Raw genomic sequence first — 144,179 nt, forward strand, 5'->3', positions numbered from 1 at the left:
AGGAGGGAGGGGCAGACACGCCTGAATAGGGAATGTCTTGCTCCCACACAATGACATGCTTAACCCCCTGAACTGAGTCTGAAACCAGGGCAGAAAGAAAGGACCTCTGTGCCCTTTAAAAACACTTCTTTGAAGCCATTCTCGCTTCAAGGGCACAACTGGGTTTAAGTACTTGACCTCTGGCCTTACCACTTCTGGACCTGTGTTTGCTCTGCCAGGAAGAAGGACTGCGGTGCTGCTACAAAGACTGCTACTCTGCTGAACTGCTGCTTTGGAAGAACTGCTTTTCAGCTGTGCTGATTGCCTGCTGCCCTCTCTGTCTCCCTGGACCTACACTGCTTGAGCCTAAAGTGACTCCAAGGGTTTGTCTGCTTGCCTTCTGTTCTGAAGTCTCAGGGACATCAAAGACTTCCAGCAACTTTACATCAGCACCTGGGCTCTTGCCACCGTTGACTCCTCCCTTCCAAGTGGCGCCAATCCAGTCCTGGGCCCTTGAAAGTGGGTTTCCTTGTGCTAAACCAGCAGAATCCACACATCACCATTGTTGTGCAGGTTGGAAATGATGCATCTCCCTTTGATGCTTCGCTGTGGCCACTGCTCAAAAGCTCAAAGACATCGCATTGCCGTCTACACGGGCTGGTGACGATGCATTGCCTTCATTGCAAAGGGGTGACTGCGCATCTTGAGGACATTGCATCAATGGCTAAGCAGTTCAACAATGACTAAGAGATTAGTGAACTTACACATTTTAAGCTAATGCCTTGACAGAGGACATAGCCTCCTTAACCATGCTGTATACATCAGATACAATTTTGTATGGTCTTGGTACTTTAACAGTCACTATTAAGTATTTTTCTGTGTCTTGATATAGAAAAATACAATCACTATGTTATAGTAGAATATCTTGTTCAGTGTTGGTTAGAAGATGGCATGCGCTGGGCGAATAACATGCGCTGATGTTAATTACGCTCACTTTATGAAGGTCCAAATTTGTACCATGTCTCCCAAATTATATGTACTATATGAACTCTCTGAAGTTCATTTACCTTTGTCTAAATGACTTCAAAAAGGAAATTATATGATTATTGACTGAATGTTTTCAATAATACTGTCCAAAACTATGAATTAATAGAAGCTACATGAACTATCTATGGGATAATAATTGCTGTAATTTCCGAGAACAAAGGTATAAGTTACTGCCTCTCTAATATCTTCCTTTCATCTGCATGATACTGATGCCACAATAGGTGTAAGGGTTTTTATTTTCCTTTTTCTTCTAAACTTCCCCTTCCTTACATATCTTTAGCATCTAGCCTATAGATATTCATATGTTTTGCTTGAATCACCAACGTAAACACCTAGTTGCATGCCAGTACCAAAGATCACCTAAACTAACCTAACTAATCAAGCAGCATTTGGATAGTTGTTGATGTACCATCACTTCTCGAGCTGAATCACATATTCTTCTCAAGCCTAATCACATATTCTGACTTTGTGTGATTATATATAAACGCCTTAATCTTGGGAATGGTGAATTAATAAACCCGGACACTTGCATGCAGCCTTAAATTACAAGAAACGATGTCCTATTTCAGCAAGTCACTGTGTCTTTTTTAATTTTTCACTACACACATGGTGATGGACACACTTGCTTATTGATAAACCACAATTACTCACCACAACCTATGATACTTGTTTCCTTGCAGCCTTGAGAAAGAACCAGGCTGTTGAGCCACATAAGGCCAAAACTCATGTCGGCTGCTGATGAACGTGGATTTCAAAATAGCACGTATTATCTGGAATAACCTACACTGGAAAACATGGAAATTTTCACTTCAAATCAAATTAAAATTTAAAAGAACCACTCTATGATTCTGTATCAGTTTATTTACGGGTGGATCTACTTAATATTTTTCTGCAAACCTACTATCATACCTTTTGTGATTTTGTTGAATCTCCCAACTACACCATTTCTTTGGGTATGATGTGGGGTGGTGAACTTGTATCTCACACTACATTCTTCTCACATAGACTTCGAAAAGGTGGAAATGAAATCTGTGCTCGTATCTGAACTAATATCCTTAGGTAACCCAACCCTGGTGAAGATTCCAAGGAGGGCTCTAGCCACTGCTGGGCCAGTGACTATCCTAAGGGGGAATGACCTCAGGATACTGAGTGGCATGGTCCACCTCCACTAGGATGAACCTGTCCCCTGAAGCTGTGAAAAGGTCTAGGTGTCCAACAATGTCTACCACCACCCTCTCAAAGTATGTCTCCACCACCGATAGTGATATAAGGGGAGCCTTTGGTTTACCTCCTGCCTTGCCACTGGTTTGTCAGGTCACATACGAGTGACACTACTCCTTGTCCTGCTTAGATATCTGGGGCCAGAAGAAGTGGTTTATCAGCCTTTCCTAGGACTTGACCTGTCCCAAGTTCCCAGCCAAGGAGAAATCTTTGTCCAAGTTAAGGCAGAACTCCATGTACTATTGAGGGACCACCCCTAAGTCATTGCCCAGCAAGCACTCTACTGGGATAGCAAGGGACACAACTACCTTCTTTGAGCCAGTAATCCCTTCCTATTCAAAGTCAATCACAGCCATATGGTAGTAATTTGCTGCTCTACAATCTTGTGCGCCTCTTCAGATAGGATCTGGTTTAAGAAAACCCTGTTACCCATTACTATGGCTATAATGGCATCTGTATCCCTCAGAACCTTCACCTCCACCCTGCTGATTTTTGGCCACTGCCTATACTTTTCCATGCTAGAATGCCAGCAGGCAGAAGGTTCAGTGTTCTCCATTCTTCACCCCCAGAGACATTAAGATGGCCTCTGTGTACCCTTTGGAATAGCTAGGGTCAACTTCCCAACCAATCCCCACACTCGCCAGCCCTTTGAACTGGTCCCCGGTGGGTGCCTTTTTGGTACACATTGCATGCTCTCTTTTGTGCCCTGGCTGATTACCGTCAAAGCACAACCCTGTCTTTAAGTAGTCAAATGTCTTTCCCTGATAGCCCTTCCCCTGTGAATGGGATGTGTCTAGGGACTCCCCCCCACCTTCCACGGACCATTTTGGGGGCTCTTTGGGTGACCTTTCTTTTTATACTTTCCTCCTTCTCTCCCCGGACAGGGAGCCTGACCACTTTTCTTCTGGTCTCCACCCAGGATCCTTTTTAAGGGCCCTGGTTCTCACCCACTCTTCAGCTATCCTGCCGAGTTCCCTGAGGCTAAGTAGCTTAGAGTCCACAAGATGCTGCTGCAGCATCGATGAATGACAATGTGTTAAAATATGTTCCTTAAACAACAGATTTTAGAGCCATTCAAATGTATCCACCTTGTTGCTTTTAATCCACCAATCTACTGCCTTAACTGAGGTGTCAATGATGTCTACCCATGTTTGTGTGCAACATTTCTGAAGGGATCTAAGTTCCAGCCTATACTCTTCAGGAGTTAGTCCAAAAAGCTCAACATGGGCTAGCTTCATGTGGGTGTAGGATTCAGCTACCTTCTCCTCTTGTGTGAGTAGCCTACCTCTACCAACCTAAGGTGCTACCTCCCACAGACGTGTTCCGCAGTGTTGCGTCTCCATCTTCCTCATCATGAGAGCTCATATGAGGCCAGACACTTGTCATCTCATCCCCTGGAACATAATAGATACACCCCTTTGGGCATCCTTACACCAGGGGCACCTCCGTCAGCACTGTAAGATCTGCTGCTACCTTTTTCTCTGGGATCCAAGCCCAGCCTGGCCCTCTCAACAGGCTGTGATTATTCTCCAACTCCTCTTCATCCCTACTGCACTAATTCCTTCCTCAGGCATGGAGATACGCTATGAGCTCCCTCCCAGGCTCTCATGGCCTTAATGAAAGCAGATGTCTTAACTTTAGCATCTATGATGAATGGATATCAGCCTGGAGAGGGAGATCTGATATGTGCTCTGTGAGTATGGCCTGGGGGAAAACTGGAAAGGTTTTCAATTAGAGGACCCAAGTATGTAGAGTTGTCCCCATTGCCTAGCATGAGGCTAGTGTCGAACCACCAGTGGGCAAATTGCAAAGGGCTATTCGGGTCCTCTGATAGTCTTCAAGGAGTATATAGGCGCAGAGGAGGAGTTGGAATTGTGAGTTTTTATTTGTGTTGTATATAGTGATATTAGGAGTCACTTATAGTCATGATGGTGAACTGTAAATGCATGTTTCCATTTACGTTAGAGACCAAGCTGTTTGAGCCCAAAGTGGCATGCTGCTTAGAGAGGTGGGTATGCATCCTTAAACTGTATCTAAAATGCCAATAAAAATGTGTTACTGTTCCTTACTTGTGCAAAAATACCAGGAATTTGACTGGTACAGGTACCAGAAAGATGTATGTTGGGGTACCAACTCAAAAGCAGAAAGGTGAGCTGCAGACAAGAACGTGGGCTGAAGGTAGAGTGTTTGTTTTGAGAATATTGCCATTACAAATAAATGCACTTTTTGATTACATCACTGAGTTAAGTGAAATGACCAGTTTTTCCCGGAAAGTAGTACCTAAACACTCAAAATAATGTGTTACACTGACATGCTAGTCAAAGTATTGAGACGCCTTTGATTATGCTGCAGTTTTTTATTTTAGAGTTTAAATTGTTGGAACAAGTTATTTGTATCAGAGAATTTGTTCATTAACATGATTCTGTTCGGATACTGGATGTCTTTTACGGCCAGTTGCAGCATGAGCAGCTAGGGTCAAACACCAGGCCAGTCTGGCAGTGTTGCTGATAGGTGATTCCATTGAGACAGTGCCAGAAGGCGTTATTGTTTCCAGCAACTGGGTAAAGACCGCTGGCTTTTCCTGCACAGAATCCACTTCCGCCAGAGCTTCCGCCAGAGCTTCCGCCTCCACTGCTGCCACCACCAGATGGAGCTGCTGTGGCAGGAGCTGCTGTGACTGGGACGACAGGAACAGCAGGAGCTGTGCAGCCTGCAAATCAGAGGAAAACGTTGGTTCTCACATAGTTACATTACTTCTTCAGTGTGACTATCCGAGACTAAGACTAGAGTAAATTAATTCTTTAAAGATGACATCTTTCTTAATGTGATCACAAGTTACAGATCTCCAACCAGCAATCGAACATGTGCAAGAAAGGAGTATTTGGGCAGCTATTCGGAACACCTTTGAAATTCAGTGTATGTACCATTGGCAAAGTGTCTGTTTTGATGGGCTAACGCATGCCCCACATTGACTCTCATCTTGGCTAATCGCTTTAAACCCTCTGACCAGCTGCATCACTTAACGAAGAGTATTATGAGTAGAAGGGGACTCTTGAACCAATAAACTTGAACATGCAGCAGAAACTGGAGAGACATATGCTTGCAGCATGTTCTCTTAAATTATGTGTTTTCTACCAAATGTGTGGATTTGTTCATAGATTGTATACAGGGTCTGGTCATACATGGGTGGTCATTCTGACCTCGGCGGTAAAAGGCGCCTACCGCCGGTCAGAAATCCTCCATAATCCCGCCGCGGTCGCGGAAACCCGCCACGGTCATTCTGACCCGCAGAAGGCAAACCTCCGAAAATCCGACCGCCACAACAGACCGCCAGACCAGCGGTCGGCGGAAAGGTGGAGGTGACCAAACCTCCACCGCCACGCCAACAGAAATACGCCCATCCCATTACGACCCACGAATCCACGCGGCGGTCATTCAAACGCGGTATTCCATTGGCGGGACACACCGGCGCGGTCAGAATACCCACCAACGAACAAAACTCACCCACATTGGACGATTTGAATCCCACACACCTGATACACATACACACACCACTCCCACACACACAATACAATATAAAACACCCACCCACATCACCCACAAACCCCTACGCTTACAAAATCGTAAAGAAGGCAAGAGCGAGACACCAGCATCCAAAACATAACAGCCACAGCCACTCAACACCATCACCCACACACTATCCACACACAAAACAACACACACCACCACACTCAACTCACTTAAATACACATACTCCACCCCACACATCATACACACCACCCCATGGCACCCCAAAGACAACCCCGCTTCACAGACGAAGAACTCAGGGTTATGGTGGAGGAAATCGTTCGTGTAGAGCCCCAGCTGTTCGGCACACAGGTCCAATACACCAGCATTGCCCGGAGGACGGAGCTATGGCAGAGGATTGTCGACAGGGTGAACGCAGTGGGACAGCACCCCAGAAATCGGGAAGACATCAGGAAGCGATGGAACGACCTACGGGGGAAGGTGCGTTCCATGGTATCCAGGCACAACATCGCCGTGCAGAAGACTGGCGGAGGACCCCCACCTCAACCCCCACAATTCACATCATGGGAGGAGGAAGTCTTGAACATCCTGCATCCTGACGGCCTCGCAGGAGTCGGCGGAGGAATGGATACTGGTAAGTTGAAGCTTCAATACTGCTTCCCCCCCACCTGCATGCCAAATCAGACCCCAACCCTCACCCCCATCCTCGAACCCCACCCTCACCCCCACCCCCATCCTCACCCCCACCCTCACCCCCACCACCATCCTCACCCCCACCCTCACCCCCACCACCATCCTCACCCCCACCACCATCCTCACCCCCACCCCCAGCACACCTATTCCCTGCCAATGTCTCACCATCACAACCCACACATCCCAAAACCTAGGCCTGCATGCGTCCACTAAGCATGGACACCCATCACCAAAGCATGCCCAATGCATATACACATCCCCCCCACAAGCCACCCTCACCAAAGCCCCCACACACGAATGCCAGCACTTGGGGACACGGGAACCCACAGATACACCCATATGCCACACATTGAAACTATAACCATACCTCTATACCCCTGCAGGACCCGACCGTCAACACACCGCGGCGGAGGGGCCAGAATTATCCACACCCCCCACCCAAGAGGCCGTCAGCGATGACAGCAGCTCTGTCGATCTGGACACCGATGACCAGCCCGGACCATCGGGGACCTCTGGACAGTCGGTTCCCCTCACACAGGCACAGGCCACTATAGACCCTAACCCCTCTGGGAACACCAGCACAGCTCCCACCCAGCGGGCCCATGCCTCTGTCTCCAGGGCGCGTCAATCTGCGGTGTGTCTACCACTACAGGGCACCCAGGATAACCCACCACCCCAACAACAACAGGGACCTGGGGGCAGTGGTAGTGGGCACACCGGCCAGGGGGCAGAGGCCCAGGGAAACAGGGCAACTCGGCGGGCAGCTGTGCGACAGGGGGGGGAGGAGAGGCCCAGGGAACCCACTCTCCACGAGGTCCTCACCACCATCATGGGAGCATACAACCGCTCCCAGGAGACGATGGCGACGGTACTGGCCCGGTTCCAGGAGATCCAGGTGCTGCAGGAGGAACACTATCGGGGGTACAGGGAGGACATCCGAGCCATCAACACCACCCTGGTTACCATGGTAGGGCTGCTGCAGGACCTCGTAAACAGCAGGGCGGACACTGAACAACACCCAAGGGCCCCTGCCACTAGCCGGGACCAAGAACAGCCATCCACCTCCGCCGGCGCTAGTGGACAGGAGGCCCCCGCACAGCAGCAGCCCACCAGACCCCCACCTCCTGCAGGAGAAGAACCACCCCGCAAGAGGGCCCTGAGATCTCGCAAGACAGAGTAGGATGTCAAGACCCCCGCCAGCAATGGATACCACCTGATGTCATCCCACTGTCCCACATTGTCACCCTGTCCATCCTCGAACTGCCCATGCTCCATCTCTCCACAGGCCTCTGGACAATGCACCTGTGTGACTGTTACTCTGGACTCTGCCATGGACATTCCTTCACCATAGCCCCCACCCACTTGAAACCACCCATCCCATTTTGAGCACTTCAATAAACACCTATTTTGCACCAAAATATCAGGAGTCTGGCTGTGATTTCAATAGATTGTAATTGACATGACAGTGCAAATATGTCCTTGTACATGGTGAAGTCAACAAACAGCTGCCACAAAGCTGTAGTCCATGGGGAAACGAAGCACAGGACTCGTAGTGGGGACCCCAGATCTGAAATAGGGAGGGAAAAGCCAAAACTCAGTCATCATACACTGGGGCAAATAGACAGGCAGCAGAGATGCTGCAGAGTAGTTAACTTTTACTAAATTATGTTTGAATTGTTACCTGTGTCCTATTGGAAGTACTGTGCAATGATTCTGTCCCTGTTGTCTGTTTCAGCCCCGTCGTCTTCCTCCTCGTCACTCTCCTCAGGTTCCACCGCTGCCACAACACCACCGTCTCGACCATCCTCCTGCAGGAAAGGCACCTGGCGGCGCAAAGCCAGGTTGTGAAGCATGCAGCAGGCCACGATGATGTGACACACCTTCTTAGGTGAGTACATTAGGGATCCACCGGTCATATGCAGGCAGCGAAACCTGGCCTTTAGGAGGCCAAAGGTGCGTTCGATCACCCTCCTAGTACGCCCATGGGCCTCATTGTACCGTTCCTCTGCCCTGGTCCGGGGATTCCTTACTGGGGTCAGTAGCCACGACAGGTTGGGGTACCCAGAGTCCCCCACTAGCCATACACGGTGTCTCTGTAGCTGTTCCATCACGTAAGGGATGCTGCTATTCCTGAGGATGTAGGCGTCATGCACTGACCCTGGGAATTTGGCATTTACATGCGAGATGTACTGGTCAGCCAAACACACCACCTGGATGTTCATTGAATGGTAACTTTTTCTGTTCCTGTACACCTGCTCCCTGTCTCTTGGGGGAACCAAAGCCATATGGGTCCCATCAATGGCACCAATTACGTTGGGAATATGTCCAAGGGCGTAGAAATCACCCTTCACTGTAGCCAGTTCGCCCACCTCAGGGAAAATGATGTAGTTCCTCACGGATTTCATCAGGGCAGACAACACTCTGGATAACACCTTTGAAAACATGGGCTGAGACATCCCAGAAGCAATTCCCACGGTTGTCTGAAATGACCCACTTGCCAAGAAATGGAGTACTGACATGACCTGCACCAGAGGGGGAATCCCTGTGGGTTGGCGGATGGGGGACATCAGGTCGGGCTCCAGCCGGGCACACAGTTCATGGATAGTGGCACGGTTAAGACGGTAGGTCAGGATAATGTGGCGTTCTTCCATTGTCGACAGGTCCACCAGCGGTCGGTACACGGGAGGATTCATCCGTCTCCTCGCCCAACCCAGCGGACGGTGCCTAGGAAGGACAACATGGAGCACACAGTCAGGCAACCCACAGGTACGTACTCACAGCTAGCACAGTATACGATTCTCTATGCAGTGAATGGCGTGTATGAGTGGCTATGCAAGGCCTAGGCCTGTGTGACGCAGTTGAAATTGAGCCATGTGGGCCCTGGAAATGGCGGCTGCCTGACCTGTGAAGTGTGACAATGGGATGTGAGGTCAATGCGCTGGCGTGGCACACCGCGGCGGGCGGCGGGCCAAGACCGCGGCGCGAAGCCGCATTGGTTAACATTGAAGCCTATGGGTTTCAGGAGCCAATGGCGAAGGGCGCCGGCGGTGGCGGGACGCACCGCCGCGTTACGCACCGCCGCGGACGTGACTGCCATTTTCTATCTACTTATCCACTTGCGACTTGAACTTTCACAGGAGAGGACCTATACTGCAAGTGTTGCTGTGACCTCGGTGTGGAAGGGACAATGGCTGCTGCGACTGGGGAAAGGGCCCCTGCCTTCACTGGAGAGGAGTTGGAGAAACTTGTGGATGGGGTCCTCCCCCAGTATGCGCTACTCTACGGTCCTCCAGACCAACAAGTGAGTTTAATTCTATCTGGATTTGGGGCCACTGGCTGGCTTGGGGGCCTGGCGGGGATGGGGGGCATGTTGGGGCTGGCGGGGGGCCTGGCGGGGGGCCTGGCGGGGATGGGGGGCATGTTGGGGCTGGCGGGGGGCCTGGCGGGGGGCCTGGCAGGGATGGGGGGCATGTTGGGCATGGCGGGGGGCATGGCGGGGGGCCTGGCGGGGATGGGGGGCATGTTGGGGCTGGCGGGGGGCCTGGCGGGGGGCCTGGCAGGGATGGGGGGCATGTTGGGCATGGCGGGGGGCATGGCGGGGGGCCTGGCGGGGATGGGGTGCATGTTGGGGCTGGCGGGGGGCCTGGCGGGGATGGGGTGCATGTTGGGCATGGCGGGGGGCCTGGCGGGGGGCCTGGCGGGGATGGGGTGCATGTTGGGGCTGGCGGGGGGCCTGGCGGGGATGGGGGGCATGTTGGGCATGGCGGGGGGCCTGGCGGGGGGCCTGGCGGGGATGGGGTGCATGTTGGGGCTGGCGGGGGGCCTGGCGGGGATGGGGTGCATGTTGGGCATGGCGGGGGGCCTGGCGGGGGGCCTGGCGGGGATGGGGGGCATGTTGGGCATGGCGGGGGGCCTGGCGGGGGGCCTGGCGGGGATGGGGTGCATGTTGGGGCTGGCGGGGGGCCTGGCGGGGATGGGGTGCATGTTGGGCATGGCGGGGGGCCTGGCGGGGATGGGGGGCATGGCGGGGGGCATGGCGGGGGGCCTGGCGGGGATGGGGTGCATGTTGGGGCTGGCGGGGGGCCTGGCGGGGATGGGGTGCATGTTGGGCATGGCGGGGGGCCTGGCGGGGGGCCTGGCGGGGATGGGGGGCATGTTGGGCATGGCGGGGGGCCTGGCGGGGGGCCTGGCGGGGATGGGGTGCATGTTGGGGCTGGCGGGGGGCCTGGCGGGGATGGGGTGCATGTTGGGCATGGCGGGGGGCCTGGCAGGGGGCCTGGCGGGGATGGGGGGCATGTTGGGCATGGCGGGGGGCCTGGCGGGGGGCCTGGCGGGGATGGGGTGCATGTTGGGGCTGGCGGGGGGCCTGGCGGGGATGGGGTGCATGTTGGGCATGGCGGGGGGCCTGGCGGGGGGCCTGGCGGGGATGGGGGGCATGTTGGGCATGGCGGGGGGCCTGGCGGGGGGCCTGGCGGGGATGGGGTGCATGTTGGGCATGGCGGGGGGCCTGGCGGGGGGCCTGGCGGGGATGGGGGGCATGTTGGGCATGGCGGGGGGCCTGGCGGGGATGGGGGGCGTTGGGCCACTGGAAAGGAAAATGCTGAGTAACTTGAACGTGGTATTTCTCCCTCCCTGTACGTGTCACATAGGTCCGCGCCCATGAGAAGATCGGGATTTGGCGTGCCATCGCCAAGGAAGTCCGGGGCCTGGGGGTCCACCATCGACGGGGCACCCACTGCCGCAAGAGGTGGGAGGACATCCGCCGCGGGACCAAGAAGACCGCCGAGTCTCTGCTGGGGATGGCCTCCCAACGTAGGCGGGGTGCCTGCCGTCAACTGAGCCCCCTGATGTTCCGGATCCTGGCGGTGGCCTACCCTGATTTGGATGGGCGCGTGAGGGCAGCACAGCAGACACAAGGGGGTGAGTACAAGCATCATCTACTCTGTTGTCGTGCAGTGGAGGTGTCTGGGTGGGGGAGGAGGGCTGGGGGTCCCCCTAGGCCAGGGCGATATCTGTAGGCTGGGCACCCCCGTAAGCCCCTGTGTCCCCAGCCACCACCCTCAGTAGTGTGTCAGTACAGCCATCCCTGGGCCGTGTCATCCATGGGTGCAGTTGACAACTCTAGGCGTGTAGGGCATGTTCCACGGAATGCGTAGCGGACCCCAAGTGCGCAACTTAGTGCAGGGGGCATCTGTGTCTGTCATGTCCGCTAACTGTACCGGAGATCCATGTACTCAATATCCCTTTATTTCTCTCTCCCCCCCCCCCTTTTTGTTTGTCTTTCTGTGCTTGTGTGCATCAGCATCATCAGGCGGAGGAGAAGTGGCATCGGGGCAGGAGGGAGCTGCATCTCACATGGCCCAGGAGGGCCATGCCACAGAGTCAGACTGGACCAGTGAGACGGAGGGCGAGGGGAGCTCCACGACGGGGACGACTGGAGCCTGCAGCGACACGGACACGTCCTCGGAAGGGGGCTCCCTTGCGGGGGTGGCACCATCCGTGCCCCCCGCCATTACAGGTACAGCCGCCACCCAGCGCACCATCTCCGCCCTCCCAGCAGCCCCTCCGCGTTCGCCCCGTGCCCGCTCTGCCAGGAAGCCGGGCATCTCCTTCGCCCCAGGCACCTCAGGCCCTGCCCCTGTTACCCCCGCTGCCCTCAGTGAGGAGGTCATTGACCTCCTCCGAACGCTCATTGTTGGGCAGACTACCCTTTTGAATGCCATCCAGGGGGTGGAGAGGGAGGTTCATCGCAGCAATGCGTACCTGGAGGGCATTCATTCGGGTCAGGCTGCCCATCAGCGATCGTTCCAGGCTCTGGCCTCAGCACTGACGGCAGCCATTGTCCCTGTCTCCTGCCTGCCTCTACTAACTCCCTCCTCCCAGTCTCCTGTTCCTCAGCCTGTCCCACCCACACCATCAGACCAGCCTGCACACACCTCAACACCCAAGAGAAGCTCATCCAAACATAAGCACCACAGATCACCCAGACATTCACACACGCAACATTCCGATGCAGACATGCCAACAGTCACTACCACCTCTGTGACCCCCACCTCCTCGTCTCCCTCCTCCCTCCCTGTGACGTCTACACTCACACCTCCATTCACCTCACCATCAGCCAGTGTTTCCATCACCAGCACACACTCCACTCCAGTCCGCACACGTGCAGTCACCATCCCCACTGCCATTTACACGTCCCCTGTGTCCTCTCCCACTGTGTCTGTCACCCCCTCTTCCACACCACACAAACGCAGCCACCCACCCACCCAACAGCCATCCACCTCACGACAGCCTATCCCTCCTGCACCTGCACCCAAAGACAGCAAACGTGACTCACCTACAACCACATCCTCTCCCTCCACTCCCATTCCCACTGTACCTACCACTCTCCATTGTCCCAAGAAGCTCTTCCTCGCCACTACTAACTTCTTTCCTGACCCTGAGCCCCCCCCTCCTTCTCGTCGGGGTAAGAAGAGCACCTCAGCCACCACCAGCCCTGCAGCCCCCTTGACAAGGGTGCAGGGGTATTGGAGCCCGCCAGCCCGCATGTCTGGATCTTCGCCCAGCAGCAAGGGGACAGCCAGCCCACCCCCTGGGAAGAGGAGCAGAAGGCGGAAGGGGCGCCGCAGGAGCCCGCCTTCTACATCCCCCCCGGACACCACCCAGAGACAGTCACCAGCCACAGCTCCAAAGGGAGGCAAGGGCCACAGGCCGACGACTAAGGAGGGCAAGGGCAGCAAGTTGGAGAGGTCAGGCAGCAGGCCTGCTGCCCAGGAGGAGCCCACAACCCCCATAGCCGCTGCCCCGGGAGGAACCGGCACAGCTGCCCCGGGAGAGCCCACCACCCCCATAGCCGCTGCCCAGGGAGGACCCAGCCCAGCTGGCCAGGAGGGCCCCACCACCCACAGCCCAGGTGGGCAGTGAAGGAGCACCATCCCCGCTGCCCAGGAGGGCACCACCAGGCAATTAGCAGTTGGCCATAGACCGTCCGCCGTCTCAAGAACCGCTGAACTGGGCCCCGCCGTCTCCAGAACCGCTGAACTGGGCCCCGCCGTCTCAAGAACCGCTGAACTGGGCCCCGCCGTCTCAAGAACCGCTGAACTGGGCCCTTCAAGGCAAGAACCGCTGAACTGGGCCCCGCCGTCTCAAGAACCGCTGAACTGGGCCCTTCAAGGCAAGAACCGCTGAACTGGGCCCTTCAAGGCAAGAACCGCTGAACTGGGCCCCGCCGTCTCCAGAACCGCTGAACTGGGCCCCGCCGTCTCCAGAACCGCTGAACTGGGCCCCGCCGTCTCAAGAACCGCTGAACTGGGCCCCGCCGTCTCAAGAACCGCTGAACTGGGCCCCGCCGTCTCAAGAACCGCTGAACTGGGCCCCGCCGTCTCAAGAACCGCTGAACTGGGCCCTTCAAGGCAAGAACCGCTGAACTATGCCCTTCAAGGCAAGAACCGCTGAACTGGGCCCCGCCGTCTCAAGAACCGCTGAACTGGGCCCCGCCGTCTCCAGAACCGCTGAACTGGGCCCTTCAAGGCAAGAACCGCTGAACTGGGCCCTTCAAGGCAAGAACCGCTGAACTGGGCCCCGCCGTCTCCAGAACCGCTGAACTGGGCCCTTCAAGGCAAGAACCGCTGAACTGGGCCCCGCCGTCTCAAGAACCGCTGAACTGGGCCCTTCAAGGCAAGAACCGCTGAACTGGGCCCTTCAAGGCAAGAACCGCTGAACTGGGCCCCGCCGTCTCCAGAACCGCAGAACTGGGCCCTTCAAGGCAAGAACCGCTGAACTGGGCCCCGCCGTCTCAAGAACCGCTGAACTGGGCCCTTCAAGGCAAGAACCGCTGAACTGGGCCCTTCAAGGCAAGAACCGCTGAACTGGGCCCCGCCGTCTCCAGAACCGCTGAACTGGGCCCTTCAAGGCAAGAACCGCTGAACTGGGCCCCGCCGTCTCCAGAACCGCTGAACTGGGCCCCGCCGTCTCAAGAACCGCTGAACTGGGCCCTTCAAGGCAAGAACCGCTGAACTGGGCCCCGCCGTCTCCAGAACCGCTGAACTGGGCCCTTCAAGGCAAGAACCGCTGAACTGGGCCCCGCCGTCTCCAGAACCGCTGAACTGGGCCCCGCCGTCTCCAGAACCGCTGAACTGGGCCCTTCAAGGCAAGAACCGCTGGCCCTTTGGCAGACGTGGCAGGGCAGGATCTATCTCGGGCAGGGCTGCAGGATGTCCTCTGGCCAACTTGCCTCCTCCAGTGGCAGTGGGGTCTGTTATGGACTGTATGGACTGTGGCTTTGCTCTCCCCAGGATGGCCCAGTGGGCAGGCCACCCACTGTATGGACTGTATGGACTGTGGCTTTGCTCTCCCCAGGATGGCCCAGTGGGCAGGCCACCCACTGTATGGACTGTATGGACTGTGGCTTTGCTCTCCCCAGGATGGCCCAGTGGGCAGGCCACCCACTGTATGGACTGTATGGACTGTGGCTTTGCTCTCCCCAGGATGGCCCAGTGGGCAGGCCACCCACTGTATGGACTGTATGGACTGTGGCTTTGCTCTCCCCAGGATGGCCCAGTGGGCAGGCCACCCACTGTATGGACTGTATGGACTGTGGCTTTGCTCTCCCCAGGATGGCCCAGTGGGCAGGCCACCCACTGTATGGACTGTATGGACTGTGGCTTTGCACTCCCCAGGATGGCCCAGTGGGCAGGCCACCCACTGTATGGACTGTATGGACTGTGGCTTTGCTCTCCCCAGGATGGCCCAGTGGGCAGGCCACCCACTGTATGGACTGTATGGACTGTGGCTTTGCTCTCCCCAGGATGGCCCAGTGGGCAGGCCACCCACTGTATGGACTGTATGGACTGTGGCTTTGCTCTCCCCAGGATGGCCCAGTGGGCAGGCCACCCACTGTATGGACTGTATGGACTGTGGCTTTGCACTCCCCAGGATGGCCCAGTGGTCATGGAGTCCCCTCGTGGATCTGGCGTCGTGTACTCAAGTGGCTGAGGTGCCCCCCCTTCCCTTCCCCCTGAGGTGCCTGTCCTATTTTCTTTCTGATGCCCCTGCAGTGTTCTCTCCGTGGAGTTCTTGTCGTGGGACTGGGCCTTGCCCCTTTGCACAGGACCCCTGTGATCCACGGACAGTGGTTGGACTACATTTAGTAGCTGTATATATTTTGTACATAGTTTATTTATTTATTTGGATTACTGGTGTCCATATTTCAATATATCTGGCCGTTTATGATCTCTTCTTTTGGTCTTTGCATTATTTCGGAGGGGGGTGGTTTGTGGGTTGTGACAGTGATCTGTGGGAATGCATTGATGTGTGTGTTGTAGTGGGTGTGGGTGGGTGGGTGTGTGCCGGTAATCTTTTCCCTCCCCTGTGTCGTAGGTGCAGTACTCACCGATGTCTTCCGCGCTGCCGGGCGTGCTCCTGGTATATGAGGAGGAATAGGAGTGCGGGGATGACCTGTAACTCTGGCTCCATACTGCCGGAATCTCGCGTGGAGTGCGTAGAGGTGAGCGTTTTCCCGTTCGTAGTCTGTTTCCGCCGTGTTCTTATCGGCGGTGCTCCCGCCCCGGAAAAGGTGGCAGATTGGTGGGTCGTAATAGGGTGGGCGGTACTTTGTCTGCCGCCGGGCTGTTGGCGGGAACCGCCGCGCTGTTTGTTTGTACCGCTGTGGCGGTCGGAGTGTTAAGTTGGCGGGCTGTGTTGGCGGTTCCCGCCAGGGTCAGAATGCCATTTTTAATACCGCCGGTCTGTTCGCGGTCCGACCGCCGCCTCTCCGCCGACCGCCAAGGTCAGAATGAGGGCCATGGTGTGTTGTATATCAAAATTGATTAAGGTTTAAGGCTTGGCCATTTCAGGCATTCAGAAATGGTTGACTGTCAGAAGTATCTGTGGGCACATGTGAGCAGTGTGCTTATTAGTTTACATCTAAGATAGAGGTAACAAAGATACCAGAACTAGCCACTGATGTCATATTAAAACAATTCTGTATTCATGTCTCTCACCTGAAGCTTGCACTCCGAGAGTAGTCTTCAGCGCAGTGATCAAGGGGAACTTGCCCTGGTTACAGAATGTGCCTGTGAAGTCATCCAGGTCAATGGCCCACACCATGGCACCGGCCAGGTTGTTCATCAGCCACTGAGCCTATGAATAGTAAATGGAATATAAAAAGAAAAAAGGGAGCACACTGCCTCACACTCAAGCAAAAGGTTAGCCCCAATGCATCATGGTAAATGCAGTCACTTCGTTTTGTGCTGAAAAAGTAATCAAAAGTCTTTCACCTAAGTAGGTGCAGCAAGTGCTGTGTATCTCTGGACACGTGTTTCTAGGTTTAGCCCGTCATCAGCAGAGAGCAGCCAAGTCTGTGGGGTTGCTTGAAATGCCGCCAAAAGTCTTCTCGGGTTTATGTACCACTCACTGGCGCACAGGTGCCTCTCCAGAGCTCGTCAGCTCGTTAGCTCAAGGGAGCAGTCATTGGACAAAAAGAAAAAAGGGAGCACACTGCCTCACACTCAAGCAAAAGGTTAGCCCCAATGCATCATGGTAAATGCAGTCACTTCGTTTTGTGCTGAAAAAGTAATCAAAAGTCTTTCACCTAAGTAGGTGCAGCAAGTGCTGTGTATCTCTGGACACGTGTTTCTAGGTTTAGCCCGTCATCAGCAGAGAGCAGCCAAGTCTGTGGGGTTGCTTGAAATGCCGCCAAAAGTCTTCTCGGGTTTATGTACCACTCACTGGCGCACAGGTGCCTCTCCAGAGCTCGTCAGCTCGTTAGCTCAAGGGAGCAGACATTGGACAAAAAGAAAAAAGGGAGCACACTGCCTCACACTCAAGCAAAAGGTTAGCCCCAATGCATCATGGTAAATGCAGTCACTTCGTTTTGTGCTGAAAAAGTAATCAAAAGTCTTTCACCTAAGTAGGTGCAGCAAGTGCTGTGTATCTCTGGACACGTGTTTCTAGGTTTAGCCCGTCATCAGCAGAGAGCAGCCAAGTCTGTGGGGTTGCTTGAAATGCCGCCAAAAGTCTTCTCGGGTTTATGTACCACTCACTGGCGCACAGGTCCTCTCCAGAGCTCGTCAGCTCGTTAGCTCAAGGGAGCAGTCATTGGACAAAAAGAAAAAAGGGAGCACACTGCCTCACACTCAAGCAAAAGGTTAGCCCCAATGCATCATGGTAAATGCAGTCACTTCGTTTTGTGCTGAAAAAGTAATCAAAAGTCTTTCACCTAAGTAGGTGCAGCAAGTGCTGTGTATCTCTGGACACGTGTTTCTAGGTTTAGCCCGTCATCAGCAGAGAGCAGCCAAGTCTGTGGGGTTGCTTGAAATGCCGCCAAAAGTCTTCTCGGGTGAAGCACCTGTGCGCCTTCTTGAGTGGTACCTAAACCTGTGAATACTTTCAAGGCGGCATTTCAAGCAACCCCGCCAGCTACATGTTGCTCTTCGCTGATGACGGCCAAATAGCCAGAAACACGTGTCCGAAGATACGGCACTCGCCACACCAACGTATGGTGAAAAACTTTCAAAACTGTATTCAAATTCGTGCTAATGACTGCATTTACCATGATGCCTTGGGGTCACAAATGCTGGAATGGAAGACAGGGTGCTCCCCATTTTGACTGTTGTAATTAAGGCTCCCGTGAGCCTCTGAGCTGACGAGCTCGGGTGAAGCACCTGTGCGCCTTCTTGAGTTTTACCTAAACCTGTGAATACTTTCAAGGCGGCATTTCAAGCAACCCCGCCAGCTACATGTTGCTCTTCGCTGATGACGGCCAAATAGCCAGAAACACGTGTCCGAAGATACGGCACTCGCCACACCAACGTATGGTGAAAAACTTTCAAAACTGTATTCAAATTCGTGCTAATGACTGCATTTACCATGATGCCTTGGGGTCACAAATGCTGGAATGGAAGACAGGGTGCTCCCCATTTTGACTGTTGTAATTAAGGCTCCCGTGAGCCTCTGAGCTGACGAGCTCGGGTGAAGCACCTGTGCGCCTTCTTGAGTGGTACCTAAACCTGTGAATACTTTCAAGGCGGCATTTCAAGCAACCCCGCCAGCTACATGTTGCTCTTCGCTGATGACGGCCAAATAGCCAGAAACACGTGTCCGAAGATACGGCACTCGCCACACCAACGTATGGTGAAAAACTTTCAAAACTGTATTCAAATTCGTGCTAATGACTGCATTTACCATGATGCCTTGGGGTCACAAATGCTGGAATGGAAGACAGGGTGCTCCCCATTTTGACTGTTGTAATTAAGGCTCCCGTGAGCCTCTGAGCTGACGAGCTCGGGTGAAGCACCTGTGCGCCTTCTTGAGTGGTACCTAAACCTGTGAATACTTTCAAGGCGGCATTTCAAGCAACCCCGCCAGCTACATGTTGCTCTTCGCTGATGACGGCCAAATAGCCAGAAACACGTGTCCGAAGATACGGCACTCGCCACACCAACGTATGGTGAAAAACTTTCAAAACTGTATTCAAATTCGTGCTAATGACTGCATTTACCATGATGCCTTGGGGTCACAAATGCTGGAATGGAAGACAGGGTGCTCCCCATTTTGACTGTTGTAATTAAGGCTCCCGTGAGCCTCTGAGCTGACGAGCTCGGGTGAAGCACCTGTGCGCCTTCTTGAGTGGTACCTAAACCTGTGAATACTTTCAAGGCGGCATTTCAAGCAACCCCGCCAGCTACATGTTGCTCTTCGCTGATGACGGCCAAATAGCCAGAAACACGTGTCCGAAGATACGGCACTCGCCACACCAACGTATGGTGAAAAACTTTCAAAACTGTATTCAAATTCGTGCTAATGACTGCATTTACCATGATGCCTTGGGGTCACAAATGCTGGAATGGAAGACAGGGTGCTCCCCATTTTGACTGTAGTAAATGGAATATACTCTTATCCTATTACTGCCATAGAGTTGTGGAAACCTACAATGTTATTGGTTTTATCAATGGATAGGGTCAATCTTCTTACAGTACCTTGAGAATAACACTTTTCACATTGTCGTATCCAAACCACTCGTTACCCTGGTATGCGTAGGGAACCTCTTCAGCAGATGACCAGTTCTCAGTAGCGCCATTCTTCAGGAAGGTGCAGATCTGTAGTGATTTAAGATTGCATAACATTTGTTTAAAAGTAAATATCACTAATATGTGAGGAAATGCTGCTCAATGTGAAACACAAGTGCATTTTAATGGAACACAGCATTCTGCAACCGCATCTTTCTCTACCACAATAACCTTACAGCAATGTGTGTCCACACTCTAAAATGACAGTGTCAAGTCTCATAAGCCAAATCCCAGGCAGTGGACAGATGGAAAGGTACACTTTGTAACATCACCGTACCCCTGTCCTCCATATTATGTCAGTGTCCAGACAAAGTTATCTTTTATTTGTATTGGGGTGTATTTATATATGACATACCTAAACCTGGTGGGTAGTGCTATTTTATAGATCAGCTCAATTAAGTGCCACCATAAGCAGTTTACAGAAACAAGAGCCAACATTTACATAAGGATTTGATGATGTTACAGAGAAGTTTAGAATCGCAATAAGTAAAGTGAAGTTTGACTGTTGACATACAACTATGATATAGAGTAAAGCAAGCTGGACTACGCTGCACTGTTTTTATTTTAGAATTAATTACTAGAACAAGTCATATGAACCAGAGTGAATTTGTGAATTAACATGTTTCTGTCAACCTGTTGATTTATGTTGGTAAGATGATGAACTAATTACTTATTTTTTTAAATAGTAATGTTATATATTTGAATTGTCACAGGAGTGTTCTGTGTAAATCTGTCTGTTTGCATCTTATTGCATAATGCTCAAAACTATATTTGTACATCCCGATGGTGTAGGTGCTCAGCATATCACAGCCCACTAAAAAAATCTGTCAATGCTGGGGATTGTTTATTAGTGTCCTTTGACTCACATACCTCATATTAGGCCAAGAAACCAGCTTGTCTGGTGTAAGGCCCTGCAGGTCCATTTCCAGAGGTTGGGGCTCCAATTCCATTGTTGGACGGGTTGCTCAGAATGAAGGTGTGTCCATAGGTTGGGACTCCAACAATAAGTTTTGAAGCTGGGGCACCATTGCTCAACCAGTAGTTCATGACGTAATCCTACAAAGAGAATGCTTGTGTTCATGTCAGAGACTCTTATGTGACATTTCAGTGAGTTCATACCTTCTCTGTGGTTAGCTGTCATTGGACATTCAACTGAAAACAAAGACAAATTGAACATGAGCTGGGCTGGGGCTTCCCAAGCACATCATGTGGTCTGTAGCTATACTTACAACATTCAAGAAGGCGTTTGCTCCAGTGGCCGCAGGGTTGGTGAACAGGGGGCTGTTTTCTCCAGTGTATCCCTCCCCGGATCCATGCAAATCATATGTCATCACATGGATATAGTCAAGAACCCTGCCAGAAAATACGCATTAACATTTTAAGCAATTGACATTTTTTAAATTATTAAAAGAACTGTGTTTGCGGACAAAGTGTTTTAATTCTTGATACTTTGCTCAGACAAACTATTTTTCTTTGTTTATTCTGTGAGCATTTGAGCAAATATGCTTTAAATAAAATACCCATTTGAACCAATGACACATAAAGAGGTTCAAATATGGCCTATCTTTGTCTTTAGATTGTCATTAGAGGAAATAAACTTGACATCAGGAGGAAAGAAGTGAAATGCATTTGCCCGGGAAACTACCCACATGCTACAAATTTGCTATTAAAAAAAAATAATGAATCCCTTTTTACATTTAACTTTTTAATCTATATGTTTCTCTACAACTAAGCTTAGCACAGGATGACAACATTGTCAATACACACATTTTGTAGAACTTTAGCATTTTTGTATATAACTTTGCCAATGATGTCATTGGTGATGTTAAGCTCAATCTATAAGTGGAGATGGAAATTTATGCCTTACTAGTCAAGTATCTGGATGTTTATAGCCTGTCATTGTAAAGTTGCTACCACTGTAAATGTGTTTCTATTGAATGTCTTTGTTATAGAGTCCGTTACAACTTGTCTATTTGTTTTGTCATAGTTTCCTGGTTTGGTTTGTTGGGGACTTCATTCAAATCTCCACAAAGTTTGTATAGTGAGTACAACATAGTTCATGTCTCATTCATGAAGCTATACAAGTGAATGATGAGGTAGCTAAAGGCAGCATTTTGGACTGCACCCATTGTTTCTTCAGATATTACATGTAGTTTCCTTATGGAGTCGTATTATACACTTATAGCTCATGGCCAATGGATATACTGGAAGTTAAGGGTCCTGAACATGAGTTGTAAGCCTGAGCCACAGGTGAGGGCCGTTTATGAGAGAGATGGCCTTTAACAAACAATATAGCAGAGGCAGAAGGGCTATAAGGTCACTATGAGTAGCATGTTCTAAATTAAAAAGGGATAACCATGAAAACAAACATTGGAATGTTGTTGCTTCAGGCTTATGCCAGCCATTATAAGCCTTCAGCTGCTACATTGCTTTCAGTGGAGCTCTCAACATTCAAATGTTTTAATTTGCTATAGAAGCTATAGCTAAATACCTTACTTATATATGCCAGTAGTTTTCTCTGGCAAATCACTTCCATAGGCGAGTGCCTGCAGCAGTCTTTCAATCAAGGCTTTATCAGATGATGTTGTACTTACGCTGAGAGCTGAGGGATCTGGTAACCAGCCTGGATATTGGAGATCCCTCCAGCCACTGCAGCAGTCACCATGAGATGGGGCCTGTTGGTCTGAGTGGCTTCCTGCTGGAAGGCTGCAAGCATTTCCTGTAAAGTAACAGAAGAAACCCTATTTTAACAAGTAAAGCAAGGCCAAATCGAAAAAGGGTGTTCTATAGTGATACTTTATTAACTTGAAATGTCTGTCGTATCCAGTTCTATTATTGTAGTCCTTACACTAATCCATCCTTTAAACCCATTGTGCTTCATCGAAAAAAATAAATTGTCTTCAAGGAGGGAGAAACCAACATTAGTTACGTGTAGACTCTGGAAACCCAAGTTCTAGTTCCAATTTACCCTCTTTAATGGATTATTTAATGCTGGCTATATCACTTTACGTTCAGTCTCTCACTTAATCTCATCTACAGAAATTAAGACCACTAGCCAGCATTATTAGGCTCTGTATGAATCAAACACAGGACATTTAACTGCAATGTCTTACTGCACATTAAAGCCTCCCCTTTCTAGTTTGAACACTTGCATTTTTTTAAGGCTGGAAACTGAGTTGACTCTAGTGATATTGCTCTTGAGTTATTAATATTTGTATAGCATATTTATGTCATGGGCATGATGATCATGGTTCTCTGGGGTTCATACAGATTGAGGATTAGTTTGCTGATGTTTGTGTCAGGTTACCTGTGACCATTTTATTTGTATCTGGTGCTTTGTGTAGTGTATCTTATAAGTGTTAAGGTAAAGCAAAATTTGGTACATTCAAACAGTTGTAGCAGGCTGCTGCAAATCAGCTGCATATTCTTTTATAATCTTAGGCTCCCATTCAGAACTTTGTAGTGATGTCTGAAGAGTTATTGTAGGAAATCTAGTAGGATAAATGGACATTGGACAGCTTCTTGTCGAACTTGGCTCTTCGTTCCCAGCCCCAGCAGAGGTCTGCTTTGCCACAGATCCACTGCCACACCTGCCTGTTCCAACACTATCTACTGTAAAAGTACATAATATTGTCTAATGAGAGGATCTCAGTGGCTAAACTGTAGAATTTTATTAGGTGTGCATCAGTGAATTCTCTCTTGACAAAGTCTTTTGAAATATTATCTAATCTTATACTTCTAGATCGTTAGACTAAATCTCCTCGAATTCTATTCCTTTAATTCCTTTTTTTTAAAATCAGTTTTGTGCATATACTACCAACAGTATTTTTTTGATTATTAGTCTTCTGATTGTGATGTCCTTTGACTTCCAAGTTAAAAGTGTTAGATTTGTGCGTGTTATAGCTACAATTAAAAAATGTCTTCCTATGTATTTAATGGCAATAACTTGCTTGTTTGACCAAGCATTACCATTTAATTTATTTGTTTATTTGTTTATTTTTTACTTTTGGCACCCAGATGCCCAGCATTTTATGTACTGGTGTCTAAAGTGTTTCACAGGAAGCCCACTACTTTATTGCCATGCAATAATAATTTATCCAGATTGCCAAAATGCTATGGTGTTTGTCCTGTAGTTTGTTATCAAGTCTTACTCAGTTCATCGTTCAGGGCCTCATTATGAGTTTGGAGGGCAGCAGAGACTGCCCGCCAAACTCTTTGGGCTGAAAGACCGCCCCTCCGGTTTTCCACCGCTGGCTCTATTGTCAGTTTCCTGCTGGGTCAGCAGGCCTAAACAGCATTTCCACCCGCTCTCCCAGCCGGAAACTCTCCATAACATTGATGCTGACTTGTAATCGAGTTGGCGGCAATGTTGGCGTGTGTCGGGGGTGACAGCACCCATCGCGCTTTTCACTGCCAATATTTCAGGCAGTGAAAAGCACAACAGGGCTGCCCAAGGGGGCCCCTGCACTGCCCATGCCAAGTGCATGTAGCACACCATGTCCGCCAGCCTTTGCATGGCAGTGGAACCACAATGCAAAAGCTGGCGATCATGGGGGTTGTAATCCCCAGAGCAGTGCTGCTAGCAGTGCTGCCCTGGTGGATTAAGACCGCCTGCACTGCCAGGCCATCGGCCGGCCTAAAAGTGGAGGTGCCGGCGGTCCGATTATGGTCTTAAGACCACCACAGTCGTAATGAGAGCCTCAGTGTGTACAACTGCCTGATATGCTAGCCAGTAGGAATCACCATTGCAGTAAGCAGTTACTTTTTGTTAGACTGTAACTGCAAGAGTAAATGGGTGCTAAGGTTTTGAATTTCCTAGAATATAACCTGGGCTCTGTACCTTTTATGTAGATAATATCTGCTCCCCTTGTCGCATAGTACATCCCCTCCACCATTTACACTCCATGTTACCTGGACCAGTGTGGTAAAGAGTTGTTTGTCTTGAGGGGGACTTCCTCTTGACCCTGGGTACTCCCAGTCAAAGTCCAGCCCATCAAACTCATACTGTCGTAGAAATTTGATGACAGAGGTAATGAAAGTCTGACGGTTCTGTGGGGTGGAGACCATGGCAGTGAATCTGAAGAGGAAACAGGCAATAGGTATAGAAGTGTCAACACCTGAAGGATGGTTTTCCACAAAGTCTTAGAATTCAACTCCATTTAAAATACTCACGGGGCTGTGCCAAAGTTCCAGCCACCGATTGCCAGCAGAGTTTTCAGATTGCTGTTCCTAGAAAAGAGAGCAGCCAATCAAGACTTTATGGTTCCTACGAAAGTGTGAATTTCATTCAGCATGTGCTGTTGGTGTACATTATTAAATGCATTTCTTCCTATATTTCGTAAACATTTGTCATCCGGCAATAAAATGTCAGCTCAGATCCCCCCCCCCCACTTCAATAACTGTTATATAATGGCTTGTTTATTTGGATATCAGTGCTCACCCTTTAATCATACATCCAGTTTTTTTTATTACACTTTGCACATGTTTTAAAATATGTGTATGTGTGCCACTGATTGTCAGTGTTCAATGTTTTTTTAATCACTAGAACCTTTCCAAGACTGTGCAGGACTTTTCAGATACTTTAATATTACAACTTATGTTTTTTTGTGAACTGCCACACACAGTTATTATATACAGAGCTAATGCCACGTTAGAGCTTGCACTGAAAATTGAGAACGAAAGACAGTGTTTTCGGCAAGAGGGTGGTATGACATTAGAAGATGTTTACCACACTTAAAACAATACACCTAAAATAATAGGATTTATTTATGTTAAACTATGTGTAATAAATATCAACAGTGGTTCATTTTGGAGTCAACAGAGGGCTCCTCAGGACAAAGAAAGGCAGTGTTTATATGTTATCAAGGTGCTTGTGCTTGCTAGGCATTTATACTATGCTCCAGGCTATCTGCTAGCTTTAGTCGAAGTGTGTTAGCTCCTGTTAGGTAAATAGGGCATGGCTTAGAAGGTCAGAAGAAGTTTTCTTAGTAGTCCAGTAGTATGGGAGGTTGAATGGGGATATTGCAGTAGTTCAGCTTGCAGAAGACTGTTAATTATATAAGTAGCTCGGTATAGTTTAAGCTGCGTTAGTGAGGGCATTGTGGATATTGCAGTGGTAGTTGCTGGAAGAGGTGACAATTGGTATAGGGGTAATCAGTTTGTATTTTATTGAACCCCGTACTTCTAGACTGACTGGAGTGGACCATAGAATGGTTATGGGGTGTGTTGAACATATGCAGGGTTAGCATGAAAAGTAGAAAAGGGTCTCTAACAGTGGACTTTGGCTCTGGACAGTGGGGAGCAATTCTCATGCTTGAGAAAGTAAATTCTCAACTTTGTTAAGAAAGGGCTCTGCAAAGAATGCATTAACTTAGTAGCATCTGATAGGTGTTGGGAGGCATGTCATTATCAAGCCAGAGAATAAAATTGATTGCATTATTCTGCTGTTGTCATTTGAATTTGGCTGAGCTTGTTTGATTTGGTGTGATGCATGCCGCGTGTGCTGCATAGTATTCACAGAAAGGTAATTCTATGTACTAAACAAAAGAGGACTCACTGGTTCTTGAGGTTCTGGAAGGAGTTGTAGAGAGTCACATCATTCCACTCAATGGTTGTGATCTGGTTGTTGGACATTCCAGCGAAGGCATAGATCAGGTGAGTACACAGGCATGGATCGATGTTGTCGGGCATAAACTTCCCCAGGCCAGGCCTGTACTGGGCCCAATTGGTGAAGTAGCATGTCAGCTCGTAGGCAGAGCCTGCAGCAGGAATAAAATGTAACTTTCAAACCATGATTTATGAAGGCATACATTTAAAGCGCATTCATTTTTATAAATTTGCTTCATGGAGTTGTAGTTGTGAAAATGTCACCATTTATTTTCTGATGAGTTACGTAGTTTATGGCTTTTCCCTAAAATACAGAACCAACCACAACATTTAGCACTATGAAATAAGTCTTGCTATTCGATGCTCTATCAAGATAAATCCCATCACCAGAGTGGTTTCTAATGAGGAACAAAACAGCCTCATTGAGCCAGGTTTATGAACTTTGCACTCGCTGTCAGTGTCTTCATATGGCCATGGTAACATTCATATAACAATCTGTGATCTTTTCAGAGCAGTGTTAATTTTTATATGCATGTGCTACTACATAGCAAGAACCAGTCTGCAAAGCAATTGAAAACTGCATAGGAAAAGGGCTCTAGGCACTTCCAAAGTGAGTAGAAATTCAGACCTAAACTGATGTCAGTTTTCATTAGAGGGCCTGTCTATTTGGAATAGTCCTGACATCACTGAAGGGAGAGTAAGGCCACTGAAATCTCCTTTAATAGCAAAAGCAACAACTCAAATTTTATTTGGCTCAACGATGGATCTGTCGTTCAGACAATCAGTCATTTTACCAACACTCCACCGCCCTCCTAAACTGAATTAAGTACGTCCATTGCTAAATTTGTTCACTCAACATGTGGAAAGTACTTCTATTGGAACTTTTAAAAAATGAAGATACAGTAAAGTTTAAATAATCGTTTCAATAACCATGTGGCAACAGTTCATACCAGTTATTGGTTTGGGTAATAAATTGATCCTAGTGTATTTTTTAAGTAAAATGCCCAACATGTGCTCCAGTTTTAGTTTCTGAAAACCAATCCTTTAGACATAGGGAGCCATTGCTCTGTTGGCCCCCAAGTATATTTCTGACCTAACCTTTGATTTATGAGAGATATATTTTAGCGCTCCATAACCTTTCTATATTGAGATTTGATTCTCATGATGAAGGATGTACTGCTTGCATGGACTGCATTAGGCAAGCTAGACTGACCAGTCTAGCTATGTTTTTTCCCTTAATCCAAATAAAAGATGATAGAGAAATTATATGAATTCTACTCACAGATTGCAGTGGAACTTTTTACAAAAGTATCTGACATGCCAGGGTAGTCTCATCTGAAAGCTGTAGCAGTTTATACAGCTTATACGTTTTGATTTATTTTGGGTGAATATATTCTACTGTAATCTTATTGTAGGTCAGTCTCTCCGAAGAGAAATGGGCACCATTTTGAAATAAAACTTACCGAGCTGAGCATTAAGCAGGAGTGCAAGACCTTAAAAGAAAGAACACAAATTTTAAAGTGAATACATTTGAACAAAATGACTTTTCAAGAAAGGTGTAGTTTTAGATTTTCCTTGGTGTCAAGATTTTTTCAGATAATATGATGCCAAAAGATGCTGTACGCTGTTTTACAGCAGTGTTAGGCTGGTTTTTAAATTTTTAAAATTCTGGCTGGGGACTGAATTGCCTTAGAGGTGAGACTATGTAATGAAACAAGACAAAGCAGTGCGATTAGAGATGCCATCACAAATGCCATTACATTTCTTCTGTCTTGATTTTGCTTGTTTTTGGAAATCATATCACACTGACCAATGATGGCTACACATGAGAAAATACCTTGATTTTCGTATCTTTAGCAATTGCATATCAGTGAGTTAGTGTGGACAATATAAGTAATTAACAAAGTGTTGTTGAGCAGAAAATGTTGTTTAGTCCATTGCAACGTTTTCTGACAAGCCTTGCTCTTTTGAACAGTGAAAAGTAACTCTACAGTTTTGTTAGCAGGTGCTAATGGACTAAATAGCTGATCTTGTGTTTTTTACCCATTGCCTTTTAAGACATAATCAAATGTATTTGTTTTGGGGAGGCCAAAAGGTATTGCGAACAAGTCAACAGTTGGTCTCTACCAAACCTCAGGAAGAGCTGGGGACTGTCAAGGTACCCATATTCCAATGATTAAAGTATTAGATCATATGTGAGCTCTGTTTTACACATAACAGTTGGGTGTTCACCCAAATCCAAGAAAAGCTAGAGAGCACTAAGTGGGAAAACAATTACAGACCACATTGCCACCATAAAAGATACTGTTTTCGGCACACACATGTCCCATTTTGAGATCTGACACCCTTACAAATAAAAAAGACAGACTGCTCAACCACAAACACACAGTCATGAGATCAGCTGTAAACTTAAGTGGTGTTCCATTCTACCCACCTATCCACAAGGCATGCAGGAGGACATTAAATCTCCATTCCAAACCAATGAGCAGCAAACTGGAAACCATGGTCTAGTGTTTTAGAAATGATATTAAATTCTGAGAATGAGTCTGAGGAAAGCTGGACTTACCCGTAAGGAAGAGTAGCTTTGCCAACTTTGCCTCTGTACTGATCTTAAGCTGGATGTTTCCTGCTTATATACCTACTGCCACCACTGTTATCCTCCAGGTTTGTGATTAGTTGTTGAATTAGTAGGTTGCTATCTTACATTTTGTGTAATTAGTTCCTTTAAATAACTCCAGTAATAATGGTATCACTTTCCTGTCATATTGCCAATTTGCAGAGGCAATTATAGTCCTTTTTGGCAGGGGTAGAATCATGCTAAGGGCCTCTTTCGATCCCCAGAGGTGTGCAACATATTTACCATGCAAACCAAGGAATGTGGATATTGATTATTTTGTGGTTTCCTACTGGTCAAAGCATTTTTATTTCTGCTTTATGTGCTGTATCATATGATGGCATAGATAACCTCCACAGAAGGTTCCGTTTCTGGTGGCATAGGTAAACGTCTCCTTGAAGTGTTGTCACTCTGACTGAAATTAAATAAGTTTAACAGACACAAGGACCTAGCGAAGGTCATCAGCCAGTTGTGCTCTTTAAGAGAATGGTCTATATCTTCAGCATTTATAGCTTTAGAGAAAATTAGGTTTTCTCTGAATTATTCATAACTTTCAATTTAAAAGGGATACATGCAACCAAGGCTACAAGACAGTCAAATCAATATGAAGGACAAAATACATTGAGGCTCTCAGTATGTGCACATCTTTGTAAATCTCATTCTTTGGAAAACTGAACAAATAACATGATATACAAGAAAGATTAGAACATAGCTGCCATGTAGAGATGCCACCATCAACCACGTCTTTGACTGCCTTTTCTTCAGTCCTATTTAATAACAGGCTCTCAACATGGGCTGACGTGAACATGTACAAATGAACATTGCACCTCCTTCTCAGAACCACAACAATGAGCCAAACAAGTTATGATTTCAAGGTTCCTTTTAGGTTTGTGATCCTCATGCTAAAATAAACTTTATACAGGCGATGTACATCCTAAATGTACCAGAAATATATAGCTTACTCTCTGTCTACCTCATCACCCTGTTTAATTTTGGAAGATAACATTACAAATCATCTTTGACCAGAATGTCAATATGAGCTATTACTGGCTGGTTTATTTCTTTATCTGTGTAAAACCAAATACTCACACTTGCACATTGTATGCCCATTTATAACCGTTGTCAAGTTGTGATTGATGAACTGAAAATAAAATGACTTGAATAGTAAACTTTAAACCAGTTTCTCTCTTGTAAAATGTCTTTCAAATATTAGGCAGCTTTTGACCTGTACCTCTCCCAAATTGGGCACTGAACAACAGTTGGTGCTAACTTTCTTCCCACCTAAAGCACCCTACCTTGCATGTCAGGTAATCTGCTCCACACAATGTTTATGACCCTGGCCAAACCGGGGGTGAAGATATATATTATATTATTTTTGTGTGACTGGTAACTTATAATCATTCTGCTACTTTGTTATATGATCTGTTGAAATGTTTCCACATCTGGTATCCTTCTGAACATCATGCACAGTGGTGCTGTGACTATGATCTGCTTCAGGACCAAGTTCTATTTTCTCGATCAGACCAAGAAAAAACTTACTGTTATTGCTATTGCACAGAAGAATGGTGAATAGCAGAAAAGGTGACCTGTTACACCAAATTCCTGCTGACAACTGCTAGAGAAAATCACCTTATTGATGAAGCCAGAAATGTGCTGATTAGTGCTGTGTATGTTCTGGTGAGACCCACATATCCCACACTCACTTATGATGATGACTAAGACCCAAGGCACAAGACTCCGACGAGTGGCTTTAAATGAGCTGTGGATGATTTTGAAAACTCCAAGGACTCCTGGGAATTTCAAAACGTACATTCAGACTGATCTCATGGTAGTTATACAGAAGGAGAATCTGAGTTCTTCTTTCTCTGTAAGTCTTTACTAACACCATGGGAATGCATAGCCATCTGATTTAATTTGACATATGGATGTAAATAAAGAAAACGCACAGTCCCTCATGCTGTTTAAAACCGGCAGGAAAGTATCTACTATTAGTTGACCTCCAACTTCAGAAAACTAGTAATGGTGTATTGTATACTATGTAAAGTAATTTAATTGTAAAGCCCTCAGAAGGTGCACATGGTCAGGAAAGTCTGCCTATTTGGCTTGTTTTGACCAGAAACATTTGCAATGTGAGTTCCATTATCCTATCATGCTTGACAGTGGCACACTATACAAGATACATGGATGAACATAATTAGTTACATACGTGTACAATTGTGGGTACTCCGTGGAATAATAGTACTGTAATAGGAAGAGAAAGCACAACCCCCAATGAACCATCTAACTGTAGTTCTGCATTTAATCCCTGATTCATGATGATGTAATGTCAGTCCTGCACTGGAGAGTCTGTGAGGGCTGTTGCCTTTGAGTCAGCACTATGTTGGTTGTTAAAAATGAGTATTGCCATTGAGTCCGGACATGAACTAGTTTTAAACGTTATGATCATTCAGTTATGCTCTCTTACATCTGTATGAATAGTATTTTTAGGCCCACCATGGTGATGGTTTATTGGTAGTTTATTGGAATGTTGTAATATCAAAAAACAAGAGCTCACCAAGAGTCCAGAAATAGATTTGTTTTAAAAAACAGTTGTTCTCCTTCCTTAGTGGACTTTTAAGTTTGTATACATATTATTTTAAGTGAGCTAGGGGGGTGTTTCATATAAATTTATGAATAGTGTGATCCACAGGGCATCAGTTTCTGTGAACCATAATGATTTGTTTTTAGTTTTAGCCTATGTTGTTATTGTGTACAGTGCCAAGAAACATATGTGCGACAAATAAATGGCCGGAACATAGTTACTTGGATGAGAAGAAATTTACCATTGCAGGTACATTTCAGGGATGGTCAGACCATGGTTTATGCACTCCTGTGTAGTTGCTCAAACATAAATATTCTGGACTTGTCATGAAGCAGCTTATTCAATGTTTATTCATCATGCATCTGTAGTGCCTTGGAGAAAGGTAATTTCCTAGACACCTCCCTTGTTTGAGTCCATAATTGCCTTTTCTTATATTTAGCAACTTTGGGCCTCATATCAAAGGGTTTTTACCCATTCTGTGTCTATGGGGAAATGTGTTGATACATAATGGCTTTAGTTCCCATACATCATTTAATCTACTTAGCTGCATAGTTGCCAAACACTTTAACCAAAACATTTCCTTGTTAATAATCGTTTGTTGCTGTTGCCTCCAAATGGCATCATGGTTATTGTTTCTAATACTTGAAATCATAGTTGATTGATGTTCTGATCTTCTCTTCAAAATATAAAACTTCTCCTGATTTCTGATTACAGGTTTTTAGGCTGATGTGTGTTTAGTCAGTTGTGTTTTTATTTTATTTCAGTTTTCCCAACATACCTCATGTTGCATGGGCATTTAGGTGTGCACACCCAGTAAGGGGAAACGCAGGTGGCATTGGCTTTAAGTTTGATTTTTTCCAACACTTGACTGATGATCTTCTGGATCTTTAATTATACTATTGCAGGGCCCATAGTACAAACATTGGTATGCTCCTCTGATTTTTTAAAGCTTAATCTATTCTTTTTTTAATTTTGTGCGTTATTAATGGCTGGTTATTATGACTTCTGGTGTTTGCCTGTGTATAGGTTTCACTATTTCACTATTTTCCAGTGTATCATTATGATCATTCAGATTTTTTTTTATTGTCGTGAGACCTTTGTGAACATGACTGGTTGGTCTGTGTTTTCTTCGACTTGTTCCCTTAGAGGATTTGTTATTTTTCATCAGTTCTTCTATATTCTTGGTGCATACACTTTCTTCATGAATTTGTTGTATATCTTTTGGTTCTCCATAGCCCCATACTCATGGCTGAATACTCAACACATTTTCTCAAATTAGTTAGGAAAATGATAGATTGAGCCTTAGAGACCAAATATGGAATGATTTAAAATGTAGCATGTTATTTCTGTTTGTGCTTTTGGTGTAAAGGTTTGTCTGTCATGTTTTGCCTTTGTTGGCAATTCTTAGATCCAGAAATTCTATAGTTTGTTTCCTTCACTTTTGTGCCAAGCTATGTTGAGCTATTCTGTGGTTTTTAGTAAGGCTGCCTCACTATCATGCCATATTAAAAGGATACCATCTATAAGTTGCATCTTAAGGCTTAATTACGTTTGTCACTCAATGTTGTTTATTATGTTGTTTCTTTAACATTTCTGCATAAAATTATGAAACTTCTCCAAAGCCTATAGAAGTGCCTGTGAGATGGAGAAAAAATGTATCATTATTTGTGAAAGTTGTACTGTAGTGAGTAGTGTAGCAAATCGTAATGAAAGTTCGATTAGCACCTTGTAAATGATTGATTAATACCATCTATTTTATGGTATTCAGACCATTATTGTGAGAACTTGACACGTTGTAACTAATTTACATAGATTGGGCATAATATGTGTTCCTCTGACGGGGGCAGGGTTTAGTTCCAGTTTCCTCAGAAAATCACCTGTGTCCTTTATAAAAGAAGGCATTGCTTTGAAAATATTTTCATGTAAAAGACATTTTTCTAGAGGTTCATGCATGAAATCCACAGTGTGGATATAATGGGTCTCACAGGTGGATTTGACTAAGTTATTGTGCACTTTAGGTAAAAGATATGTGAGGCATTCATGGATAGCTGGCAAGTGAAAATCATTGTGATTTTTAGATTCCAAGCCATATGCAAGATTTTGTACAGTGTTCAAGACCAAGGTTCTTTATTTTTAGGGTTGAGTGTAAAGCACTCTGTCCCTGGTGAAATCTTTCTATGGGCTTTAAACCACACACATCGGTTTGGTTGGTATGTGGGCTTGCCTTGTAAAATTTGCTTCATTTCATTAGGGAAAGGCATGCATACGTCATGCCTTTTCTGGTGTTTAACCCTCCCCGAGCGCACCCGCCAAGTACTGAGAACATACAAGGCTCCATATTTTCTGTATGGTTTCTGGACTACTTTTTCTCCTTATTTCACAGGCAGCGCGATCTCACTGGGCAGTAGTCGAGCTCTTTGCATGACATCTACCCTGATACATGGCTAATTGCACTTTTGCTGGTTACATGGCTTATTGCACTTTTGCCGATTACATATCTAATTGCACGTTTGCTGATAGGTTTCACTGCAAGTGAACTTCTGTTTCCTTTGGTGTGTCTCCGTCACGCTTCATGGTAGCCCTTGGCTCGCTTATGTGAAACTGTTTTACTTTTCAGTTTACGTGGGAAGAAAGGTCTGGTTAGGAGTTTAAAACGCGAATAGCTCTAACTCGAGCAAACAAGAGACCCGTTGTACTGCCTTTATTTAGTGTCGATTTTAACTCTCTGTCATCACATGCCCGTCAAAATAACTTCCTCAATGACCTGCATTTTGTGCTTTTCCTCGCTGGTTTATTTTTGAATGGTTTAAATAGTCCTGTCTGACCCCTTTACATGTAGCTTTGCTAGGCTCCCTGCTGCCAGTGCTCACACTTCCTCTCGCTTGAAGCCTATCATGTGCCGCTTTTGATCACTACTTAAAACTTTCAGGACTCATTCCTTTGAATTTCCAGACTTCCCTCACCTTCTTAAGATCAAACCTCTTTTTCTGACACCATATCTTTATAGTTCATACCACTTCATATTGCCTACAGAGCTTTAGTTCTACACTGGCTATGGGAAACAGTGTCCCTTTTTCATTCTCAAGGGAATAGTTACTCTTGACTGCTTGTGAGAGTACTGTCTCAGTGTTGGTAGTTATGTTTGTTTAGGTACAATATTCCTACTTATGAGTGCCTCTTGATTGCAAACGTGTGGCAAGGTTAGGTAAATGCATGAGTGGCATCCTTTCTTGAGGGACGCAGGCACGTTTCTCTCTCCTAAGAGAGGGCCAGTCCTGTGGACCTGATCAACTACCCCTTGGCGCTACAGCTGACACGCTGGATGATTATATAAGGAATTAGTGTTTGAGATTTGCACCTTAGTGCTTGAAAACCATTGATGCAAGTCTCAAACAATCTTTAAGGAAAAAAAGTCTGTAAAAATGTCTCCTTCATTGAGTGGAAAAATTCAAATGAAAATCTTTCATGTTTGTCAGCTGATAGTACTTTGAAATGTAAGAGGTGAGATCTTTGTTGACTTGATGACTTATTTGTGACTGTTAGGCAACAAACAAGCTGTTGTGCCATGGATGGAGTTCAGGTCCCATCCTGGACTCTCATCTGAATAATAGTCTTGTTTGAACGTATTTGTGTGACAGGTATCTGGCCAGCAACATCTCACAGGCCAGATCTTTGAAAGACTGTCTACTCTTTTAGAGTACAAGATTGTTTTTTTCCCCATGTTTCCTGTTCATTTTTTGCTACTAGTCACTGCTGGTATTTTGACTATGCATTGATTGAGAAACCTCTAACTGTTTTTTCAGTATATATATATATATATATATATATATATATATATATATATATATATATATATATATATATGTATACCCTTTTATGGTCCATACGTTCATCGTATAAAAGCTCATATTTGGCTTCTCAGCTGCAGGGGCACAACCCACCTTTTTAGGTCGAGCACGCAAATGCTTTAACCTGCTGTAAGAATTGTGGGCTTTTAACCACGCCCACCTCACGTCCAACATTTTTGCTTGTTTGTGGGCTTTCCTTTCAAAAATCACTTGTTATCATTGGTAAATGCTTTTTGTTTGTCCCGCCTTGGCGCGGTTTTGTTACTGCCTTGCAGACTGACCCTGTTACATGGATAATTGCAGTATTGCCAATCCGTTCGACTGTGAGCAAACTACCTTTTCATTTTGTGTCCCTACTTCGTGCTCATGGCAGCCATGTCGCTTTGAATCGGCTCGATAATGTCAACTAATGTTTTACACTTCATTATTCATTTATGTGGCTAGAAAAGTCCAGTTAGGTATTTACAGCGCTAATGGCTCTAACCTGAGCAAATGCGAGACCCATTGCATTACAGATGCTTGTTTATTTTGTCAACGTGTTGTTGCCTCCATTCATTCTTTCCATTTCTGTATGTGAAGTCTTTCGCCATAAGGACAATGGTTCCATCTTTGTGCTTAGCAATATGACTATATTTGGACCATTAGTAAATTCATTTTGAATTTGTCTTCCTCGCTGCTCATTTATATTTTTTGGGAGTTCCAGTAAACATACATTTTGGTGCATCATACAACACCTAGTTTTAAAAGCATCATTGAGTTTTGTGATTTGTGGGTGGCATACATTTTAACTTTTTCTTGAACTGAACTCAAAGTTTACAGGCTGCATTAACTGTGAAGTCTGTTCCATAATGCTAAAAAAAATTCAGTCTCAGGTGACTCATAAATTTGAAAACTAATCGCCAGTTCTAGTGTTGAGGAGTTGTAGGTAGATATAAAGATGTACTTCTGTCTTACACCTGTCCCTCTGATGGAGTTAGTTGATGTTTGGATATATTCATCATGTGTTTAAAAAATATTCTGTACTTGTGTAAGCTAGTTGTTAGGCCTGAAGTGTGTAGTTGTTTCTCACCATCCATGACTGTCTGAATGCTTGTTTCCAAGGTAACTTCTACATCATGTTAAGGTAAAGTTAAGGTTATGTTATGTTGTGTTGGATTGTGTTGTTGTGTTGTGTGTTGTTTTATGCTTTATTGTGTTGTGTATTGTGTTTTTATGTGTTGTTTCGGTAGTGTGTGTTGTTGTGTTGTGCTGTTATGTTTTATTGTGTTATGTCTTGTGGTGTTGTGTTACCTTATTATGTAATGTTATCATGTACTGTAATGTTATTATGTAATGTTTTGTTAACATTATTACACCTAGGGGTAGGGCTGGGACAACCAGGAGGGTGAGGAGAGAGGGCTGAGGCTACTCAAAATTGTGCATAGATAGTCAGGTGTTCAAAAAGCTTCCTGAAATTCATTAAGTTAGGTTCCGACCTGATTAAAGAAGGGGGAGAGTTCCATAAGATGGGGCCCAGAACAGAAAGGCACCTGCCCCTTGCTTTCTTGGTTGCTTAGTTCTTTGACCTTTTCAGGTGGTGTTGTGAAAGTCTGACTCTTGGAGTTGTGCTTATTGTCTCATTTCCAGTTCAGATCTCCTTGGATCCTGTTTTTTGATTCTGCCTTGGGACATATTCCTCAGCACTCATATATACTTCTTTGTTTTTATAATTGCTGCCCTATTTTTAAAATTTTATTAGAATGATCTTATTACATAGATTTTTATAGGTGTGAGCACAGAGTGTTATGACTGTGAGCGCAAGCCACATTCTTCAATTTGTACATTGAATTGTATAGATGTTTACTGTCTTAGTTGTGAACAATTGACCATGTGGTGTTTGTGTTCATAGTCTCTAATGAAAAATAAATCGAAGGCAAAAGTTATAGGATGAAATCATGAGTTTCATGTCAACAATACAGATTTACTCAACTAAATTATAAACATTGAATATAAATGTATAATAGTTGTGCCTAGATCAGGAGTTTGCCTCCGCCTAGGTAAAACTTGTTCTCAGTTTATCTTAAACCCTATGACCAGTGGTATACAATTGTAATCACACACTGAACATGAAGGAAAGAGTGATAAAACACTCAAACTTCCCACAGTATAAATGGGTTTGCTCAAAGTACCCAGAGCTGAAGCCATACAGAATAGCACAGAATATTCCACTCTCTAAAAACCAGCAGTCAGTAATGCTGAAAAGTTATGGTCAAATATAACTCCATATTTTGAAACATGAAATGTCTTCATGTGTTGAAATGTAGAGGCACTCTTCCTCACCAGTTTTTGGAGGCAAATGAGCTGCAAGGTTTTTTATGTAATTTATGTGTAGATCTTTCACACAGTTTGCCCTTTATGGGCATCCCATTCAAGACTCACATATAACTTTGTATCAATCTGCCTTAGAGCTGAAAACCACCTTCTGGTTAACATTTCTCTCATCTGTCGTTGAGACGACTCCTGAGCCCTGTTTGGAAAAGCCTTTGAAATATCTAGTTGCATTATTGAAAAACCTTCATTCATAATTTCTCAGAATTCCAGATTTGACATTAAAGGGGAATTACCAAGTCTGAATTCTGCGAGTTGCTGTAATTGTACGCTTGGTATTACTACACCCTTTGGGTATTCTATTCTAGTATATATGTGCAAAGTAAAACCATGCAAAATGCTCTTTAGCATGTATTAATTGCTTGCAGAGATAGGTGCAGAAACAGATTTCCGTGATGATTCCTTATGGGAGATCTCAGAATATAGTGGTAATAGCACCTTGAGAAATTATCAGCCCTCACCAAATCATGATTTCCAGGTGGCATATTACCACACTGAGAGTCCAGCTGAATTTGAAATGAGAACATAACTTCCTAACTTGTAGACACTAAGCAGTAAACTATACCTATGTGAGAGACTGTCATGTGTGGGTGTTTATGTAACCAATTCAAGGTCAATGTGGATCAAAGCTTCCTTATCTCTGTGAAACCAATGAGTGTAGGCAACCGAACAGGTTATCTTTAAATGTTAAAGTTTAGTACTCCCTGTTGAATTCAGGCTTTGACACTAATGGCCTTCTGTTCTTAGACCACATCTGCTCATCAATTTTACAACGGTCTTGCTATAGTATGCCTATCTTGGATAGCCTTTGTACTTTTTTCCATTTTGCTATTCTTAAGCATGTGTTATAGCTGCCTTTCTGGGAGAAATCCTTTTCCAGGCTTGAAAGCATTCATGAGGGGTTATTCCCGTCATGCAATTTGTTAGAAATAGTTTGCTTGGTATCTACCAGCCATGCTTTTTTATGTCTAGCTTATAACACTTCTTTCCTTGTTAAAACCTGTGCCTCATCAATATTCTGGTATACATGACTCCAAAAGGAGACTCTTGAGTTTCTGCCTGTATCTCATTTTAAGTCACTGTTTACATTGGTGAGCAAGCAAAAAGATTATTTTATTTATCCTTGAATTAGTCTAGTTTTTGCACAGACATGAGAGGTAATCCATTAAGGACCAGATGTATGACATTGTAGGTTTGCATTTCCCAAATAGTGAACTTTAGCGAATCGCTATTAGGAAATCGCACCGACCACCATGTCTGTGATTGCTTTTTAAATAAAGCATTTCTTTTAATGCAGCCAATATTCCATAAAGGAAAACAATATGCGTTTCAAAAAGTAAACTGAAGTTTTCTTTTCAGTTTTTAAGAGCAGTTAGTGGTCCGTGCAAACACTGCCTGCTCTTAAAAAATTTTGCACCCATATTCACAAAAGGGAAGGGTTCCCTTCCGGCCCCTTTACCATTTGCGAATGGGTTACCGGCAAACTGCAAATGTTTTGTGACCGCATTCCTGTCGCAAAACATTCATACATCCCCCTGCGAGTCGCTATTATGAAGGTACACCCTTGACACGCCCTTTCCTAAAACCTAATCGCAAAATAATTTTGGTATATAGAAAAAGGCATTTTTTCAGTCGCAAACTGCCCAGTTCTGCAAATTGTGCCGTTTGCGACCTGAAAATGTTTATGTACATCTGGCCCTATTTGCTTTCAGTGAAATCAATCTATTTGTCTGTAGCATTGATCACATCTGCTTTAAGTATCAGCAATTTGGTAGGGTCATGGGTCCAGTACATGTACCCATTTGTGCCTTTAAAGTGGGGGTGACTTCCAAGAAGTATCTTTGAAGTGCACAGAGGTCCTTTCTTCCTCCCCTGGCTCCAGACTCACTACAGGGGGTTAGCACTGCCTTTTGTGTTGTAGCAGAACATGCCTATTCAGGTGTAAGTGTGAGGCTGTACCCAGCATATTCTGCCCAGGATGGCACATCAAGTCACACCTTAGCTCCCTCTGTGTGTGGCTTTCTGGAGGGAATGCACAAAATCCAATTGTCACCCAGCCCAGACGTTTATTGGAGGCCGGCTGCAGGCACACAGGGCTAAGAGCAGGAAAATGTCAACTTTCTAGAAGTGGTATTTTCAAAACCGTAACAATAAACTTGACTTTACCATTAAAGAGGATTTACTATTGCAATTCCATAGGTTCTAAACATGATATATCTACTCCTTCTCAATTAGGAAGTACAGCTTATTAAATGTAATAAGGAATCCTCAGTGTGAACCTATGAGAGGAGTGGGCCTCACTGTAGTGAAAAACTAATTTGGGAGGTTTTTACTAAAAGGACATGTAAAACTTAAAAGTATATGTCCTGCCTTTTAATTACATGGCGCCCTCCACCATGGGCTACCTAAGGCCTACCCTTGGGGTGGCTTATATGTAATAAAAGGGGAGCTTAAGGCTTGGCATTTTAAATGCAAAATAGAATGGCAGTGCAACTTGAATTGCAGTCCTGAAACATGTTTATGGGCTACTTGAGAGGGTAGCACAAGCAGTGCTGCAGTCCCACTAGTCATATTTAATTTACATGCCCTGGGCATATGTAGTACACTTTACCAGGGACTCATATGTAAATTAAATATGCCAATTGTGGATGTACCAACCAAACAATGTTTAGGGGAGGGAGAAAATGCCCTTTAGCTCTGGTCAACAGTGGCAAAATGCCCGGTCCTAAGGCCAACAAATAGAAATCAGAAAAAAGTGAGGCAAACAGGAAAAATGCTTGGGGGAAGACCACGCTAAGGCTCACAGATCTGGGGGGGTGTTGCTTGGTGCCGCAAGATGGCAGGCGGGGATTGAAGAAGATCCTGCCACCCGGCCCATGATTCATCATCGTGCACGGCCATCTCGACCGGTGGCACGCATCGGATGGCTGTACGGGTGGCCTGAACTGGGGGGGTACTGGAGACCGCTTTGTGGCCGGGTAGCCCCCCCCAGCTATGACACGGAGGGCTTCCCACTGTGAGGCATAAACAGATTGGAGTGGTCCGCGGTCGAAGGTGGCCTCTCTACGGCCAGGGGCTGAGCCACGGAGGCGGGAGATGCCATGAGAGGAAGTGCGGCTACTCTCCCTGCTCCCCCCATACTTGGGAGCCACAGAACAGAATGCAAGGGAGCGTCCCACAGCGGGGTCAAAGGAACTAAAGGAGGCTGATACGCGGCAGTAGAGGACGCCGGTGAAGGAGACGCAACTCCTCTCCCTTCTTCCCCATGCCTGTGGGCCATGTGGTGGAGAGTACGGAGATGGCCCGTGGCTGATGGTGAGCCCCTCTCCTCCCTGTGGCTGAAACATGAGGAGGCTGTGCCATGGAACATCATGTGGCCCTCTCACTTCTCCCCTATGCCTGGGGGCCACAAGGCAGGAAGTGGGGACTGGCCCTAAGCTTAGGGTGCCCCCCCCCAGGCTGAAGTGCGGCGGTAGAGGACACCGTGTGAGGAGATGCGGTCCTTTACCTTCACACCTATGCCTGGGGGCCTGAGAGGCTGATCGAGGAGGAGCAGCCCGCGAAGGAAAGTGGGTCCAAAGCTGAAACGCGGCAGCAGGTAAGCAGCTGGAGGGAATTGCGAGAAGCAGTACAGCTGTTCTTCCCTCCCCCTATAACTGGGGGACTTGAGGTTGGTGCTGCTGTTGTGTAGGCTGAAGCACAGACTGACAGGTAGCTGGCGGAGGGGTGGTGGCGGCTGGGCCCTGAACGGAGCAGACATCAGTGCTAGACGGGCTCCGACTACAAGGGGAGCCCAGCCCTGAACCATCGCCTGGTCTGAGAGGTGGAGTGCGGCCCAGCTGGCGTCAGTGAGTGTGCCTGCTCCACGAAGACGATGACATGCGCAGGAAGGCCTCCTTGGGGCCTAACCGATTCAGTTGCTGGATGGCGCTACTATGGAACAGGCGATTCAAGGACTATGGAAGGAGGTGGTGAATGGTTAGCTGGTGTGCTGATGTGGAGTAAGATGCTGGCTACGCCTATGTGGTCTGACCCAGATACCCTTAGCATCTGTGCTTAGTGAGGCTTAACTGAGTAGGTGGGCCTCATTTGTTGAAGACTTACTGACAGACAGTCTGCATAGCTCTCCTTCATTCATGGACTACTCCTACCACAGCGTTGTGGGGTGTGAATGGTTGACCGCCACCACTGCTTTGCTGGCTGCTGGTCTGCAGTGCAGAGCTTCGCTTCACTGCCTCTGTGAGCCCCATTGTTTTGAAGTTAACTGCCCTGGCCATCTACCTGGTTTCATTGACTGGGAGAAGGGGGTTAATTTCCGGACAGGAGGCTACCATCTGTGTCCCCCCCTGTCACGGTCGCGCACTGCTTGGGTGCCATGAGTAGGAGAGGAGGTCTGGCCCTCGATGGAGGGCCAGATAGAGGGACCTATAGTTGCCCCCCCAAAGGCTCAACATGACCAGGAGGCCCCAACGCCCAACTTTCATAATGACAAGCTCAACAAGTTCCTGAAAGCCATAGCAGCAACATGGCAAGATCTGCGCAGCCGTGTGGATACTGTGACAGTGGAGGTTGGCCTATTGCTGGACGATCAGAAGAATTTTTCCGCTGGCGTAACAAGTATGGCGAGTGAACTTAAGGACTTGCGACCGCTGCTAAAGAAACTGGAGGGACAGGTCCAGTTCCTCACCACAAAGGTGGTGTCCAGGAGCTGGAGCACCAAGCTGAGGATGCAGAGGGCCGATCTCAGTGGAACAAACTCAAAATAGTAGGATTTACGGAAGGAGCAGAAGGCTCAGATCCGGTTTATTTTTTTGAGGAATGGTTGGCTCAAACAGTGGGGGCAGACTGTCTATCCTCGCAATATTTAGTGGAATAGGCGCACAGAGTACCGGCCCGCACACCTAAAGCTGGAGAGCCTCTTAGACCAGTGTTGATTCATCTTCTGAATTATAGAGACAAAGAAATAATACTGCAAAAGGCACGAGTAGCAGCGCTATTAGAGCATGAGAACGCTTGCATTTATCTGTTTCCTGATTACACGGCTGCAGTCCTGCAGCAGAGAGCCTCCATTAATGGAGTCAAGAAACAGCTGTGCCAGGCTGGCCTAAAGAACTCACTGCTGTTCCCAGCTAGGCTCAAGGTCATAACTAACGGCACCAGCTTCTTTTTCACCAAGCCCACAGATGCTTGGGACTGGGTGGAAGAGCACAGATATCAGGCTTTCACGTCGTCCTCACCACAAGTATGCATTCAGCAGCCACAAAGAAAGAAACAATGAAAGAACACTCTCCGCAAATCTGACCAGGACAAAACAAGCAGTGCTCCTACTTCAGCACGCATGGAACAAAAGCAGGCCCTGACAGCGGCATCCACACTTGGCTGGCAAAGGGATTGCTCCCATCACAGCATAGCGGGGGCGCCAATCAGAATCAGAGGTCTCGACCGGAGACGTCCCCTCTGAAATACTGTCGGAGGTCACCCCGCAAACAGCAGACTCATTGATCTAGCAAGGTCTTGATTGATTGAACGAGAATTGTATTTTTCTGGCCTCCTCATGTTGCCAGTGAGATGAGTAGAGGAAATATACTTTATGTTCGAGATGGGATGCTGTATCATGTAAGTGTTAACCATTGTGGACCCGGTGTCACACACGCCGCCTCTGCAAAATCGAATTGGTTAAAAGTGTGGGCCATCCAGCCTCACTCCCCACTCCAGGGTGCTCAAGGCTCTTGCTGTTGAGCATAGGTTGGAATTTTACATTCAAGGTTTGGGCGTGCTTCTGTGTTTGAAGACGCCCTGGGATGGGAGTTGCGGGTAATAGTTATAGGAATAATCTAGTTTATGGAAGATACATAGGCCCTTATTACAACCCTGGCGGTCGGTGTTAAAGCGGCGGTAATACCGCCAACAGGCCGGCGGTATAAAAAATGGGATCACGACCACGGCAGAAACTGCCAAAACATACAACCACTGTGATGCTCTGACCGCCAGGGCGGTAGCAACAAACACCACGGCGGTAACCGCCAACAGCCAGGCGGAAGTCAATGTACCACCCACCCCATCACAGAGCACCCATCTGCCAGCTTTTCCAGGGCGACACCAACGCCATCAAAAGCACAGCTTGGAAGGGAAACCACTCACCTCGCGACACTCAACAAAGAACCAGGACGCCATGGAGCCCGAGTTGCAAGTCCTCCCCATGCCAGTCTACCTCCTCATCTACCAGGAGTTCCAACGGCGACGACCACGGTGAGTACTGCACCTAGGAGACAGGGGAGGGGGGAACACGCAACACACCACACCCCCACCCCCACTCTCACCCACAACACCATACACACAAACACATGCATCACCATTACATTTATACTCCATAACCCCCTGGAAGAACGCAAGGACAAAAGGAATAGAGTCAAATCAGTGATATATTAGAAATAGTCAGATATACGTAAGAATTTCAAAAACAGTATTTACAAAAATTTACAATATGTACATAAGGTGGTACATTGTCCACTACAAATGTCCATGGGCCACTGGGCCAAAACTCATAGGCCAAGCCCACACTTGACTCCTGCCTCAGTACTGGGAGAACACTGCAGGGGCATCAGGTTGAGAACACACAGACACCTCAGGGGGAGGGTGAAGAGGGTGCACCTCAGCCGGAAGATGGTATAACGCCACTGCTCCTGGAAGGGGCTCCATCCCCAAAGTGATGTCCTGGGTAGTGTAAGGCCACAGTCTCTCAAGTGGGTGGGTTGCCCACTGCATGGTCCTGGGTAGTGCACAGCCACAGTCTCTTAAGTGGGTGGTCTGCCCACTGCTTGGTCCTGGGGAGTGCAAGGCCACAGTCTCTCAAGTGGATGCCTTCTTCCACTGGTTCTGGAGCGGGCTTTCTGCCCAGTGTGCTTCATCCTGCCAAGGATAGGGTGAGTGGATGCATATATCCACTGGTTCTGGAGGGGAATTTCTGCCCAGTGTGCTTCATCCTGCCAAGGATTGGGTGACTGGATGCATATCTCCACTGGTTCTAGAGGAGGCTTTCTGCCCAGTGTGCTTCATCCTACCAAGGATTGGGTGAGTGGATGCATATCTCCACTGGTTCTGGAGGGGGCTTTGTGCCCAGTGTGCTTCATCCTGCCAAGGATAGGGTGAGTGGATACCTTCTTCCACTGGTTCTGGAAGGGGCCTTGTGCCCAGTGTGCTACATCCTGCCAAGGATTAGGTGAGTGTATGCATATCTCCACTGGTTCTGAAGGGGGCTTTGTGCCCAGTGATGCAACACTTGGGGTGTGGCAGTTCACAGTCCCTCACCTGGGTGTCTGAGGCACGAGATTTGCAGGGACCAGGTTGCATGATAGTCCATGGAGCCAGGGCTAGACTCCATCCGGCGACGGCTACGGCTGCAAACTGGTGGTAGTGCCGGGGCTGGTGGGGGTGCTGCCAGTGTTGGAGGGAGGCTCCAGCCCTACTCCTGCAGCCTTGGACGGCTGCCCACTGGGGCTGCTGCCAGTGGTGCTACTGTCAGCGGTGCAGGTGGCGGTGTTTGCGGCGGGGCCTGTGGTTGTGCTAGCGGCGGTGCAGGAGGCAGTGCTGGCCATGGTGCAGGTGCCGGTGCTGCCAGTGGTGGAAGGAGGCTCCAGCCCTTTTCCTGCAGCCTCGGACGGCTGCCCACTGGGGCTGCTGCTGCTGACAGTAGTGGTGCTTGTGGCGGTGCAGGTGACGGGGCTTGCGGTGGTGCTAGCGGCGGGGCTGCCGGCGGTGCTGGCTGCAGTGCAGGTGGCGGTGTTGGCAGATGTGCTGGTACCCACCAGGCCTTCAACTGCAGCCTCGGACGGCTGAAGTCCCTTGGCTGGTGTTTTCTGCCCCTTCCTGACCTTGGCAGATGGTGGTTTGACCTTGGGTCGGGCAGCTGGAGTCTTTGAGGTGGCCTTGCTGGATGGTTGTGGCTCCTTACCCTTGCTGGATCCTGTCCCCCTCTTCACCTTGCCAGGTAGCGGAATGGTTTTGGCCTTGGCAGGTGTGGATGGCACACTGGCTGGTCTGACGGGTGCCCCGTTTGAGCCTTTGATAGCTGCAGGAACCACAGCAGACGATGATTTGGTGGCTGGGGTGCTGGGCTGGGTTCTGGCCAACCTGGCCCGAGGGGAAGGACGGGTGGGGGAGGGTTAGGGAAGAGGTCAAAGTTGGCCAGGAAAAGCTTCTTAGGGACACTGGGGCGGGAAGAGGCAGAGGGTTTGGGAGTGGAGGAAAAGGGAGTAGTAGTAGGGGGTGTCTGTCTGCTGAGTTTGGGTGCAGGTGCATGGGCTGGATGCTGTTGTGAGGTGGATGGCTGTTGGTTGGGTGGGTACTTGCTTTTGTGTACTTTGGGAAGAGGGATCACAGACACACTGGGAGAGGACACAGGGGACGTGTGCACGGATGTGGGGGTGGTGACTGCCAGAGAGGGGTGTGTTGTGATGGACGTGATGGTGATGGAGGTAGTGGATGAGAATGTAGTGCATGCAGGTGTGAGTGGAGTCACTACTGGGAGGGAGGTGGACGAGAAGGAGGAGGGGGACACAGTGGAGGCCATGGATGTTGGTGTGTCTGCATGGGGATGGTGCTTGTGTGAGTGCCTGTGAGATGAAGTGTGGTGCTTGTGTTTGCCTGAGCCACTTTTGTGTGGTGATTTGGGTGAATGCTGGTCTGAAGGTGTGCTTGGGATAGGTTGAGGTTGGGGTGATTGGGACTGGGTAGAGGAAGTTGGAGCAGGGAGGCTAGAGACAGGGACAATGGCTGCCATCAGTGCGGAGGCCAGAGCCTGAAATGCTCTCTGTTGGGCCACAACGTCAGAGTGAATGCCCTCCAGGTATGCATTTGTTTGTTGCAAATGCCTCTCAACACCCTGGATGGCATTCATTATGGTTGACTGCCCAGCAGTGAGGGATCTCAGGAGGTCAATAGCCTCCTCAGTGAGGGCAGCAGGGCTGACTGGGGCAAGGCCTGAGGTGCCTGGGGTGAAGGAGATGCCCACCCTCCTGGGTGAGCGGGCACAGGAAACACACTGAGGGGCTGCTGGGAGGGCGGTGCTGGTAGGGGGGATGGCCGCTGTACCTGTTGTTGGGGTGGGCACAGACGTGTCCGCCACCACCAGGAAGCTTCCATCGGAGGAGGAATCGCTGTCTGTGGTGTCCCCTCCTGTCCCCGTCGTGGTGCTCCCCTCGCCCTTCATCCCACTGTTGCCCTCACCGTCAGTGGATTCGGCCTCCAGGCCCATGTGGGATGCTGCTCCCTCCGTCGCTGGTGCCTCTGCTCCTCTGCCAGATGATGCTAATGCACACAAGGACAGGGTGACAAAACAAAAAGGGGGGGGAGAGACAGAGGATACACTTGGTCAGTGCCAGCAACAACACTACCGTTGGCATAGACAACTCACAGGGAGAAGCCCTATGCACTAGGCCAGTGAAACTCAAAGTACGGCCCGGGGGCCGCATGTGGCCCTCCTGACCTTTACCTGCGGCCCGTGGTCAACAGCAGCACTGGGCTGCTGTTTTCTCCACTCAGCACTAACATCAAAAAGTTGTCAAATAAACAGTCACATATTTATTTAAAAGTTAATTGAAGTTAAAGAAAGAAGTAACTATGGTGTCCTGGACCGCTTAACTTTAGGAACACCTTAAGTTTTAAAGACATCTTGAGGCCTGAAAAAATATGATAAAATCTTTTCAGAATTCAAAAAGTGTTTTTTAGTAATATGCAGAACCGTTTTAATTCAATACACCAGATTGTGCACTGAGAGAGTATTTTTTTAAAGTTATAGTTTTTAAACATGAATTTAGAAACATTAATTCTTCCCCCAACCCTCACAGCAATGCCAATAGTGAACTAAGAGGCAAGTCAGTTGTTATGTGCACTATGTGGGTGGTGTGGGTCTTTCTTATACATGAACAGCATTATAGTTTAGTAAATCAAACATAGGAGAAGGTTGTATACAGTGCACACAATGAAGCCCTATATTTCTAGGTTCTCTTATATGTGATAGTGAAGAAAAGGGAGGGAAAGTGAACTAGATCAATTGCCTAGGACCAAACAATTTGGATAAGTGAGGAAGCTGGGATTAATCCCAGGTTTTTTGGTTTCACATAGCGCAATTCAGTCACTCAATGTATATGCTTCGCTTCGCATACACCCACCTTACCGCCAACCCTCAGCCCAAAACCCATGACCGCAACCCTGCTGACATCAATGTGGCCCTCGGTCACATCACAGGCCAAACTTTTTGGCCCCTGGAAAAATGTTTGTGAGTACCCATGCACTAGGCCATGCACTACCAGTAACTAAGATAGTCACCAGCCCATGGGGTACAATGTCTAAGGCTATTAACTGCACTCCTGAAACCCACAGGACCCTGCCCAGTAGTAGATGCCCACAAACACTATTGGGGGTGGAGTGCTTCAGAGCCTGCCCAACAAGGGACCTATCCTGCCATGTTCGCCCTGGCCTAGGGGCATCCACAGCCCACATCCCCCACAAAGGTAAACCTTAACGGGTACACAGTCTTGAATCTGAATTTATACTCACCCCCTTGTGGCTGCTGTGATGCCTTCAAGCACCCATCTAACTCCGCATAGGCCACCGCCAGGATGCAGAACATCAGGGGAGTCAGGATACGACGGGCACCCCTTCCTCGTTGGGAGGCCAGCCCCAGCTGGGCCTCCGCCATCTTCCTTGCCCAGCGGCGCAGGTCCTCCCACCGTTTGCGGCAGTGGGTGCTCCGCCTGTCAAAGACCCCCAGGGTCCGCACCTCCTAGGCGATGGCACACCAAATACCCTTTTTCTGATAGGCGCTGACCTGCATGGAAAAGACAGCAGAAAAGGGAATTAGTTAACCATCCAGACCGTCACACTCATGGCCCACTAGATCCCTCCCATCCCCTGACGCACATACATTGACCACCATACATGCAGCACCCTGGCCAGGATGCCTCAGCCCCCTTCCTACATGTGGCTTACACACACAGCAATCCATACATTCATGGCCCATGCATCATGCTCACAGTGTACTCACCTGATTATCTGGAGGACCATAGGGTAATGTGTACTGGGGTACGACCCCATCCACCAGTTTCTCCAACTCCTCCGCACTGAAGGCAGGGGCCCTTTCCCCAGACACATGAGCCATTGTCGCTTCCAGACACAGGTCACAGCAGCACTTGCAGTGTAGGTCCTCTCCTGTAGCAAGTGAGTGAAGAGATAGAAAATGGTGGTCACGTCCGCGGCGGTGCGGACCGTCACCGCCGGCATACATCGCCATTGGCTCCTGGAACCCATAGGGCCCAACGATAACCGATGCAAAGTTGCGCAGCGGTCGTCGACCACCTACCGCAACGGCGCACAACACCAGCGGAATTACCTCATGTACTTGTCCCTCCTCACAGGTCAGGCAGCCACCATTTCAGTGGGGCACAGACCTTTGCACCTAACTGCCTCACAGCAGACATTGGAACAGCAACTGACTCTCAGATTCACATACAGGTTCTGTAAAGTAAAAGATGCATCATTATTTCAATTGATGTGTGAATGTGACCCTCTGCTCACCGTTTTCCTCCATAGGCTTCTGCCGCTGAGGATGAATATGAGATGGCGACATCCTCCGGTGTACAGACCCCTGGTGGACCTTGCGACTAAGGAGGACAGACACATTATCCTAACCTACAGACTTGATCAGGCCACAATCCAAGAACTGTGTGCCCAATTGGAGCCAGACCTGATGTCAGCTATCCGCCAGCCCACAGGTATCCCCCTTCTAGTGCAGGTCCTGTTAGTGCTCCATTTCTTGGCAAGTGGTTCCTTCCAAACAACAGTGGCCATGGCACCAGAGATGTCTCAGCCAATGTTCTCCAACGTGTTGACCAGAGTGTTGTCAGCCCTGCTGAAACACATGCGCAGCTACATCGTATTCCCCCAGGTGGAAGATTTGGCCACAGTGAAAGCTGACTTTTATGTCCTGGGACATATCCCCCACATCATTGGTGCCATTGATGGTACACATGTAGCATTTGTCCCCCCCCGGAGAAATCAACAAGTGTTCAGGAATAGAAAAAACTATCACTCTATCAACGTGCAGATGGTGTGTTTGGCGGACCAGTACATCTCCCATGTGAATGCCAAGTTTCCTGGCTCTGTGCATGACGCCTTTATCTTGAGGAATAGCAGCATCCCATATGTCATGGGCCAACTCCAGAGGCACCGGGTGTGGCTAATAGGTGAGCCCAAGGTCATCACCCAGTATAAGTTGGTGTCTGGGTATGGGGTTGTCCCTAAGGGTCCCTATGGGTGAGAGTGTGTCTGTCAGAGTCACCAGATCCTCGGGGCTTGTGCACGCTCCCAACACTTCCACCACAAGACAGCTCCAATACTCTGATTAGATTTATCACAGAGTCTAAGAGAGTCCAAGCGGGGAAAAGGGAATTAGGAAGAGAACAGCTGGGAAGGAGACCTGTAGGAAGCAAGAGGTTAAAACACAACATCAAAATTACAACTCATGAAATCAGTACCATGCTACAACTCTAAGCTTTGTCATTTCTGAAAACATGAACAATCCTGGAATAGTTCTAAAATTGGCTAGACCTTAGATGACCCAATACCTGAGGAGGAATCAAGAAAAGTTCAATAGAACTTTCAGATTCAAGTACTTTCTTCAGCATGAGAATCATGAAAACACTCTGAGCAATTTCTAAACAATCATGTGAATCTCCATTTAAGAATACATATCAGGAACACACAGCATTACATCTAGAACTCTGATCTTGTAGTGTTCTTCTCAAAAAACATTGGGAAAAGTAATTTGCGCACATTACAGGTTTTTATATGTGTACTAAACACCATCAAAGATTGTGCACCATGAAATCACACAATGTAGATTCAAGCAAATAATCACGCAACTTGTCAACTTGAAATGCTACCAAGGAAATGTCTCAGAATGGTAGCGCACAGTAATTTTCATTATTTATACATAAGGAAAAGAATCGCGCGTCTTGCCGATTCGAATGCCACCATTAAAATGCCTCGGAAATGGTAGCGTACAATGAATATCAAGAATCACACACTAGGAAGGAATCGCGCGTGTTGCCGATTCGAATGCCACCATGAAACTGCCATAAATGGTAGCGCACAATGAATAACATGAAAAGCTCTCAAGGAAAGAATGGCGCGTCTTGCTGATTCGAATGCCACCATTAAACTGCCAAGAAATGGTAGCGCACAATGAATAACATGAAAAGAGCTCAAGGAAAGAATTGCGCGTCTTGCCGATTCGAATGCCACCATTAAACTGCCAAGAAATGGTAGCGTACAATGAATAACATGAAAAGCACTCAAGGAAAGAATCGCGCGTCTTGCCGATTCGACTGCTACCATGAGACTGTCAAAGAATGGTAGCGCGCAATGAATAACATGAATTAATCTCAAGGATAGAATCGCGTGTCTTGCCGATTCGAATGCGTGCACACAAATGCCATGAAAACTCTAAATGCACAATTACACGCACATGAGCAAAAGTTATTAACTTCAGAAATTAGGCCCAAGAATTAGCGCGTCATCGAATACGGGGTCGGGGCCCAGCCCAACCTCCGTCTTACTGCCCTGACTAAGAATCACCACTGAAGAATAAAACACAGAGGCCAGGAAGGTCAAGGTACAGGAGCTCAGGAAGTTGCTGCTGCTCTGCACCGGGACCTCTGAATAGTGAGCACGTGGAGCTGGGCTGACTCCCTTTTATAGAGTTTTGGCCCAGCCCACAACCACACCCAGGCATGCTGTAGGGAAAGCTTCTAGAAGGCCCTGGAAAAAAGACCAAACCCTGACTCACTCTGAATGCCTGCAGCAATACATTGCAAATGTACATTATTTATAAGCACCTTAAGAATGAATCTTTTGGATTGAATTCTGCAATGCAAAAGGTTAAACAATAACATATCATCACAATGCATAAATTACATTATCTTGAGAGTGTTTGGTTTTTGCATTCTAGACGCCCGTAGAGCGCGCACTGTCCTGGTTGTAGACAGTGTTTAACAGGTATCCCTCGATATTTGCAGGTGAGTCTGGTTACCCCAATCTCGCATGGCTACTGACCCCAGTGAGGAATGCCAGGACAAGGGCAGAGGAACGTTACAATGAGGCACATGGGTGAACAAGGAGGATAATTGAAAGAATCTTTGGCCTCCTCCTGAAGGCCAGGTTCTGGTGCCTCCATCTGACAGGTGGATCCCTGTACAACTCACCCGAGAAGGTGTGCCAGATCATTGTTGCATGTTGCATGTTGCACAACCTGGCCTTGAGACGCTAGGTGCCTTTTCTGCAGGAGGATGAGCCTGGAGATGGTCTAGTGGCAGCGGTGGAGGCTGTGGGCAATGAGGAAGAGGAGGCAGAGGAAGAAGATGTGGACAACAGAAGTAAGATAATTCAGCAGTACTTCCAGTGACACACAGGTAAGACACTGTAACTTCAATTTACATTTCAGTTTTCTGTTGGACATTGTACATGGCAGCCTGATTTCCCTATGTCTGTGGCCACTTACTGTACTTTTTGGCATCTCTATTTTCAGATCTCTGTGGCCCACTCTGGCTCCTGGTATGTTTACTGCTGCCCACTAAAGGTCATACCAATGTATAAATGACAGTATATATGACTTGCAATGTTTTCAGAATGTTGTACTAATACATGATTCAATCATTTGACAGACTTAAGATTTGTATTTGTTCCAAGGGTGTTTATTTAAGTGCTCATACGTAGAGGGGGATGTGCAATAGGCTGGAGTGATGGTGGAGGAAGGTCCAGTTAGAGTCCAGTCTCTTTGTATCAAAGCTGCATTGTCCAGTGGGGCATAGGAAGGGGAGTAATGGCAGTTCAAGGTGGACAGGGTGACAGAGTGGGACAGAAGGGTGACAGTCAGGAGAGTATTATTTCCTGGCGGGGGTCTTGGTAATGTTCTCTGGCTTCTGCCTGGATCGCAGGGACCGTTTGCGGGGTGGTTCTCCTTCTGCAGGTGGTGGGGTGCTGGTGGCCTGTTGGTCCTATGGCGGGGCCTCCTGTCCACTAGCGGCAGCGGTGGTGGAGGGCTGTTGTTCGGTGGGGGTAGTGTCAGGGGCCCGTGGGTGTGCCACTGCCTCCCTCATGGTCTTGCCCATGACTGCCAGCACCCCTGCAATGGTGACCAGGATGGTGTAGCTGTTTTTGAGGTCCTCAATGATCCCCTGGTACTGTCCCTCCTGCAGCCACTGGGTCTCCTGCAACTTGTACAGCATCTGGCCCATGATCTCCTGGGAATGGTGGTATTCTCCCAGGATGTTGGAGAGTGCCTCCTGGAGAATGGGTTCCCTGGGGCTGTCCACCCCCTGTTGCACAGCAGTCCTCCCAGCTTCCCTGTTGTTCTGTGCCTCCGTCCCCTGAACCGTGTGCCCACTGCCACTGACCCCAGGTCACTGATCGTCCTGTGTTTGTGGGGTTGCCTGGGGTCCCTGTGGTGGTGGACACACTGCTGATTGACGTGTCCTGGGGACAGTGGCATGGGCCCGCTGGGTGGGTGCTGTGCTGGCGTTTCCTGAGGGGGGAGGCTCTGTGGTGGGTTGGGACTGTGCAGGGTAACCGACTGTCCAGAGGTCCCTGATGGGCCAAGTTGGTCATCCTGATCCGGGCGTGCAGAGCTGCTGTCATCACTGTGGGCATCCTCTGGGGGGGGAGGCATGTTGGTGGCAAATCCTCTCTGGTGACGTTGAGTAGGTGTCCTGTGGGGATGAAAATGCATTATTATTGTATCTGCGTGTGCCATCGTGTGCGTGGGTTTGTTTCCCTGTATGGTTGGGATAGCCCTGCCAGCTTAGGCTTGTGTGCGTGGTGATTTTGTAGGCTAGGTGATTCTCTCTAATGAGCATGCTGTGGTGATGGGTGTCCATGCAGGTCTGTGATGGCGGTCCATGGATTGGAGTTACATCCATGGTTTGGGTTTGGGATGGGTGGGTTGTGATAGTGGGGTATATGTGAGGTGCTGGAGTGATGGGGTGAGTGTAGGAGTCTGTGATGGCATGCAGGTAGGGTGGGGGGTATAGTAGTAAAGATTTGACTTACCAGAGTCCAGTCCTCCTGCTACTCCTGCGAGGCCCTCAGGATGCATTATTGCCAAGACTTGCTCCTCCCATGTTGTTAATTGTGGGGGAGTAGAAGGGGGTCCACCGCCAGTCCTCTGTTCAGCTACCTTGTGTCTTGCAACAATGGAACGCACCTTCCCCCGTAGGTTGTTCCACCTCTTCCTGATGTCATCCCTTGTTCTTGGACACTGTCCCATGGCGTTGACGCTGTCCACGATCCTCCGCCATAGCTCCATCTTCCTTGCAATGGACGTCTGCTGCACCTGTGATCCGAATAGCTGTTGCTCTACCAGGATGATTTCCTCCACCATGACACTTAGCTCCTCCTCTGAAAATCTGGGGTGTCTTTGGGGTGCCATGAATGTGGTGTGAGTGATATGTGTGAGGATGTATGGGGTCATGTGGGGTCATGTGTGGAGTGATGTGTTGTGGTGTGTGGTGTGAGGTGCGTGGATGGTGCATGGGTGATGGTGTTCTGTGGCTCAGATTGAGTGGGTGCTCCTGGCTTGTGTCTCTCTCTGTTGGCAATCTTTTTTTTCTTGAAAGGGTTGTGGGTAATGTGGGTGTGTGTTTTATATTGGTGTTGGTGTGTGGGTGTGGTGTGTGTATGTGTGTCAGGTGTGTGTAGTTTGAATTGTCCAATGTGGTGTAGTTCTGTTAGTGTGTGTGTATTTTGAGTGCAAAGATGCATGCAAAAGGAATAAGCCGTGGGCATTCCTTAGAGCTTAACCTTACTATGTTGAATCAAATATGTTAGATACTATGGAGCCTCCTAGTTTGGAAGGACTAGATGGAATTGATACCACCCTGAAAGATAAAGATAATGAACAGTCAGATAAGATTCTTCCCTTTCTCCTTTGGTTAAAACATTAGGCCCACGTGAATTGCATACTATATGGGCATAATCTTGAGTTTTGATGATAAATTTAGTTTTCAGCAAAATTCCCAAAATTACTCAGTTACTTCATATGGAAAATTAGGTGCTACCTGCTGCAACACTTAGCTCATTGCACAACTTGAACAATCAGAGCGGAATGTGACAATTTTGAGTTTTCATGTAGTTTTTCAGAAATTGTACATTACACACATTTCACACATCCCTATTTCTTCTCGAACACTTTGAAATCTACTACTTCATGAACTTTCTAAGATGTAAAAAGTTGTTGCACAAATCTGCTACTCTTGGTGCAATTCGGATAAAAGTATATGCTGCAATAACATCCACAAGTAACAAAGCTATAACTAGTTTCCCTAGCTAAAATTACCCCAATCATTGTCAGTGACATAAAATAAATTTCTAAGTACAGCCTCTCCCTCGAGGGAAATATCTCCAAAAATAGCAGAAGAAAACTGTTGGTAACAAGGATCAGAATTAGGTTCAAAACTACTCAAGCAGGGCAAAAACTGACAGCTGTGGTAACCCTGGAAGGATCTTCACATTTTTTATTGTAAAATGTTGGTGGAGGAGATGCAATCATATTCAATAAGTTTGAAGTAATGGGCAATCTAAAGACAGTTTCTTAAACTAACAAAAAAGCATGCAAATATCGATTTGAGAGGAAATATTTCAGCCTCCAACTTTGCCTGTGATGCTTGGCATGTGCAACAGTCCTCTCTTTACCAGCCCGAGGATCAGCAGATGCAGTCCAGCAGTTGATACAGCCTTTCTTGTGAGGTCCAAGGAACAGCAGGAAAGTCCTTCTATAGGCCTTTTTCCAGTCTAGATCTGATATGAGGACTTGGTGTCAAGGGTGCTTTATTAGTGTTCAAAATGTGCCCTCAGGGGATACAGTGGTTACTAGCCAATAGGCTACTAGGACCTTTTCCGCCTGATGACGACTTCTTGCAATGTGTGGCACCTAGCTGTCCCAGAGTGCAGTATTCTGCCCACTCTCACATAGGCAGTGGCCCTCTGTTGGTGTGTAGAGCTTGGTAGCCCAGCCTAGATGTGTGGCTATCTGATGGCTACAAATCCACAGATACATCAATTTGGCAACTGGTTTCTCCTCTCTAATCCTGACTGTACAATATAGCAGCCCCTCTCATGTGAGTCCATCATTTGCCTTTCAAAGGCAGCTTCCTCTTTGAAGCTTGCTATTTGAGCAAACATCCCGCTTGGCTTTCTGCTCGGGAGCAGTAACACCTCTTCCAAAGGCAGACGTCTGTTGTTCCTGCTCCTGGGAGTCATTCACATTTTTCTCCAGGATGGCAGGAGACTGACTGGTGACGAGCATCTGCAAATGGCCACTGGAAATCTTGGACAGTGGAGTCGCAACTTTTTTAAAGTTGCATTTCTTTATAAATTACTCTTGGAAATGGTTCTTCCTGCAGGGTCATCCCTAGACTTTTTGACTTTCCCCTCCACTTTTTGCTGAATTTGTTTTTGGACACTGGGCACTTTACCAATGCAAACCAGTGCTAAAGTGCATGTGCACCCTGCTCAAGACATGGTAAAATTGGCTTATCCACAATTGACATATTTAATTTACCTGTAAGTCCCTAGTAAAGTGTCCAGGGCCTTTAAATTAAATTCTGCTAGTGGGTCTATAGCGCTGATTGTGCCAGCCAATACAGTAGCACTTTAAACATGTCTCATGCCTACCACTGCACAGCCTGTGTGTGCAGTTTTAAACTGTCATTTTGAACTGACAAGTGCAACTACTTGTCAGGTCCAAACCTCCTTTTTATTACATGTAAGTCACCCCCAAGGTAGACCCTAGTTAGCCCCAAGGGCAGGGTGCAGTGTACTTTTAGGGTTAACGTCTGTAGTGAAAAACAGCTAAATTTCTTTTTTACTATTGCAAGGCCTATCTCTTCCATAGGAAAACACTGGTATTATCTTAAAACATCTTTTAAGTGGAACACCCAATTGGGAAAAGACAGAAATGTGTAGTTTGGTGTCTCTAGACTCACAATTTAAAATCACAACTAATGGAAAGTGGGATTTTAAATTGTAAGTCTGAAAATGCCACTTTTAGAAAGTTGGCATGTTCTTACTTTAACCATTCTGTGCCTATACCTGCCTCTGAATACACGTCTGGGTTGGGTGGCAGCTGGGCTTTGTGCATTCCCTCTAGACAGCCACACATGATGGGAGTTTAGGTGTGACATGATGGGCCGTAATTGACCTTCAACTGGCTTAATGTGGCGTAATACCTGAATAGACATTTCCTGTCCACACACAGAATAAGGCTTAATGTCTGTGTATTGTCACTCTATCCACTTGAATCCCAGACAGGGGAGGCAGCACATCGGTATATTTCAAAGGAAAGCTTGGAAGTTTCTCCCACCTTCCAGAATCAGGGCACCAAAGTATAAATACTGGTCCCAAAAACCCCACCAAATCAGATTCAATTGGAACCAATTGCACTCTGCCAGGAAGAAGAACTACTGTGCTGCCAGGAGGGACTGCCACTCTGCAACTGCATTGCTATGTTGTCCTACTGCTTCTGCTATAGGAGGGACCTCCATGTTGCTACTTGGTCTGCTGTGTTTGCTTACTTCTGCTGCTGTAGGAAGGACTTTCACTTTGCTGTTTGCTCGTCTGTGTTTGCCTGCTGCTTCTGTCCTGCAGTGAGAAGGACTGGACTTGTTCTCTACATCCATGCAGCCAAGAATCTTCAAGAGCCTTGTGGCTTGCCCCCTGTTTTTCTGCAGTCTCAGGGACATCAAAGACTGCTCCCAACTCACTTGCTACAGCACCTGGACACTACCCTGCAAAGTGGTGCCACCCCAGTCCTGGACCCTTAGAAGTGGGCCTAAGGTTCTCTGCCTTCCGTGGTTTTCATCAGAACTGCTGCAAACAACATGCTTCACTAGATTTGATGCTGAGCGATGTGCAGCCCTGAAAAGCCTCGCTGCACAGCTGCCTCCCCATCAGAACCAATGCTGGATATCGCAAAACAAGGCTGTGCAGACCCGTGCCCGAGGATTTAATGTACTGTCTTCCGCGGGCCCAAGTGGGCCCCTCTAGCCGGCCCGTGCTCCATCGTGGTCGGCCTGAACTTGTGACTTTGTCCCTGTCCAGCGTGACCAGATAACCACTGTTGGTTCTTTGTGCTTCTATGCGCTACTTTCACCTAAATTATTTAAATTGCATATCTCAGGATCTTCTAATTGCATTTTTGTTTTTTGTTGTTTTGGTCTTGTTTTATTCAGGTAAATATTCTCTATTTTTCTAACCTGGTGTTGAGTCTTTTTGTGGTGTGGTTAATTTAGGTTGTGTATCTGACTTACCCAGACGAGGATTGTGGTCCCTACTTGGACAGCGTACGTACCTCTGCCAACCAAAGACCCAATTTCTAACAATTACATTAAATTCGACTTAGGCATCAAGCCGAGTTTAATGTAACAATTATTTTGATATCTTGAAGTCACAACATTAGTCACTCATTCAGAAGTTAGAACCGCTGAGTTGTCAGTGTATTATCCAGTGCTCACCAATGCTTTGTTGCAGTAAAATGACAATTTGGGATTTTTACTATTGGGACATGTTAGACTTGACAGCCTTAGGGATGTCATCCCCCAACTTTTTGCCTGCCTCCCTCCACTTTTCTGACACTGTTTTTGCTGGTTTTAGGACTCTCTCACTTTACCACTGCTAACCACTGCTAAAGTGCATATGCTCTCTCACTTAAACGTGGTAACATTGGTTCATTCCCAATTTGCATATTTGATTTACTTGGACGTTCCTAGTAAAGTGCACTATATGTGACCAGGGCCTGTAAATTGAATGCTACTAGTGGGCCTGCAGCACTGGTTGTGCCACACACATAAGTAGCCCCTTAACCATGTCTCAGGCCTGCCATTGCAAGGCTTGTGTGTGCAGTTTCACTGCCACTTTGACTTGACATTTAAAAGTCCTTGCCAAGCCTTAAATTCCCCTTTTTCTACATTTAAGTCATCCCTACGGTAGGCCTTAGATAACCCATAAGGCAGGGTGCTATGTAGGTAAAAGGCAGGATATGTACATGTGTGTTCTATATGTTCTGGTAGTGGAAAACTCCTAAATTCGTTTCCCACTACTGTGAGGCCTGCTCCTCTCATAGAATAGCATTGGGTTACCCTCATATACTGTTTGAGTGGTACATTCTGATCAGAAAGGGGTAACCAGGTAATATATAGTATGGCCAGAATGGTAATAGAAAATCCTGCTTATTGGTGATGTTGGATTTTATATGACTATTTTAGAAATGCCACTTTCAGAAAGTGAGCATTTCTCTGCACTTAAAATCCATCTGTGCCTTACAGCCTGTCTCCAATCCACATCCGGGCTGGGCTGGTTGACAGCTCCCTTGTGCATTTCACCCAGACTACCACAAACACAGGACCTGCACTCATCTGCATAATGAATGGGTCTTCCTGGGCTGGAAGGGTGGAGGGCCTGACACATTTCAAAGGCTAGTGGCCTCCCTCACACAATGGACTACCAAACCCTCTACTGGGAGCCTAGAAGACAGACCTGTACTGAAAGGGGACCTTGTGCACTTCAAAACCACTCTTTGAAGTCTCCCCCACTTCAGAGGCGTTTTTGGGTATACAAACAGGGTCTCTGACTCCACCAGATCAGACACTTCTGGACCTGAACCTGCAACATGTCAAGAGTAACTGCCTGGCTGCCCAAAGTACTCATCTGGACTGCTTTGCTGAGAAGGACTGCTACCCTGCTGCCTTGCTGACCTCTGACTCTGCTGAGAAGTGCTCTCCAACGGCTTAGATTGAGCTTGCCTCTTGTTTTCTGAAGACTCAGGGCCAAAAAGACTTAGGCCCTCATTCTGACCTTGGCGGGCGCCGGAGGCCGCCCGCCAAAGTCCCGCCGTCAGATTACCGTTCCGCGGTCGAAAGACCGCAGCGGTAATTCTGACTTTCCCGCTGGGCTGGCGGGCGGTCGCCTTCAGACCGCCCGCCAGCCCAGCGGGAAAGAGGCTTCCACGATGAAGCCGGCTCGGAATCGAGCCGGCGGAGTGGAAGCTGTGCGACGGGTGCAGTTGCACCCGTCGCGTATTTCACTGTCTGCGCAGCAGACAGTGAAATACATGTAGGGGCCCTCTTACGGGGGCCCCTGCAATGCCCATGCCAGTGGCATGGGCACTGCAGGGGCCCCCAGGGGCCCCGCGACCCCCCCTACCGCCATCCGGATCCCAGCGGTCGGACCGCCGGGATCTGGACGGCGGTAGGGGGGGTCGGAATCCCCGCGGCGGTGCAGCAAGCTGCGCCGCCATGGAGGATTCAATGGGGCGGCGGTACACTGGCGGGAGCCCGCCAGTGGTGCCGGTCCGACCGCGGCTTTACCGCCGCGGTCGGAATCCCCATTGGAGCACCGCCGGCCTGTCGGCGGTGCTCCCGCGGTCCTCCGCCCTGGCGGTCAAAGACCGCCAGGGTCAGAATGAGGGCCTTAATATCTTCTGCAAACTGCTTGTGCACCAAAAATCAATGCACAGGCTGCCAGAAACGATGCACAGCCTGCCTTGTGATGAGAAAATTGCTGCACAGCTGAACCGGAATGAGGCAGCCCAACTTCCAAAGTGAAGACTTGATGTAGTGCCTGCCTTGCGACCGGAAACTCGACGCACAGCCCTACAGGATAGATGTATATCTGAACCTGAACTATACAGCCTGACTTCCCGAGTGAAGAATCAACACAGTGCCTGTTGTGCAACATAAAATTGAATGCATTGCCATATCGGATCGACGCAACACCTCTGACTTCGTGCCCCATGCCCAGGATTCCCCTGCATCGTCTCTGGACGTCAAAAAGATTCCCACATTGCAGTGAGGAACCCTGTGCGCCGGAAATTGACGCAAAGCCCCTTGCAGCGTGGAAAGAAATGATGTATCGTCTGTGCTGTGCCAGAAATTCCGACGCACACCCTATTTTTCCATGCATCTCCTCCTCTGCGGTCTCCGTGCGTGTTATTTTTTTACACAAACCATGTACTGTGTGCAAAAAAGAGGCAATTATTGATTTCTCAGATTTAAGGCTTTTTAATCTTGCAAAAGTGATATCTCAACTTGTGCTTATTGAATCTTTATCGTTTTGACCTTAATTTAACCAGATAAATATCTTATGTTTTTCTAAGCCTTTGTGGTGTATTTTTGTGGTGTTTTCACTGTTATACTGTATGATGTATAGCACAAATACTTTACACATTGCCCTCTAAGTTAAGCCTGACTGCTCAGTGCCAAGCTACCAGAGGGTGGGCACAGGATAATTTGGATAGTGTGTGATTTACGCTGACTAGGATTATGATCCCTATTTGGACAAGGGTGTATAATTCTTCCAACTAGAGACCCCATTTCTAACAGGACATATAAAAATACATGTCCTCATTTTTAATATACAGCACCCTGCCTTGGGACTCGATTGTGCTGCTGTGGGAGTGACATAAATATTAAAAGGGAAAGTTTGGGTCATGCTTTACCATTAGTTTAAATAGCATAGCCCAGTTAGCAGTTGAAAGCTGATCTGCCAGTCTGCAGTGGCAGGCTGGGAGACATGATTTCACATTGTCACAGCCAGGATGGCCCAATACATATTGCAATGGGACATTAACTTGCAGGCCCTGGATATCTCTGGTATCATATAAAGGGGGTTTATAAGCTGGGCCACTGCAATGCTGGGATTGATCAGCCATGTTTTTTTTTTGCATAATAATGGATTTGCCGCAATTGTCACATAATCCATCATCTGCTGCATAATCTGTAGATTAGAAAAAAACAACTTTTTGTTTCAAGCTCAAATGGTTCAAAAGTAAATAAAAATGCAGCAACATGTGTTGCAGGGCAGAGGAAGGCCCTTTGCAAATTTTGACTGTTCATATTTCTATTGCTCATTGCTTAATTTGGGTGTTAAACCTACACTAATGAGGCGCAACCACTGTCCAGACAGTGTCAACATGTGTAAAAATAAGAAAATAATTAATACTATTACAGAATATGCCCCATTACCCTGCACAATTTGTATTCTCTTGCTGCATAAATTAGCCCTCCCCTGCTGCATAATTCCCGTAGCCCTGCTTATAAGAAAGTAAAGTTACACCAATTAAGTATAAACTGTATGCGCCACTGTGGAGATTGGGCAGGGGCCTGTGTGAGAGCATTGACCCCATATGCCATGAGGGGCCACCGTTAGAAGACTACCGTATGGTAAGGGCCTTGTCCTTTGTGTGGTAGTGGCCCATCACCCCAAATGCCAGGAGGGGCCAATTCCAAGCACTTCACTGTGCTGATTGGACTGGAGCCTGTGTACCCTAAGGATATGGTGACCCTGTATGCTAAAATTAGTCACTGGGACCAGCAACTTGTGTGACATGGTAGGAGTCATTGCTGAGAGAAGTCAGGCCACTATGGGACCCTGTATACCTGCTTGGGGAAAAGGATTCACACCAGGAGCTTCACATCACACCACACCCCCATTGCAGGAGGAACAAGATTCTTATCCCTGCAAAGAGGAGCCGCTGAGAACCTCTGGTCACTGCAGAGCCTTCATTGTGTGTGAGGACTCTCGGACAGCTGAGTACAACCAATTTAAGTCATGTGCAGCAAACTCACCTGTATCTGCTGCTGCCCCTCCAGCACCCTTGGAAGGGGCATGGTCAGGAACTTCAGTAGATCTGAACCTCGGAGTTGTGGGTAAGAATGATTTCGGGCCAGTTGGCCCCAGGGCAACCTGCTGCTAGTGAGTGCTGTGGTACTAGAACACTGTTGACTTTAAAAACAGAGTGATAGTGGGCTATTGAGACTCGTACTAATAGTGGGGCTTACCCTGGATGTTATCTATAGTGAATGGGGAATAACCACCACCACTACTACTAGCAGCAAGGAAGGACCCAGGGATCAACCTAATGAAACACTAGAGCCCTGACCTCAGGGAGACTGTGTAATTGTTTGTGAATGTCGTATTTTAACTTTGTGTTGGTAACAGTGGAAATAAAATACTTATTTTTTCCATAAAACTGAGTATTTGGCTGGATAAAGATTTATTGCTGCTGCTGCGCCCATTTCGATTTGTGAGCCTTCGTTCACTCCCCTGTATCCACATCTCCCCCCAGTGGAGCTTTAAACTGACAGACCACATTACTAATGAAAGTCAAGTGCAGAAGGGATACATGTCCCAGTTGCTCAGAATACATTATACATCGGGCCCTGGGACATCAGGAGTAAAAGGCCTCAACCACCACAGTAACCCATACTTGCCTCGTGGCCCTCTGAAAGGAGTTCTGACATCTTAGAAACACCATCTGCATTGACATGGTCAGTACCAGGTCTCAGGTCTGTGTTCCACTGTAAAGTCCATCCCCTGTAGGTAAAGGACCACCTCAACAGTTTGGGGTTCTCCCCTCTAAACTGCATAAGTCACCTGAGAGGTCCATGGTCAGTTTGAACTCTGAAGTGAGTCCAAAAGAGGTAGAATCTCATCTTCTTCAGCGACCAAACCACAGCAAAGATTTTCCATTGCTGCTCTCTGGGGAGGAGACATCTACCTACTGATAAAGGAAACTGGTTGCTCATAGGCCAAGTTATTCACTTGTGACAACACTGCCCCAATCTCATGTTCAGAAGCATCTTTCTGTACAATAAACTCTTTGCTGAAATCAGATGCCTTTAGGAGATATAATGAGCTCAAAGCTTCCTTGATGGTGTCAACGGTCTTTTGACAGTGTTCAGTCCAGATAATCTTTCTGGTTTGAAAGAAGAAGTATGTTCTGTCAGTGGTGCCACTGTGGTACCATACCATTTGTCTAATCCTACATAGAACCTAGTCAGGGCAAGAAAGGCTCTGAATTAGGGTTAGGCCTTAGGAGCCTTGCAGGCCAGAATTGTCTGGATTTTGGGTTGGAGAGGTTGTACATGGCCTCCACCTACATGGTGGCCCAAATACACAACTGACCCCTGCCCTTTCTAGCTCTTGCTTGTCTTAATAGTCATTCCTGCTTGTTACAGGGCCTGAAACACTTCCTTGAGGTAAGCCAGGTGATCCTTCCAGGCGGAACTAAATATAGCTGTATCTTCTAGATTGGCTGCATCAAAACTTTGTAAGCCTTAAATGCCCCTGCCACCAACCTGTGGATGGTGGCAGGTGCATTCTTAAACCCAAGGGGCATTGCTTTAAACTGACAGTGGCCTTCAGGTGTAGAACAAGCATATTTCTCCTTGACTTCTTTGTGAATGCTATTTGCCAATAATCTGAAATCAGGTAAGAGGTGCTCAGATACTTGGCAGCCCCCAACTTGTCACTGAGCTTATCAGATCTGGGTATGGGATGGAAGTCAGTCTCAGTGGTTGCATTTAGGTCTCTGTAGTCCACACAGAACTTTATCTCAGGTTTTCCTCCTTTAGGATTTAGGGCCAGATGTAGCAAACGTTTTGCGACTCGCAAACGGCAAAATTTGCCGTTTGCAAGTCGCAAAACGCATATCCCAATGCAGAAATGCATTTTGCGAGTCGTTACCGACTCGCAAAATGCATTTCAGACTCGCAAATAGGAAGGGGTGTTCCCTTCCTATTTGCGAGTCGCATTGGGATGCAATACCATTTGCGACCGCATATGCGGTCGCAAATGGCATCGCAGTTACCATCCACTTCAAGTGGATGGTAACCCAATCGCAAATTGGAAGGGGTCCCCATGGGACCCCTTCCAGTTTGTGACTGGAGCCCAAAATATTTTTTCAGGGCAGGGAGTGGTCCAAGGGACCACTCCCTGCCCTGAAAAAAAAACGAAACTAAAGGTTTCGGTTTTTTTTTAAGTGCAGCTCGTTTTCCCTTAGGGAAAACGGGCTACACTTCAAAAAAAAAAAAACTGCTTTATTTAAAAGCAGGTCGCTAACATGGAGGTCTGCTGACGTCAGCAGGCCTCCATGTTAGCGAGTGCCTATACTCGCAATGGGGCCGCAATTTGCGACCCACCTCATGAATATTCATGAGGTGGGTCATTGCGACCCCATTGCGAGTTGCAGTCAGTGTCTGAGACACCGTACTGCATAGCAATTTGCAACTTGCAAATTGCGAGTCGCAGGGACTCGCAATTTGCAAGTCGCAAATTGCTTTTTTCCTACATCTGGCCCTTAGTTCGGGCATCAGAACCACTAGTCTGGTTCAACGACTAGTAAAGGGTTCTAGCACCCCCAGCGCTAGCATTATGGCAATCCCAGGCTTGATACTAGCTTTGACATGGTCTGGCAGTCTGTAAATATTACTTTTGATAGGCAAGCTTCCCCTTGTGTCCCCATCATGGATACGCCAATTTCTCTAACCTGGGATCAGTGAGAACAGATCAGCAAACTGCTTTAACGATTTGTAACTGTCCCTCTGTTGGTGATCTGTCAGAATGGAAAAGGGAACTATGTCTGCCACTAGGTAGGAGACCGACTTTTGCATTACACTTTCTTAATATATGGTTTGTGCTCCCCTGGCTCATTTCTAACTTTTGTGATTTTCACTAATTGCATAGTTTTCTAACTGTTTGTACACACCAGTGTATATAATTTGTGTATTACTTACCTCCTAAGAGGGTATAGACTCTATGGTATTTTTGGTAATTGTGTCACTAAAATAAAGTACCTTTATTTTTGTAACACTCAGTGTTTTCTTTCATGTGTGTGAGTACTGTGTGACTACAGTGGTATTGCATGAGCTTTGCATGTCTCCTAGATATGCCTTGGCTGCTCATCCACAGCTACCTCTAGAGAGCCTGGCTTCTAGACACTGCCTACATTTCACTAATAAGGGATAACTGGACCTGGTATAAGGTGTGAGTACCATAGTTACCCACTACAAACCAGGCCAGCCTCCTACAACTAGTTGTTAAACACTAATTCACTCCAGTTATCTTTATACCAATCTGAATCCTGATACTTAATAATGTTTTACACTGCTTCTTTTCGGCCAGGACAAACACAGAAAGTACACTTGAGGCCATGCAATAGTGGCTAATGTATGCAAGGAAAACAGAAACATCCTGATCGTTGGTATTTCATTTTTTGTAACTTTACAACGGCGAGTCTCTAAGGCCTGTGTAATGTCCCACTAAAACTGTGAAATGTAATGCATGGTTAACAAGCCCTTGCATTCTGTCTGCCCCTGTCCTGTCTGTCATCCTTGTGTGTTTGTGCGCGTGGCATACGGCACACGCAGCTTTTGGAATGCTGATGAGAGGCACTCCCCGTTAGGATGGTTGAGCGCCCATTCTGTGAAGAGATCAGAATAGGAAAAGTATTTAACCTTACTTTGTTTACCTCGTCATTACACCCTCGATTTTGGCGCAAGGCCTGGGAAACCATTGCCAAAGTCTCTGCTGTGCTTCTGAATCCTAACGCTGGAAGCAGCGCTGTGTCCACAGCTTTGGGCAAGCTTCATAAAATTCATATTCTGACTTCACAAGGTGAAAGGAGTGCTTATTATCTAACGGTAACTCTTATAACATACTCACTAAAGCCACAGAAGGTTTCTACAGGCAATCAAAGATCTCTTGGCCCCACCTCAACCAGCCCCTGGGAGGAGTTCATCAACAGTACTGAGAATTAGTAACCCATTGAATACACTGAATTTAATAGAGTGCTATACACTAAATAACCACTGGAGGGAGCCAGATCCTTAAACGTAATACTAACAACTCGTACTAAAAGAATACTACAAGCTATGCATTTTTAAATGACTATTACGTATAACATATTTTAAGTGTAATCCCAGTAGATTAATACTATGATGGCTGGCATAATGAATGCAGTGGCAATGCCCAGTAACCTTTTAGAAGTGCCAGGACCACCTGCAGAAAGTAGGACACAGTGGATCAAATGTTTTGAAAAACACTTAGAGGCTATAGATGGAACCAAGTATGAGCCAGCCAGGAGACAAGTCATGATGTAAAATTGTCTGGGTGTTGAAGGAAGAAGGTTATTTGACCGCATAACCCCTGTTGAGAAAGAGAAGGAAGAAGGCCAAGAATGAGATGTATTCATTGAAGCCAAAACTAGAATGAAAAATGATTTTGATGCAACAGTGAGTGTCATTATAGAAAGATACAACTTTTACTCCCGCTACCAAGCACCTGGAGAATCAGTTGAGTCTTATGTTGCAACTCTAAGGATGTTGGCCACAACACACTCATTCAGAGACATAGATGAAATGATCCGCAATCAAGTAGTAATGCGCTCCACTTGTGTCAAAGCACAAGAAAAGCTATTATGACAGTGTAATCCTAGCTTGGAGAAGGTGATATCAACTATAAAGAGTACCGAAAGGTCTGCACAGGGAGTTAAATTGTTGTGCAAATCTGTTAACCATCAGGCGTATGACAACCTACTTCACAAAGAAGAAGAAGCATCTATGAATCAATTTAAAAAAACTACAACTAAAAGAGTGGTTCAAATCCAAGCAACAAAAAATTGACATGCTATCTTTGTGGGTCCAGTACCCATTTTGCGTCAAGCAGGGGATGTCCTGCTATAGGCAAAATTTGCAAAGGATGTGGAAAGACTGGACATTTCCTTAAAGTTTACATAACATCTTATGTAAAAAAAGTCTTCAAAGTGGAAGAATCTAAATCAGAGTATGAGTCAGATGACAGTGAAATGATGGAAAATTTAGTGTAATGTGTGGCCATCATCAATAAGGAAGACTTACAGAATAAACCCAAATGCAATATTCAAGTGAATGGGGAAATTGTGGAGATGCTAGTTGACACCTACGAAAACTTAAAATGCCAAGCACCATTACATGCTAGCAGGATCATCCCAGGAGCCTACGGAGGTCACAAAATAAAACTGGAAGGAATGGTTAACACCAATTTGATGTTCAAGGAGAAAGGTGCGTCATCAAAGTTATTTGTAGTAGACTGCAATGTCAACATCCTTGGTTGGTTGGAGCAACAGAAACTGAGAATGTTGATTGCTCCATATCAACCGCCATATCTGTTCAGGATCCAAGAAGACAGCTTAGAAGCTATTCTCGAAGAGTACAAGAAGGTGTTCATTGGAACATTTGAGTGCTTAAGGAACTTTAAACATGAAATATATTTTTTTTAAAACACGCAACCTGTCAAGCAACGTGTTAGAAATATACCCTTCTCAGCCCGCTCCGAGGTCAAAGATATTTTAAAGAATTGGTGTGACAATGGAATAATAGAACCCATCAACGCAACGGAGTGGTTATCACCTGTGGTCATAGCTAAAAAAAAATGGATCAATCCGTTTATGCATTGACCTTCACCAACCCAACCAGCAGGTGGTAGCTGATTGTCAACCATTGCCTCTATTGAATGAAACAGTGATGACCTTGGAGAAAGCAAAAATCTTCATAACTTTAGACTTTAGTTCGACTTACCGTGAAGTTCAATTGGAGGAGGGTTGAAAAGGTTACACAGCATTCGGTACTCCTGAAGGAGTCTACCAATTCTGCAGATTGCCTTTCGGGTTATGTTCGGCATCGGAGGTCTTCCAACGTATAATGAACCAACTGTTCTCAGACATGGAAGGCGTAAGGTCATTTCAAGATGACAATCTAATTTACAGTGAGACAGAGGAAGACCACATGTCTATTTTGCGGAAGGTTCTACAAAGAATCCAAAACAGTGGTCTAACATTACAAAGAGACAAATGTTACTGTTTTCAGAAGAACAGTAGAGTACCTTGGACACCTCATTGATGAACATGGCATCTTTGATATCTGCCAAAGCAGTCCTTGATATCGTCGATTTCAAAGTCACCAACCCCGAATAACAAGGAAGAACTCACATCGTTTTTGAGCATGCGTGAATTTCACTCTAAAGTCATTCAAAATTATGCAATAAAAGTTGAACCACTTCAAAAAATTAATTAAAAAAGGATACAGAGTTTACATGGGATGAAACGTGTGAGCAGAGCATGAAGGACATAAAAAAAGAACTTGAGCTGGGCCCATCCCTGCAGTCCTTCAGTGAAAAATTACAAAGCATATTAACCACTAATGCGAGCCAGATTCAGTTGGGGATGGTGCTCAGCCAGATAACAGTTAAAGGAGAAAAAAGCATCACCTTTGCATCATGAAAGCTGAGAGGAGCAGAGTCAAAGTATTCAGTGATCGAGCATGAATTGTTAGCCTGTGTCTGGGCAGTTACAAAGTTTAAAAGTTTTCTTTGAGGCAAAGAGTTAATTATATGCACAGATCACAAGCCTTTAGTCAGCATCTTGGAAGGAAAAAGGTTCTAGCAAACCTACTCCAAGAATAGTGAAATTAGCATGTAAGTTACGAGAGTATCAATTCAGGATGGAGCATATTTCTGGCAGAGTGAATGTTTCAGCTGACTACTTGTCTGTGTTCGTAGCTTTTGGATTGTTAATGAGGCGCTAAGTGTTACAACTGTTGAGCACCCATTCTGTGAAGAGAAGATCAGAATAAATAAGTATTTAACCTTACTCCATTTACCTCGTCATTACCCCCGCTCTGACCTAAAGTTAACTTGTGATGTGGGACAACAGTGTGCAGGGTTGACCCAGCTTTTCTGCCATTGCTATTTATATGTAAAGGGTGTTTTAAGATGCACAGGTATCCCAAGTATGCCTTAAATTACCCCATAATTTCATATCATTGTGATGGGCGTCACGCAGTCTCAGAGGGCTTCCTTCGGTCAGAATGGAACTTCGCTGGAACCACAACTCTCTCCATTGACTTTTTGTGCAATGCCATTAGTGCTGCAAGGCTTGGCCAATCCAGACGCTGCTCCCATGAAGTGAGGAGCGCTAAGATTTGATCGGGCAGGTGAACCCAGCATACATTCTGAAAGAAAAGGGAGCTGCGGCTGGGAACCCTCCCCCACTTCTATGCATAGATGGTGAAAGGCTTCTGCATGTCGGGCTGGTCACAGAAAGGCAATCGGGCAAACTGGCATGCGCAGAAGGATGGACAAGAGGAGAAGCCTATTACATTCACTGAAACACCGGATGATCCTTGACTTAGCTTAAATACCGAACACCGTCGAGAGAGGAGTAAAATATTTAGGCAGCACTTCAAACAGTAATAAAATACTGCAGAGAAGAGTTTTTAGGGGACACGGACATATGATTGGTGGACTGCTTACAGTTATGTTCAGCTTCTTTCCTTCTTTTAAGGAAATGTAGTTTTGGTAATGTTAGAAAAGTAAACTTGGGAATGGCTACTGATCAATAAAGTGAGTAAAAATGTTGCATAATCCTCGCTTGTAGGCCTGATATGGAATCGTAATTAACACCTATAATCTGTCTCTCCATACATAAACACAGCAGGCATATACCTTAGCAAAAGTAACTTCTATATTCTTCCTGTGTCCATCAGGAATATCTATCAGCCATTCGCTCAAGTAAACATTATATGATGTTTTTTCTGGTTTTTATTTCCGGTATATATGTGCATTAGTTTTCTGATTTGATAAATGGTTTTGTGAACATCCACTAAATCCTATGTAATCCTCACCTCCTGTTTTGCTGCTTCTACCACATGCCATATAAATTAAACTATTAAAAAATCCTGATTGTGTGAGTAAGTATTTGTGGCTCCTGTGCTCAAAATTGACGTTTGCACCCCCAGTGGACAATGAGCTAACCAAACTTAATTGGGAATATGGTCCAATCCTTATTTTAAATATAACTTTTAGTGGTTGAATTATATTAACCTGTAGTATGCATTTTTTTAACTCTGAGTTTGTGGAAGGGCTAAGACCTTTTGGATGCAGAAACAATTTTCAATAGAAGCACAAGATGTGAAGAGGGTAAAAAGAAAAGATTCAGAGATATTTAAATTCACCTACGTGGCAAGCTGTGTAGGTCCTTGCATGGTCACAATGCAGTGTTGAGCAGGGGGAGGAAAAGAATGAACTAGTATTGAATTGTACAAGTCTTTGCTAGCAGCTGAGTATGCAGAATAGATGGGTAAATGATATATTGAGCATACACCATACCTAACTCTTTTTTCATAACTGTGATTGAGATTGATAAAGTGCTACTATTGCTCAAGAACTTCTGTGTAGTAATTGAGGCTTCTTAGTGAGATGTTGTATTCGCTTTAAAAAACATGTCCCAGTTACGTAACTAGATGATCTGGTACCAACAAAGAGACTACAGACATAAACATGGTCTTAGATCAGCCCCCCTTTGTGGTCAACATGGGCTGAACTACAAAGTCAGTCAGAATCACAGGAAAGACCCAGTGGTTAACTTCCAAAAGCCCCATTGTTGTTGCTGTGTGTTCCAGCCAGACATGATGGGGAAGACTTAGCTACTCAAACCTTATCAGTGCACCAGGATTCGTCTTGAGGAAAAGGATTCCAGGGGCCTTGCTGAGTGGCACGAATACCAAGCTGCAGAAGTTGTCAGCTGCTGTCAGCCCTTTAATGTCTTGGTGGATAAAGGTAATTACCTTGTGCTTTCAAACACTAGACTGAAATATTTATCAGTCTTTGTTGCAGGTACATGGTGTAGAGAAAGATAATTTGCTAGGCTGAGAGCTATGCTTCTAGATGTCATTGAAGGAGCACCCTTAGAGTTGAAGAATCAACTTGATTCTTGGAAGGGGTTTTGATATGTAGGCCTGAAAGAGTAGCACTATTGGTGGGTGGTCAATGGAAAACTGGAATGTCTGACCATGTAATGATGCAAATTATGCCACCCTAGTGTGTGGCAATAGCTCTTTCTTCAGCCAGGGAGTATGTTTGCTCCATTGCATTGAAAGCTGTAGTGCTGTATGCAAAGGGAGCTCAATCACCAGAGGTCTGCTTCTGCAGAAAGACCAACACTGGTCCTAACAAAAAAAGGAGTTTTGATGAAGCCAGGCAATGTGTAAGTGACATCATGAAATGTGTCATCTGTACATCAGATCTTTAGACTATGATCCCTAGGTTTAGCAAGTTTAACCTTGAATATATTTGAGATCATCACAAGTTTAAGCACAGGTCAAAACTGACCAGTACATTGATATCCCTTTCTGAGGGAATGAACAGATCTGATATGCATGAAGCTCGATGCCTGACTAACCACAGCAGAAAGACCTCTAATAGTGCGAAAAGTTATGCACAGAAAACCCACCACCAAGAACAAAGCACAGCTCACACATTGCATTACAAAATACCAGACGCTACACCTGTGAACGTAGCCTAACACCGCCATTATATACTCTGAAATGTTAAAAAACTTAAGCTATTTTCAAAAAAATACAAGTTGCACACACGTTTGAAATTCTGAACAAGACAATGATGAACATTTTCAGTGCATACCCTCAACATACCCAAAGTCTGACTCAATGTAACATGCTGCGTAGCCACAGAGGTTTCACTGACGGAAAGAAATAATTTAGTTAGACATTTTACTTTCTTTGTGTGTGCCAACATCAGTTAAAAGAATCCCTTACATCAGCACATCGTCTCTTCCAACAGATAACAAGGGTCTTTGCATGGCAATGAGAAGAAAGCCACCTGTTTACATATGGCAACCAATTCGGAAGAGGCAGAGGGGGGTCCAAGAGTTTAATGAACTTCAGTGAAGTAAGACATGCCAACTGAAGACAGTTAATAAATCTGAGCCTTCCCCCCTCTCCCTTCACAGTCAATACATGTCACTCGGAGTGTTTATTGGCCTCTGGATAGGCCGCAGTTCTGGAATTTCATTCCCCCCTTTCTCCATATCGTCTATGTAAACTTCAGATATGAGTATATAATTGGGCATCTCATGCATAATTTTTGCAATTTCTTATCTTAATAGCATGCCCTTCTAATGCTTGGCCATTTGTGTAGAGTAACGCCATTTTTCAAGGATACAGGTGCCACAAACATATTGTTTGCCAACAGTGCATATAAAAGAAACCCTTTCAAATGCTTCTTTAGGTTTGTGTTTCCCGAAGAAGTCCTTAAACATCTCAATTGACCACCCAACATGATCTAATACGCCTGTGGCAGCATTCCATCATCTTCTAGCAGTGCTTCTGAAGGGGTCTTAACTTCCTTTCTAGCCAAAACTGACACAAAACACATGATCGTTGCCTCATCAATGTCTGCAGCGATTTCTAGGGCCTGTTCAACAGTACTCATGTAAGGCTTTCTTCATTGCATGAGTGTTACGATCGATTATTGGTGCTGCAATATGTTTATTGTGCAGACTTAGCCTTATACCTCCCTCATTAGAAACCCGTAGGTGAATTGGACATTGGGAGTTTGAAAAACAGTGATTATTGTGGCACAAAAACAGAGTGCAAAGCACCTTAACTGCTGTGGCATTGCAATGCCATCATTGACCACAGTTCCTCCTACCTTGATGTAGCTTGATTTCACTTGCTTTGGTCCATGCTTCTGAAACTTTATGCTTATTAATTTTAGGCTGTGAAATTAACTGGCTAGCTTTTGTTGTGTCGAATGCAGAAATGCTCCCATAAATCCATTCATTTGCTATTCTGACACTGCCAAGTAGCGTAACCTCATGACCTAGTTTCCAGCCAAGTGTGCCATTTTAAGTGTGATGCCATACTACCTTTCTTTTCAGGGACCAGTATTTCTGGTGCCAATACTGTTGCAAGGTGGTATTCCTTTCACGATTGACATCCACATCCTTGGCTGTAGCATTCTTTGGTCAACACAATCCTCTTCGAATTCGGGGCATGTACGTCTGGCAGGGACAAGCTCGGTGGTAAAAGGCTGCTCTCCGAATCAGACTTTGAACCTTTTTTTTTTTCCACAAATTTTACTTTGCAGAAAAACACAACCAAAAGCCATGTCAGCACGATATATCTCGCATGACACTGCAACAATATAGCAATTAAACTCTCTGGTATTGCCCATCAAAACCAAAAGCCACAGACAAAGGCTACACAACACCCGTAGTCGTCAACCATGCAGACATAGTTACTCCAGTCCCTAGGGGCCATCGAGGCCCCAATAGCTCCCCCACAGTCTCCAGACTTTCTCCCACTTACAGGGGCCGAATCAGACTTCAGCCTCTTCCTGGAATTGACATTCGCACATTTCGGTAGAAGACATGGACACTGATTTTTTTTTTTTTTACTTTGTTTATTGTTTTTTTACATCTTTTAGTCATCATTAATTCATATATTTATGCTCTTCAATACAAGCCATAAGTAAGGACTCATTTTATACATTCCGGTCGCAGTTAATAACATGTTTATTACGTTATCCAGCTGGTCATTGTACTGATCATCCACCTGTACCTGCCATCAACGTTTCGCATCCATTCTCATGTCCAATTTCTACTTGTGTACTCGGTATCCCCATTTAAGCTGTAACCTTCTAAACAACAAAATAGCTAAAAGGTAACGACTAAAAACAAAGAAAAAACCATGCGCGGGTGGGATAAGTGGTGGCATTTGAGACCCATTCCTGCTAGTACATCTAGATCGCTCTACCGTTGGGGTTATCTGGAGCGTTCTCCTGCCTCTTCCTCTTAATTAGAATCACACTTCCTTTCCAGGGGGGTATCAGGGTCCTCCTTCCCTCCCCAGAGCCCACCCTGTACTGCAAATTAGTACTTCTCTGCTCGTGTCCTCCCCGCGCTCATGCCTGTCCTCCCTCAACCTCCCCTCCCCCTTCATCCCTCGCCTCAATCTCTTCTCCTAGCATACTGTCGTTCCTGCACTCCCGTGTTCTCACACACGCTCGCCTCTGATCCTCCCAGGCCTCCATTACTTCTTTCCACAACAGGGCCAAGTGTTTAGTCTTAATCCCTTGTGCCTCCTCTCTCTGCAGCGCCTGAAGTTTGGCTTGAGCCCATACCGAGACATCAGCTCTCTAGTCCTAAAATTTTGGTCCCAACTGGGACTTCCAGGTCATCGCTATTCGGCACCTGTACAAGACCAGTGCAAGATCTAAAAACCTACTGCCGACTCTCTTGGATGCAGGTCTCTTGTGTAATCCCACTAAACACAGGAGGGGGCTCATGTGCAGCTGAGTGCCGTGGGTCTCTCCCAGATCATCCAATACTCTAATCCATCCCCCCTGTATGCTGGGGCAGTCCCAGACCATATGGTGAAAGTCTGGATCCGCCGCCTGACATCTGGGACAATCCCTGGGCTCCCCCCGTATATCACTCTAAGTCTGTGTGGGGTGAGGTATGTTCTGTGGATATAGTTGTATTGGATATATTTGAACCGTGTGTTTCTGGATACTTTCCGAGGATAGGCTAATACTCTATGCCACTCTGTATCTGTTAATTCTCTACCCCCTGTCTCCTCCCATTTCGTCCTTAGGGTCTGTAAGGGCTTCACTGTAGCATCAATGGAAGCCTTGTAAAGTTTAGTGACCAGATGATTGTCCTCCCCCACCGTCAGTATTAAATGCAATAAGGCATGGGTCTCCGGTTCCGTGTTTACTGTAGACCATAATCGTCGCACCGCTAGGACCAGCGTTTGGTACGTCAGAAATTGACCCACTGGGATCCCATCCTCCTCCACTAGCCCCACAAAGGGTCTCAGCACCCCCTCCTGAAAAAGGTCCCCTAACGTCAGCACCCCTGCCTGGGTCCAGGCCCTGACCTGGCCCCCACTCAAGGTGCGGCACAACACTCTTGACGATATCCCAGTCAGTGGCAGCCCAGGAGAATAGGCCACCATCACCTCAGTGTGCTTCAGGCACTTCCTCCAGCAGGAAAGAGCCGCTGTCAATAGTAGCGATCTCCCGGGCAAAAGTTTTCCAGCGCCCAGCAGGGCCGCCAACAGGGCATCCGTCGCTATCTCACCAACGGCTACATTCAATCCCGTCTGATGCCCCCCCGAGACCCACCTAGCCACCCATTGCAGTTGGCATGCCCGGTAGTACAATTCAAAATCTGGGACCGCCAGCTCCCCCTCCTGTGCAGGCCAGCGAAGAGTAGAGAGTGACGTCTGCGGGCGTCCCCCATCCCATAAAAGCCCCCTAAGTAGCACATTCAATTCCCCTTCTCGGCCTGCACGGACATCATATGCTTCCAATAATTGTGGCATCTTAATCTTTCTAGTGTCTGATGAAATGCCTCTCTGGCCTTGAATAGTCTGTGGTTGGCTTCCGGTTCCTTTCCCTACTCAACCTCCCTGTCATGAAGGTCCTTTTCTAGTTGAGTCAGTTCTCTAACAAGAGTACGTCTGATCCCCACCGACTGCCCCATGCAATGGCCCCTGGTCACTACCTTGAGCATCTCCCATTCTGTACTACGGGACCCCGTGGAGCCCTTATTAATTCTAATATGTTCCCTGAGGTGTGTCCGGAGCTCCTCTCTATACACTGCATCCTCCATCGCCCGCGGCTGAAGTCTCCACGTTGAAATAGGGGCCCTTGTCTCTGATGTTTGCCAGATGACCACTAATGGGCTATGGTCTGATATCGTACGGCCCAAATACTCAGAATAAACTATTTTGTGGGTAATGGAGCCTGAGCACACCACCCGATCTATTCTGGTGTGTAGGTGATGTAGTCCCGAGTAAAATGAGTAGTCTCTGAGCTGCGGGTGCTGTAACCGCCATACATCTTCTACTCCCCAATGTCTCAGCCACTCTCCAAGATTCTCCACCATTTTATGTGCCGCTGCTCCAGGCATGGGAGGAAAGGAGCGGTCCAGTCCCAAGTCCAGTACACAATTAAAATCACCCCAATCAAGAAGCGGTCCCCAGAGCACCTAGCCATTCGCCCCGAGAGTGTGTGCCAAAAGGGGGTCTGATCCTGATTAGGCGCATGTACACAGCTCAGCACTACGAGTCTGCCTTGCAGTCTACCCTCCACTATTATATATCTACCGTCTGGATCCAAATCTATTGAGAGAGCCCCAAACGGGACCCCAGCCCTGACCCAAATTAGTGCCCCCCCTTGCAAACGCTGAATGTGCAGTGGCGAAGAGCTGTCCCTCCATCTATGCCTCAGTTTATCTACCTCATGTGTGGTGAGGTGCGTTTCCTGGAGCATTGCTATGTGTCTGTTAAGATAGGACAGGATTTTATGACGCTTAACCGGTGACCCCATCCCCCAGATATTCCAAGTTATCAGCTTGTAGTCCATCGATATGTGGGAACTGAGTCAATAAGGATCATCACCCCGCTCTGGTGTCCGCAACTCCTCGCCACTCTTTCATGTCTCAACCGTGCCATATACAATGAGTCCAGGGTAACTGACCCCCTGCGCATGAAATATAACAAAAACATCAAACCCCAACTCCCTCTTCCCAGGGCAATCCCGCAACAAGCGGTCGTCCAGTTAACACTCAGTGAGCCAAACAGTTAAGTCATGTAGAGTTCTCACCATTTGGTGATGTTGGACGAGAATCCGGGTGGGGGGCCTTTATCGCTTATAGGCCCTTAACCAAGTTGCGCACCCAGAGGAAGACCCAACACCCTTCCCCTTGCACTCACTACAGGTCATCTGCTGTTTGTGGGCTCACTATTGGGCCCACATCCGAATGGTGGGAGTCTGAGTCCGTGGAGTAAGTTCGGTGATCCGAGTCCCCACCACTGGCCTCAGCTGTCATTTTTCCCTGTTGCAGTGGCGCTGCAGCTTCCAAGGCTGATCTTCTAGGCAGGTCCTTCTGTGCCGGTGTTGGTCTGGTTCCCGTGCGCGACCTGTTCTGGGGTCTCCTCTCCCCCCTGCGCCTTTGGCTGTGTGATACTGCAGGTGAGGACCCAGAGTGCCCTTCCATCTTATTTGCCTCTAACCATTCCCAGGCTTCCTCCGGTGACTTGAAGAATGTGCTGTGACCATCCTGAATTACTCTCATCCTGGCTGGGAATAGGAGTGGATATTGGATACCAGCATCTCTCAAGGCCCTCTTCACCGCCATTAAGGATGCCCTTTTGGTCTGTACCTCAGCAGTGAAGTCCGGAAATAGGGTCACTGATCCGTTATCTATCCTAAAAGGCTCTGCTTCCCTTGCGAGCTGTAACAGAATGTCCCTGTCCCTATAGTGCAGCAATTTAGCTATAACAGTCCGTGTGGGATGTCCAGGCGCCGCTGGTCTCATCGGGACTCGATGAGCTCTCTCCAGAGCAAAGAATGGGGTGAGCAGGCCCGGGGCCACTTCCTGCTTCAACCACTTCTCGTGGAATGCCACTTCATCCGTACCTTCAGCTCCCTCCGGCAGCCCAATAATACGCACATTATTTAGCCAGTTGCGGCCTTCCACGTCCTCTGCTCGGTGTTCCAGCCTCTGAACACGGTGTGCCAATTGCACTAGTGTAGCCTGCATCTCTTGCTGCACTGGTGCCACTCCTGTGAGCATCGTCTCTGCCTCTCGAACCCTGTCCGCAGGTTTCTGGTGATCCACACGCAACAGGCCCAGTTCCACCGATACCTGGTCAACTTCTTGCTGAAGAGTGGTTTTGGACTCCTCTATTGCCCCCAGAATCATGTCCAGTGTCACCTGCAGAGAGTGCGGTACTGGTTCAGCCATTTCCAAAGCGCTTTGGCCGCCAATGAGTTCTTTCCCTTGCAGCCTACCCTTCTTGCCACTTTGGAACGACATGCAGCCTCGGGGGCGGGGTGCCCCTTCCCGGGAGCCAGCAGTGGTTGCAGCGTTCACGCCTCCGTCCTCTTCTCAGTCTGCCCGATGCAAGCATGGCCTAAGGGTGGCCGTCTCTCTGGATATAGTTCACTTCCAGCCGCTGACCGCCTCTGGTCACCTCTTCACCTCTTCCATTGGAGCCCCCAGCTCCCAGAGTCACAGTGTGCACCCTCAGTTAATCATTGGGGCATGCCCGCCGTTGCAACTTGTCTGCTGCATAGCAGCCACAATCAGCTCAGTGCCTGGTAAATGAATCTGAATCGTTTGTCCAGCCCTGCGCACTGTTCCTCAGGTCTGCCCGCTTATATGTCCAGTCAAGCCACACGTGCCCGATGCTCCACAATCCCTTCCCTGGTATGTCCACTCAGGGCAGCGCGCTCCCGGGTCAACCGCCTTCTCCTCATGGCTTGGCCCTCTCCATGCCGTCCCGGGGGCCCCCAGCGCTCACCTGTTCCCCAGCGCGCTCAATGCTTTGTTGTCGGGGGCGACAATGGGTCCCGGGCTTCCCCTGCCAGTCTGCTCACTCCCCGGGATGGGCGAGGTCTTTGCCCCCTGTGGAGCCACCTCTCGTGTCCCCTCCGGCGCTCGCGCTTCTTCGGGGCCACCTCAGCCCCGGGCCTGCCTCCGGGAGCTTGTCGGAGCCGGCCGGTTCTCCGCACCTGCTGTGTCGTGGCCTCACTCGCTCTGCTGCAGCCACCGCGGCGTGTTCTGCAAGCCAGCCACCAGCTTCAGCGTCCCGTCAGGCCACTTTTTAATCGTACCCGGTGGTCTGACTGCGGTCCGACTCTCGGAGTGCTAGTCGGCAGCTCCTGTGCTCCGGGGCTTCGCCGTCATTCCCTGCGGACATATCATCCTCGCGGGCTCCCTCCTGGGTTTAGAATTTAAGGAGAATTAGCAGGCCTCAGCGGAGTGGCGCTTCTACATGTTCGCCAATGCTGCCGGCCAGGCCAAGCCCCTCACATGGACACTGATATATTTTATTTCAGTTTTCTCTCTATTATGTACATTCACTGTTGGCCGGTGAGCAGGAAAATATTGAAGCATTGTTCAGGAAAAATATTTTCAGCATGAATAGCCCTAGATGCGAAAGGTTATCCATCCACCCATCCATGTTGTAGCTGTATGGCAATTAACCAAAAGGAATGCACAAAATGCCAATTTTCTTTTTTTTTTAAAAAGAATTTTCCCTTCATATTTGCATTTAATAGTCCGCCTAAACCCTTGTGAGTTTGCCCATGAAATGACTTTAAGACATTCTGGTTAGAAGCTGACCTAAAATTTATTGGCAGGGAGTACCAGTGCCTTTTGTCTCTTTTTACTTCCATGAAAACTGCCTCTAGTTAAGGGATTAGACAGAAGGTTTCTTGTCTGGTAGTTGCTGATTTTATGAAGTTGTCCATCTCCATTCTCTTTTGGCTCTAGTGGAGGATGCACCATAAGAGGTGTGAGCTGGAAAGGACAGTCAACTTCCAAGTGAATGAGTGACATGGAGGAGCTTTATAATATGGTGGCCTTCCTGATAATGTCAGTCAGGCTGTGCCACATATAAAAGTCTACGTATTCAGAAGGTTTGAGGCATTTTGGCTGTTGAATAAAAAACATAGGTGGTCATTCCAGCCTCGGCGGTAAAAGGCGCCTACCGCCGTTCAGAAGACCACCATAACACCGCCGCGGCAAACCGCCACGGTCATTCCGACCCACAACAGGCAAACCGCCAAAATACAGACATCCACAAAAGTCCGCCACACCAAAGGGCAGCGAGAAACTGGCGATGACCAAACCTCCACCGTCACGCCAACAGAAATACGCCCACACTATCACTACACACGAATCCACGCGGCGGTCTTTCAATCGCGGTATTCCATTGGCGGTACACACCGCTGCGCTCAAAATACACACACACTTACAAAATACAACCACAATGGACAATTCAAAATACACACACCTGAGACACATACACACACCACTCCCACACACCCAATTAAATATAAAATACACACCCACATCACCCACAAACCTCCACTCCTAGAGATTCGTGAACACGCACCGAGAAAAGACATCCGAGCACTCAGACGCCCAATTCACTGTCACCGAGCAATATTTGCACGCACTTCACACAACACAACAATACACCTCACCACACTTAGCACCACACAATCCACCCTACACATCACCCACACCACCCCATGGCACCGCAAAGGCACCCCAGGTTCTCTGATGATGAACTCAGGGTCATGGTGGAGGAAATTGTACGAGTAGAGCCACAGCTGTTCGGGGCACAGGTGCAGCACACCACCATTGCCAGGAAGATGGAGCTATGGCAAAGAATAGTGGACAGGGTCAACGCTGTGGGACAGCACCCAAGAAATCGGGACGACATCAGGAAGAGGTGCAACGACCTACGGGGGAAGGTGCGTTCCATGGTATCCAGGCACAACATTGCGGTGCAGTGGACTGGCGGCGGACCCCCACCTCCTCCCCCAGAATTTACAACATGGGAGGAGCAAGTCTTGAACATCCTGCATCCTGAGGGCCTCGCTGGAGTAGGCGGAGGAATGGACTCTGGTAAGGCAAATCTCAACTACTTCTTCCCCCCACCCCACCTGCATGCCAACTCATACCCCCACCCTCACCCTCACCCTCACCCCCATCACATCCTACTCCTTGCAACTGTCTCACCATCACAACCCACCCATCCCAACACCTAGCCCTGCATGCGTCCACAAAGCATGGACACCCATCACCTAAGCATGCCCACTGCACATACACATACAACCCTCCCCCCGCAACCACCGTCACAACAGCCCCCACAAAGGAATGCCAGCACTGGGGTGCACGGGCACCCACCCATTGCACGCTATGACACACACAGAAGCAATAACCATACTTTTATACCCCTGCAGGACCAGAACGCCACGTCACCGCGCAGGAGGGTCCACAAATGTCCACTCCACCCCCAGAAGAGGCCCACAGTGAGGACAGCAGCTCTGTCTCCCTGGATCTAGATGACCAGCCCGGTCCATCGGGGACCTCGGGACAGTCGGTTCCCCTCACACAGCCACAGGCCACAGTAGACCTTCCCCCCTCTGGGAACACCAGCACAGCACCCAGCCAGCGGGCCCATACCTCTGTCCCCAGGACACGTCAATCAGCGGTGTGTCCACCACTACAGGGAACCCAGGCTAACCCACCACCCCAACAACAACAGGGACCTGGCGGCAGTGGTAGTGGGCACACGGTCCAGGGGACAGAGGCCCAGGGAAACAGGGGAACTGGGAGGGCTGCTGTGCGCCAGGGGGGGGACAGGCCCAGGGAACCCACTCTCCACGAGGCCCTCTCCACCATCATGGGAGCATACCACCACTCCCAGGAGATGATGGCGACGGTCCTGGCCAGGTTTCAGGAGATCCAGCTTCTGCAGGAGCAACAGTATATGGGGTTCAGGGAGGAACTAAGAAACATCAGTTCCGCCATGGGTACCATCGTAGTGGCCCTGAATAAGGTAGTCACGACATTGCGGGACACTGTGGCACCTCAAAGGGCCCCTGACACTAGCATGCACCAAGAACTGCCTACCACCTCCGCCGGCGCTAGTGGACAGGAGGCCCCGACACAAGACCAACAGGCCACCAGAACCCCACCCCCTGCAGAAGGAGAACCACCCCGCAAGCGGGCCCTGAGATCCAGGAAGAAGATAGAGTAAGATGTCAAGACCCCCGCCAGCAAAGGATACCGCCCTGATTGTCATCCCACTGTCCCACATTGTCACCCTGTCCAACCTTAAACTGCCCCTGCTCCACTTCCCACAGGCATTTGGACAATGCACCTGTGAAACTGATAGTCTGGACTCTGCCATGGACAATCCTCCAACATCACCCCTCACCGATTTGCAACCACCCATCCAATTTAGAGCACTTGAATAAAAACACTTATTGCACAAAACAATCTGGAGTCTGGCTGTGATTTAGAACAAATGTATTAGACATGACCGTGCCAAAATGTTCATTCACATTGTGATGCCAACAAACCGCTGTCACACAGCTGTAGTCCACGGGGAAACAAAGCAGATGTCACGCAGTGGGGCCCACATCTCTGAAAACGGAAGGGAAAGTCACAACACAGTTACCATACACTGGGGGAAAAAGTCAGACAGTAGAGAGGTAGGAGTCATTAAGTAAATGTAATATGCCGGTGTCTACTCTTACCTGTGTGTCACTGAAAATACTGCTGTATTACTGTATTCCTGTTCTCTATGTCGTCCTCTTTGGCTTCCTCCTCTTCACTCTCCACAGGCTGCACAGCTGCTACAACACCACCATCTGGACCATCCTCTTGCAGAAAAGGCACCTGGCGGCGCAAAGCCAGGTTGTGAAGCATACAGCAGGCCACGATGATCTGGCACACCTTCTTTGGTGAGTACATTAGGGATCCACCTGTCATATGGAGGCACCTGAACCTGGCCTTCAGGAGGCCAAAGGTTCGCTCGATCACCCTCCTAGTCCGCCCATGGGCCTCATTGTACCGTTCCTCTGCCCTTGTCCTGGGATTCCTCACTGGGGTCAGTAGCCAGGACAGGTTTGGGGTAACCAGAGTCCCCTAATAGCCACACCCGGTGCCTCTGGAGTTGACCCATCACATACGGGATGCTGCTATTCCGCAGGATGTAGGCGTCATGCACTGACCCAGGGAACTTGGCATTAACATGGGAGATGTACTGGTCAGCCAAACACACCATCTGTACATTCATGGAATGATAACTCTTCCGGTTCCTGTACACCTGTTCACTCCTGCTGGGGGGGACCAAAGCAACATGTGTCCCATCAATGGCACCTATGATGTTGGGGATATGTCCAAGGGCATAGAAATCACCCATCACTGTAGGCAAATCCCCCACCTCAGGGAAAACGATGTAGCTCCGCATGTGTTTCAGCAGGGCAGACAACACTCTGGACAACACCTTGGAAAACATAGGCTGGGACATCCCTGATGATATGGCCACTGTTGTTTGAAATGACCCACTTGCTAAGAAATGCAGTACTGACAGCACCTGCACTAGAGGGGGGATCCCTGTGGGTTGGCGGATGGGTGACATCAGGTCTGGCTCCAGCTGGGCACACAGTTCCTGTATAGTGGCTCGGTCAAGCCTGTATGTCAGTATGACATGTCGTTCCTCCATTGTCGACAGGTCCACCAGCGGTCTGTACACTGGAAGATTCCTCCATCTCCTCGCATGTCCCAGCGGACGGTGCCTATGAAGGACAACAGCGAACACAGAGTCAAGCAACCCACAGGTACGTAACCACAGCTTGCACATAACACGATTCCCAATGCATTGAATGGCTTGTATGAGTGTTGGTGCATGGCCTAGGTATGTGTGACGCAGTTGGTAATTAGGCCAGGTGGGCCCTTGAAATGGCGGCTGCCTGACCTGTGAAATGCGACAGTGGGATGTGAGGTCAATGCGCTGGCGTGGCACACCGCGGCGGTAGGCGGTCGAAGACCGCGGCGCTAAGCCGCATTGGTTAACATTGAACCCTATGGGTTTCAGGAGCCATCCACCTCACGACAGCCTCCAGCCCAAGCACCTGCACCCAAAGACACCAGACTTCACACTCCTACAACCACATCCTCTTCCTCCACTCCCATACCCACTACACCTACCCGTCCCTCTCTTTCCAAATTGCTTTTCTTTTCCAAACTTGACCTCTTTCCTACAACTCCCCCACCCCGTCCATCTCATAAGACTCCAATCAGCACCTCAGCCACCACAAAACCGGGACCTGTGAAGACTGTTGTCCATGGACTGTGGAGTCCCCCACCCTCAAGGGCATCCAGTTCAGCTAGGAGCCAAGGCACGGCCAGCCCACCACCGGAAAAGCATCCTAAGATTGCCAGTGCCCGGCGCGAGCGACCAAAGACCCCAGGGACAAAAATCCCTACATTGGCTCCGGCAGGAAGTCAGGTGCCACCTGGCACACCGCCAAAGGTGGGAAAGGGCCACAAGCGTGCAGGGAAGGGTGAGAAGGGCAGCACCCCCGACAAGTCCGGCAGCAGGCCAGCTGGCCAGGAGCGCCCCACCAGCCCCATCCCAGGTGTGCAGGAGGACACACACAGCCCCGGTACTGCAGCCAAGGAGGGCCCCGCAAGCCACGCCCCAGGTGGGCAGGAGGACACCCACAGGCTGAGAACTGCAGCCCAGGAGGGCCCCGCAAGCCACCAGACAGATGGGCAGAAAGGCCCCGCCAGCCACATGTCAGATGGCGAGTGACATCCATGCCTGGGCCGGATCCGCTGAACAGGGCCCTTCATCTCAAGCACCGCTCCGCTGGCACCGCCGTCTCAAGCACCGCTGAACAGGGCCCTTCACCTCAAGCACCGCTCTGCTGGGCACCGCCGTCTCAAGCACCGCTGAACTGGGCCCTTCATCTCAAGCACCGCTGAACAGGGCCCTTCATCTCAAGCACCGCTCCGCTGGGCACCGCCGTCTCAAGCACCGCTGAACAGGGCCCTTCATCTCAAGCACCGCTCCGCTGGGCACCGCCGTCTCAAGCACTGCTGAACGGGGCCCTTCATCTCAAGCACCGCTGAACAGGGCACCGCCGTCTCAAGCACCGCTGAACAGGGCCCTTCATCTCAAGCACCGCTCCGCTGGGCACCGCCGTCTCAAGAACCGCTGAACTGGGCCCTTCATCTCAAGCACCGCTGAACAGGGCCCTTCATCTCAAGCACCGCTCCGCTGGGCACCGCCGTCTCAAGCACCGCTGAACAGGGCCCTTCATCTCAAGCACCGCTCCACTGGGCACCGCCGTCTCAAGCACCGCTGAACAGGGCCCTTTATCTCAAGCACCGCTGAACAGGGCACCGCCGTCTCAAGCACCGCTGAACAGGGCCCTTCATCTCAAGCACCGCTCCGCTGGGCACCGCCGTCTCAAGAACCGCTGAACTGGGCCCTTCATCTCAAGCACCGCTGAACAGGGCCCTTCATCTCAAGCACCGCTCCGCTGGGCACCGCCGTCTCAAGCACCACTGAACAGGGCCCTTCATCTCAAGCACCGCTCCGCTGGGCACCGCCGTCTCAAGCACCGCTGAACAGGGCCCTTCATCTCAAGCACCGCTGAACAGGGCACCGCCGTCTCAAGCACCGCTGAACATGGCCCTTCATCTCCAGCACCGCTCCGCTGGGCACCGCCGTCTCAAGAACCGCTGAACTGGGCCCTTCATCTCAATCACCGCTGAACAGGGCCCTTCATCTCAAGCACCGCTCCGCTGGGCACCGCCGTCTCAAGCACCGCTGAACAGGGCCCTTTATCTCAAGCACTGCTCCGCTGGGCACCGCCGTCTCAAGAACCGCTGAACTGGGCCCTTCATCTCAAGCACCGCTGAACAGGGCCCTTCATCTCAAGCACCGCTCCGCTGGGCACCGCCGTCTCAAGCACCGCTGAACTGAGCCCTTCATCTCAAGCACCGCTGAACAGGGCCCTTCATCTCAAGCACCGCTCCGCTGGGCACCGCCGTCTCAAGCACTGCTGAACAGGGCCCTTCATCTCAAGCACCGCTCCGCTGGGCACCGCCGTCTCAAGCACCGCTGAACAGGGCCCTTCATCTCAAGCACCACTGAACAGGGCACCGCCGTCTCAAGCACCGCTGAACAGGGCCCTTCATCTCAAGCACCGCTCCGCTGGGCACCGCCGTCTCAAGAAGCGCTGAACTGGGCCCTTCATCTCAAGGACTGCTGAACAGGGCCCTTCATCTCAAGCACCGCTCCGCTGGGCACCGCCGTCTCAAGCACCGCTGAACTGGGCCCTTCATCTCAAGCACCGCTGAACAGGGCCCTTCATCTCAAGCACCGCTCCGCTGGGCACCACCGTCTCAAGCACCGCTGAACAGGGCCCTTCATCTCAAGCACCGCTCCGCTGGGCACCGCCGTCTCAAGCACCGCTGAACTGGGCCCTTCATCTCAAGCACCGCTGAACTGGGCCCTTCATCTCAAGCACTGCTGGCCCATTGGCGGAAGGGGCAGGCCCGCATCTGTGCCGGGCAGGGCTGCACGAAGCACTCTGGGCACTAGTCCCCCTCCAGTACCAGTGGAGACTGTTATCCACTTGAGAGACTGTGGTTTTGCACTCCCCAGGATGGCACAGTGGGTAACCCACCCACTGTAGAGACTTGAGAGACTGTGGCTTTGCACTCCCCAGGATGGCACAGTGGGCAACCCACCCACTGTAGAGACTTGAGAGACTGTGGCTTTGCACTCCCCAGGATGGCACAGTGGGCAACCCACCCACTGTAGAGACTTGTGAGACTGTGGCTTTGCACTCCCCAGGATGGCACAGTGGGCAACCCACCCACTGTAGAGACTTGTGAGACTGTGGCTTTGCACTCCCCAGGATGGCACAGTGGCCATGGAGGCCCCTCATGGATCTGGCGTCGTGGACTCATCTGGCTGACGTGCCCCCCCTTCCCTTCCCCCTGAGGTGCCTGTAGTTTTCCTATCTGATGCCCCTGCAGTGTTCTCTCCGTTGGAGGCAGGTATCCTGTGTGGGCTTTGCTCATGTGTTTTGGCCCAGTGGCCCACGAACAATGGCTGATAGACATATCAGACTGGACAATTTATGTATATAAAGTTATAGATGTGTGATATATTTTATACTCAGTCTTACAATATAATTCTATATTTATAATCATTTCCTTTTGCCTTTGCATTCTTCCGGGGGGTTTGGGGGTGTAACTGTGATGTGTTGCTATGCATTGATGTGTGTGTTGTAGTGGTTGAGGGTGAGGGGGGGTGTGTCGCATATGTGTGTCCCCGTATTTTTTGCCTCCCCCTCCCCTGTGTCGTAGGTGCAGTACTCACCGTTGTCTTCTGCGCTGGCGTTCGTGCTCCTGGTAGAGGAGCAGGAAGACAATGGCTGGTAGGATGTGTAGTTCGGGTTCCATGCTGTCCAGATTCCTCGTGGGGTGTATGGAGGTGAGCGTTTTCCGTTTGAAATGGCTGTTTCCGCTGTGTTTTTATCGGCGGGGCTACCGCCCCGGAAAAGGTGGCGGATTGGTGGGTTGTGATAGGGTGGGTGGTACATTGTCCCCCGCCTGTCTGTTGGCGGTGACCGCCGCGCTGTTTGTTTGTCCCGCCGTGGCGGGCGGTGTGTTAAAGTGGCGGTCTCTGTTGGCGGTTTCCGCCAGGGTCGGAATTGCATTTTTTTTACCACCAGCCTGTTGGCGGTTTGGCCGCCACTTTAACACCGACTGCCAGGGTTGTAATGACCCCCATAGTATCATACTGCCCTTAGTCCTTAATTAGTAGTCTCTTAGTAACACTTAATTTGATGTGTTCCAGAAATATATTTAAGCAGTGGAACATATCAAATACTAACGCTTTAAAGGAATATGCATTTTTGGATGTAAAAGGAAGTGACCTCTTTCTGCTCTTAGTAAAAAGGACACTAGATTCCACAGATCAGTGTGTAGTCCCTGGTGATTGGAATGTGTAAAAACAGATTGCAGATCATACATAATAAAGCATCCTCATGCAGGAAGGCACCAATTCAAGTGGGAGGGTGAAAACTACTGGGATGAGGAATGGAGATCTCAAGTAATGAAGATCATCCTCAAGTAAACTAGTATCTTTCCATCCCATTCTTAATTCATCAGGGTATATCCAAGTGGTATACCTCTGTCACAGTCCGATTGGATGTAATTACAATATGACACTGTGCAACCCAGAACCAAAAATGCGCAATTCCTCAATGTAACAGTGTCATCTAATTACATGTCTGTCCACTAACACAAGCTGCATGCAAATCATAGAGCTGTTGTTTCATTGTAGTACCTTACACTAATGAACTGTGTGTGAATTAGGTTTTTGTGTAGAGCTAACTCCAGTCAGATTTATTTATAAGTGCTCCTCATTTGTACATTTAAGGACAATGTGGTACAGTGCCATGTGTCCAGCAGCCTAAGATAAAAGATGGTATTTAAGCCCACACTTTCTCACCACACTAAATCTATTCTCTAACACATGAACACATAGGGCCTGATTACAACTTTGGCAGAAGGGGTTAATCCATCCCAAATGTGACGGATATACCACCCACCGTATTACGAGTTCCATATGATATAATGGACTTGTAATCTGGCGGGCGGGATATCTGTCACATTTGGGACGGATTAACCCTCTCCGCCAAAGTTGTAATCAGGCCCATAATGTTGTAAGGTAGGTACATCGATTGGAGTGGGCCCAAGTACCTGCTGAAAACAGTGCTGAAACATGTTAGATAATTTGGTGTCTAAGGCATGGAACACAAATATCTCCAAAGCGTTCATGTTTGGAATTCACCCACCAACCTTCCTGACTGAGTAAAGAAACCTATACCAGACAAAGGGCAAGAAGCATATGTGAGAGTGCTCCAGATTTAGGCAGGAATCTTTCGATTTCATTACCTAAACTTAATAACATTTTACTTTGTTTTAAAACATATTACACTCCCTAGTAATGAAAAAAAACGAATTTCCTCAATTTCTGATTTTGTAAGCTAGAAATGTCATTGCACGCCTGGGTTGGAGATTGTGGTCAATGGCATAAGGTCCCATTTGTGTGACACGACTAAGAGGTCAGCTAGTGCCCTTAACAGAGCTCCCAGCATGGGAGCAGTAAGGCTGTGAGGGTTCTCCAACAAAGGTAGAGGAAGAAGTACAACACCAATGGCTCAACTGAAAAGCAATGCAAAACAAGGGACAATGGCAGCATTCCAAAGATTGCAATATATCTCAGATTAAGGGCAAATTCCTGCAGTCGGATCAGTAAAACATTTTACAAGCTCCAAGTAACTAAAGGTAATGTGTAGCTTCGGAGGCCACAATTCCAACAGTAAATACGCTTTTTCAAAGAACATTGTAGGCACAAATTATAATAAAAAGCAAAGCTTAAAAATCAGAAAAGCACAGCAGGGTAACTTTTTTAAATAGAACTCAGTCTCATTTCAGCCAAAATTTCTCAAAATGTAGTCTCTAAAACCACAGTTCTGATGAGAAACCATTTATACCCCAGCAGAGTTTAAAGTGGAATGATAACTTCAGCTGTAATTACTCCACCCACACCAGATAAGCCTGGGACTGGAGACATTGGACCTCACTTTATCGCTACAGGCATCACCTTCCCCACTCTAACCCCTGCAATATCACAGGGGAACAGAAATGGCTTTCCCTGGACAGATAAGAGCCTTCTCTTGACCTGCGAACTCCCACCACAAACAAACCCACAGACTTGTGTCTGCGGTTGTCCCCATAAAATGGGGGAAAAACTCTTGTTAAAAGACCTGGTATATTCTGAGATTTCATCTGAGATTCCAGCTGTCCACCAAATTTCTGCCAACTAAAAATGAAGGCCAGGTGTAGGAAAGTCCTCCTTTTTGCCCTGGTCACCCCCAAGCTTTTTGTGCGCTACTGGTGGTTACTGACTCTGACTGTGCCCTGTGCACTGCTAACCACTCCCAGGGCCAGTACTCTGTGTAAAATAGAATACGCAAATTGGGCTAATTATAATTGGGTGTAACAACCTACCTATTAGTCCCTAGAATATGGTAGGGCATGTAGGTTTAGGGACCTCAACATAAATAGTATAAGCATAGGTGCACTGTTGTGGTGCCCAGTGTCATTTTATAGGCAGGCCAGCCTTGCTGGCTACTTTTAAGTTAAAGTTAACCCTGAATTCGACTTTGAAATTAAAAGTACTTCCAAAGTCCAACGCTACCTTAGTTTTACATATAAGTCATCCCTAAGGTATGCCCTAAGTGCCCCAGAGTTGGGTGCAGTGTAACTATAAGCAGGGACTTTATAAAAGATGTTTTATAAGCGTTGGTGAGGGACAAATAGCCAAATTTGTTTTCCCCACTGTAGTGAATGGCCTTCATAGGCTAACATGGAGAGACTTTATTTTAAAATAATAGAGTCTTATTTTCCATAGGAAGGAGCTAAATATAGCAAGTTTAGCATCAAATTAAAAGTTATAATACATCCAACAATATGCCACTGTTGAATTAAATATAATTTGTACATGTAAAGAGTTTTAGAAGTCTTGCTAAAAGTTACCAACTTCAGCCCTGTAGGTCCCTTCTCTGATTAGTCAGCCTCTGTCAGCCTGTGCTAGACTGCCTTCATGAGGTGTGAAGTGGCCTGGGCTGAAAAAAGGAAGCATTTGGTGGGAGGAGATCTGCCTCAGTAGAAGGTAGACAGGATGGGGGAGAGCAGCCAATCTGGACTTCAAATGACAGAAGGACATTTGGTACAGCAACTGTACCTCTCCCACCATTTCCTGCAGCCCCATGCAACCAGGAACCCCCGATTAGATTAGGAGAGGGCTGGTAAGGGGTGTGTTAAGGGAAACTTAGTGGGTGGACTTAGCCAGATCTAAACGCTAAGATTGAATTTTTGTCATCTTGGATTTTGGAGGAATGTTGCTCCCTGGGACTGATCTGTGCCACACTTCCAAGGAAGTGGTCACTCAAGAGGGTGGTGGCCTGCACATGACTGGACAGGAGCACCACCCTGCTTGCCACCCCACGAGCAAGGATAAATATGGCAGAGCTGCACCCCACTTCAAATGCCTACTGGAACAAAACAAGAAGAAGAAGGATTGCCCTGCTGGACCCTGGCCTGCACCTGGACACTGAGCTCAGAAGGACTGCACCAGATGCACATTTTGGTCTTCACCAAGAAAATTACTTTGCCTTACTTCTACAACCTCAAGAAGGGTCTCCCTGTTAGCGATAGGTAAAAAGGAGCTGACCAGCGTCCCCTGCATCAAGTCCTGCAAAAATAGCCCAGCTGACCAGTGGTCATTTTAGGATTTGGACCAAGTGAATTCTGGGAGTTGGAGTTCTAACCCCCCCCCCCCAGGGAGCAACTCAGAGCTTCTGGAACTTTGGGGTGAGTTGTGGACACCTAAAGGACCTTAAAAGTAGTTCTAGAAGAAGATCCAGAATTTTGGAGCAACTTTGGAAAAAGCTCCATAAGTGGACCGACCCGACATCGTGAGTCAAGCCGGCCAACGTCGACCGCGACCCAGCCTGACATGCAGGTTCATCCAGCTGAAAAGCTCCAGAGTCCCAGACTTCCAGAATTTGACCAGGGGCTTGTGGAAAGGCAATCCGATGATGTTGCATATAAATCAGCTTGCTGAGGAGGGTCGTCCGACGTTGGTGAAGAAAACCTCTGAAAAAGTTTCTAAGTCTGAAGGTAAAAGTTTGAGAGGCTTCCCACACAGTGTATCCGAGGAGGGCTCCAGCGAGGTCGGATTCAACTTTTGACTTGATCCCTGATGAAGATTTCTGTCCCGAAAAAGTTTCTAAGTCCAAACGTAAGAACCTGGACCGAGGCCTCCTGTGACATGTATCTGAAGAGGGCTCCAGCGAGGTCGGCCTCAACTTGTGACTTTGTCCAGGTTAAGGAAAACTATTCAAGAAAACAACTAAGTGTGAAGGTAGAACTTTAACCGAGGCCTCCCGCTCAGTGTAGCTGAGCAGTACTCCATCGTAATCAGCCTCAACTTTTGACTTTGCCCCGGTCGAGTGAGACTAGATGCCCAGATTGGCCCTTTTGATTTCTAAGAGCTAGAAAATATTTACTCTTTAAAAATTCATATCTTCCCTTTATTTTATTTTTTTCATTTTGGTGTCATTTTAAAGAATAAATTGGTGTTTAATTTTTATTAATTTTTGTGTTTTACTTATTTACTGTTTTGTTGATACTAACTGCTTTAAAGCAGTTAATACTAACTGCTTTAAAGCAGTTAGTATCAACAAAACAGTTGACACGTGTCAAAGATATGTACATAGAAGCATTACATAATTAAAACATGTGCACCAAATCACAGTGTAAAATCCACATGGTGGCCTACAGGAGCCTGACCACTACCTGGGAAAAATCCACCCTTTCTCCAGCCCACTTCACCTTGTGACTAACCTGTATCCCGATCATAGTACCAGTTCAGCAATGGTACCAACAGAAATCTGGCAATGCATTTTAGCAGCACCTCTTCAATTCTCGTATTCAGCTACAAAATCTTTTTTAGTACCTCAGTCCATGGCCTGTACATACAATTTAGTACAGAGGCCAACACATTACTCTTTCTGTGCATTCTAGCCCAAAGTACCCATTTCACTCAGTTATTCTATTCCATGTAACAGAGCTGTTTGCAGCAGCCAATTAATTCCCATTCTGTGGTCTGCGCACTCATTAACTAAAACCCTTCCCTTCTACTGTGCACCAACTTCTGCATGAACTAACTCTCACACACAGCCGTGCTTTTCAAAGCTCTCTGGTTGGTTCCCACCAATCAGTTCATCATGTGTGCCTTTTCACGGAGGGATGGGGATAAAGAGTTTTCCAAGAGGCCTCAGAATGACTTCAGAGCATACTTGCCGCTCACTGGAGACTTGTGGTTTAGAGAGAAAGTTGAATAGAACAGTGAAATGGATTGGCAGAGTGGGAACCAAAAGCAGCCCTTCACAATTCTGTTACTCCAGCTACAAAGTAAAGTGAACTCAATGATAGAAGTTGGATGTAGATGAGGTAGGATCTCCACCTCCTACCACCACCCATGAGATGTTTTGGATTAAATATAAAAAATTAGAACATTGTCTGTTTTACATTTATTTCGTAATATGCTGAAATGTCATACATTTAAAATCTCAGTAAATGATGAGCTGCCACTGCACCGTTATACCCATGAGAACAACAAGGAGTGGAGAGTCATTCTTACGGGGAACAAAGAAAATATTTCAAGTGTCATAGCTAAAAATGTGACGTCTTCAGCCAGACCTTGCTCTCTGACCTTGGCAATTTGCATACCAGAGTTTTGTAAGCCTTTTGTAGAATGGTGACCAAAAAATCGAAACTACTGGTCCCAGAATGCAATTAATTTTTGACTGAAAGCCCGAAGTGGTTGAAGGTATCACTAATGACATGGAGGGTAACTAAGCAGTAGAAGCTGTCTTAAGTTCAGTACATCACTACTGCGGCTGTACAGCACAGCACATGTAGCAGTGCTACATTGCATTTAAGAGTTTTCAGATTCTCTTCACCACCCCACCTCTTGGCTCTGGCTGAGGTTTTAGATCTGGGGCATGAACATGGGAGTCAGAGTCATCACATTGTTTGTTCCTGGCTGTAGGAACAGGTTTAACAAGGCTAGATGCCAGGTGTCACAAGTGGGATGCCCAGGCCCATGCAGTTGATGCTTTATTTGAAACTCCTGAAACTTGCATATCCTACCCATCAATCCAGTGGGTTAGGCTGTATAGAAGGTTTGGTTAAGAGGCCATCCTTGGTTATCCTCTGTTGAACAATACACATGACAGACCAGGGAATTGCATAAGATGTCCTGTGCCTAGGCACTAAAACTTACCAACTGCATTTATTTAAGAGTAAGCAGTTTAAAGTGATGGATTCCTCTTTAGTCTCAGTGTGTGCTTCTTTTCCAGGGAGAGAGAGAATCAAAAACGAACAAATCAATGTTGCAGCTGCTCAACCTTTAAAATGGTTGACAACAGGGTGTGAAGGCTGTTTTTTTTGTTTTGGATGTGGGAGCCTTCTGTGAAAATCAGAGTTGATGTTTATTATCATTGATTCTTCTGGTTTCTTGCATATGTTGGCAGCTGGACTTCCTGAAAAAAGTACAGGGTGAGCGTGAGGGGGGCAGTAATTGTTTGATGTTCCTAAGATCACAGTGTATTTATCCATAATCCCAGCATTTCCTAATTCAGGTAACAGGAACCCCTTGTGTGATATCCTCTTAGCAGGCCTTGTGCTCTGAATAAGGACAGGTTCACACTGTCAAAATAGTGGGCATATTCCATTCACCCTGACCAGAGTGCCAGAGTGGACCGTGTTGACACCAAGTTAAATGAACATTGCCTGGTGATAATATTGAAGAGTGGTATCTGCTGACAGGGCATTGTGTATGACTTTGAATGCATATTGCTGCTCAAGTCCATTCCCACATGTAGGTCACTTTTACATAGTCATGTACAGGATCAGTGGGAAACCTCATGTGGTATGTGACTATCCCTAGAAAATTCCTAATCTGAAGGCAGATGGTGGGGGTGGGGTGGGTAGCAGGCTTGTCATCGTGCATCTTGAAAGGGTCAGGTGACTTCCTGCCAGCTGAAAGTCTGTGGCCAAGGAAGTTGGCTTTTGATTCAAGGATTTGCACTGTTTATGGGTCAAAGTGAGATCGCAGTTCAAGGGGTGTTGAAGCAGAGCTTTGAGTTGGATGTTGTGTTCTTGTATTGTATTGCAATTACACAATTATGGAACACCCTTTCCACACTGTGAATCCCACAATTGACCTCTTACATCTCCTTAGAACACGTACGCTGAAAGGGTTGATGTAGGGGCATTATCAGTTGAGGAGTACTTTGGAAATTCACAATTCAGATATGGAAATTCACAATTCAGATATGTCTTGGTGAACCAGCAAGAACTAGTTATCTCTGCTACAATGTCATAAGTCTTTGGTAGCCATCTTTTCATGCAGATTCTTGTCTCTTCTGGCTATTGTGGCTTTCAGGCTACTAATATCAGTGAGACCAACTGGATAAGACTGTCAACTTTCTTGATTGTATCGTTTTTCTCAAATTTGAGCAGTTGAATTTTTAATTCTCATGTTAAATGCCATCCCTAGTGGTGAAGGGTGATGGGGCGACTGGTTTTCGACGTGGAGACATATCAGTTTTCTTGTTAGACACCATATTCCTTGGAATAAGCCAGCAAACCTCTTGAGCATATATTCCATTTTACATGTGACTGTCCATGCACATTAAACTTGGGGGATTCTTATGACAGAGCAACATCTGATAGGTGTACCTGACTTGATGGTTAACATCTTGGACCTCACAAACTGAATTTTTACAAAAGATGTCAGTTGTTAAGGACTCAACACAGTTGCAGAGGAGTGGTATTGCTATGTGCAGCGTTACTGAATGAAATGGGACTAAGTTGTGGTGAGGTCATGGGAATTATGATTTGCCCATTACATAGATGGATGCCCCAGTGTCGGAGTGTGCCGTGGCTGTCTGGTCATGGTTCAGAACCATATGCTTGAGCTCAGTATGATGGGAAGACCTAAAGTTATCAGCACAGTACCTTATGTATCAATTCCATCTTCATCAAAATCAGATGTTGCAGGATCTGTGGCTCCAGATTTGAAACTTGGAGGATAGGTGGGCTAATAATTGGAATGGAAGGCACTGGAGTGACACATCTGTGAAGAATGGCACATAATTAGCTTTATTTTTCTTTATCCAGTTACCTTATAAAATGAAAACTCAAGTGCTGTGACCACAAGTGGAGTGTTGATCAAGATGACATGATTTTTTATGGTTGGAGGCCACTCACCTCTTGAAGGACCCGCTCTTTTGAAATAGAGAGGGTAGCTTAAATGTTGCTTGCTGCAGATCTTGTACAGTTTAGAGAGCATCCTAGAGTCAACATGGTGGATACAGTAATTCCAAGTTCCTTCATGATGAGATGCCACAGCTTGACAGTTGTCAAGTCCTGGATCATTTGTGCCCCTAACTATGTGATTTCTTTCCATGGTGTGGACAAGCTTGCCTGTTCTAAAGTTAGTAGACTTCAATTCACCTTGCTTGGAAAAGAAGAAAATGCTCAATTTCAAAATTCACCATTAGGACACAGTATTCAGGGAAACAATACCAGCACACCTGTTGTGGGCCAGTCAGCATCAACCTCTTATGATCTAACTTGGTGGCATCAAAGTATGTGTGCAATCTGGCCACCCACAGTTACCATTTCAGTGCCTAGGAGCATGGAGATCTAGTCCAATTGGCCCTAATGATGTTATGCGGGCCATGGTGGGCATGAGAGACCATGGAGTGCAAAGACGACATTCTGCGTTAATGGGTGAAGTGCTGCACACTTTGCCCCAGACGTGAGTTTTTCATTGGCCTTGATCAATACATGGCCCTACTTGAAATATGCAGTAAGAAGGCGTGATAGTCTTACTGTTGCTAAAGCAGGCAATCACTCATGGCAGGACAATTGGAGCTTGCATGTTTCACAGGGAAAAGATGAGGCAGCCCGACCCACTGCTTCTTAGGTGTAAACAGTACCCATGTTAAATGGACTGTATGGGGCGTAGCACTGTCAGCAAGAAGTAAGTCTGGGTGCCAGAAGAAAATGACCCCACCCGTGCTACTGGTGAGGATCACTGGATGCATTCCACAATGGCAACCAGGCCTTGACAGAGGTGGCGTGGATCCATTCATTCATTAGATATACAAAAAAAGGGAGCACACTGTCTCACACTCCAGCATAAAATAGCCCCAATGCATCATGGTAAATGCAGTCATTTGATTTAAAGATAGAGAAATTTTAAAAAAAGTCTTTCACCTTAAGTAGGTGCACCAAGTGCCGTATCTCTAGACACGTGTTTCTGGCTTTCGGCCATCATCAGCAGAGAGAAAATATATCTGAAGGGGTTGCTTGAAATGCCGCCGAACGTCTTCACAGGTTTTTGTACCACTCAGTAGGCGAACAGGTGCATCACCAGAGCTCATCAGCTCGTAGGCTCACGGGAGCCGTCAATTAGACACACAAAAAAAGGGAGCACACTGTCTCACACTCCAGCATAAAATAGCCCCAATGCATCATGGTAAATGCAGTCATTTGATTTAAAGATAGAGAAATTTTTCAAAAAATCTTTCACCTTAAGTAGGTGCACCAAGTGCCGTATCTCTAGACACGTGTTTCTGGCTTTCGGCCGTCATCAGCAGAGAGAAAATATATCTGAAGGGATTGCTTGAAATGCCGCCGAACGTCTTCACAGGTTTTTGTACCACTCAGTAGGCGAACAGGTGCATCACCAGAGCTCGTCAGCTCGTAGGCTCAGGGGAGCCGTCAATTAGACACACAAAAAAAGGGAGCACACTGTCTCACACTCCCGCATAAAATAGCCCCAATGCATCATGGTAAATGCAGTCATTTGATTTAAAGATAGAGACATTTTTCAAAAAGTCTTTCACCTTAAGTAGGTGCACCAAGTGCCGTATCTCTAGACACGTGTTTCTGGCTTTCGGCCGTCATCAGCAGAGAGAAAATATATCTGAAGGGGTTGCTTGAAATGCCGCCGAACGTCTTCACAGGTTTTTGTACCACTCAGTAGGCGAACAGGTGCATCACCAGAGCTCGTCAGCTCGTAGGTTCACGGGAGCCGTCAATTAGACACACAAAAAAAGGGAGCACACTGTCTCACAATCCAGCATAAAATAGCCCCAATGCATCATGGTAAATGCAGTCATTTGATTTAAAGATAGAGAATTTTTTCAAAAAGTCTTTCACCTTAAGTAGGTGCACTAAGTGCTGTATCTCTAGACACGTGTTTCTGGCTTTCGGCCATCATCAGCAGAGAGAAAATATATCTGAAGGGGTTGCTTGAAATGCCGCCGAACGTCTTCACAGGTTTTTGTACCACTCAGTAGGCGAACAGGTGCATCACCAGAGCTCGTCAGCTCGTAGGCTCACGGGAGCCGTCAATTAGACACACAAAAAAAGGGAGCACACTGTCTTACACTCCAGCATAAAATAGCCCCAATGCATCATGGTAAATGCAGTCATTTGATTTAATGATAGAGAAATTTTACAAAAAATCTTTCACCTTAAGTAGGTGCACCAAGTGCTGTATCTCTAGTCACGTGTTTCTGGCTTTCGGCCGTCATCAGCAGAGAGAAAATATATCTGAAGGGATTGCTTGAAATGCCGCCGAACATCTTCACAGGTTTTTGTACCACTCAGTAGGCGAACAGGTGCATCACCAGAGCTCGTCAGCTCGTAGGCTCACGGGAGCCGTCAATTAGACACACAAAAAAAGGGAGCACACTGTCTCACACTCCCGCATAAAATAGCCCCAATGCATCATGGTAAATGCAGTCATTTGATTTAAAGATAGAGACATTTTTCAAAAAGTCTTTCACCTTAAGTAGGTGCACCAAGTGCCGTATCTCTAGACACATGTTTCTGGCTTTCGGCCGTCATCAGCAGAGAGAAAATATATCTGAAGGGGTTGCTTGAAATGCCGCCGAACGTCTTCACAGGTTTTTGTACCACTCAGTAGGCGAACAGGTGCATCACCAGAGCTCGTCAGCTCGTAGGTTCACCGGAGCCGTCAATTAGACACACAAAAAAAGGGAGCACACTGTCTCACACTCCAGCATAAAATAGCCCCAATGCATCATGGTAAATGCAGTCATTTGATTTAAAAATAGAGAATTTTTTCAAAAAGTCTTTCACCTTAAGTAGGTGCACCAAGTGCTGTATCTCTAGACATGTGTTTCTGGCTTTCGGCCGTCATCAGCAGAGAGAAAATATATCTGAAGGGGTTGCTTGAAATGCCGCCGAACGTCTTCACAGGTTTTTGTACCACTCAGTAGGCGAACAGGTGCATCACCAGAGCTCGTCAGCTCGTAGGCTCATGGGAGCCGTCAATTAGACACACAAAAAAAGGGAGCACACTGTCTCACACTCCAGCATAAAATAGCCCCAATGCATCATGGTAAATGCAGTCATTTGATTTAAAGATAGAGAAATTTTTCAAAAAGTCTTTCACCTTAAGTAGGTGCACCAGGTGCCGTATCTCTAGACACGTGTTTCTGGCTTTCGGCCGTCATCAGCAAAGAGAAAATATATCTGAAGAGGTTGCTTGAAATGCCGCCGAACGTCTTCACAGGTTTTTGTACCACTCAGTAGGCAAACAGGTGCATCACCAGAGCTCGTCAGCTCGTAGGCTCACGGGAGCCGTCAATTAGACACACAAAAAAGGGAGCACACTGTCTCACACTCCAGCATAAAATAGCCCCAATGCATCATGGTAAATGCAGTCATTTGATTTAAAGATAGAGAAATTTTTCAAAAATTCTTTCACCTTAAGTAGGTGCACCAAGTGCCGTATCTCTAGACACTTGTTTCTGGCTTTCGCCGTCATCAGCAGAGAGAAAATATATCTGAAGGGGTTGCTTGAAATGCCGCCGAACGTCTTCACAGGTTTTTGTACCACTCAGTAGGCGAACAGGTGCATCACCAGAGCTCGTCAGCTCGTAGGCTCACGGGAGCCGTCAATTAGACACACAAAAAAAGGGAACACACTGTCTCACACTCCAGCATAAAATAGCCCCAATGCATCATGGTAAATGCAGTCATTTGATTTAAAGATAGAGAAATTTTTCAAAAAGTCTTTCACCTTACGTAGGTGCACCAAGTGCCGTATCTCTAGACACGTGTTTCTGGCTTTCGGCCGTCATCAGCAGAGAGAAAATATATCTGAAGGGGTTGCTTGAAATGCCGCCGAACTTCTTCACAGGTTTTTGTACCACTCAGTAGGCGAACAGGTGCATCACCAGAGCTCGTCAGCTCGTAGGCTCACGGGAGCCGTCAATTAGACACACAAAAAAAGGGAGCACACTGTCTCACACTCCAGCATAAAATAGCCCCAATGCATCATGGTAAATGCAGTCATTTGATTTAAAGATAGAGACATTTTTCAAAAAGTCTTTCACCTTAAGTAGGTGCACCAAGTGCCGTATCTCTAGACACGTGTTTCTGACTTTCGGCCGTCATCAGCAGAGAGAAAATATATCTGAAGGGGTTGCTTGAAATGCCACCGAACGTCTTCACAGGTTTTTGTACCACTCAGTAGGCGAACAGGTGCATCACCAGAGCTCGTCAGCTCGTAAGCTCACGGGAGCCGTCAATTAGACACACAAAAAAAGGGAGCACACTGTCTCATACTCCAGCATAAAATAGCCCCAATGCATAATGGTAAATGCAGTCATTTGATTTAAAGATAGAGACATTTTTCAAAAAGTCTTTCAACTTAAGTAGGTGCACCAAGTGCCGTATCTCTAGACATGTGTTTCTGGCTTTCGGCCGTCATCAGCAGAGAGAAAATATATCTGAAGGGGTTGCTTGAAATGCCGCCGAACGTTTTCACAGGTTTTTGTACCACTCAGTAGGCGAACAGGTGCATCACCAGAGCTCGTCAGCTCGTAGGCTCACGGGAGCCGTCAATTAGACACACAAAAGTCTGCATTTACCAAGATGCATTGGGGCCAACTTTTTGCTGGAGTGTGAGGCAGTGTGCTGCCTTATTTTTGCACTGTGTCTAATGACGGCTCCCTTGAGCTAACGGGCTGACGACCCTTGGTGAGGCACCTGCGCACCAGAGTGGTACATAAACCTGAGAAGACGTTTGGTGGCATTTCAAGCAACCCCACAAAATATGCTGCTCTCTGCTGATGACGGGCGAAACCCAGAAACACGTGTCCAGAGATACACAGCACTTGCTGCACCTACTAAGGTGAAAGACTTTGATTACTTTTGATAATGTGAAATGAATCTGACTGCATTTACCAAGATGCATTGGGGCCAACTTTTTGCTGGAGTGTGAGGCAGTGTGCACCCTTTTTTTTGCACTGTGTCGAATGACGGCTCCCTTGAGCTAACGGGCTGACGAGCCTTGGTGAGGCACCTGCGCACCAGAGTGGTACATAAACCTGAGAAGACGTTTGGTGGCATTTCAAGCAACCCCACAAAATATGCTGCTCTCTGCTGATGACGGGCGAAACCCAGAAACACGTGTCCAGAGATACACAGCACTTGCTGCACCTGCTAAGGTGAAAGACTTTGATTACTTTTGATAATGTGAAATGAATCTGACTGCATTTACCAAGATGCATTGGGGCCAACTTTTTGCTGGAGTGTGAAGCAGTGTGCTCCCTTTTTTTTGCACTGTGTCGAATGACGGCTCCCTTGAGCTAACAGGCTGACGAGCCTTGGTGAGGCACCTGCGCACCAGAGTGGTACATAAACCTGAGAAGACGTTTGGTGGCATTTCAAGCAACCCCACAAAATATTCTGCTCTCTGCTGATGACGGGCGAAACCCAGAAACACGTGTCCAGAGATACACAGCACTTGCTGCACCTACTAAGGTGAAAGACTTTGATTACTTTTGATAATGTGAAATTAATCTGACTGCATTTACCAAGATGCATTGGGGCCAACTTTTTGCTGGAGTGTGAGGCAGTGTGCTCCCTTTTTTTTGCACTGTGTCGAATGACGGCTCCCTTGAGCTAACGGGCTGACGAGCCTTGGTGAGGCAACTGCGCACCAGAGTGGTACATAAACCTGAGAAGACGTTTGGTGGCATTTCAAGCAACCCCACAAAATATGCTGCTCTCTGCTGATGACGGGCGAAACCCAGAAACACGTGTCCAGAGATACACAGCACTTGCTGCACCTACTAAGGTGAAAGACTTTGATTACTTTTGATAATGTGAAATGAATCTGACTGCATTTACCAAGATGCATTGGGGCCAACTTTTTGCTGGAGTGTGAGGCAGTGTGCTCTCTTTTTTTTGCACTGTGTCGAATGACGGCTCCCTTGAGCTAACGGGCTGACGAGCCTTGGTGAGGCACCTGCGCACCAGAGTGGTACATAAACCTGAGAAGACGTTTGGTGGCAGTTCAAGCAACCCCACAACATATGCTGCTCTCTGCTGATGACGGGCGAAACCCAGAAACACGTGTCCAGAGATACACAGCACTTGCTGCACCTACTAAGGTGAAAGACTTTGATTACTTTTGATAATGTGAAATGAATCTGACTGCATTTACCAAGATGCATTGGGGCCAACTTTTTGCTGGAGTGTGAGGCAGTGTGCTCCCTTTTTTTTGCACTGTGTCGAATGACGGCTCCCTTGAGCTAATGGGCTGACGAGCCTTGGTGAGGCACCTGCGCACCAGAGTGGTTCATAAACCTGAGAAGACGTTTGGTGGCATTTCAAGCAACCCCACAAAATATGCTGCTCTCTGCTGATGACGGGCGAAACCCAGAAACACGTGTCCAGAGATACACAGCACTTGCTGCACCTACTAAGGTGAAAGACTTTGATTACTTTTGATAATGTGAAATGAATCTGACTGCATTTACCAAGATGCATTGGGGCCAACTTTTTGCTGGAGTGTGAGGCAGTTTGCTCCCTTTTTTTTGCACTGTGTCGAATGACGGCTCCCTTGAGCTAACGGGCTGACGAGCCTTGGTGAGGCACCTGCGCACCAGAGTGGTACATAAACCTGAGAAGACGTTTGGTGGCATTTCAAGCAACCCCACAAAATATGCTGCTCTCTGCTGATGACGGGAGAAACCCAGAAACACGTGTCCAGAGATACACTGCACTTGCTGCACCTACTAAGGTGAAAGACTTTGAATACTTTTGATAATGTGAAATGAATCTGACTGCATTTACCAAGATGCATTGGGGCCAACTTTTTGCTGGAGTGTGAGGCAGTGTGCTCCCTTATTTTTGCACTGTGTCGAATGACGGCTCCCTTGAGCTAACGGGCTGACGAGCCTTGGTGAGGCACCTGCGCACCAGAGTGGTACATAAACCTGAGAAGACGTTTGGTGGCATTTCAAGCAACCCCACAAAATATGCTGCTCTCTGCTGATGACGGGCGAAACCCAGAAACACGTGTCCAGAGATACACAGCACTTGCTGCACCTACTAAGGTGAAAGACTTTGATTACTTTTGATAATGTGAAATGAATCTGACTGCATTTACCAAGATGCATTGGGGCAAACTTTTTGCTGGAGTGTGAGGCAGTGTTCTCCCTTTTTTTTGCACTGTGTCGAATGACGGCTCCCTTGAGCTAACGGGCTGACGAGCCTTGGTGAGGCACCTGCGCACCAGAGTGGTACATAAACCTGAGAAGACATTTGGTGGCATTTCAAGCAACCCCACAAAATATGCTGCTCTCTGCTGATGACGGGCGAAACACAGAAACACGTGTCCAGAGATACACAGCACTTGCTGCACCTACTAAGGTGAAAGACTTTGATTACTTTTGATAATGTGAAATGAATCTGACTGCATTTACCAAGATGCATTGGGGCCAACTTTTTGCTGGAGTGTGAGGCAGTGTGCTCCCTTTTTTTTGCACTGTGTCGAATGACGGCTCCCTTGAGCTAACGGGCTGACGAGCCTTGGTGAGGCACCTGCGCACCAGAGTGGTACATAAACCTGAGAAGACGTTTGGTGGCATTTCAAGCAACCCCACAAAATATGCTGCTCTCTGCTGATGACGGGCGAAACCCAGAAACACGTGTCCAGAGATACACAGCATTTGCTGCACCTACGAAGGTGAAAGACTTTGATTACTTTTGATAATGTGAAATGAATCTGACTGCATTTACCAAGATGCATTGGGGCCAACTTTTTGCTGGAGTGTGAGGCAGTGTGCTCCCTTTTTTTTGCACATTCATTAGATATAACTGTCTTTCTGTAATTCAGTGTGTACAGATGAATGCATTTTCAACCTTTGGTTCTGAGAACCCCACCTTTTATTTTTGGAGTCGCTGGTAAAAAGTAACAATTTTGAGATTTTTCTGACTGACCTGTTTGGTTGCATCTCCCATTTGGTTGCATTGTGACTAGTGTGAGCTGCACAAAGCTATCAGTGTTATAAATTAAGCATTTTCAGGAGTGTGGAACCATACATTTGAGACGACCTTAGTGAGCAGCCCACTAATGGTGCACAGGTTGCCTACACAGAAAGGACTGTACAAAGATTGCTGTTAACCTAAGGTAGGCCTTATAATATTAATAGACACCCATAGATAGGTCAGTGGGGCCTACTGGAAAATCTTTGATTACGTTCACTGTTTTATTAATATCGGTGAAATCTACTCTAATGTGCAGTTTCTCTCCAGTTAGGCCTACTGGGCTAAAACATAAACACAGAGTTTGATTTTGCGTTCCTCTCACACTAAATTAGCAACTTCAAGAAATGCCGTATTTCTCTAGGTCAGCTCATAAACCGATTCCAAGCCTTTGTCTCCCTATTAGACCAAGTTAAGTACTATGCTCTACAGCAGAGAGAACTAAAGCCTTCCCACACAAATGAAGCAATTATCAGTGATTTACTCTTCAGGGTGAAGGAATGGATGCCTAGGTAAATCTCCGTCTGATAATTAGCTTATCACAATGCACCTGTGCTGGCTCATCCAAGGCACACCGAACAAAAGAGGAAGCCCTGACCTCCGGAGCGAATACAGGTTGTGGGTCACCTTTGAAGTTTTGTTGTGAAGGGATCTGGCAGTGAAGTCAGCTAGGGTGGATCTGAGGCCCTCGGAGGAGCTCTTTCCAGAGGAATATTTACAGTGCTATGTTGGATGATTTCAGAATGCTGTTCAGGAGGGTTAGAACAGGGCTGGAGAGATTATCTGGCATATTGGGATTGGCTAGGGATACTTGGCTTCTAGAACTTTCCACCCCCCACTTCAAAAAACCCTGCACAATCAAGAGACTGAGAGAAGACCCTGGACCTGGGAGACAACAACAGCGGAAGGATGACTATCTGGAAAGAAAAGCGATCTGATGCGCTGCAAGATTAACTAAGGGCTTTGTTACCAGCTGAGCCAGCTCCCCGCAAAATGAGCCCAGTGAGAGGCCAGGCGTAGGGATTCTGTTGAAAATGCTCCTGGTAGCTAGACCTCTCCACCAGGAGCAAGCGAAGTCAAAGATCGCCAAAATCGCCCAACAGTGCTATAGATATTCATCTACAATGTTCTACCTTTTACAATAGAGAAAAACAGAAAACAGAGCATGTGATGCCCTGCCACAATTCCTCACATTATCCCTGGTAAGGGCCACAACTCGGGGGGACCGACACAACTTTATTTAATTTCTGTTGGGAGGGTAGTGCATTAGGTCCCCTCCCTGGGCCAGCTACTGGCTTTAGGGACCTCATACCCGGAGACAATAAAGGAAATCTGACCGATGGGATGCCTTAGGTCTCTTTCTGCTGCTCTTTGGAGCTCTGGATGCCATGGAGGGCCCCCACCTGGTCCCCTTTTGCTTGTTTCGGGTGTAAGGACAGCCAAAGCACCAGCATCCTGCCCTGAGAAGAAAGTACAGTGCTCTTCCTTCCTGTGAAAACAGGAGTGAGGGCAGGAGGGAGAGAGTAGAGCTGGCAGTACAGCACAGGAGTGGTTCCCCTCACTGCCCCAAACTACCTTACATGCTGTGTCCAGGAGTGACCAGGGCACCCAGAAACAAAGGAGATGTGTGGCATGAGGCTGTGAAATTAAAACTAAAAGCAGTCGGAAATCCACTCATTACATATTCACTGCTGCCTCTGGGAGCCACCCCCCCCCCAAATAATGTGAGTAGGCTTTCATTTACCTATCTTCTGGTCCTTGTTGTGGCCCCAAAATGAGCAGGGGCACCAGCAACGCTGACTAAGAGTATTTTTGGAGGAGGAGGGAAGGTGCTACAACAATGTAGCAGTCCTCTCTCAAGGATATTATGGAAACTGACCATAAATCTCCTGGGACCTAGAAAGGATGACCCCAAGAGAGGTGTTTTTGTCATTTTAAAGTGTTCCGTGACCTGGAACATTTGCTCTTGTGATCTGGAGTGTGGGAACCCTTTGTGGGTGGTCTTAGGTCTGTATTATGTAGCCTGAAAAGTGTTAAAGAACAAATCTGCTACCTATGTTTGTGGTTACTGTGAATATGCAAAAACTCTATTAATAATTGTTTTTATGAAGACTGTAATGCTTATATTTAGAATGGTTACACACAAGCATGGTTATTGTTTCCGTTGGTTTTAATGGTGATATCATGGTGGTATATTGCTGAAGTATAAGATGTGGCTGTGTATATTTATATGGTAACAACCTGACAAAGCCAGTGGACCTGCCCTGTATATAGTAATGTGACACCATGACACAACTAGTAGACCTGTCTTATAAATAATGTGTGATGATACATCTGGTATACTGTAGGTGGAGGGGCATATGGAGTTCAGAACCTACAAAGGGTATAATCTGATATGAGGATATCACCAAAGGTATTTTCATCTACCTGAATACATTCATTTGTAACTTGATGTGTATTATTTAGTAATGTATGTATGATAAAAGTAATTTTCATTTTGAAACGAAAAGGCAGTTACTGGACAATAATGTTTTGAGTGTTGCGTGCCAGCGAATTGGAATTGCTACCCCACACTACCTATCCTGAGTGGGCTTTGCTACCCTGAGAATCAAGTGCTACAATGTGGTACTTAGTTCAGTAATTGTCGTATTACTGGGAACTATTGCTTGTGAAGGACTTACTTCAATTACTTATAGGAGTAACTCAATTACTTGCAGGAGCTGTAAAGGTTGTGTGGTGAAAGATGACATCTACATGTAGAATACATTTTGAAATGGGAGCTATAAAAGTTTGAAATTGTAGATCTTGTTAATTAAAATTGTTGTAATGCATGTTTCATAATAGTTACTATAGGGTGTATTTCTATTTACAAAATCAGGTGTGCAACAAAGTATATAATATGTAGGATCCTAACAAGTATTTTTAAAGGTAAGTTAACAAAAGAAAGTAATGCAGTCTATTTGGATTTTTTTTTTACAGGTGACCATTTTTTAAAAGTTGTTCTGTAATACAGCCTTTGCAAAAAATGGTTTCACAGGTAATTGATACGTTGCACTAGTTAATGCATTAGCTAAGCTTTCAAACTTTACCTTTTCATATACCATATTATCATCAATACAATTTCTCTCTCCAGTGACAGATACTATTCTACATAGTTCACTTATATAGATAATAATGTAACATTGTACTGATTTGTATTTATGATTCTAAGGATGCGAATTGCTCTTTTTTTCTGGTAGTTATTCTGTGAACTAAAAATGTATACATTTGCTTTTTTGTTAGTTCCTTGAAAAAAGCAAAATTGAAATAATGGATATTGTGCATAGATAGTAATTTTGTCATGTTTGTAGCTTACAAAGAAGTAGTGTATAAATAATGTAGATATGCATTTGCTTGTATTATTGTTGGAAAGTATTAGTGGGAATGTTGAATCAAAGATATTAAATTAGTAATAAATGCAAAGGAAAAAAATACATGCATATAATTGTTTATAGTGCAGTATTTCCTCGAATATTAAAAACTGTTCATAAGCTATTTTCCATAGGTTTTGTATTGTTAGTATTGAATATATGTAGAATTAGTGTTGTGGTGTGTAGTATTTTGTATAGATAATGTTCATTCAAGACTTGTTTTATGGAATTGCTTACCTTGGTGACATTTCCTGATACTGACAGGGTTTTAAAATTAGTTTGCTTCACTTTTTAATTAGGGACATTAGTGGATCTGGTGATTCTAGTAAACATTCTGCTTGTTGTGTAATTGCCTTTCATCCAGTGATTGGTGGCGTCACCTAGGCTCTCATTATTCTAATGAGACTACTGGATTTTGAGCAGCAAGATCGTCCACGGTGTGGGAGACTGAGTCTAACCCACTGTGAGTGACACCTGTTGCTGTAAATCCGGGTTTTGCTCCGGCTAACTAGCAGTGCCTCATCTCTACCAGGGGATAGGGATGATTGGGCATCCGAGCGCATGACATATTAGGCTTCTCAGGGAAGTCGTGGTCACTCAGGTCACATCCGGTTCTCTCATTTACAATTTAGTCTCATTTATAAATGACAAACAGAAGCAGTATATGTTTTAATGATTGGTTTAATAAAACGACTGCATCTTAGATAGCAAAGCGTGAGCTGCAATAACCAGGATGACACAACATAACAGTATTAAAATGGTGACGAGAAGAGAGAAGCATAAGAATAACGCTATCAAATTGTCACTAAGATCGATGGATCATTTCCTATCTAAGTCGTAATTTGGGCACAGCATTTTAAGCTCTAATTCCGCCTTTCAGGTTCCCGGAGAGACATCAACACTCATACCTGAGCAAAGGCCTGTTGTCTGTGTTAGCATCTGCAGCGAAGCATTCAGCAGTCAGCATACAGTCGTGGTTCCCTGGCTGGAATCTCCCTCTTAACGTATAATTGGACTAGGAAGTGTTTTTATAATAACACAGCTAATGTTCTAAGAAAATGTCCCTACGTAAGGATGTGTATTTTCTACGAATGTTGGAGACTAAACTTCTACCACGTTCACCGGCAATGTACCAAACTGTAGCCTTGAATGAAGCACAGGGTGATGAAGAATGTCTTGTTTGAGAACACAGTGCTGCGCTAAGAAAAACAGTTTGATAGATGAAAAATAAAACAAGACCGTAAAAATGGTTATTGTAAGAATAACAATGCGAAGCCGAATAAAAGATATCTAGGTTAAAGTGTGCTAAAATAACGTGCATGGAGCTATAACTAAAATGGCTACACAACACCGTCCCCTTGTCGGTTGAAAGTGGTTCAAAGCCAAAACTAAAATTTCATTGCTAAAAGCTCAACCTAAGATATATATATATGAAAACCAGGTCAATTTGGATAAGGTAAAAGGACACATAAGCATACTACGTGGCAATTTAAAACGTGAGCATGTGACTTATAATCGAATCCAAAGGACATTTCAATTTAGAAATGTTACAAACTAGGTGCGAGTCATGGAGAACAGGAGATCTTCCACTTCGGCATGTGTCAAAGCCGGAAAGTCCTTGCTAAAAGGAATTAAGGAGCAGGTGTGTTCCATAGCCCCAGTATCAACCAAGGCGGCATCCTGTGGAGTGCCCATTGATGAGTTGTTGACAACTTCCTCCAGGAAGGGTAACTCATAAGTAGCTTCACGCAGCAAACGCAACCTCAATGCGCATGTCTGGTAATGAACCCTCAGCAAGAACATCAACAGATCAGCATCTACTGCAAGCAAGCGCTGCTGTGAAAGACAGACTTTCCAGTGCATGTTCGAAAGAGCACCAAAGGCACCGGAACATGGGCTGCACACAATACAAAACCGGTCTGAACGACAAAGACCAGTCACTCTCCAATTGCTCCAGGAGTGTTGCTCCAAAGTACTCCATCATTCGCTCACGACACAGCTGCGCTGATGGGAGCGCCATAATTTCTCCTTGTTACGGCGGGACAGCCATTGGGCATAAACAACAGCAAAAGCAGGATGCCAGCTAATAAAGCCAAAGTTATCGGAAATCCCCCAAAAATACTACCGAAAATTGAGTGGATAGCTGAAGGTGTCAACCGAATATGGAGGAGAAGGTGAGAACGAAACCAGAACCAACAGCTTTGAAAAAATTTGCGATTCCAGTTGTACTGGACGCATTAAATATTCGTCCCACGAGTTCACCAAAGTGTCTCGGAAAGTTTGAGGCATATTTATACTCTGTTTGCACTGAATTAGTGTCATTTTTTTAAACTCTAATTCGGAGCAAAACTAACTCCATATTTATACTTTGGTGCTAGACCCCTCTAGCGCCAAATTTATGGAGTTAAAGTCATTTTTTGAAAGTGGAGACCTACCTTGCCTTAATGAGATGCAAGGTAGGCGTTCCCGTGCAAAAAATGACTCTATGGCCTTAACATCATATTTGGGGGCATATTTATACTCTGTGGCATATTTATACTCTGTTTGCACCGAATTAGCGTATTTTTTTACTCTAATTCGGTGCAAATCTAACTCCAGATTTATACCTTTTGTGTGCCGCATTAACATCATTTTTTGACGCAAAAGTGGCGCAAACGTACAAAATATTGGCCCTTATTTATACTTTTTGCTGCAAAACTGCACTAACTCAGTTTTGCACCAAAAAGTTTAGCACCGGCTTGCACCATTTCTGTGCATCAGCCCTGCATTATATTTATGGAATGGTGCAAGCTGGTGTAAAGGGTAGGCTAGCGTAAAAAAAAATGACTTTAGTCGGGTGGGGCTGGCAGTATAGAGGAAGAGGGTTTAGCACCAAAAAATGACTTTAGGCAGGTTAGAGTAAAAAAAAATGACTCTAACCAGATTAGAGTCATTTTATGGTGCTAAACCTACCATGCCACATGATTCCTGCCTTAGAAAAGGCAGGAGTCATGCCCACCACCCCAATGGCCAGCAGAGAGGACAGGGGTCCCCCGGGCATGGCCAGTGCACCCTGTGCCATGTATGGGGGCCCATTTCAGGGTCCCCATGGCACTTTCAAAAATAAAATGCAATCCTACCTGTACTTACCTGGGATGGGTCCCCATCCTCTGCAGTCCCTCTGGTGTGGGTGGGGGTGCCCCTGGGGCCCTGGGTGGGCACCTGTGGGCTTATTCCATGGTGTTCCACCCTGGAAATAGGCCCACAGGTCCCCTAACGCCTGCCCTGACCCAGGCTTTAAAAAATTACCCCTCCTCCCACCCTTGCGCCATTTTTGCCTGGGAGTATAAATATGGCGTTAAGGCCATAGAGTCATTTTTTGAACGGGAACGCCTAACTTGCATCTCATTAAGGCAAGGTAGGTTTCCACTTCAAAAAAATTACTTTAACTCCATAAATGTGGCGCTAGACGGGTCTAGCACCAAAGTATAAATATGGAGTTAGTTTTGCACTGAATTAGAGTAAAAAACAAAATGACGCAAATTCAGTGCAAACAGAGTATAAATATGCTCCTTAGCGTCAAAAAATGATGCTAATCTGGTCAGAGTCATTTATTTTGACTCAAACCTGCCTAACATCATTTTTTTTAAGCTAGCCTACCCTTTGCACCGGCTTGCACCATTCCATAAATATAGTGCCCAGCTGGTGCTAAAAAATGGTGCAAGCCGGTGCAAAACTTTTTGGTGCAAAACTGCGTTAGTGCAGTTTTGCACCAAATAGTATAAATAAGGCCCTTTGTGTTTAACAGGGACTGTATTTCTGCTGATGACCTTGCCACTTGAAGTGCGTAGGTCTCGCGCGCAGATGTAAGGGCCACATACTTTTGAAACAATAAAGCCTTGAGTCTACTTAACTTGTCGAAATTCATGTTTGAAGTAGCAATGTGAGGCCAAATATCAGCTACCTCCCTAAATTTAGTAGGGGGAAACAGTACGTTCCCGCAGCATGTAACGATCTTAGAGACCGAAACAACGTAAACTATTCCGGCCCGCATGCCACAACAGCCTTCACTATTGAGGAGGACGTAGCTGCCGTTTGAAAGCACCTGGAACGTAAGTCTAATCAAAGGGACTGGGACTCCCTTAAGATAACAAGCCAAGTTTGCAGCTGAGGCGTTACATGCCCCATGCAAGGACAGCTGTTTACAAATCATCGAATGGCTGACTGAAGTCTTGCATTCACTACCGCTAAGAAAGACCTCTTTCATGCCATTGAAGCATTTGTACGAGAAGGGAAGCTCCCACAGCTCATGGATGTAGCTATCTCCCAATTTTTCATATCTGCCTACCGGAATGTGTTTTAAACAGGAGGTGAATTGTAGTGTGGAAATAGGTAGATTAAAACCCCATGTATTAACCACTCAGCAGATGGTATTAAAGCCACAGTAAAAGGCAACTTTTCCATCTTCTCGATGTTAAGCATGACATAAGTTGCTTCCTTCTTGGCCATTAGTTGTTGTTGTCGCGTTAAATTAAAATAATAAAATATCTCCCTTTCACTTACGTGCTGCCATGGGACGTGACCCGCCTTCAATGTCTGAAGTCTCCAACCCAACTGCATAATGGACCTGATCTGACTCTGTCCATGGTATAAAAAAGACATATCTGATTATATAATGTCTATAGCAGAAGAGACAATAATATTTATGGTATAAATCCGGTCGGACAAGGTGTTAATCCCATTATCCACAACAGCTAATGCCTTTTTTAGATTTTCCTGATCTATCTGTCTTAACCGGGCAGCAGCATCTTGTTGGGAAAGTTTCCAAATCTCATCATATACTGCATATAAGAAACGCTTCCTACGTGGTGTTCTGGGGCCTGACAAGAAGTCTTGTAAGTCAGTGGAGTTAGACAGGAGACTGAGGTGTTCTCTAACCGCGTCTAGTGAGGATGATTTTAGCCACTGCTGGCATAATTTTCCCACACTATGGGGGTCATTACAACATTGGCGGTAAAAGCCGCTTACTGCCGTGCAGAAGACCGCCAATACATCGCCGCGGCCGCGGAAATCCGCCACAGCTATTATGACCCACATCTTGGAATCCGCCGAAATTCAGACACCCACACAAGTCCGCCACACCAAAGGTCAGTGATAAACTGGCGAAAACAAAACCTCCACCGTCATGCCAACAGAAACACGCCCATGCTATCACGACCCACGAATCCACGTGGTGGTCTTTCAACCGCGGTATTCCATTGGCGGTACACACCGCCGCGCTCAAAATACACACACATCTCCAAAACACCACCACGTTGGACAATTCGAAATACACACACCTGATACACATACACACACCACTCCCACACACCCAATACAATATAAAACACACACCCACATCACCCACAAACCCCTACGAACAAAAATTATTGACGAAGGCCAGAGAGAGAGCACAGAATAGACAACCCCACCACACAGAGGCACACAACACCATCACCCACACAACATCCACGCACAAAACACCACGCACCACTACACATCACCACACTCATCACCACATACACCACCACACATCACCTACACCACCCCATGGCATGACAAAGACACCCCAGGTTCTCCGAGGAGGAGCTCAGGGTCATGGTGGAGGGAATCGTACGGGTAGAGCCACAGCTATTTGGATCACAGGTGCAGCACACCTCCATAGCTAGAAAGATGGAGCTATGGCGAAGAATAGTCGACAGGGTCAACGCAGTGGGACAGCACCCAAGAAATCGGGACGACATCAGAAAGAGGTGGAACGACCTACGGGGGAAGGTGCGTTCCGTGGTCTCCAGGCACAACATCGCAGTACAGCGGACTGGCGGTGGACCCCCACCTCCTCCACCACAACTAACAATATGGGAGGAGCAGGTCTTGACTATTATGCATCCTGTGGACCTCGGAGGAGTCGGTGGAGGAATGGACACTGGTAAGTCAAACTTAACTATCATATCCCCCACCCTACCTGTATGCTATCACACTACCCCACCCTCACCCCCTCCCCTATCACTCCAACTCCTCACTAATGTACTAATAACACAAACCACCCATCCCAACACCAAGCCCTGCATGACACAACAAAGCATGGACATCCCTCAATAAAGCATGCCCACTGCACATACCCATAACACCCCCCCAACCATCATCACACAAGCCCCCACACAGGAATGCTAGCACTGGGGTGCACGCTCACCCACCCATTGCACACCATGACACACACAGATGCAATAATCATGCTTTTACACCCCTGCAGGACCACTACCCAACGTCACCAGACAGGACGGTCCAGACATCTCTACCCCACCCACAGAAGAGGCCCACAGTGATGACAGCAGCTCTGGCCAACTGGATCCGGATGACCATCCCAGACCATCGTGGGCCTCGGGACAGTCGGTTCCCCTCGCACAGGCACAGCCCAACACAGACCTTCCACCCTCTGGTAACACCAGCACAGCACCCACCCAGCGGGCCCATACCTCCGTACCTAGGACACGTCAATCAGCTGTGTGTCCACCACTACAGGGAACCCAGGATAACCCACCACCCCAACAACAACAGGGACCTGGGGACAGTGGTAGTGGGCACACGGTCCAGGGGACGGAGGCCCAGGAACACAGGGGAACTGGGAGGGCTGCCGTGCGACAGGGGGCGGACAGGCCAAGGGAACCCACACTCCACGAGGCCCTCTCCTCCATCATGGGAGCATACCACCACTCCCAGGAGACGATGGCTACGGTCCTGGCCAAGTTTCAGGAGACGCAGCGCCTGCAGGAGGTACAGTATTTGGGCTTCAGGGAGGAACTCAGAACCATCAGCTCCGCCCTGGGCACCATCGTAGGGGTGCTGAAGGACATACAGTACACCATGAGGGACACCGTGGCACGCCAAGGGGCCCCTGACACTAGCATAGACGATGAACTGCCCACCACCTCCGCCGGCGCTAGTGGACAGGAAGCCCCACCACAGGACCACCACACCAGCACCCCACCCCCTGCAGACGGAGAACCACCCCGCAAGCGGTCCCTGAGATCCAGGAACAGGACAGAGCACAATGGCAAGACCCCCGCCAAGAAATAAGACCACCCTGATTGTCATCCCACTGTCCCACTTTGTAACCCTGTCCATATTGGAACTGCCCCAGCTCCACTTCCTATGCCCATATGGGCAGTGCACCTGTGAGACTAATAGACTGGACTCTGCCATGGACACTCCTCCACCATCACCCCTCACCATTTTACCACCCCCTCCAATAATTAGCACTTCAATACACACCAAAAGCACAAACAATCTGGAGTCAGTCTGTGGTTTAGAAAATGTGTATTAGCAATGACAGTGATAAAATCTGTTCTCAATAGTAATGTCAACATACCTCTGTCACACATCACAAGTGAAGGATGCAAGCAGATGACACATGTTGGTAACCACACCTGGGAAACCGTAATGGACATGTACAACTCAGTTACCATATACTGGTTGAAATTGACAGACAGGATAGAGGTAGAAGTGTGAAAGTACTTGTAGTAGTCATGAAAGTGTTCTCACCTGTGTGTCCCTGGAAATATTGCTGTATGACTGAGTCCCTGTTTTCAATGTCTTCTTCCTCTGCTTCCTCCTCATCACTGTCCCCAGGCTCCATAGCTGCCACAACACCGTCATCTGGACCATCCTCCTGCAGAAAAGGCACATGGCGTTGCAAAGCAAGATTGTGAAGCATACAGCAGGCGATGATGATCTGGCACACCTTCCTTGGTGAGTAGAATAGGGAACCACCTGTCATATGGAGGCACCTGAACCTGGCCTTCAGGAGGCCGAAGGTGCGTTCAATCACCCTCCTAGTCCACCCATGGGCCTCATTGTAGCGTTCCTCTGCCCTGGTCCTGGGATTCCTCACTGGGGTCAATAGCCATGACAGGTTGGGGTAACCAGAGTCCCCTAATAGCCACACACGGTGCCTCTGGAGTTGACCCATCACATAAGGGATGCTGCTATTCTGCAGGATGTAGGCGTCATGCACAGAGCCAGGGAACATAGCATTAACTGGGAGATGTACTGGTCTGCCAAACATACCATCTGTACATTCATCGAATGATAACTCTTCCGGTTCCTGTACACCTGTTCACTCCTGTGGGGGGGACCAGAGCTACATGGGTTCCATCAATGGCACCTATGATTTTGGGGATATGTCCAAGGGCATAGAAGTCACCTTTAACAGTAGCCAAATCCTCCACCTGAGGGAAAACGATGTAGCTCCTCATGTGTTTCAGCAGGGCAGACAACACTCTGGACAACATGTTGGAAAACATAGGCTGGGACATCCCTGATGCCATGGCCACTGTTGTTTGAAATGACCCACTTGCAAGGAAATGGAGCACTGATAGCACCTGCACTTGAGGGGGGATTCCTGTGGGATGGCGGATTGCTGACATCAGGTCTGGCTCCAACTGGGTACACAGTTCCTGGATTGTGGCACGGTCAAACCTGTAGGTGATGAGTAAATGTCGCTCCTCCATTGTCAACAGGTCCACCAGTGGTCGGTACACTGGAGGATTCCGCCATCTCCTCACATGTCCCAGCTGACGGTGCCTAGGAAGGACAAAAGCGACCACAAAGTCAAGCTACTCAGAGGTATGTACCCACAGCTACACAGAACACAAAACATTATCCAATAAGTTGTCTGTAAGTGTGTTGAGTCCAGGCCTAGCTATGTGTGACGCAGTTGAAAATGAAGCCATGTGGGCCCCTGAAATGGCGGCTGCCTGACCTCTAAACTGGGACAATTGGATGTGAGGTAACTGCGCTGGCGTTGTACACCGTCGCGGTAGGCGGTCGAAGACCGCGGCGCAATGCTGCATTGGTTAACATTGGACCCTATGGGTCCCAGGAGCCAATGACGAAGTGCGCCGGCGGTGATGATACGCACCGCCGTGGACGTCACCGCCGTGGGCGTGACCGCCATCTACTATCTGTTGAATCACTCGATACCTGATCTTTGACAGGAGAGGACCTATACTGCAAGTGCTGCTGTGACCTCGGTCTGGAAGAGACAATGCATCTGGGGAAAGGGCCCCTGCCTTCACTGCACAGGAGTTGGAGAAGTTCATGGACGGGGTCCTCCCCCAGTACACGCTACTCTACGGTCCTCCAGACCAACAGGTAAGTACATAGGGTGCAAGTTGTATGGGCTATGCCTGGGTGGAGAGGGCTGGTTGTAAGAAGGAAGGGGGCAGAGTTCTGCGAGCATGAAGGACTGTGAATGCATGTGTCACATGGCAAGGGCAGGGATGTGGGCCACTCACTTCGACGGTGCAGTTGGTAATGACTTCTCTTCTTCCCCTGTACATGTCATGTAGGTCAGCGCCCACCAGAAGAAGGATATTTGGTGTGCCATTGCCAAGGACGTCCGGACCCTGGGGGTCCACCAGAGACGGAGCACCCACTGCCGTAAAAGATGGGAGGACATTCCCCGCTGGAGCAAGAAGACGGCGGAGGCTCAGCTGGGGATGGCCTCCCAACGTGGGAGGGATGCCTGTCTCACCATGACCCACCTGATGTTCCGTATCCTGGCTGTGGCCTACCCTGAGTTGGATGGGCGCTTGAGGGCATCACAGCAGACACAAGGGGGTGAGTCAAACATCATTCTCCTGACTTTGCGCGCAGTGGAGGGGTCTGGGTGGGGGAGGAGGGCTGTGGGTTTCCCTAGGCCAGGGCGAGTTCCGTAGGCTAGGCCCCTCCGTAATGCAGGCCATGGGCCACTCCACCCCACCTCTGTAGAGTGCCAAGTACAGGTATGCATGCCCCTGTGTCATCTATGTGGGCAGATGTCCACCATAACCATGTAGGTCATATCCCAGGAACTGCATCTGTAGAGCCCAACAGCGCGGCGTAGTGCAGGGGGCTGCTGTGTCTGTATTGTCCGCCAACGGTAGCGGTAAGCCATGCACTCAACCTGTCTTTCTTCTGTCCCCCCCACCCCCCCTTTTTGTGCTCTCCCTGTTCTTTTGTGCATCAGCATCATCAGACGGAGGTACAGTGGCACCGGAGCACGAGGGGGCTGCATCCCACATGGCCATGGAGGGCCACACCATGGACTCTGAATAAACCAGTGGGATGGAGGGTGAGGGGAGCTTCACGGCGGTCACCGGATCAGCAACCAGCGACACAGACTCGTCCTCTGATGGGAGCTCCCTTGAGGTGGCGGCAACATCTGTGCCCCCCACTTCTACAGGGACAGCCGCCATCCCCCCTACCAGCACCGCCCTCCCAGCAGCCCCTCAGCCTTCGCCCCGTGCCCGCTCACCCAGGAGGGTGGGCATCACCTTCGCCCCAGGCCCCTCAGCCCCTGCTCCTGTCACCTCTGCTGCCCTCAGTGAGGAGGCCATTGACCTCCTCAGGTCACTCACTGTTGGGCAGTCTACCATTTTGAATGCCATCCAGGGTGTAGAAAGCGAGTTGCAACACACAAATGCATTCCTGGAGAGCATTCATTCTGGTCAGACTACCCATCATCGAACCCTGCAATCTCTGGCATCAGCACTGATGGCAGCCATTGTCCCTGTGTCTAGCCTCCCCCCTCCAACTTCCTCCACCCAGACCCAATCCCCTGTACCTCTGCCTATCCCAAGCACACCATCAGACCAGCCTGCACACACCTCAACACACAAGGGAAGCTCAGGCAAACATAGGCACCACACATCCCACAGACACTCACACAAGCATCACCCACATACAGACACACCAACATCCACTGCCTCCACTGTGTACCCCTCCTCCTCGTCTCCCTCCTCCCTCCCAGTCTCGTCTACACTCTCACCTGCATGCACTACCACTACAGCCACTAGGACTCGCACCAGAACACCCACCACCACACCCCGCACACCTGCACTCACCACCCCCAATACTATTTACACATCCCCTGTGTCCTCTCCCAGTGTGTTTGTGACGCCCCCTCCCAAAGTACATAAACGCGGGCACACACACACACCCAACATCCATCCACCTCACGACAGCCTCCAGAACATGCACCTGCACCCAAATCATCAAAAGTAACACCTCCTACAACCACCTCCTCTTCCTCCACTCCCAGACCCCCTCCAGCTACCCGTCCCAGTGTTCGTCAGAAACATTTCCTGAGCAACGTTGACCTCTTTCCCACCACCGCCACCTCCAATTCATAGGTCCCGTACTAGCACCTCAGCCAAAAAATCTCTGGTACCAGTGGTGCCTGTTAATGATATGTGGAGTGCACTGGGCACCAGGGCAGCCAGTGTGACACAGAGCCAAAGCACAGCCAGTCCCCCCCATGAAGCACCAGAGGTTGGACAGTGCCCGACAGGATAGGGGGAAGACTCCAGCTGGCAAAGCCGCTCACAAGGGTCCCGGGGAGAGTATCGACTCAGCTGTGACTCCTCCCAAGGTGGGGAAGGGGCAGAAGAAAGCACCAAAGTCTGGGAAGAGCAGCACGGCGGAGAAGGCTGCCATCATCCCCGCTGCCCAGGAGGCCACCATTAGCCTGATCGTCACTGGTCAGGAGACCACCGCCAGAGTCAGTGCCCAGGAGGGCAGCCCCATCGTCAGTGGTCAGGAGACCACCGCCAGAGTCAGTGCCCAGAAGGGCCCCGGCAGCCACAGCCCCGCTGGGCAATGAGGGACCGCCAATGCAAAGACCGCTGCACAGGTCAGAGACAGCAAAGTCAAGCACCGCTGAACAGGGCAAGCACCGCTGAACAGGGCAAAGACTGCCATGGCAAGCACCGCTGAACAGGGCAAAGACCGCCATGGCAAGCACCGCTGAACAGGGCAAGCACCGCCAAGTCAAGTACCGGTAGCCCATGTGCGGCAGGGGCAGTGAGGGTACTGGGACCGTCACGGGGAGAGTGATGCCCTCTGGGAACCAGTCCCCCTCCAGAACCAGTGGAGAACAGCATCCACTACCTCAGTCCTTAACAGGATGAAGCACTCTGGGCACCAGTCCCCCTCCAGAACCAGTGGAGACTGTCATCCACTTGAGAGACTGTGGCTTTGCACTCCCCAGGATGGTACAGTGGGCAAACCACCCACTGAAAAGACTTGTGAGACTGTGGCTTTGCACTCCCCAGGATGGTACAGTGGGCAAACCACCCACTGAAAAGACTTGTGAGACTGTGGCTTTGCACTCCCCAGGATGGTACAGTGGGCAAACCACCCACTGAAAAGACTTGTGAGACTGTGGCTTTGCACTCCCCAGGATAAAGCAGTGGGCAAACCACCCACTGAAAAGACTTGTGAGAATGTGGCTTTGCACTCCCCAGGATAGTACAGTGGGCAAACCACCCACTGAAAAGACTTGTGAGACTGTGGCTTTGCACTCCCCAGGATGGTACAGTGGGCAAACCACCCACTGAAAAGACTTGTGAGACTGTGGCTTTGCACTCCCCAGGATAAAGCAGTGGGCAAACCACCCACTGAAAAGACTTGTGAGACTGTGGCTTTGCACTCCCCAGGATAAAGCAGTGGGCAAACCACCCACTGAAAAGACTTGTGAGACTGTGGCTTTGCACTCCCCAGGATAAAGCAGTGGGCAACCCACCCACTGTAGAGACTTGAGAGACTGTGGCTTTGCACTCCCCAGGATACATCAATGCGCATGGAGCCCTGTCGTGGATCTGGCGTGGTGCTGTCATCCGGCTGAGGTGCCCCCCCTTCCCTTCCGTCTGAGGTGCCTGTTGTATTTCGATCTGATGCCCCAGCAGTGTTCTCTCCGTTTCTGGTCAGGTATCTGATGTGGGCCTCGCCCATGCATTTTGGGCCCAGTGGTCCACGGACATTGAATGGTGCATACCTGCACTACTAATCGTGATGTATTTTTGTAGAATGTGTATATATATCTGTATATATTTCCTTACTGTATTTTGATATATTACAATGGTTGAACTCATTTCCTTTTGTCTTTGCATTCTTCCGGGGGGTGCTGGGGGTTGTTACTGTGATGTTTGGATATGCATTGGTGTGTGTGTTGTAGTGGGTGAGGGTCGGGTGGGGTGGGGGTGTTGCGTGTGTGTGTCCCTGACTTTTGCTTCCCCCCTCCCCTATGTCGTAGGTGCAGTACTCACCGTTGTCTTCGGCGCCGCCGTTGCTGATGATCGTAGAGGAGCAGGAAGTCTATTGCAGGGAGTATTTGGAGTTCCGGCTCCATGGTGCCCTCCTTCCTCGTGGAGTGTGTTGAGGTGAGCGTTTTCCCATTGAAATGGCTGTTTCCGCCGTGTTTTTATCCACAGTGAATCCGCCCCGGAAAAGGTGGCAGATTGGTAGGTTGTGATACTGTGGGCGGTACTTTATCTCCCGCCTGTCTGTTGGCGGTGTCCGCCGCGCTGCTTGTCTGTACCGCCATGGCGGTCGGAGTGTTAAAGTGGCTGTCTTTCTTGGCGGTTTCCGCCACGGTCATAATTCCCTTTTTTTTCCACCGGCCTGTTTGCGGTCTTACTGCCGCTTTAACACCGTCTGCCAGGGTTGTAATGACCACCTATATGTTGTAATTATACCCGCATGTTCTGATGATATATAGCGAGGGTCTGGCCTACTTGTCCTAAAACCCCCCGAGGAGCTAATAAAACGTTGATGACACCCATTGGTATCTATTGGCCACAATAACCACCCACCAGGACGTGTCAGTGATGCATTAAATGTACCATTCTGGACCCATTCATCAAGCTGATTTTCAGTTGCATTTGTATATTTTTGCCATTTATAAAACTTTGCGGGGGCAGGTATACTGGGCATATTTAATTCCCTAATTTTAGCCAAGCCTAAACAACTTGTCTGTTTCATTTAAAAAGATCATTTGTACAGGTATAAGGCATGCTCTAAACAATGTTTCCTTTCCCTTAATCTGCCAATTTATTATTCCCCACACACTTTTCAGATCAATTGATTTGAACCAATATTCATAGCCTTCTATCGATAACCGGGAAACAAAGGATTTCTAATATATAAATTTCGTATTGGTCAATAACATATGTATATCCTTAGTAGATGGTACTTTAAAATAATATGACTCAGCATTCTTTTGATTATGCCCAGAAAAGTATGCAAACTTTTCAGAATATGTTTTGGAACTCCCTTGCGGCGGAGTCGGGCAATGTTCCCATTGCGTGTGATTAAAAACAGTTTTTGGACTGCTCGCTCTATGTATGAAATGGTGCCCATAATAATTATAGCAAAACATATCACCATAATTTTCTTTAAATTGGTAAACATCTTCGTTTTCAAAGACAGTATAATACTGCAATTCAGTCATCATAGAATCAACTGTTTTCACATCCCAATAATCAGAAACAATGCCTGGTATCACTATATCATTCATTGATAATTTGAACACATACGGTATTTGAATAACTTCCGTGGGACCATATATATCAAACATTACTTTGTCCCAAACAATCCCATCAGGAATTGGCACTGCGGAAATGTTCACAAAGGATAAGTCTCTTCGGACTTTATGTGATGAAAAATGTGGTTTCAAAACCTCCTCCACCAGTTCAACTGTTGATCTTTCGGGAAGAAAATGACCATGTATTAATAAGAAAAAAGTAATGACCAAACCAATCCAAAGTAGAAAGGCTAGAACAGTCAAAGAGAGCCATAGATAGTTCCATGGAAGAATAAAATAAGTTTCTTTAAGCCAGTTTATTAGCTTACGTGTACTTGACAAGTCAACTGTCGAAAAGGCGAATGAGTCCGAGAAATCATGGTTGAAGTCGGCAAAATAACCAGAGGCAGTTCGTGCAAATGGCGGATCCGTTGTCAGTGGTGGAGCTGGTGTTTCCTGCGGTGGCACACTACAGATAGCACCATCCGTTTGTGTTGGAGTTGAGTTGACTTGGTCAAATGTTTCTAAAGTAGTTGACGTTAGTGGAACTAATTTAAGATCATCTTCCACCCTCCCCAAGCTCGGAGAGGTGTCGGTGTTGGTGTAAACAACTTGTAGAGGAACTTCTTCACCAGTAGGTGTTTCTGCTGCCTTCACTCCAGAACCATCAAGATCTGGAACATATATTTGAGTTCCGAACAAGCACTCATATGAAGTGCCTTCTAGGCAGATTATTTAGTGCTCTCTGGACTCCATACAGGTGATTAAGCCAACTACGACCCGTACCTAGGACTCTGGCTGTTAAGGATTGCTTTAAATCACAGTTTAATCGCTCCACGACACTATTTCCCTCGGGATGAAATGGAGACGAGTACTGGAGTTGGACCTCCAACGAAGCCATGGTGTCCCTGAATGCCCTTGAGGCGAAAGCAGGGCCCTGGTCCGAATGGAAAGCCACAACTGCATATGTACCGATATACAAAATATATTTGTATGCACTATCAGGTGTTAGGGGACCACAGTGGTCTAAGTACACACATTGTAATGGTTTGTTTGAAATTAAGAGGGGTGTCTGCGGCGGGCGCTTGGCACTGGAAACTTTGATTTGTTGACAGATGTCACAACAAATAACATACTGCTTAGTCTCTTTGTAGAGTCCTGGCCACCAATAACGGGCCTTCAAGATCGAAATTGTAGCTGCCACACCCGCATGGGCAGATGTCACCCCTTCATGCGCTGCTTTAATCAATTCTGATCTTATGTCTTTGTTGGGGATGTCCCTTACGCCTACACCTGTTATTCGAACTTCAGCATTCAGCCGATCCCCCATTCAATAGGTATATTTATTAGGAAATCCTTTAGGATAGGGCGTACCATCAGCCATAGCTCTCACGGCAGCCCAAATGTCAGCGTCCGGTTTGGAACTCGAACGAGTCACTGCAGCTACAGCGGCCACTGCTGACTTTGCAGCTTCATCAGCCAATGTATTTCCAGCAACATGTATTCCAACGCGATGGTGTCCAAGTGTGTTTACAACGTGGACATTTGGTAGCGTCTCTTTCAGGTCAGCTACTTTCCCCCACAGTAGTCTGTGTTTAATGGTGTTGCCTTTGGAATCTCTGAACCCATTCTGGCGCCAGTAATGGAGGTATTCATTAAAAAACTGGATACAATAGTACGAATCACAAACAATCAGCGTAGGCTGTGCAGGATCTGTGTGTTCCAGTGCCATCAGCAGAGCTTTTAGCTCTGCCAATTGCGCTGTGCAATCTCCTAGGGTTTGTGTAAAGGTATGTAGAGGACAACATTTATTGCCCTCCATGTAGCCACTTACGACTGCGTAAGCAGCAGAAAATTGATGTTTAGTTCCAATTGCAGGTTGTGCTGAGCCATCGGTGTACATGACTCTATGATATTGTTCAATAGGCAATGTATTTGCTGGAACTGGGTATTCTATTTCATATTGCAAGATTTCCTGAGTTTGTAGCTTTGGGTCAAAAATGTAGTGTACATCAGTGGCTGTCAGAGACGTGGCCCATTGTATCCAACGTGGATGTAATGCTTTTGCGTTTGGAACGCTAGCTTTTGTAACAGCCTCTAGGGCTGGGATTGGAGAAACGACAATAATGCCTTTTCCTTGGGCAAGAGTTCTTTCTTTAATGACAGCCATCTGTACAGCAGTGAGAATTTTCTTAGTGGGAGCAAAGCATTGTTCTGCCGCTGAGTACAGGTGTGATTTGTATGCAATCGGGACTGTCTCACCTTCCTTGAATGTCAAATACGTGAAACCGATCGCCCCAGCTATTACTCTGATAACCAAATGTTTTTGTTGTCCCTCGTATGTAAGTGTTGTGCTGCAAGCATATCTGTCTGCAAATCTCGAAGAATGCGAGGCCTGGAAGATCCAAGTAGGCCTCCGGAACAGGAGCTCAGGAAGTTGCTGCTGCTCTGCACCGGGACCTCTGAATAGTGAGCACGTGGAGCTGGGCTGGCTCCCTTTTATAGAGTCTTAGCCCAGCCCACCAACCACACCTAGGCATGCTGCAGGGAAGCTTCTAGAAGGCCCTGGAAGGGTACCACACCCTGACACAATCTGAAAGCCTGCAGCATTACATTACATGTGAACAGTATTTATATCCATGCTGAACATAAGTCTTCAGGATTAAACTCTGCAATGCAAAAGGTTAAACAACATTATATCAGCACAATGCATAAATTATGTTAACTTGAAATTGTTAGGTTTTTGCATTCTGGTCGCCCGTAGAGCGCGCACTGCCCTGATGTTGACAGTACTCCCCTCTCCCAGACGCGCTCTAGGGCCTGGTTTGTAAACGCCTCACAAATACTGGAGCATGGATATCAGATGCGGAAACCCATGAGTTACTTTCAGGGCCATAATCTTTCCATGAGATTAAGTACCATAGGTTACGCCCTCTCAATTTAGAATCCAACACTTTCTTGACTTCGTATTCTACTTCCCCTTGTACTAGAACTGGAGCGGGATGAGGGTGGACCTTCTGGACTGCCTTATTCAAGAGGGAAGTGTGGAACACTGGATGAATCCGTAATGATCTTGGCAATTGCAGTTTATAGGTCACAGGATTAATTTGCTGAAGAACAGTATAAGGACCTATGAATTTTGGGTTGAACATGTGCTTCTTCTTGAAGTCTCTATGTATTGTGGAAAGCCACACTTTGTCACCTGGTTGATACTGCGGTCCCTCACAATGTTTCTTGTCATAATGCTTTTTGTATTTTTGTTTGGCCTTTTCTAAATGCTGTTAAATCAATTCCTGGGTTTGATGCAGATATTGAATGGTTTCTGACACAGCTGGGGTAAGGGAACTTTCTTGAGGGATAGTGATAGGCAAGGTGTCAGGATCATAGCCAAACAAGCCGAAAAAAGGTGTGACACCAGTAGAAGTGTGGAAAGAGTTATTGTAGGCTAACTCAGCTAACCAGAGCATTGATGTCCAAGAATGAAGTGCTTTTTCAGCGTAAGCATGCAGGTACTGTTTCAAAGTCTGATTTAATCTCTCAGTTTGACCATCTGCTTGAGGATGATGGCTAGTAGATAGTGTAGATGTCACTTGGAGTGTTTTACACCATGTCTTCCAGAAATTGGAGGCAAATTGCGACCCTCGATCGGAGAGGATCATTTTTGGCAGTCCATGATAACGAACCACCCTATTCAATAAAATAGTTGCTAGTTCACTGGAAGTGGGCAATTTCTTACAGGCAATGAAATGTCCATATTTTGTGAGACTATCTACTACCACCAGGATTACTGAATGTTGTTGAACCACAGGTATACCTGTAATAAAGTCTAAGGAAATGTGCTCCAAAGGACGACTTGGAGTTGGGAGTGGATGCAACAACCACTTCAGTTTTGAATGACTCGTTTTAGTGCAGGCACAGACTTCGCAGTTGTTTACCATCGTTTTCACATCTTTTGTTAAGGTAGGCCCCCAAAAATAGCGTTGGATTAATTCAAGAGTTCTAGGAGTACCTGGATGACCTGCCGTAGGTATAACATGCAACTAATGAAACATTATCTTGCGAAGTTTGGTAGTGGGCACAAACAAACGAGCGTCATGAAAAGGTAATCCTTGCTTGATTGAACTTGTTGGATTTGCTTGGGCCCATGTTTGACATTTCTCAACAGTGAAAGAATTGCGGATGTCTTCAAGGAAATCTTCAGTCAATATGATACATAGGACTTTGTCTGGAGCAATGATAGCTCTGGAGGTTTGAACTGTAGGCAACGTGGTAGACTCTTGGCGGGACAAGGCGTCAGCTTTGCGATTGTCTTTACCAGGCAGGAAAGTTACCACAAAATCAAATTCGGCAAAAAACAGCACCCAGCGTAATTGCCGAGGAGTCAAAAGTCTGGCGGAACTTGTTCCAGCAAGACCGGAATTAGGGGCAAAGGATATTTATTCTTGATGGTGACTTTGTTCAAACCCCTATAGTCGATACAAGTTTTAAGCTCTCCATTCGCATTTGGAACAAAAAACAAAGGAGAAGCTGCAGGAGACTTAGAAGGGCGAATGAAACCATTCTCCAAGAATTGATCTAGATACTTCCGTAAATGTTGATTTTCATGTTCTGATAGAGCATACACACGACAGTTGGGGAGTATCGCACCTGGAACTAGATCAATTTGACAGTCATAAGATCTATGAGGAGGTAAGTTCTCTGCTTCTTTCTCATCGAACACATCTTTGCAAGATGCATACTGTTTGGGCAATTTTATTTATTTCTCAGCGGCAGTGGCTATGTAGGAGTTACAAACGCTTGATACTTGAAACTTTTGGAGGCATTGTTCTTTACATAGTGCAGATGAGAACACAATCTTTCGTTCTGCCCAATTAATCTCTGGATTGTGGTGAGTTAACCATGGTAAGCCAAGGATAATTCCATACTGGGGAGCATGGATCACATCAAGGATGAGTTTCTCTTTATGTCTCTTTCTTTGATTCTTATCTTCACAAATCACCGACAAAGGGACAGTCTGAAGAATTACAGGACCTCCAGTCAAGAGTTTTCCATCTACTCCCTGGATGATTTCTGGGGTCTTTTTTTCAATACAGGGGATCCCCCATGCACGAACCAATTGGGCGTCAACAAAGTTTCTGGTAGCCCCAGAATCGACTAGAGCCTTCTTGAAATGGGTCTTTTTCTTTACCTGAACTTTTATACCCAGTTTAAGATGTCTGGATTGTGAAGGGTCCACGGTGACACCCAAGAGCAAGCCTTCTCTGCATCTTGGGTGTTTAGTTTTTCCGACTCGACTTGAGCATTGGCTGCAACCTTCTGAACTGGACCTCTTTTGCTCTTTGGTTTGATTGGACATTCTTTGGCAAAATGACCCAATAGAGACATTGTCCATTCTTTCTACGTAGGTCCTTTTCGTCTTTGGTCAAAGGTCTCCTGATGGTCCCAATTTCCATCGGTTCCAGCGTTCTTTCTTTCGGAGTTCTTGAGTCTCTATTATCGTGAACATGCCAGGAATATTTTTCAGTCTTTTTGCGTGTTCCGTTTAGTTCAGTTAAACGATGATCTAGCCTCAAGACAAGGTTTATCAATTCTCTACAGTCTGTAGGCCGCGGGTCTATTTGAGCTAGGATATCATTTAGCTCCTCTTTGAGACCCTTGTAGAACAAGGCTGCTTGTTTTTCTTCAGGCCAGGAGGTTCTCGGCGACCAACCGATTAAAGTTGGCTAAATATGACACTAAGGCCCTCATTCTGACCTTGGCGGGCAGCGGAGGCCGCCCGCCAAAGTCCCGCCGGCAGAATACCGCTGCGCGGTCAAAAGACCGCCGCGGTTATTCTGAGTTTCCCGCTGGGCTGGCGGGCGACCGCCAGAAGGCCGCCCGCCAGCCCAGCGGGAAACACCCTTCCATGAGGATGCCGGCTCCGAATGGAGCCGGCGGAGTGGAAGGGGCGCCACGGGTGCAGTTGCACCCGTTGCGATTTTCAGTGTCTGCATGGCAGACACTGAAAATCTTTGTGAAGCCCTGTTACGGGGGCCCCTGCACTGCCCATGCCATAGGCATGGGCACTGCAGGGGCCCCCAGGGCCCCACGACACCCCATACCGCCATCCTCTTCCTGGCGGCCAAAACCGCCAGGAACAGGATGGCGGTATGGGGCTCGGAATCCCAATGGTGGAGGATTCCCCAGGGCAGCGGGAAACCGGCGGTGCACCGCCGGTTTTCCGTTTCTGACCGCGGCTGTACCGCTGCGGTCAGAATGCCCATGGGAGCACCGCCAGCCTGTTGGCGGTGCTCCCACGGTCGTTGGCCCTGGCGTTTTTTACCGCCAGGGTCAGAATGACCCCCTAAGTCCTGATTCCCTTGTCGCAAGTCTAATAATTCACGATCTGCCGACAATGTTACGGTTCTACGATCAAAAACTCGTTCAAACTCGTGAACAAAATTTCTCCAGTTGGACAACAGGGGACTGTCTTTACGCACAAGAGGAATAGCCCAGGTAGCTGCATCTCCAGTCAGATATGATAACAAGAAAGCTACTTTGGACTGGGCATCAGGGAAAGTGTGGTCTGCAGGTAAAGTGTAGTTCCACTTGAACCAGGAAAGATTGCACTTTCAAGGGGTCGCCTGAGAAACGTTCGGGGGGGAAGTTAAAGGAATGGCTGAAGGGTCATTGAGGGAAATGTTTGTCGGATTACCTCCAGAAGTTTAAGAAGAAGGACCTAGCCAAGACACACCTGTGGGAAGTTGTTCCTTCTTCTCTACCTTATCCTGTAACTGACTCACTCTCTCAGTTAGGCTAGTTGCCAAATCTTTTGATGATACCACCTCGGCTTGGAGCTGAGTGATAGCCTTGGCTAGCTCGTCCAGTGTGGCCATGCTGAGAACATACACAAACCAGGAGGATAATAATTTGTGGGCTCACTATTCTGTCAGAGTCACCAGATCCTCGGGTCTGTGCACGTTCCCAACACTTCCACCACAAGACAGCTCCAATACTCTGATTAGAATTTTCACAGAGTCTAAGAGAGTCCAAATGGGGAAAAGGGGATTAGGAAGGGAACAGCTGGGAAGGAGACCTGTAGGAAGCAAAAGGTTAAAACACACAATATCAAGATTATATCATATTAATCAGTACTAGATTATAACTCTAAGTCGTTCTGAAATTATAGACATCCTAAGAATGGACTTAAATAACTAGGCTTCAAGATTACTGGATACCTGAGAGGAAATCAAGGAATGGTTAAATGCAATGTTCAGATTCAAACATTATCTTTTGCATGAGGATCAGGAAAAAACATCTGCATCATTTCTAAAACATCATATGAATCGGATTTGAGGAACTTATTATATACATACTACATCACATCTAGAACTCTAGCATTTTGTTTTCTCAAAATTGTCGGAAACATGAATTTTGCACATTGTATACTTTCACAAAGGTTGTAAATACCATAGAATGATTGTGCACCATGAATAACATAAGTTTAGACTTGAGAAATAAATCACGCGTCTTGCTGACTAGAAAGCCACCTCATAATGCCATGAAGAGGTAGCTCATTATGAACACCGTGATATTAAACACAAGAAAAGAATCGCGCTTCCTGCCGATTCGAATGTCACCATAAAAATGACAGAAAAAGATAACGCACAATGAATAACATGAATTACACACGAGAGTGAAATCGTGCGTCTCGCCGATTTGAATGCCACCATGTAAATGCCAGGAAATGGTAGCGTACAATGAACAGCATGAATTACACACGAGAAATGAATCGCGCGTCTCGCTGATACGAATGCCACCATGTGAATGCCAGAAAATGGTAGCGCACAATGAACAGCATGAGTTACACACGAGAAGTGAATCGCGCGTTTCGCCGATTCGAATGCCACCATGTAAATGCCAGGAAATGGTAGCGCACAATGAACAACATGAGTTTCATAATCGCGCGTCTCGCCGTTTCAAATGCCACAATGTAAATGTCAGGAAATGGTAGCGCACAATGAATATCAAGGGTTAAAGCACGAGGAACAAATCACGCGTCTTGCCGATTCGAATGTCACCATATGAATCAAATCAAAAAAAATTATAAAGCGCGCTACTCACCCGTGAGGGTCTCAAGGGGCTTGGGGGGGGCAGGAGGGTCACTGTCCGAACAACCATGTTTTGAGGTTCTTTCTGAAGAGCAGGAGGTCTTTGGTTTTGTGGAGGTTGGTGGGGAGGGAGTTCCAGGTTTTGAGGGTGAGGTAGGAGAAGGACCTGCCTCCTGTGGTGGTGCGTTGGATGCGGGGATTGTGGCTAGGGCGAGGTTGGCTGATCGGAGGTTGCGGGTGGGAGTTTGAAAGTTCACTCTTTCGTTGAGGTATGTAGGGCCGGTGTTGTGGAGGGGTTTGTCTGCGTGGATGAGGATCTTGAATGTGATTCTCTTGTTTATGGGGAGCCAGTGAAGGGTTTTGAGGTGTGGTGAGATTTGTTCGTGGCGGGGGAGGCCAAGGACAAGGCGCGCGGCTGTGTTCTGGATTCTCTGGAGTTTGCGTGTGAGTTTGAGTGTGGTGCCGGCGTAGAGGGCGTTACAGCAGTCTAGTCTGCTGCTGATGAGTGCATGGGTGACTGTCTTCCTGGTCTCTGGGGGAATCCATTTGAAGGATTTTTTTAGAGTGCGGAGTGTGAGGAAGCAGGAGGAGGTAAGAGCATTGATTTGCTGTGTCATGGAGAGGGAGGGGTCCAGGATGATGCTGAGGTTGCGTGTGTGGTTTGCAGGGGTGGGTGCGGGTCCTAGGGCAGTGGGCCACCAGGAGTCGTCCCATATGGTTTTGTTGGGGCCGAAGATGATGATCTCGGTTTTGCTGGAGTTAAGCTTGAGGTGGTGAGTTGTCATCCAGTTGGCGGTGTCGAGGAGAGCTGCGTGTAGGTTGGTTTTGGCGGTGGTGGGGTTGCGGGTGAGGGAGAGGATGAGTTGGGTGTCATCTGCGTAGGAGAGGATAGTGATTCCTTGTGATCGGAGGATGTTGGCTAGGGGGATCATGTAAATGTTGAAGAGTGTGGGGCTGAGAGAGGACCCTTGGGGGACTCCGCAGATGATCTTGGTGGTGGTGGAGTGGAAAGGTGGGAGGCGGACTCTCTGTGTCCGGTCAGTGAGGAAGGAGGTGAGCCAGTCTAAGGCTATGTGGTGAATTCCTATGTTGTGGAGGCGTGTGCGGAGTGTGTGGTGGCAGACAGTGTCAAAGGCTGCGGAGAGGTCTAGGAGGATGAGTGCGACGGTCTCGCCTTTGTCGACTTTGGTCCTAATGTCGTCAGTGCATGCGATGAGGGCGGTTTCCGTGCTTTGGTTCTTGCGGAACCCGGATTGTGAGGGGTCAAGAGTGTTGTTTTCTTCAAGGTAGTGGGGTAGGCGGGTGTTGACTAGTTTCTCTGCGACCTTGGCGGGGAAGGGGAGGAGGGAGATGGGGCGATAGTTGGAGAGGATCGCTGTGTCGACTTTGTTTTTTTTTTAGGAGAGCAGTGATTTCCGCGTGCTTTCAGGGGTCTGGGTAGGTGGCGGAGTCGAAGGAGGAGTTGATTATGTCGCGGAGTATGGGGGCGATGGTTGGGCTGGCTTTGTTGGAGATGCGATGTGGGCAGGGGTTGGAGGGGGATCCGGAGCAGATGGATTTCATGTTTTTTTCGGTTTCTTCGTGTGTGGTGGGGGCCCAGGTGGTGAGTGTGGTGGGGGGATCATGAGTGGGGGTTGAGTTGGGTGAGTGAGGGGTGTGTGTGGTGGGTGTGTGTGGTATGAAGCTGTTGTGGATGTCCAGGATTTTGTGGTGGAAGTGGTTGGAAAGGGCGTCACATAGGGGCTGTGTGTGTGTGAAGGGTCTATGTTGCTGGCTTTGGGTTTGGCTAGTTCATTAATGATGGTGAAGAGTTCTTTGCTGTTTTGAGAGTTGTTGTCAAGGCGTGTCTTGTAGTGGTCTCTTTTGGCGGTGCGTATGAGTTGGTGATGGGTGCGAATGGTGGCTTTGGGGGTGGAGAAGTTGGTTGTAGAGGGTTCTTGTCGCCATATTTTCTCCGCCTGGCGGCATTTGCGCTTGAAGTCTTGGAGTTCGGGGGTGAACCATGGAGCGTTCTTGATGTTGCGGGTGGCGATGTTTTTTTTGAGGGGGGCTAGTGTGTCTGCGCAGGTGGTGATCCATTTTGAGAGGTTGTGGGCTCCTGTGTTGGGGTCGTTGGTGTGGGGGGGGTTGTGAGCCAGTTGGGAGTTCAGGCGTTCTGTGGGGATCTTGTCCCACATGCGGTAGGGTGTGGTGTGTTGATGGTGGTGTGTGGGGGGTTTGGCGAAGGAGAAGTGGACGCAGTGGTGGTCAGTCCAGAGGAGTTCGAGTTCGGTGGTGTGGGTGTAGGCTATGTGTTGGCTTGAGGTGAAAATTGCGTCGAGCGTGTGTCCTGCTGAGTGGGTGGGTGCGGTGACCAGTTGTTTGAGTCCGAGGTTGGTGAGTTTGTCTATGAGGGATGTAGAGTTGTGGTCTTGTAGGTTCTCCAAGTGAAAGCTGAAATCACCGAGGAGGATGTAGTCTGTGGAGGTGAGGGCGTGCAAGCTGATGGTGTCGGCGATGGTGTCGCAGAAGGCGGGGCGTGGCCCTGGTGGTCTGTAGATTAGTGTACCTCTGAGGGTGGAGTTGTTGTTAATGTGGATTAAGAAGTGCATGTGTTCTGTGTTGTCAATAGTGTCTTGGGAGCTGGTGGTGACTTTGATGATGTCCCTGTGTAGGATGGCGATGCCACCCCCTGGCCTGTTGAGGCGGTCTTTGCATTGGAGTTTGTATCCCTTGGAGGTGGCGATGGCTATGTCGGGTTTTGAGGAGGGGTTGGTCCAGGTTTCCGTGAGGAAGGCGATGTCGGGTGATTGTGATGTGATGAGGTCCCAGAGTTCTATGGCATGTTTGTGAAGGGAGCGGGTGTTGAGGAGCAGGCAGTTGAGGCGCTTGAGGTGGGTGGTGTTGGTGTGGTGCATGAGGGTGGTGTTGCGGGGTGTGTTCTGGTTGTGGGGTGGTGTGCTGCGGGGCTGGTTGGTGGGGGTGGGGGTGGGGGCAGAGTAGGTGTGTGTTGCGTTGGAGGTGTTGTGTGAGTTGTCGGGGTGGTCGCTGTGGTTGGTGTGTGGTGTGGGGGAGGAGGAGCAGGAAAAATGACAGGTGTGGCAAGTGAAGGGGCCATGAGTGTGTGTGGGGCTGGAAAGGGTGCAGGTGGGGCGAAGGCCTGGGTTGAGTGAGTGGAAGATGAGGGGGAGTAGGCTTGTCTGCGAGGGCCAGGGGGACTGGCGCTGGGTGAGGTCTTTGCGCTGACGGGCACAGACGGGCACACACGGGCTTGCCTTTGGCGCACCAGCGGTGCGTCCGCGCCGCGTCCGCGCCGCGGCTGCCATAAATGGGGGGTAGGGAGGGAGTGGCAGCTGGGAGGAGGGAGGGTTGGACGAATGGGAAGGCTGGGGGGGGAGGGGCTGCAGGGGACGCAGCGGCTGGGGAAGCTGGAGTGGAGACAAAGGGAACGGAACGGTGAGATGGAGGGGGGAGGTGGGAGGGGCCGCAGGGGGCGCAGCGGCTGGGGAAGCTGGAGTGGAGACAAAGGGAAGAGAACGGTGAAGTGGTGGCGCTGGGCGGCGGAGCGGGGAGCGACCTGCCTGCTGAAGCAGGGTCAAGGGTTGCTCCTCGTTACCACGCTGCGGCTGCCATAAATGGGGGGGAGGGAGGGAGTGGCAGCTGGGAGGAGGGAGGGTTGGATGAATGGGAAGGCTGGGGGGAGGGACCGCAGGGGACGCAGCTGCTGGGGAAGCTGTAGTGGAGACAAAGGGAACCGAACGGTGAGGTGGAGGGGAGAGGCGGGAGGGGCCGCAGGGGACGCAGCAGCTGGGGAAGCTGGAGTGGAGACAAAGGGAACGGAACAGTGAGGTGGTGGCGCTGGGCGGCGGAGCGGGGAGCGACCTGCCTGCTAAAGCAGGGTCAAGGGTTGCTCCTTGTTACCACGCCGCGGCTGCCATAAATGGGGGGGAGGGAGGGAGTGGCAGCTGGGAGGAGGGAGGGTTGGACGAATAGGAAGGCTGGGGGGAGGGGCCGCAGGGGACGCAGTGGCTGGGGAAGCTGGAGTTGAGACAAAGGGAACGGAACGGTGAGGTGGAGGGGGGAGGCGGAAGGGGCCGTAGGGGACGCAGCGGCTGGGGAAGCTGGAGTGGAGACAAAGGGAACGGAACGGTGAGGTGGAGGGGGGAGGCGGGAGGGGCCGCAGGGGACGCAGTGGCTGGGGAAGCTGGAGTGGAGACAAAGGGAACGGAACGGTGAGGTGGAGGGGGGATGCGGGAGGGGCCGCAGGGGCTGCAGCGGCTGGGGAAGCTGGAGTGGAGACAAAGGGACCGGAACAGTGAGGTGGTGGTGCTGGGTGGCGGAGCGGGTAGCGACCTGCCTGCTAAAGCAGGGTCAAGGGTTGCTCCTCGTTACCGCGCCGCGGCTGCCATAAATGGGGGGGAGGGAGGAAGTGGCAGCTGGGAGGAGGGAGGGTTGGACGAATGGGAAGTCTGGGGGGAGGGGTCACAGGGGAGGCAGAGGCTGGGGAAGCTGGAGTGGACACAAAGGGAATGGAACGGTGAGGTGGAGTGGGGAGGCAGGAGGGGCCGCAGGGGATGCAGTGGCTGGGGAAGCTGGAGTGGAGACAAAGGGAACGGAACAGTGAGGTGGAGGGGGGAGGCGGGAGGTGCCGCAGGGGGCGCAGCGGCTGGGGAAGCTGGAGTGGGGACAAAGGGAACGGAACGGTGAGGGGGGAGGCGGGAGGCGCCGCAGGGGATGCAGCGGCTGGGGAAGCTGGAGTGGAGCCAAAGGGAACTGAACGGTGAGGTGGAGGTGGGAGGCGGGAGGGGCTGTAGGGGACGCACTGGCTGGGGAAGCTGGAGTGGAGACAAAGGGAACGGAGCGGTGAGGTGGAGGGGGGAGGCGGGAGGTGCCGCAGGGGGCGCAGCGGCTGGGGAAGCTGGAGTGGGGACAAAGGGGACGGAACGGTGAGGGGGGAGGCGGGAGGCGCCACAGGGGATGCAGCAGCTGGGGAAGCTGGAGTGGAGCCAAAGGGAACGGAACAGTGAGGTGGAGGGGGGAGATGGGAGGGGCCGCAGGGGACGCAGCAGCTGGGGAAGCTGGAGTGGAGACAAAGGGAACGGAACGGTGAGGTGGTGGCACTGGGCGGCGGAGCGGGGAGCGACCTGCCTGCTAAAGCCTAGAAATGGTAACGCACAATGAATATCAAGGGTTAAAGCACGAGGAACGAATCGCGTGTCTTGCCGATTCGAATGTCACCATATGAATGCCTAGAAATGGTAACGCACAATGAATATCAAGGGTTAAAACACGAGGAACGAATCGCGCGTCTTGCTGATTCGAATGTCACCATATGAATGCCTAGAAATGGTAACGCACAATGAATAACATGAATTAAGCACGAGTAAGGAATCGCGCGTCTAGCCGATTCGAATGCCAGCATGTAAAATGCCCAATAAACATCAAGCGCACTTTCACACGCACAGTGAGTCAAAAGATTTTATCATGCCAATTAGGCCCAAGAACTCAAAATCCTTCTAGAATGGGATCGGGGGCCCAGCCTGACCTCCAGCTTACCGCCCTGATCAAGAATCACAAAGGGAAGTGAAAGGGCGAGGCCTGGAAGATCCAAGTAGGCCTCCGGAACAGGAGCTAAGGAAGTTGCTGCTGCTCTGCACCGGGACCTCTGAATAGTGAGCACGTGGAGCTGGGCTGGCTCCTTTTTATAGAGTCTTAGCCCAGCCCACCAACCACACCTAGGCATGCTGCAGGGAAGCTTCCAGAAGGCCGTGGAAGGGGACCACACCCTGACACAGTCTGAAAGCCTGCAGCATTACATTACATGTGAACAGTATTTATATGCATGCTGAACATAAGTCTTCAGGATTAAACTCTGCAATGCAAAAGGTTAAACAACATTATATCAGCACAATGCATAAATTATGTTAGCTTGAAATTCTGGTCGTCCGTAGACCGCGGACTGCCCTGATGTTGACAGCTAGAGCCCAATTCTTGTTCTTCAAGAGGACCCTCTTCCTGTGTGGCATGTCGGACTGCGACTGCTGCCACTTTTTTCTTTTTGAATTGTGGTTTTTGTTGGGCGGGTTTCTCTTCCTTTTTAACAGAAACCTCCAAAGAGCGTTGTGATTCCTGTCTGGGTTTCACTTACTCTGTTCTTCGCTCTGATCGCCCACCTCTCTCATTTCTTTTTTCCGATGAGTCCTGAAAGGAACGAGATTGGCGTGTATCAGTATATTGATATCTATCAGGCGTTTTAATATTATCTCTGTTTCTGAGATTATAGCTATTCTGTGGGGTCTCCATACGCGGAGATTCTCCCCTCTCCTTCTTAGGAGTTTGTTGCTTTTTATCCCAGTGTTTCTTATTTCCCTCAGGTGCTTGCTTGGCGGTATCTTTGTTCGATTTACCCTGAAATTGTGGTTTTTGTGGTCTGGCCCATAAGCTATCTCGAACCAATACTTGAATAGGTCTCTGCTATTATTTTAGGCAGCTCTCGTTCCTGATCCTGTTGTGGAACGTCACAAAGCCGCATGCGCACTTCAAGTGCGACCGCTTCCCCTTTAAGGTTACTTAAAATGATTGAAGCTACTGTGGCAAAATTGCCCATCAATTGCATCCCCAAATCTAGGGCTGGGGCAGCCCCGTATTCATCTTGAATTTGTTTCAACACCTCTGGTAAATTTGCAAGTGTCGGCGTACCGTGTGCGGTTGTATAGAGCGCGGCAAATACCGTGCCCCAAGTATTACAGTTTTCTACTGTAGGGACCATCCCAAAAGGCAAGCACATTGTTTATATTCTATGTTTATCCTGAGGTCCCGTATGGGGAAATACTGCTTCCAGTGTATTAATTTTCTGTGCTAGCCAAAACGGAGTTTCCTCTCGTTTGGCTGGCACTTTACCCATAATGGAATGTACAGTCGCAGGATTTATACCTGGCGTTGCTGCTTGTGGATGTGCTGGGTTTGTATTTAGTGTTTGCATCACAAATTGTACTAATCGTCTATATATCACTATTAATTCAATATATAAACGACGAACCTCAGCTACTGCTAAATTTGCAATCGCAGGACGTGGTGTATAAGTGGCCAATAAAGGCCAGGTAGGACCGTCATTACTTAGTGGACCTAACCTTACTGGTAATATTGTGTGGGGTAGGGCGCCATCAGGCCAATTATTATGTTCTTGATAAGATAGAGGTATCTCTAAATATGCATATGCTCTGTATTGTCCAGGCAGATTTGCAGGTGTATATTGGTGAAATGTATTTGTGTTCCCATCAACTGCTGGAAATGTGACCAAAGAGTAAAAAAGTTCTGTTCTATAAGCTGCATGGGCGTCTACCACAAATGTGACTGGACCCCCCTGGGCCGTTAGGCCATTCCCTAGTAAATGTGCAGTTAGAGGTTGTCTCATATTAACTGCTATTTGTACCTGTTGTGGATTTGCCATGATAGTAACACTATGTGCTCAGAGGAGGCACACCAAATTGGGTTTTCCTTTTAAAGTTCAAGCTTGAACAACCTCCAGCTGTAGTAGGATCACCTACACAGCTGTGGTGGAAATCCTTAGCACCACGGATGTCTCCGCATACGGTATCGAGGTGTCATAATATGTAATGAGACAGAGATACTCCGGAGGACCCGAAAATTAGAGCCTGATCAAACGTTGGCGGCGCCATGTCGCGTAGACTCTCATTATTCTAATGAGACTACTGGATTTTGGGCAGCAAGATCGTCCATGGTGTGGGAGACTGAGTCTAACTGTCAACATCAGGGCAGTGCGCCCTCTATGGGTGACTGGAATGCAAAAACCCAGCACTTCCAAGATAACGTAATTCATGCATTATGCTGATGTGCTGTTTTTGAACCTTTTGCATTGCAGAATTTAATCCTGAAGACGTATATTCAAGGTGCTTATAAATACTGTTAATTTGCAATGTATTGCTGCAGGCTTTCAGAGTGTGGCAGGGTGTGGTCCCTTTCCAGGGCCTTCTAGAAGCTTCCTCTGCAGCATGACTGGGTGTGGTTTGTGGGCTGGGCCAAGACTCTATATAAGGGAGCCAGCCTTGCTCCACGTGCTCACTATTCAGAGGTCCCGGTGCAGATCAGCAGCAACTTCCTGAGCTCCTGTTCCGGGGGCCTACTTTGATCTTCCAGGCCTTGCCCTTCACTTTTTTGGTGATTCTTGATCAGGGCGGTAAGACGGAGGTCGGGCTGGGCCCCCGATCCCGTTCTCAAAGGCTTTCGAGCTCTTGAGCCTAATTTTCATGATAAAAGATTTTACCTTGTGCGTGTGAAGGTGCGCTTGGCTTTTTCTGGCATTTGTATGCTGACATTCGAATCGGCAAGACGCGCAATTCATTTCTTGTGCTTAACTCGTGATATTCATTGTGCGCTACCATTTCATGGCATTTCCAAGGTAGCATTCGAATTGGCAAGACGCACAATTCATTTCTTGTGCTTAATCCATATTATTCATTGTGCGCTACCATTTCATGGCATTTACAAGGTAGCATTCGAATCGGCAAGACGCGCGATTCATTTATTGTGCTTAATCCATGTTATTCATTGTGCGCTACCATTTCATGGCATTTCCACAGCTATTATGACCCACATCTCGGAATCCGCTGAAATTCAGACACCCACACAAGTCCGCCACACCAAAGGTCAGTGATAAACTGGCGAAAACAAAACCGACACCGTCACGCCAACAGAAACACACCCATGCTATTACAACCCACGAACCCACGCGGCGGTCTTTCAACCGCGGTATTCCATTGGCGGTACACACCGCCGCGCTCAAAATACACACACATCTCCAAAACACCACCACATTTGACAATTCAAAATACACACACATGATACACATACAAACAACACTCCCACACACCCAACACAATATAAAACACACACCCACATCACCATACAAACCCCTACGACCAAAAATTAGAGATGAAGGCGACAGAGAGAGAGCACAGCAATAGAGAACACCACCACACAGAGGCACAAAACACCATCACCCACACATCCACGCACAAAATTCCACACACCACAACACATCACCACACTCATCACCACATACACCACCCCACACATCACCTACACCACCCTATGGCACGCCAAAGACACCCCAGGTTTTCCGAGGAGGAGCTCAGGGTCATGGTGGAGGAAATCGTACGGGTAGAGCCACAGCTATTTGGATCACAGGTGCAACACACCTCCATAGCCAGGAAGATGGAGCTATGGCAAAGAATCGTCGACAGGGTAAACGCAGTGGGACAGCACCCAAGAAATCGGGAGGACATCAGGAAGAGGTGGAACGACCTACGGGGGAAGGTGCGTTCAGTGGTCTCCAGGCACAACATCGCGATTCAGCGGACTGGCGGCGGACCCCCACCTCCTCCCCCACAACTAACAACATGGGAGGAGCAGGTCTTGACCATTATGCATCCTGAGGGCCTTGGAGGAGTCAGTGGGGGAATGGACACTGGTAAATCAAATCTTAACTATCATATCCCCCACCCTACCTGCATGCTATCACACACCCCCACCCTCACCCTCTCCCCTATCACTCCAACTCCTCACTAATGTACTTATAACACAAACCACCCATCCCAACACCAAGCCCTGCATGACACCCATCACTAAAGCATGCCCACTGCACATACTCATAACACCTCCCAACCATCATCACACAAGCCCCCACACAGGAATGCTTGCACTGGGGTACACGCACACCCACCCATTGCACACCATGACACACACACATGCAAAAATCATGCTTTTATACCCCTGCAGGACCACTACGTAACGTCACCACACAGGAGGGTCCAGACATGTCCACTCCACCCCCAGAAGAGGCCCACAGTGATGACAGCAGCTCTGTCCAACTGGATCCAGATGACCAGCCCGGACCATCGTGGGCCTCGGGACAGTCAGTTCCCCTCGCACAGGCACAGGCCAACACTGACCTTCCACCCTCTGGTAACACCAGCACAGCACCCACCCAGCGGGCCCATACCTCCGTACCCAGGACACGTCAGTCAGCTGTGTGTCCACCACTACAGGGAACCCAGGATAACCCACCACCCCAACAACAACAGGGACCTGGGGGCAGTGGTAGTGGGCACACGGTCCAGGGGACGGAGGCACAGGAACACTGGGGAACTGGGAGGGCTGCCGTGCGATAGGGGGCGGACAGGCCAAGGGAACCCACTCTCCACGAGGCCCTCTCCTCCATCATGGGAGCATACCACCACTCCCAGGAGACGATGGCTACGGTCCTGGCCAAGTTTCAGGAGACCCAGCGTATGCAGGACGAACAGTATTTGGGGTTCAGGGAGGAGCTCACAACCATCAGCACCGCCCTGGCCACCATCGTAGGGGTGCTGAAGGACATACAAAAGACCATGAGGGACACCGTGGCACTCCAAGGGGCCCCTGACACTAGCATGGACGATGAACTGCCCACCACATCCGCCGGCGCTAATGGACAGGACGCCCCGCCACAGGACCACCACACCAGCACCCCACCACCTGCAGACAGAGAACCACCCCGCAAGCGGTCCCTGAGATCCAGGAACAGGACAGAGCAAGATGGCAAGACCCCCGCCAGGAAATGAGACCACCCTGATTGTCCTCCCACTGTCCCACTTTGTTACCCTGTCCAGATTGGAACTGCCCCAGCTCCACTTCCTATGCCCATATGGGCAATGCACCTGTGAGACTTATAGACTGGACTCTGCCATGGACATTCCTCCACCATCACCCATCACCATTTTGCCACCCCCTCCAATAATTAGCACTTCAATAAACACCCTTGAACCACAAAACAATCTGGAGTCAGTCTGTGATTTTGAAAATGTGTATTAGATATGACAGTGACAAAATCCGTTCTCAATAGTAATGTCAACATACCTATGTCACACATCACAAGTCCATGAAGGATGCAAGCAGATGACACACGTTTGAAACCGTAATGGAAATGTATCACTCAGTTAGCAGATACTACTTCAAATTGACAGACAGGATAGAGGTAGAAGTGTGAAAGTGAATGTATTAGTAAAATAATTGTTCTCATCTGTGTGTCACTGGAAATATTGCTGTATGACAGAGTCTCTGTTATCAATGTCTTCTTCCTCTGCTTCCTCCTCATCACTGTCCACAGTCTCCACAGCTGCCACAACACCGTCATCTGGACCATCCTCTTGCAGAAAAGGCACCTGGCGTTGCAAAGCAAGATTGTGAAGCATCAAGCAGGCGATGATGATCTGGCACACCTTCCTTGGTGAGTAGAATAGGGAACCACCTGTCATATGGAGGCACCTGAACCTGGCCTTCAGGAGGCCGAAGGTGCGTTCGATCACCCTCCTAGTCCGCCCATGGGCCACATTGTAGCATTCCTCTGCCCTGGTCCTCGGATTCCTCACTGGGGTCAATAGCCATGACAGGTTGGGATAACCAGAGTCCCCTAATAGCGACACACGGTGCCTCTGGAGTTGACCCATCTCATAAGGGATGCTGCTATTCCGCAGGATGTAGGCGTCATGCACTGAGCCAGGGAACATAGCATTAACTGGTCTGCCAAACATACCATCTGTACATTCATCGAATGATAACTCTTCCGGTTCCTGTACACCTGTTCACTCCTGTGGGGGGACCAGAGCCACTATGATGTTAGGGATATGTCCCAGGGCATAGAAGTCACCTTTAACTGTCGCCAAATCCTCCACCTGAGGGAAAACGATGTAGCTCCTCACGTGTTGAAGCAGGGCAGACTACACTCTGGACAACACGTTGGAAAACATAGGCTGGGACATCCCTGATGCCATGGCCACTGGTGTCTGAAATTACCCACTTGCTAGGAAATGGAGCACTGATAGCACCTGCACTTGAGAGGGGATTCCTGTGGGATGGCGGATTGGTGACATCAGGTCTGGCTCCAACTGGGTACACAGTTCCTGGATTGTGGCACGGTCAAACCTGTAGGTGATGATTAAATGTCGCGCCTCCATTGTTAACAGGTCCACCAGCGGTCGGTACACCAGAGGATTCCGCCATCTCCTCACATGTCCCAGCTGACAGTGCCTAGGAAGGACAACAGCGACCATAGAGTCAACAAATCCTGAGGTATGTACCCACAGCTACCCAGGACACGACACTAAATACAATATCCTTCCTGTATGTGAGTTGAGTGTAGGCCTAGGTATGTGTGACGCAGTTGTAAATGAAGCCATGTGGGCCCCTGAAATGGCGGCTGCCTGAACTCTAAAGTGGGACAATGGGATGTGAGGTAACTGCGCTGGCGTTGTACACCATCACGGTAGGCGGTCAAAGACCACGGCGCAATGCTGCATTGGTTAACATTGGACCCTATGGGTCCCAGGAGCCAATGACGAAGTGCGCCGGCGGTGATGATACGCACCGCCGCGGACGTGACCGCCATTTTCTATCTGTTCAATCACTTGATACCTGATCTTCGACAGGAGAGGACCTACACTGCAAGTGCTGCTGTGACCTCGGTCTGGAAGAGACAATGGCTCGTGCGTCTGGGGAAAGGGCCCCTTCCTTCACAGGAGTTGGAGAAGCTCGTGGACGGGGTCCTCCCCCAGTACACGCTACTCTACGGTCCTCCAGACCAACAGGTAAGTACACAGGGAGCACGCTGAATGGGCTCTGCCTGGGTGGAGAGGGCTGGATGTCAGTAGGAAGGGGGCAGAGTCCTGCGAGCATGTAGAAGTGTGATTGCATGTGCCACATGGCAAGGGCAGGGATCTGGGCCACTCACTTCGACGGTGCTGTTGCTAATGACTTCTCTTCTTCCCCTGTACATGTCATGTAGGTCAGCGCCCACCAGAAGAAGGATATTTGGCGTGCCATCGCCAAGGACGTCCGGGCCCTGGGGGTCCACTAGAGACGGAGCACCCACTGCCGTAAAGGATGGGAGGACATTCGCCGCTGGAGCAAGAAGACGGCGGAGGCTCAGCTGGGGGTGGCCTCCCAACGTGGGAGGGGTGCCCGTCGCACCATGACCCCCCTGATGTTCCGTATCCTGGCGGTGGCCTACCATGAGTTGGATGGGCGCATGAGGGCATCACAGCAGATACAAGGGGGTGAGTACACTCACATTCTCATGATTTTGCGCGCTGTGGAGGTGTCTGGGTGGGGAGGAGGGCTGTGGGTTTCCCTAGGCCAGGGCGAGTTCCGTAGGCTAGGCCCCTCCGGAATCCAGGTCATGTGCCACTCCACCCCACCTCTGTAGTGTGCCAAGTATAGGTATACATGCCCCTGTGTCATCTATATGGGTAGATGACACTCATAGCCATGTAGGCCATATCCTAGGAATTGCATCTGTAGAGGCCGAGAGCACGGCGTAGTGCAGTGGGCTGCTGTGTCTGTATTGTCCGCCAACGGTAGCGGTAATCCATGCACTCAACCTGTCTTTCTTCTGTTTCCCCACCCCTTTTTTGTGGTCTCCCTGTTCTGTTGTGCATCAGCATCATCAGGCGGAGGTACAGTGGCACCGGAGCACGAGGGGTCTGCGTCCCACATGGCCATGGAGGGCCACACCACGGACACAGAATACACCAGTGGGACGGAGGGCGAGGGGAGCTTCACATCGATGACCGGATCAGCAAACAGCGACACGGACTCGTCCTCCGATGGGAGCTCCCTTGTGGTGGCGGCACCATCTGTGCCCCCCACATCTACAGGTACAGCCGCCACCCCCCCTACCAGCACCGCCCTCCCAGCAGCCCCTCAGCCTTCGCCCCGTGCCCGCTCACCCAGGAGGGTGGGCATCACCTTCACCCCAGGCACCTCAGCCCCTGCCCCTGTCACCCCTGCTGCCCTCAGTGAGGAGGCCATTGACCTCCTCAGGTCACTCACTGTTGGGCATCTACCATTGTGAATGCCATCCAGGGTGTAGAAAGGGAGTTGCAACACACAAATGCATTCCTGGAGGGCATTCATTCTGGTCAGGCTGCCCATCATCGAGCCCTGCAATCTCTGGCCTCTGCACTGATGGCAGCCATTGTCCCTGTGTCTAGCCTCCCCCCTCCAACTTCCTCCACCCAGACCCAATCCCCTGTACCCCAGCCTATCCCAAGCACACCATCAGAACAGCCTGCACACACCTCAACACACAAGGGCAGCTCAGGCAAACATAGGCACCACACATCCCACAGGCACTCATGTAAGCATCACACACATGCAGACACACCAACATCCACTGCCTCCACTGTGTCCCCCTCCTCCTCGTCTCCCTCCTCCCTCCCAGTCTCGTCTACACACACACCTGCATGCACTACCTCTATAGCCACTACGTCCCTCACCAGCACACCCACCAGCACACCCTGCTCACGTGCAGTAACCACCCCACTACCATTCACACGTCCCCTGTGTCTGTGACGCCCCCTCCCAAGATACACAAATGCAGACACACACCGACCCAACAGCCATCCACCTCACGACAGCCTCCAGCGCATGCACCTGCACCCAAAGTCACCAAACGTACACCTCCTACTACCACCAGCTCTTCCTCCACTCCCAAACCCCCTTCAGCTACCCGTCCCAGTGTGTCCAAAAAACTTTTCCTGTCCAGCCTTGACCTTTTTCCCACACCTCCCCCACCCCGTCCATCTCATAGGTCCCGAACTAGCACCTCAGCCACAACATCTCCGGGACCAGTGGTG

General features: G+C 48.1%; 1 pseudogene; it reads right to left on the reverse strand.

The window, feature by feature from the left end:
• Positions 1–4,691: 4,691 nt before the first annotated feature.
• Positions 4,692–68,097, reverse strand: LOC138301609 (acidic mammalian chitinase-like; annotated as a pseudogene).
• Positions 68,098–144,179: the final 76,082 nt, after the last annotated feature.

The sequence above is a fragment of the Pleurodeles waltl genome, chromosome 6, assembly GCF_031143425.1.
Source record: "Pleurodeles waltl isolate 20211129_DDA chromosome 6, aPleWal1.hap1.20221129, whole genome shotgun sequence".
Taxonomy (NCBI): Eukaryota; Metazoa; Chordata; class Amphibia; order Caudata; family Salamandridae; genus Pleurodeles; species Pleurodeles waltl.